This window comes from Bombina bombina, chromosome 1, assembly GCF_027579735.1.
Source record: "Bombina bombina isolate aBomBom1 chromosome 1, aBomBom1.pri, whole genome shotgun sequence".
Taxonomy (NCBI): domain Eukaryota; kingdom Metazoa; phylum Chordata; class Amphibia; order Anura; family Bombinatoridae; genus Bombina; species Bombina bombina.
The window spans coordinates 706,991,598-707,135,776 of NC_069499.1; positions in this window are offsets into that span (position 1 = coordinate 706,991,598).

Sequence of the window (144,179 nt, forward strand, 5' to 3'; positions counted from 1 at the left end):
GGTCATTTCAGGTTTAAATAGAGACTGTCACCTAACATTTTTATGCCTGATGAAACGGTCCTGTGTTGACCGAGAAACGCGTTGCAAAATAATAAAGAAGCTGTTTTTTTTTTTCGTTTTTTTTTACAATTTTAATTTTTATTAACAGCAATAATTCACATAAATCAAGGAAAAAAGAAAAATCACAAAATTTGAAAGCACGTATATCCAGTTATACTCTCAGGTTAAATAGCAAGTCCTTGCTTTTCTATATCAGATTGCTGAATTTTTTTTTATTTTTTTTGTTGTACACACAGAGTCCATCATCCATAGCAATTATACAATAACACTTATTAATAATAGCAACCAAGGGAGAAGGAAAAAAAAAAAAGGAAAATCCGAGCAAAAATAAGCCAAAACAAGGACAAAACAGAACCAAGGGAAAGGAGAAGAAGAAAAAAAAGGGGGGGGGGAGAAAAAGGAAGGGAAAATTATATCCTTCTCTCCCCCATCTCTCTTTCCCTACCATGCTCAAAGAAGTACTAGCTCTGACTTCCTGAATGGAAAGATCATTAGTTCTATTTCGGTCTTCGAATATCCTTTAATGAATGCAGACCATTTTGAATTTTTTTTTTTTAATGTCTTCTTCACTGTTAATATTAGTATCTCTCTGCTCTATCATACATTGTTTCTTTAAATAGTTTCTGACTTCTAGAATTGAAGGGGCCTTTTGTTTCTTCCAGCCTTTAAATATCAAATGTCTGGCTGCTAAAATTGTAAGAATAATTAATTTATCCTGCGAGTGCTGTTTTCCATCTTGTGTTATGCAAAATATAATCTGTAACATTGTAAAAGTTAGAGGGGTAGCTCCCAGGTTACTATTGAACCAATATTCCAATTTGTACCAAAATTGTCTAATTTTCGGGCAGTTCCAAGTCATGTGTATCAGATTTGCCGCTTCGAGAGAACATTTTGGACATTTACTATAATCCAGATTCTGTATTTTGTAACCTTTCTCTGGGGTAAAATATATTCTGTGCAGAACATTGATATGCACTTCTCTCCACGTGGCAGATAAGGTAGCCTGATTTACTTTACTATTTGACTTCTGAATAAATTTAGGATTTATTGAATCAGAGGCAGCTAGCCTGTTCCAATCTAGCGCCATCTGTTCTAGCAAGGTGATTCCTTTATTGGTGTTGAGAAGTGAATAGCAAGGAGTTATTGACATATAGCCATTTTTAATCAAAATCAACCAATTTTCCATTTTACCCAGAGACCAGGACCAACCTATGTTCCTGGCCAGATCTGTGATATAATGTCTAATTTGCAAGTATTCAAAGAACTCCTTATTAGGTAGCCCAAATTCATTTTTCAATTCTTCAAATGTTTTAATACTATTTAATTAAATTTTAACGAGTTGCAGGACTATCTTGAGTCCAAGCTGAGACCAGTTGTCAAAAATTGCTGAGTTCAAACCAGGCTGAAATTTTGGGTTCCCCACTATTAGTAGATATTGAGAGACATTGCATTTATTTTTAAGCAGAGCCCCAATTTTCCACCATGCTTTTATAGGGTTTAACACGGTTTTACATTTTTTAATTTCAGAGGGTAATTTTTTAGGCTCACAATGGGCCAACCCTGCTGGAAGAAATGGGTGACAAATATTTTCCTCTAGCGGTACATTTGACACATAGTTTTTAGAGTGAAGCCAGTCTGTCACTGTTCGTGCCAAGAAGACCAGATTATATTGTCTAATGTCTGGAAGGGCTAATCCCCCAAATTCTCTCGCTAGGGACAATTTATTTAAGGAAATCTTAGATCTCTTCCCTTGCCATATGAAACCTCTGACTACTCTGTTAAAAGATCGAATATCTCTTTCATAGACAATTATTGGGATATTTTGTAGAACGTATAAAAGTTTTGGGAGAAGGATCATTTTGTATAATGCTATTCTACCAGATATTGATATTGGTAAGTTTTGACAGGTTTTCATTTTTTCACATAGACTAGTCAAAATTGGTGTTATATTTAGTCTGTATAGATCATCAAATTTAATTGGTATTATGATTCCTAGATACCTGAAGGACTCAAAAACCACCCTGAACGGGCTATCCTGTATTGAATAAATATTATTTCTAAGCCAGTATATCTCAGACTTGGATTCATTTATTTTTTACCCAGAGAAAGAGCTATATTGAGCGATTATGCTTAAAAGTTTAGGTATATTTACCTTTGTATTTGCGATATAGAGAAGTATGTCGTCCGCGTATAGCACAATTTTCAACTCATATTTTCCTATTTTGATGCCATCAAGGCATTTTCTAATCTTTATCTCTAAAGATTCTATAGCTATATCAAAGAGGAGGGGGGATAGAGGGCAGCCTTGTTGCGTACCCCTTTCAATTTTGATTTCTGAAGATAAAGAATTATTAACTATTAATCTTGTTTGGGGATTCTTATATAGATTTTTTATAAAATTAAGAAAATTGTTGTTAAACCCAAAATTAACCAAGGAAGTGAACATGTGGCTGAAGTAAACTGAGTCGAAGGCTTTTGCCTCATCAATTGCAACAAGTGCAAGATCTGTGGTGCCCTCTATCCCCCCCTCTCGGGTCTGAAAATATTCTATGATTGACAGAACTTCACGTATTTTAGAGGCAGAGTTATGATGATAGATAAACCCTGCTTGGTCGGTATGAATAATATGCGGGAGGCCACTTTGTAGTCTACGTGCTAAAATTGAGGCAATAATCTTGTACTCCGAGTTTAAAAGGGCTATGGGTCGATAAGATCCCTTATGTGTGGGGTCCTTACCTCCCTTAAGGAGTAAGATTGTAAATGAGGCACTACTTTGTATATTTATACCCTTAATATAGAAGTCATTATAAAGGTTACATAGTTGAGGAACCATTTCTTCAATTAGTATCTTATATACCTCATTCGGAATCCCGTCCGGGCCTGCTGCTTTATTCAACGGCAGTTCAGAGATCATCTTCCTAACCTCCTCTTCAGAAATTGGGTTATTCAAGCTCATATTTATTTCTGTCGGAATTGTGGGGCAATTTATACTGCTCCAGAATTCCGCAGACTGATCTGCATCACTATCTCTTGCAGAATATAAATCTTTATAGTACTTTGTGAATGCCTTTGAGATATCTTCTAATTTTATAAGTGTTTTGCCTTCATGCTTGATTTTATTAATCAGGGGAGACTTCCTTTCGCCCCTGACTAGTAGTTTACCACTTTTGTTTCCAAACCGATACATTCTAGCCCGGAACTTTAGCTCTCTCTGTGTTTCTAGAAGAAGTGCCAAGGCGTCTCTCTCACTTTTAGCTTTGATATATTTAGCCCAGTTAAATGGAGTTTTCTGCAGGAGATAGCGAGTGTATGAGTTAACCACGAAGTGAGTGACCTCTTTCTCTCTTTTTTTAAATTTCTTTGATATTCTAGCTGCGTATGCTATTATTTCTCCTCTTAGGACTGCTTTGGCTGCTCCCCAAAAAATTTCCGAACGATCAACATAATCTGAGTTAAAATAAATATATTCTTTGAATTTATCTATCAAGTGTTTTTTTAAATTTTAAATCTTTAATCAAGTAATATGGGAATGAAAACCTTGCAGAAGAATTTTTAAGGTGGTTTAATTGTATTTCCAGAAAGATAGGAGAGTGGTCCGACAGGACAATAGATGTTATACCTGCATGTATTTTCATTTTACATAGTCGCTCATCTATTAAAAATAAATCTATTCTGGAAAGCGTTTTATGTGCTTTAGATAAGCATGTATAGTCCCGTGTGTCGGGGTTCTGAATCCTCCAAATATCCTCCACCGCCAAATTTTGGCTTATGTTTTTAAACAGTTTTGTTTCTAAATTATCCCTTTTATGTTTTATTTGCTTACTATTTTGCCGTAGTTTATCCAGGGGTGATTGTGGGGCCATATTAAAATCTCCCCCTACAGGGAGTGCAGAATTATTAGGCAAATGAGTATTTTGACCACATCATCCTCTTTATGCATGTTGTCTTACTCCAAGCTGTATAGGCTCGAAAGCCTACTACCAATTAAGCATATTAGGTGATGTGCATCTCTGTAATGAGAAGGGGTGTGGTCTAATGACATCAACACCCTATATCAGGTGTGCATAATTATTAGGCAACTTCCTTTCCTTTGGCAAAATGGGTCAAAAGAAGGACTTGACAGGCTCAGAAAAGTCAAAAATAGTGAGATATCTTGCAGAGGGATGCAGAACTCTTAAAATTGCAAAGCTTCTGAAGCGTGATCATCGAACAATCAAGCGTTTCATTCAAAATAGTCAACAGGGTCGCAAGAAGCGTGTGGAAAAACCAAGGCGCAAAATAACTGCCCATGAACTGAGAAAAGTCAAGCGTGCAGCTGCCAAGATGCCACTTGCCACCAGTTTGGCCATATTTCAGAGCTGCAACATCACTGGAGTGCCCAAAAGCACAAGGTGTGCAATACTCAGAGACATGGCCAAGGTAAGAAAGGCTGAAAGACGACCACCACTGAACAAGACACACAAGCTGAAACATCAAGACTGGGCCAAGAAATATCTCAAGACTGATTTTTCTAAGGTTTTATGGACTGATGAAATGAGAGTGAGTCTTGATGGGCCAGATGGATGGGCCCGTGGCTGGATTGGTAAAGGGCAGAGAGCTCCAGTCCGACTCAGACGCCAGCAAGGTGGAGGTGGAGTACTGGTTTGGGCTGGTATCATCAAAGATGAGCTTGTGGGGACTTTTCGGGTTGAGGATGGAGTCAAGCTCAACTCCCAGTCCTACTGCCAGTTTCTGGAAGACACCTTCTTCAAGCAGTGGTACAGGAAGAAGTCTGCATCCTTCAAGAAAAACATGATTTTCATGCAGGACAATGCTCCATCACACGCGTCCAAGTACTCCACAGCGTGGCTGGCAAGAAAGGGTATAAAAGAAGAAAATCTAATGACATGGCCTCCTTGTTCACCTGATCTGAACCCCATTGAGAACCTGTGGTCCATCATCAAATGTGAGATTTACAAGGAGGGAAAACAGTACACCTCTCTGAACAGTGTCTGGGAGGCTGTGGTTGCTGCTGCACGCAATGTTGATGGTGAACAGATCAAAACACTGACAAAATCCATGGATGGCAGTCTTTTGAGTGTCCTTGCAAAGAAAGGTTGCTATATTGGTCACTGATTTGTTTTTGTTTTGTTTTTGAATGTCAGAAATGTATATTTGTGAATGTTGAGATGTTATATTGGTTTCACTGGTAAAAATAAATAATTGAAATGGGTATATATTTGTTTTTGTTAAGTTGCCTAATAATTATGCACAGTAATAGTCACCTGCACACACAGATATCCCCCTAAAATAGCTAAAACTAAAAACAAACTAAAAACTACTTTCAAAAATATTCAGCTTTGATATTAATGAGTTTTTTGGGTTCATTGAGAACATGGTTGTTCAATAATAAAATTAATCCTCAAAAATACAACTTGCCTAATATTTCTGCACTCCCTGTATTACCAAATGTCCTTCTGAGTATGCAAGTATATTGGACTGTAGTACATTCCAAAATGTATAATCTAAGACATTGGGTGCATATATGTTGCATAAAGTGAACAATTGGTTTTGAATTTTAATTTTCAACATTACAAATCTTCCTTCTGGATCTCTTTTAGAATGTATTATTTCTGACTCTACTCTCTTACCTACCAGGATAGCTACCCCTCTTTTCTTCCCTATGCTAGGTGAAGCAATTACTTCACGAATCCAAGAGCCCTTCATTTTCATTGTTTCTTCTATACTTAGGTGTGTTTCTTGTAAAAATATTAGATCTGCTTGCATTTTCCTCACATTGGAGATGATAGCTTTCCTTTTAATGGGGGTCAAAATGCCCCCTATGTTCCATGAAACTACCTTGAATTTATCTAATTCACCATCTATTTATAAGCATAAATTATGGTAGGGAGAGAGAGAGAGGAGAGAAAAAAAAAACCCGGAGGGGACCCCCTGCGTATCAATCTTAAACAATAATAAATAGTATTTCAATTCAAAAACCAGAGGAGAGGTCATCTCCTCATTGCCCTTAACCCAGAAATAGTCCTCTTCCAGGACTGGTATTACTTTATTAAGAACCATTTTTGCCTGTGGAAGGCCTAAAGAGAAAAAAAAAGAGATTAGCTTCTGCTATTTCTTTAATGCGAACCCCCTCGTCAATGGCCTATTTATGCCAGGGAGTGAATTTCGTTAAGGAGTTTTTCAGATTCTTGTGCATTGTCATAGAAGTACACATTATCTCTAACCAATACCTTGAGTTTTTATGGATATAATAATGTCGCCCTGTACCCTTTTTGTATCAACTTAGTACAAATTGGCGCTAGCTCTCTTCTTTTTATAGAGGTCTCCATTGAAAAATCTTGAAATAAGAGGATTTTAGCTCCCTCAATACTAATTGGCTGTTTTTTCTTGAATTGCTGAAGTATTTTGACTATATCCAAGTAGTTTAAAAACCGTGCAATTACCAGCCTAGGTCTGTTATTGATTTTATTATTTATCGGAGGTGGACCTATTCTGTGTGCTCTTTCAATAATTATTTGAGTGCTAGGCATCTCAAGGAGTTGAGCTAAAGTTTCTGTAATGAATAAAGTTAGATTTTCATACTTTTTACTCTCCGGTATGCCTATAATTCTAACATTATTTCTTTGAGACCAGTCTTGATAAAGGCCTATCAGGGGCCGAAACGCTTAGACCGACTGGTAAGCCTGATTCTGATATTTTTCATTCTATTAGGACGTTATTGCACTATGTTGATTTATTTCTTCTAGGTGGAAGACGTTACGTTCACCTATTGCAGACAACTGTAGGAGCAGCACATTTTTCTCATAGGTCTGAGCACCTGCTATCACTTAACTTATTTAGGAGCAAGACACACTGCATTGAACTTCATTTATTTCACATCATACGATCGTTCTGCACTTCAATTTTTACAAGTTGACTCATTTTTAGACACCTTTTGTTCTCACCCCTTTTCAAACACAGTTTTAATTTTTGTTTTTTCTTGGTTCATTGTCACACGTCCTTCATTGAGGATCTATTTATACATTTTTTCATCTCACTATTTTTTCACTCAAGGTATTATCAACTTTTAATTTTTAAACTGAGGATAAACTTACTGAGGATATCTTTTCACTGAAGTTTTTTTCATTAGGAGTCTTTTTGGACACTTCACTATTTAGCACTCATTAGCACTTCACACAAGGATGGATTAAGCCACCTTTCATCATCCCTTAGGACACAATCTAGGACCGAATCAACGTAGGAGATACTATTCCACAAGAGCTATATTCATCATCAGGCTCCTTTTTTTATATGATACTATCACATTGTATTGTATTGTATTTATTGTATTTATCCTATATGATATGTTGTGTTGTATTGTTTTATCTAAATTATATTTTATATAGCCATTCCTACTGTCTCTGATATCGTTATAGCATTATTTATTATCTTTTAGCATGGATCCATGAGTTTTTTATTGTTGTACTAATTTTTGCTAATTAAATTTTGCTTATTTTATATATTATACATCTTGTGCATTTGTCGTTTCCCTTGCCTCCGGTTGGTTAGGCGCCTGGGGTATCCCTTACATTGCTAGACAACCCCCTCGGTGGCTACTAGGTACCACCTTCCCCAGGCCAATAGGGTTTTTTTCAGCTGGCACTGGTCCATAATTTCTCACTCTTAAAAATCTATTTAACATTACAATTCATAGTTATTATCGTTTTTTTAATATATTGAATTAATTTTGAGAAGAACATAAAAATCATGCCAAACCCATATTTTTAATACTGATCACAGCAAATTGAGGATTTCTACCTAAGTAGAAATAAAATGACGTCACGCATGCACAGTACTCATCTTTTTGGAAGCGCATGCGTACTTGAGCAACAACAAAAATATCTTCATCAAGCTCGTCATCATCTCCTCGACGGATATCAAGAGGAAAGACATGACGTTAGAGCTGTGGGTGTGGCGTGCGGTGACAGAGAGGAGAAGGGAGCAACGCTGTCAATTGATAATATTGACAAACAAAAGGCTAAGAAAGTAAATATTTAAATAAAGAGAGTATATTTAAATGTGTTTGAAGCATTTTGATCAGAAGACGTAGTGGATCCAGATCTGCAGCAACGTGAAGTATTTTTTCACTCAGTCACTGCGCTGTCTGACTCTGAAAGTGGTGCGATCAGAACGGAGTAACCTTCCCCTACACAGAATCTTAATTGTCACTGATCCAGATTGCAATCTCTCGATCACACTTGATTGCATTTGCTGTCTGGTCAGTGAATAGTTACATTCCAATGCTAAGCCTGCTGTTCTTTATTCTGTTATTCTGTCGGTCCTATAATTTTACATTCTATCTCTGGCAAATGTGTGTGTATTTCTCCAACTGTTATTACAAATAAGGAGAGTCTATTTGTCTTCTATCAAATCTAGACAATATGGCATTCTATTCCTCCCTCTTTTTTCTTTTTTTAAATTTAACCCCTTTTTCTTTATAAAACAAAAAAATTATGTTCATTTCTATATGTGTGTTATATATACATATATATGTGTGTGTGTGTATGTATGTATATATATATATATATATATATATATATATATATATATATATATATATATATATATGTATGTGTCTTTGCATTTATTTTAAAATATAACTAATGAATTTAAAAAAAATAATAATGTGTATAAATGTAGCCTACTAATGTATTTCAATACTTAAATGGTAAATATATTAAATACATCAATGGAAAGTATAGAACATTTATTATGTTATTGCATATTAGGGTCACTAAAATCATTTTTAATATTAAAAATTAAAAAATAATATGACATTTAATTTAAAAATATTAATATTATTGTTTTATAAAATACATTTTTGCACGTTTGATGAGGTTAGGCTGTGACAGCCATTATTTGAAAGCAAGGATTGGCAGAGACTAACCCCCTCTCATTCATATGAAATTACATAGTACACAACAAGTATTCTATATTCATTTTTAAATGTATATTCATTTTATTGTTTAATATTATGAAAATTAAAGGGGCAGTATAGTCAAAATTAGGCATCAAGATTATGATAGGGCATGTCATTAAAAACAAAAACTAGAATTTAATTTTATCATAATTTTTGCTTTCTTTTCTTGTTATTCTTAGTTGAAAGTTAAAACCAGGTAGGCTCATATGCTAATTTCTTAGCCCTTGGTGGCTTATCTGAATGCATTTTGACAGTTTTTCTAAACTAGAGGACGTTAATTAAATTTTGAAATATAGATAATATAGTGCTCATTCCTTTGTACTTAATTAGGAGTATTCACTGAAATGCTAAAATGAATAATCTGTCCAAAAATTTTAAGTAAGGTGGCAGTCTGTTTGGGCTTAAATACACATTAATCATAGTTAAAGAGTTTTTGAAACTCACATTTTTTCTTTCCTGATTAAGATACAGCATGCAATTTTAAACAACTTTATAATATACTTCTATTAGCAATTTGTATTTGTTCTCTTGTTATCGTTTGTTGAAAAGCAGGGACATAAGCTTAATTGCCGGCCAATTTATGAAGCATTATATAGCAGAAGTTTTGCAAAAATGTTATCCATTTGCAAGAACAATAGATGTCAGCACTATTTCCTGTCATGTAGTGCTCCATATGCCTACCTAGGTATCTCTTCAACACAGAATATCATGGGGACGAAGCAAATTTGATAATAGAAGGAAATTTGAATTTTTTTAAAAATAGTATGCTCTATCTGAATCACATTTTGGTGTTTCATATCCCTTTAAAAATAGTATTAATATAACTGTGTTTGTTATGCAAAACTTTTGAATGGTTATTACATGTATTATATATATTTTTAAACATTAAACAATCTGTTGTAGTCTGTACCTTTAATTAAATGTTATATTCTTATAATAATTTAAAAAATTTAACATGATAATAAAAGAATAGATTATGTATTTAAACATATAAGCTATATAAAATTTGAAAATTAAAAAGTATATTGTACTATTTTTATTAAAAAAAAAATTATATTTAAAATCAGTTGTGTTGATTTTGATAAATAAAGGTAGTAATTATTAATAATTTTATCAAACACAAGACAAATAACATCATGTATTACAAAGTATGTTATTTAAGATTTGTATAATCATATATCAATAAATATTTATATTAAAAATTAATTAAAAAATATTCTATTTTTAACTATATATGTGTGTGTGTGTCTTTGTGTGTGTGTGTGTGTGTGTGTATATATATATATATATATATATATATATATATATATATATATATATATATATATATATATATATATATATAAATAAGTATTATTTTTTTGGTTATGGAAATGAAAATTAACGTTCCTTAATTTTTTTCTTTTTGTATTTATAGAAGAGACTTCATCGTCAAAAGCTGGTTTTCTAATCTACTTGATACATTATTTTATCTACTGTGTCGAGATGTTCATTCTCATCCGTCATGAGGGAATTATGCACTTCCTATATTTTAAGACATTATTGAAACTAGTAAAGGTTATCCTAAATATACACAATTTTCAACAAATAATTTTTAATATGTATTTTTTTTTTTTTTAAATATGCTTATTAAAAATTAATAAGGGCAGGATCAAATCGTTATTTTTTTTAAACAATTACTGTAATATTGTATATCTATTTGATTGAGATTTTAGATCACTGAATTTATATCTCTAGTGCTTTCTCTATTTCATGCTGTATGCCTCACTCTCACGCTTTCTCAATCTCTCTATCTTTCTCTTTTTCCTTATTTCTCTATCGATATATTTTTAAATCTTTTTGTATATCTTTCTCTCTCTATATATATATTTATATCTGTGTCTCTGTCTGTCTATCTCTCTCTCTGTCTCTCTCTTTCTGTCTCTCTCACGATGTCTCTCTATATATCTCTATCGGCTAGATTTAGAGTTTGGCGGCCAAAGGGGTGCGTTAGCTACGCGTGCTTTTCTTCTCCCGCACCTTTTAAATACCGCCGGTATTTAGAGTTCACAGAATGACTGGGTTTTCAGTGCGTTAGGCTCCAAAAATGGAGCGTAGAGCATAATTTAACGCCACTGCAACTCTAGATACCAGCGGTGCTTACGGACGCGGCCAGCTTCAAAAACGCGCTCGTGCACGATATCCCCATAGAAAACAATGGGGCAGTTTGAGCTGAAAAAAAACCTAACACCTGCAAAAAAGCAGCGTTCAGCTCTTAACGCAGCCCCATTGTTTTCTATGGGGAAACACTTCCTACGTCTGCACCTAACACTCTACCATGTACCCCGAGTCTAAACACCCCTAACCTTACACTTATTAACCCCTAATCTGCCGCCCCCGCTATCGCTGACACCTGCATATTATTATTAACCCCTAATCTGCCACTCCGTATACCGCCGCTACCTACATTATACCTATGTACCCCTAATCTGCTGCCCCTAACACCGCCGACCCCTATATTATATTTATTAACCCCTAATCTGCCCCCCACAACGTCGCCGCCAGCTACCTACAATAATTAACCCCTAATCTGCCGATCGGAGCTCACCGCTACTATAATAAATGTATTAACCCCTAAAGCTAAGTCTAACACTAACACCCCCCTAAGTTAAATATAATTTTTATCTAACGAAAAAAATTAACTCTTATTAAATAAATTATTCCTATTTAAATCTAAATACTTACCTGTAAAATAAACCCTAATATAGCTACAATATAAATTATAATTATATTGTAGCTATTTTAGGATTAATATTTATTTTACAGGCAACTTTGTATTTATTTTAACCAGGTACATTAGCTATTAAATAGTTAAGAACTATTTAATAGCTACCTAGTTAAAATAATTACAAAATTACCTGTAAAATAAATCCTAACCTAAGTTACAATTAAACCTAACACTACACTATCAATAAATAAATTAAACTACCTACAATTATCTACAATTAAACCTAACACTACACTATCAATAAATAAATTAAATACAATTCCTACAAATAAATACAATTAAATAAACTAAGTAAAGTACAAAAAATAAAAAAGAACTAAGTTACAAAAAATAAAAAAATATTTACAAACATTCGAAAAAAATTACAACAATTTTAAACTAATTACACCTACTCTAAGCCCCCTAATAAAATAACAAAGACCCCCAAAATAAAAAAATGCCCTACCCTATTCTAAATTACAAAAGTTCAAAGCTCTTTTACCTTACCAGCCCTTAAAAGGGCCCTTTGCGGGGCATGCCCCAAATAATTCAGCTCTTTTGCCTTTTGACAGCTGCCAGTACCCAAGATGGCGCCCATTATTGCAGAGGGGAAGGGTTAGAGAGCAGTTTGGTGGGGGATCAGTGAGGTTGGGGTCTAAGGGGGGATCCTACACATCAGCATATGTAAATATGCTTTTTTTTTTTTAAAAAAAGGGCCAAATACCTTTTATTTTAGTACTGGCAGAGTTTCTGCCAGTACTTAAGATGGCGGGGACAATTGTGGGGTGGGGGAGGGAAGAGAGCTGTTTGGGAGGGATCAGGGGGTCTGATGTTTCAGGTGGGAGGCTGAGCTCTACACTAAAGCTAAAATTAACCCTGCAAGCTCCCTACAAGCTACATAATTAACCCCTTCACTGCTAGCCATAATACACGTGTGATGCGCAGCGGCATTTAGAGGCCTTCTAATTACCAAAAAGCAATGCCAAAGCCATATATGTCTGCTATTTCTGAACAAAAGGGATCCCAGAGAAGCATTTACAACCATTTTTGCCATAATTGCAGAAGCTGTTTGTAAATAATTTCAGTGAGAAACCTAAAATTGAGAAAAAATTAACGTTTTTTTTAATTTGATCGCATTTGGCGGTGAAATGGTGGCATGAAATATACCAAAATTGGCCTAGATCAATACTTGGGGTTGTCTACTACACTACACTAAAGCTAAAACTACCCCAAAAAGCTCCCTACATGCTCCCTAATTAACCTCTTCACTGCTGGGCATAATACACGTGTGGTGCGCAGTGGCATTTAGCGGCCTTCTAATTACCAAAAAGCAACACCAAAGCCATATATGTCTGCTATTTCTGAACAAAGGGGATCCCAGAGAAGAATTTACAACCATTTATGCCATAATTGCACAAGCTGTTTGTAAATAATTTAAGTTAGAAACCAAACGTTTGTGAAAAAATTTGTGAAAAGTGAACGATTTTTTTGTATTTGATTGCATTTGACGGTGAAATGGTGGCATGAAATATACCAAAACGGGCCTAGATCAATACTTTGGGATGTCTACTAAAAAAAAATATAAACATGTCAATGGATATTCAGAGATTCCTGAAAGATATCAGTGCTCTAATGTAACTATCGCTAATTTTGAAAAGAAATAGTTTGGAAATAGCAAAGTGCTACTTGTATTTATGGCCCTATAGTTTACAAAAAAAGCAAAGAACTTGTAAACATTGGGTATTTCTAAACTCAGGACAAAATTTAGAAACTTTTTAGCATGGGTGTTTTTTGGTGGTTGTAGATGTGTAACAGATTTTGGGGGTCAAAGTTAGAAAAAGTGTGTTTTTTTCTATTTTTTCCTCATATTTTATAATTTTTTTATAGTAAATTATAAGATATGATGAAAATAATGGTATCTTTAGAAAGTCCATTTAATTTCAAGAAAAACGATATATAATATGTGTGGGTACAGTAAATGAGTAAGAGGAAAATTACAGCTAAACACAAACACTGCAGAAATGTAAAAATAGCCTTGGTCCCAAACGGACAGAAAATGGAAAAGTGCTGTGGTCATTAAGGGGTTAAGGGGGGTTTGGGTTAGATTAGGGGTATGTGGGTGGTGGGTTGTAATGTTGGGGGGGGGTATTGTATGGGGTTTTTTTTACAGGCAAAAGAGCTGAATTCTTTGGGGCATGCCCCGCAAAGGGCCCTTTTAAGGGCTGGTAAGGTAAAAGCGCTTTGAACTTTTGTAATTTAGAATAGGGTAGGGCATTTTTTTATTTTGGGGGTCTTTGTTATTTCATTAGGGGGCTTAGAGTAGGTGTAATTAGTTTAAAATTGTAATATTTTTCTTATGTTTGTAAATATTTTTTTTATTTTTTGTAACTTAGTTCTTTTTTATTTTTTGTACTTTAGTTAGTTTATTTAATTGTATTTATTTGTAGGAATTGTATTTAATGTATTTATTGATAGTGTAGTGTTAGGTTTAATTGTAGGTAGTTTATTTAATTTATTTATTGATAGCATAGTGTTAGGTTTAATTGTAACTTAGGTTAGGATTTATTTTACAGGTAATTTTGTAATTATTTTAACTAGGTAGCTATTAAATAGTTCTTAACTATTTAATAGCTATTGTACCTGGTTAAAATAATTACTAAGTTGCCTGTAAAATAAATATTAATCCTAAAATAGCTAAAATATAATTATAATTTATATTGTAGCTATATTAGGATTTATTTTACAGGTAAGTATTTAGATTTAAATAGGAATAATTTATTTAATAAGAGTTAATTTATTTCGTTAGATAAAAATTATATTTAACTTGTTGTGTTAGGGTTAGACTTAGCTTTAGGGGTTAATCCATTTATTAGAGTAGCGGTGAGCTCCGGTCAGCAGATTAGGGGTTAATACTTGAAGTTAGCTGTCGGCGATGTTAGGGAGGGCAGATTAGGGGTTAATACTATTTATTATAGGGTTATTGAGGCGGGAGTCAGGCGGATTAGGGGTTAATACATTTATTATACTAGCGGTGAGCTCCGGACGGCAGATTAGGGGTTAATTATTGTAGGTAGCTGGCGGTGACGTTGTGGGGGGCAGATTAGGGGTTAATAAATTTAATATAGGGGTCGGCGGTGTTAGGGGAAGCAGATTAGGGGTACATAGGGATAACGTAGTTGGCGGCGGTGTACGGAGCGGAAGATTAGGGGTTAAAAATTTAAATATAGTGGCGGCGATGTGGGGGGACCTCGGTTTAGGGGTACATAGGTTGTTTATGGGTGTTAGTGTACTTTAGAGCACAGTAGTTAAGAGGTTTATAAACCGGCGTTAGCCCAGAAAGCTCTTAACTACTGACTTTTTTCTGCGGCTGGAGTTTTGTCGTTAGATTTCTAACGCTCACTTCAGCCACGACTCTAAATACCAGCGTTAGAAGGATCCCATTAAAAAGATAGGATACGCAATTGACGTAAGGGGATCTGCGGTATGGAAAAGTCGCGGCTGGAAAGTGAGCGTTAGACCCTTTAATGACTGGCTCCAAATACCAGAGGTCGGTAAAAACCAGCGTTAGGAGCCTCTAACGCTGGTTTTGACGGCTACCGCCCAACTCTAAATCTAGGCCTTAGTGTGTCTCTCTGTCTCTATATGTTTTATATATGTGTCTCTCTCTCTGTCTCTCCCTCTCTTGTCTGTCTCTCTGTTTTTCTCTCTCTCTGTGTCTCTCTGTCTTTCTATCTGTGTGTCTGTCTCTTTCTATGTCTCTCTCTATGTCTCTCTCTCTCTGTCTCTCTCTCTTACTGTGTGTCTCTCTCTGTGTGTCTCTCTCTCTCTGTGTCTTTCTCTGTGTGTCTCTCTCGCTCTGTCTCTCTCTCTCTCTGTGTCAAGTCAATAATACTTTATTAGCATGACATTATTACATGTGTTGCCAAAGTAATATGTTACAATAAAACAGATCAATAACAATTTATAAAGTAGGAGTATAGTGGGTAAATATGATAGTTCATATAATCTGATTGGGGGTTCTGGTCATGTGAGTCTGCTACATATCTTGCTACTAAGAGTACACATAGCCTTTCTTGTGCCGACATCTGTGGGAAGTCTGTTATTACTTTCATTATTTTTGGGAAGTATTTATCCCTTAAGAGTTTGTATCTTGTACAGTACAAGAGGAAGTGCACTTCAGTCTCTATGTCCCCACTGTCACACCGTGCACATTGTCTGGCTGCCCTGGGTCTCCATTTTGTCTGATATCTGCCAGTCTCTTTCCAGCTGGTGGTCAGAGATTCTGTATTTAGTGAGTATCTGTCTGTGCTTTGGGTTGGTGACACTTGATGGCACTAAATTTATTTTAACGGTTAGTCAATTATTTTTTTTATTTTACAGACAAATTATAATAAATCATTTTCTTCATATAAAAATTCAAAAGTAAAATATTATCAAGTAAGTTTGTTTATTAATTTTTTAAATAATTATCTTGATATCTCTTTCTTGGTTTCTCTATCATGCTATCTCTCTTTCGTTGTCTCTTGCGCTCTCTCTCGCTCTCTATTTCTCTTTCTATCTCTTGATCATTCTCTCTTTCTCTCTCTTGCTCGCTCTCTCTTGCTCACTCGCTCTCTCTCTTGCTCGCTCGCTCTCGCTCTTGCTCGCTCTCTTTTGCTCTCTCTTGCTCTCTCACGCTCTCTCTCTTGCTCTCTCACGCTCTCTCTCTTGCTCTCACGCTCTTTCTCTTGCTCTCTCTATTGCTCTCAATTGCTCTCTCGCTCTCTCTCTCGCTTGCTTGCTCACTCGCTCTCTATCTAGCTCTCTCTCTCTCTCTTGCTTTGTATCACTATCTCTCTTTATCGCTATCTGTCTCTATCTTGATGATGGCACAAACTTTTATTTTAACGTATTGTCAATTCCATTTTTCATTTACACACTAAAAATTTTTAAAAATTTTATTCAAAGAAAAATTAAAAACTAAAATGTTAAGTAATCTTTATTTTTTTAAAATAATAATCTTACTCTCTTTGTTGTTCTATATGTCCTGCTCTGTCTCTCTCTCTCTCTCTCTCTGTGTGTCTCTCTATCTCTCTCTCTCTATCTCTCGCTCTCCTGCTATCGCACAATCTCTCTCTCTCGCTCTGTCCTGCTCTCTCTGTGTCTCTCTCTCTTTCCTGCTCTCTCTCTCTTTCCTGCTCTCTCTCTCTCTCTTTCCTGCTCTCTCACGCTCTGTCTCTCTCTCTCTTTATATATGTCTCTCTCTTGTTCTATATCTCTCTCTTTCTCTCTCTTTCTTTCTCTCTCTTTCTCTCTTTCTTTCTCTCTTTATTTCTCTCTTTCTCTCTCTCTTTCTCTTTCTTTCTCTCTCTTTCTTTCTTTCTCTCTCTTTCTCTCTTTCTTTCTCTCTCTTTCTCTCTCTCGTTCTTTATCTCTTTTGTTCTCTATATTTCTATCTCTCTCAATCTTTATTTCTCTCTTTTTGTATCTTTCTTGTTCTCTCTCTCTCTCTCTATATCTCTCTCTTGTTCTCTCTCGTTTTCTCTCTCTCTTGTTCTGTCTCTCTATCTCTCTGGTTCTATCTCTATCTTTCTCTCTTTCTCGCTCTCTCTCTCTGTGTCTTACAATTACTAACTTAGCTTGAGTTCGATCAATATCTCTATTTATGTATATTTTATTATTATAAATGTTTTGAATTTTGAAAAAATATTCAGTATCGATGAATACAAAGACAGGGATACACCTTTTTTTTTTTTTTTAGGAAAAAAGTTTAAAAAAAAATTTGTAATTATGTAATAAAAAGTCTAAATGTTAAATGTGCATTCATTTAAGTATAGTGATAGCTTGTCACATGTATTGTAGTTACAGTATTTATTCAATCATTTAAATAATTTGTTTTTGATGATAGATGAAAAAGATCAATTGTAATCAACTAATAAAATTACATTTTAATTTTGGTATCTTATGAAACTATAAATCTTTGTATACAGTCTTATGTATTAGGGTATAGAGTTTCAGAGGATTTTAGCAGCATGTGAGAAGTGTTGGAGGAGGAATTGTGTTGCAGATATAACTTTATTAAAGAGACATGGGCAAGAGATTGATCAAAGAGTAATGTTTGTTTAATATTTGTATGAGTGAGGTAATATTAATGTTATTTATAAACTATATATCTTTTTAATTTTTGAATATTTATTTAAAAATTGAGTTATGGAATGTTGAGATGGTGTATAGACTTGCATGTTGAAGCATGTAAAAAAAATGTTGTCGACTTCGGTGAATGAGTGTAGCAGTAACAATTTTAGAAACAATTTTAAAAAAATTATATGTATATGTGTGTGTATATATATATATATATATTTATTGTAGAACACAAGAGAGAAAGAGAGATAGAATTTATATTCCTATATAGAGAAAAATGTTTCATAAAGTGTTTTAAATATTAAAAAAATCTTTATTTTTGTTATATCAATATAATATATATATATTTTAAAATTTTAATTAATATATATGTTTAATTTTTTTTACATTTAGAAAGATGACTAAGTGTATAGTGACTGGTTGCAAATCTAAACAAGTTAAGAAGAAACCTACTGGAAACGTAAGCCTCCACTGTTTCCCAAGATCACCAAAAAGAATTAGACAATGGCTAAAGAACACCGGACAACAATTCAATGACGTTGAAAATATAATAAGAACAATAATGCAACCATGGACTGCCATAAACTATAGAATCTGTTCAGAACATTTTAATGTTGATTGTTTTCATATGGTGGGTTCACGAAAAAAAATAAAAAGTGATGCTATACCAACAATTTTTAGAAATGTTCAATGTGTGGATAAAAAAAAAAATCATAGAAAATGAAGAAGTAATACCATCAACATCGGTGATAGTTCCTCAGGAAATGTTAGATACACCATTACAGGAAATTGATACATCTCAGTATACTGATGCTGAGGACACTTCTGTTGCTCCTGATACTCCGTCTTGGTTGACAGATCATAGCTATGCTTCTGCAATGTCTTCTGTGGAAAGCTATCTTTCAACACAATAATCCATCAATCCAATACAGAGTATCAGTGACTGTGTAATTAAAAAAAGGAAACTTATTCAAATGACTTCAAGTTCGAATTTTCAGGGACAATTATCACAAATAGATAAAGATCCAACTCTATTATTTAAAAATAAATCTTCAGTAACATCTACGAGTAGTATTGCTATTCCTAAAAAATTAAGGCCAATTCTTAAAAAAAAAAAATTACAATTGTCAAATGAACAAATTGATGAATCTCAATTTTTAATTAGATGATCTCCAAGACTGAACCAAAAAAAACCCAAGTTGAAAAAAAAAATATGTCAACAACAACCAATGCATTCATTAAATATAATAGTGTGGGAACATGGACTAGTAGTTTTGATTATTTTATGGCAGAGATAGCCTCATACAAAAAGATATTTGAAGAAGAAAAAAATAAAGATAATCTATTTACTCCCAAAAAAATTAGGCAGATATTGAAGCCTTCCACTTCTACTCCTATTAATGTTATAGAATCTTGTTTACCTTTGAGAGAAATATTACATTCTCCAATTCCACAAGAATTAAGTTATAATCCAGCACTCATTACTCAAGAACCAATTGAACAACCAATTTTCAATAAGAGTTTAGATTCCGCAGAGCACTCTTTAGAAGAATCAATAATAGAAAAAGATTAGTTCGATACATTGTATGTTCCATCTCAAAATTCTTCATCATCTGAAAATGAATCAGATAATTGTGACAATTCTAATAAATTTGTAAATGAACGTAAATTCATTGTTTTTGAATCGTGTTTAGATCAATTGTTGAAATATCTTAAGTGCCCATATGGAGGAATTTGTTCGTCACCAATTGAAATTATGTATAAAACCATTACAGGTTCTAATATTTCAGTACATGGAGAATGTACCAGTGGACATAAATTAAAAGTATGGGAAAGCCAACCCATTGGTAATATTCTCACTTGTACTGCAGTAGTCTTAACCGGCAATAATTTAAAAAAATTTAAATAATATTTTGATATACTTAACATTCCATTTATAACAAAAACTACATATTACCAATATCAAAAAATATATATTTTTCCGGCCATAGATTTAAACTGGAAAAAAGAAAAAAAAGAAATTATAAATAATTTGAAAGACAAAACAGTTTGTCTTATGGGCGATGGACAATGTGACAGTCCAGGGTTTTGTGCGAAGTACTGCACATATACCTTAATGGAGGACAAGACACTTAAAATAATTGACTTCAACATTGTTCAATGCTCAGAAACAACATCATCAGTTGCAATGGAAGTGAAGGGATTCTGTAGAAGCATTAACAATGTTTTAAATGAGGGTATAAAAGTACTGGATCTAGCAACTGATCGTCACATAAGTATAAGAAAAGTAATAAAGGAAGATTTTAAGAACATAAATCACCAATTCCACTTATGGCTTTACAATAAAAATGTTAAAAAAAAAATGTTGGCTTTAGCAAAAAAAAGGGAATACAAAGAGTTGTTGCCATGGGTTCCTTTAATTTCAAACTACTTTTGGTTTAGTTCAGCTTATTGCAAAGGAAATACCGAAGTATTGAAATCATTATTAAACCATATAGTCAATATTCATTCCTGGGAAAATGGTAAATTGATCCACAAGTGTATACACAGGGATTTAACTGATGAAGAAATTAAAGAGCGACACTGGATCAATAAAAAATCAGGTGCTTATGCGGAACTCTCTAAGTTGGTTTGTGATCCAAATTTACAAAAGGATATTGATTTTTTAAGAAATTATTGCCATACTGGCAGAATATAGGTATTTCATGGTATGGTTTTAAAATTCAGGCCAAAGAGAATACATTTTAAAATTGATGCAGTGATTGCGAGAACACAAGTTGCAGTCATTGCACACAATGCCAACCTAGACAGGCCGTAGGCTACTGTTCAGCGTCCCAGTAAGATAAGTGCAAAAAAAGGTGCACTAAGGCATAGACCTTATTTTTCGAAAATGAGTAAAAAATGGCAGATAAATTTTTTTTACGAGGATACCACCAACGAATATGTTTTTCTGATAATGATTGATGTAATTAGAATTATTAAGGGAGAATTAAAATACAACTGGCATTCTAAATTAGACTCATTACCACCAAACATTTCTCATGTTCCACTTCCTACAACCGCTGAATTAGTAGCTGAACACCAATCACGATTTAAATGTAGAAGATTTTTTTCATAACTTTTACATTAAAAAGTATGTTTTGACACTGTCTAAATATTTTTTTTTTTTAAATATTTTGTAATGTTACTTTTTTAGTTTTAATTATTTAAGAATGTGTGAATTTAATGTGTTTCCTTATCAACAATATGTATGATTAATAAACATTTTTATTCAGATTTGATTTAGTTTGTTGTATTTATTTTATAATAAATGTATATGAAACACATTTAAAATTAATATATATGGACTACAGATTAAATAAATAAATTAATTTAAAAAATTAATAATCATTACATTGATGTATTAATAAAGTTATGTTTCCTTATGAAATATAAAATGTTTAATTATTATTGAGGTTCATATATATCAACAGTGTAATTTTATAAATTTTTAATATTTTGCACACATTATTTAGATTATTTTTAGAAATCAAATTATTCACACAGTACTAAAGACATGTGTCTAATATGCAAGATAATTTATCTGATTGAAAAACACTATCAAATGTTTAGATATTGTAAATCATTTTTCATGAGGTTGAATCTACAGAGCAGCTATGCTATAAGGATTACATGATAATGGTGTTTAGAGGGATAGATAAATGAGGAGAGGGAATAAGATAATAAAATTAACATGTAAATTGTATGCATCACTGTAAAATATAGTCTTTATGGTGCGCTTGATCATTGTTTAGAAAAGTTGAAAGTTGTGTAGAGAGAGGTATATAGTGTAAAAAAAACACCAATGTATTTAAGTTTTGTAACCTGTAATGTGAAGAACTAACAAGAAAGGTGGATAAAAGGAGTGCATTAGCATAGAAAAATGAGTGGTAGAGTATATATATATATATATATATATATATATATATAGTATTTTGTTGAGTGATGGAGGAACAGTGTTTTTAATAGATTTTGAAGTGATACACAATTTAAGTTAATATTATGGATGTTATAGTAAGTCAGTGAAGGGGCTGTCACATAGAGAAGTGGCAGATGAGTATTGATGTGTAAGAAATAACATCCTTGAATATCTATTTATTATGTATTGTAAGAGAGATAGACTGCAGGTATTGGGTCGGTAGAGTATTGAGTTTCAATAGTCAAGTTTTGAATTTAGTATAAAGAGCATTTAATTATTAGTTTACTATTGTATGTTGAAATGGTTAATTTGCATTGTAGACATCAATGATTTCTAAACAATTATTAATTATAAATGTGTGTGTGTATATATAATTCAAATATAGAGGTAACATCTAATTTTTTAATCAAACTTTTTTTTATTTTTATATGTTTACATACAGTAATATTATAATTCTTACTTTGTGAAAAATAAAATTTGTAAAAAATTTAAATTTTTAAATAAAATTTAAATTTTTAAATAATAAAAATAAAAATAAACAATTCAAAATAACATTTTTTTAATTTTTAAAATTAAAACGTAATTAAAAACATTAACATTATTATTTTCTTTAAGAAAATTTTGTATTAGTCAAAAAACATTTCTGATGCAGGGCCATCACAGTCCACTGTGTAAAATCCCATGTATATTTGGTCTGGAGCAGAGTATTGTCTCCTAATGGCATTTACTACACAAGACGGTATTGGTCTACGATTTGAAGGACCAAGACGACCATGTACCCATAATGTGAATGCACGATATGCAATTTTACGAAAATCCCTAAAAATAAATAAAATAGTTAATTGTTGAAATAGAACATTTAATTTTATTCAATTTTAAATTTTACTGTTATCACTAATTATATTCTATTGTTATTCTTATTTTTCAAATTAAATGTACACCAATTTTGTTTTTCTTTTGCAAATCAGAGCATTAAATTTTAATCAACTTTGTAATTTAATCATATTATCAATTTAAATTCTTCATATTGCTATCTATATTAGCAAATGGAGGAATCTAATCTAAGGAGACAACAATTTATGTATTCAGATCAATGGTCCTCACTTGTTTATTGGTGCTGTACAAACATCAATAACCACGTTTGTTCACAAAAAATTGGTAGTTCATCCAAACTATATTTTTTAATTTTTCAATAAACCTAACAAGAGAATGAATTAAATTTTATAATCATTTTAAAATTCTAAATTGAAAATAATTGAATGCTCTATCCGAATAACAAAATAAAAAAACATTGTTCATTGTACATTTTAAAATTTAGGCTTCATATGCTAATTTCTTGTACCTAGAATGGCCCTTAAATTTATAATATATTTATATATTTTCAAAAAAATAAATGGCATTAGTACATGTGTTTAACATATGTAACATAGAGCGCATGCACGACAATTTACAGTGTAATCATCAATGATTGGCTAAAAAGCATGCATATTAAATAAAATATATTTATGTTAAAGTCTTCAGAGTCATAGATACATTGTAATTAATTATTTAAAACCTGTATTATTCTAAGTGTTGTGAATGTAAAAATGTTAAATTGTGAAAAAAGGTATTATCTAACTTTTAAAAAAAAACAAACAATATGTTGTGTATTCTCCATGTTATTTACACATTAATTTGATATTACCAAATATATATATATATATATATATATATATATATATATATATATATATATATATATATATATAGTCCATAGCAAAACAGCACTCACTGGATTTAAGTAAAAAAAAATACTTTTATTTAAAAAAGTTAAAAGCATAGTCCCATGACGTTTCGGTGTACACAGACACCTTGGTCAAATGGCATCACCCAGCTTGAGGACCGTTGTATAATCCTGACATCCGGGAGGCAGGATTATACAACGGTCCTCAGGCTGGGTGATGCCATTTGACAAAGGTGTCTGTGAACACCGAAACGTCATGGGACTATGCTTTTAACTTTTTTCAATAAAAGTTAATTTTTACTTCAATCCAGTGAGTGCTGTCTTTGCTATGGACTGTTTGTTTATATCTGACACATGCACCCTGGTATATGCTTACCTCAACCTGGGGTTAAAGAGTGCTTATCCTTTACTTGAATTGTATATATATATATATATATATATATATAAAATAAATATGTATAATATATAAATAATTTACCTCTATTGAAGTTGATTTATAGGCATCTGATGTGTTCTTCGGTCAGCTGCCCTATATCGATGTAAATCAATAAGATGTTCACGATTTTGCAAACGATTAATATATTCATGCTCACAGATATAAGCCATGTCTTCCGTCATCAAGGGCTCAATATTAGGTATTTCCAAGCAACAAAGCGATTCAATGTTAGTAGGCATAACAAAACAGTTTGTACATTGACACCAGTCTGTTTTTCCAACTCGATCGGACACATCAGATTGACTGGTATCACTTTCTGAACAGACAGACTGTGTTTGACTCGATTCAATTATTGGGTCCCACAAGTGAATCTGTGAGGAATCTATTGGTAATGGACGACTGTGGCGTTCAGCTTCAAATTCTTCTCTCTTAAAAAATAATAATAAAAACAAAATATTTAAAAATATAGTGATTAAACAATAATATAAATAATATTTAATTAAATTCTCTTACCAGTCTTACTAATTCTAATGATTGACCCTCCACCTCCTCCTGTTCAATATTCACTCGTTTCTGAAGTCATAATTATTATGCTACAAATAAAATTTGATTACCCAATAAAACATAAAAAATAGATTCATATAAAATATATATTAAAAAAAATCGACATATGTGTTTTTAAAATTTGTATTAAAAATATGTGGCTGGGGGGGCAGAGCCAGTTGGGTAGGTGAGCGGTCGCACATTCTGTGAGCTCTGACCAAATTTATCTATTTTTTCAACTACTACCGCTCACCTTCCCCACCAAACAACCTTAATCTGCTTGCTAAACTTATTCTAGCCATCTAGCCTTGGATGTAGAGGAGCACAACGCATCTATGTGCAGTTAGGAAGCCTGAAGAGGCTGGACAGTGATCGAGTGACGCCGGTGGCCATCTTGGTAGCAGGGTGAAGTTCATATGTCTTAACCCTTATCGCCACTACAAAGATCTAAGAAAGCCAGCTCATACACTCCAAAACAGATCAGTGTACACTACTACAGTTGCCGACATTAATGAGAGAAAGTGCACTGATGCGTTGTCCTTCTGTATCTACAGAAGTAATTACATCGCGTGTTTACAAAATGAAGCCTAAAGATTGTAATCTCATGAAAGCGATTAGTGATATGTTTGTGGCTCACTTCTCAAGACTGGAGAGAGATCTGGCGGCAGCTTGGGGAAATAGCTATAGTGCGGTACCACGGCGAGATGGAACTGTACCGACAAGACTGCAACTATCCTAGAAGCTGTCACGGAATTGGAAACTTCTCCCACTAAGATACGGCAGGAGGCAGAAGTAGTGGGCTATTATTTAGAGGTGAGGGAGAATACAAAGGATAAACCTATCTATCAAGGAAATCTGGGTACTACAGCCTCCCTCACATATATTAACCTCTTAGATGGTCCACGGACAGATTGTAGGGAACACTTTGGCTTTTCTAATCGGCCATAATACAGAGCCCTGTATCCTACCTCAACGCAACCCACTTTACTCACAAAGAGCTTTGAATTTCATTTGGAGCAGAAAGGCAGCAAGCTGGTCACTACCTTTCCTAGTGCCCTTTCTGGAGAGATTCAGTGCTACGAGTTTTCATTGTGTAGTGTCCACAAGCAAGGCATTGGCTAAAGCCTTCTCAGGAGTATACACATTTAACATCTTAGAGGCATACTTGAGGTGGGATGTTGTTGCCCTTGTTCTTTTCATTTACTCACATTACTATAAAAGTTGGAGAAATGCAGCTGACTACAATTTTGACACCCCGGAGGCTCCATGAAGTAACACTCCCCAGAATTGGAATGGGCTGCAGTAACTTTATATCTAATCTGCCAGAAGACGTTACTTATTATGCACACATTATTTAGATTATTTTTAGAAATCAAATTATTCACACAGTACTAAAGACATTTGTCTAATATGCAAGATAATTTATCTGATTGAAAAACACTATCAAATGTTTAGATATTGTAAATCATCTTTCATGAGGTTGAATCTACAGAGCAGCTATGCTATAAGGATTACATGATAATGGTGTTTAGAGGGATAGCTAAATGAGGAGAGGGAATAAGATAATAAAATTAACATGTAAATTGTATGCATCACTGAAAAATATAGTCTTTATGGTGCGCTTGATCATTGTTTAGAAAAGTTGAAAGTTGTGTAGAGAGAGGTATAGAGTGTAAAAAAAACACCAATGTATTTAAGTTTTGTAACCTGTAATGTGAAGAACTAACAAGAAAGGTGGATAAAAGGAGTGCATTAGCATAGAAAAATGAGTGGTAGGTAGAGTATATATATATATATATATATATATATATATATATATATATATAGTATTTTGTTGAGTGATGGAGGAACAGTGTTTTTAATAGATTTTGAAGTGATACACAATTTAAGTTAATATTATGGATGTTATAGTAAGTCAGTGAAGGGGCTGTCACATAGAGAAGTGGCAGATGAGTATTGATGTGTAAGAAATAACAGCCTTGAATATCTATTTATTATGTATTGTAAGAGAGATAGACTGCAGGTATTGGGTCAGGAGAGTATTGAGTTTCAATAGTCAAGTTTTGAATTTAGTATAAAGAGCATTTAATTATTAGTTTACTATTGTATGTTAAAATGGTTAATTTGCATTGTAGACATCAATGATTTCTAAACAATTATTAATTATAAATGTGTGTGTGTATCTATAATTCAAATATAGAGGTAACATCTAATTTTTTTAATCAAACTTTTTTTTATTTTTATATGTTTACATACAGTAATATTATAATTCTTACTTTGTGAAAAATAAAATTTGTAAAATTTAAATTTTTAAATAAAATTTAAATTTTTAAATAATAAAAATAAAAAATAAACAATTCAAAATAACATTTTTTTTAATTTTTAAAATTAAAATGTTATTAAAAACATTAACATTATTTTCTTTAAGAAAATTTTGTATTAGTCAAAAAACATTTCTGATGCAGGGCCATCACAGTCCACTGTGTAAAATCCCATGTATATTTGGTCTGGAGCAGAGTATTGTCTCCTAATAGCATTTACTACACAAGACGGTATTGGTCTACGATTTGAAGGACCAAGACGACCATGTACCCATAATGTGAATGCACGATATGCAATTTTACAAAAATCCCTAAAAATAAATAAAATAGTTAATTGTTGAAATAGAACATTTAATTTTATTCAATTTAAAATTTTACTGTTATCACTAATTATATTCTATTGTTATTCTTATTTTTCAAATTAAATGTACACTAATTTTTTTTTTCTTTTGCAAATCAGAGCATTAAATTTTAATCAACTTTGTAATTTAATCATATTATCAATTTAAATTCTTCATATTGCTATCTATATTAGCAAATGGAGGAATCTAATCTAAGGAGACAACAATTTATGTATTCAGATCAATGGTCCTCACTTGTTTATTGGTGCTGTACAAACATCGATAACCACGTTTGTTCACAAAAAATTGGTAGTTCATCCAAACTATATTTTTTAATTTTTCAATAAACCTAACAAGAGAATGAATTAAATTTTATAATCATTTTAAAATTCTAAATTGAAAATAATTGAATGCTCTATCCGAATAACAAAATAAAAAAACATTGTTCATTGTACATTTTAAAATTTAGGCTTCATATGCTAATTTCTTGTACCTAGAATGACCCTTAAATTTATAATATTTTTATATATTTTCAAAAAAATAAATGGCATTAGTACATGTGTTTAACATATGTAACATAGAGCGCATGCACAACAATTTGCAGTGTAATCATCAATGATTGGCTAAAAAGCATGCATATTAAATAAAATATATTTATGTTAAAGTCTTCAGAGTCATAGATACATTGTAATTAATTATTTAAAACCTGTATTATTCTAAGTGTGTTGTGAATGTAAAAATGTTAAATTGTGAAAAAAGGTATTATCTAACTTTTTTTTTTTAAAAAAACAATATATTGTGTATTCTCCATGTTATTTACACATTAATTTGATATTACCAAATATATATATATATATATAGTCCATAGCAAAACAGCACTCAATAGATTTAAGTAAAAAAATTACTTTTATTGAAAAAAAGTTAAAAGCATAGTCCCATGACGTTTCGGTGTACACAGACACCTTTGTCAAATGGCATCACCCAGCTTGAGGACCGTTGTATAATCCTGACATCCGGGAGGCAGGATTATACAACGGTCCTCAAGCTGGGTGATGCCATTTGACAAAGGTGTCTGTGGACACCGAAACGTCATGGGACTATGCTTTTAACTTTTTTCAATAAAAGTTAATTTTTACTTCAATCCAGTGAGTGCTGTCTTTGCTATGGACTGTTTATATCTGACACATGCACCCTGGTATATGCTTACCTCAACCTGGGGTTAATGAGTGCTTATCCTTTACTTGAATTGTATATATATATATATATATATATATATATATAATAAATATGTATAATATATAAATAATTTACCTCTATTGAAGTTGATTTATAGGCATCTGATGTGTTCTTCAGTCAGCTGCCCTATATCGATGTAAATCAATAAGATGTTCACGATTTTGCAAACGATTAATATATTCATGCTCACAGATACAAGCCATGTCTTCCGTCATCAAGGGCTCAATAGTAGGTATTTCCAAGCAACAAAGCGATTCAATGTTAGTAGGCATAACAAAACAGTTTGTACATTGACACCAGTCTGTTTTTCCAACTCGATCGGACACATCAGATTGACTGGTATCACTTTCTGAACAGACAGACTGTGTTTGACTCGATTCAATTATTGGGTCCCACAAGTGAATCTGTGAGGAATCTATTGGTAATGGACGACTGTGGCATTCAGCTTCAAATTCTTCTCTCTTAAAAAATAATAAAAAAAACAAAATATTTAAAAATATAGTGATTAAACAATAATATAAAAAATATTGAATTCATTTCTCTTACCAGTCTTACTAATTCTAATGATTGACCCTCCACCTCCTCCTGTTCAATATTCACTCGTTTCTGAACTCATAATTATTATGCTACAAAAAAAAATTGATTACCCAATAAAACATAAAAAATAGATTCATATAAAATATTTTTTAAAAAACATCGACCTATGTGTTTTTAAAATTTGTATTAAAAAATATGCGGCTGGGGGGGCGGAGCCAGCTGGGTAGGTGAGCGGTCGCACATTCTGTGAGCTCTGACCAAATGTATCTATTTTTTCAACTACTACCGCTCACCTTCCCCACCAAACAACCTTAATCTGCTTGCTAAACTTATTCTAGCCATCTAGCCTTGGATGTAGAGGAGCACAACGCATCTATGTGCAGTTAGGAAGCCTGAAGAGGCTGGACAGTGATCGAGTGACGCCGGTGGCCATCTTGGTAGCAGGGTGAAGTTCATATGGCTTAACCCTTATCGCCACTACAAAGATCTAAGAAAGCCAGCTCATACACTCCAAAACAGATCAGTGTACACTACTACAGTTGCCGACATTAATGAGAGAAAGTGCACTGATGCGTTGTCCTTCTGTATCTACAGAAGTAATTACATCGCGTGTTTACAAAATGAAGCCTAAAGATTGTAATCTCATATGTTTGTGGCGCACTTCTCAAGACTGGAGAGAGATCTGGCGGCAGCTTGGGGAAATAGCTATAGTGCGGCACCACAGTGAGATGGAACTGTACCCGACAAGACTGCTACTATCCTAGAAGCTGTCACGGAATTGGAAACTTCTCCCACTAAGATACGGCAGGAGGCAAAAGTAGTGGGCTATTATTTAGAGGTGAGGGAGAATACAAAGGATCAACCTATCTATCAAGGAAATCTGGGTACTACAGCCTCCCACATACATTAACCTCTCAGATGGTCCACGGACAGATTGTAGGGAACACTTTGGCTTTTCTAATTGGCCATAATACAGAGCCCTGTATCCTATCTCAACGCAACCCACTTTACTCACGAAGAGCTTTGAATTTCATTTGGAGCAGAAAGGCAGCAAGCTGGTCACTACCTTTCCTAGTGCCCTTTCTGGAGAGATTCAGTGCTACTTGTGTAGTGTCCACAAGCAAGGCATTGGCTAAATCCTTCTCAGGACTATACACATTTAACATCTTAGAGGCATACTTGAGGTGGGATGTTGTTGCCCTTGTTCTTTTCATTTACTCACATTACTATAAAAGTTGGAGAAATGCAGCTGACTACAATTTTGACACCCCGGAGGCTCCATAAAGTAAAACTCCCCAGAATTGGAATGGGCTGCAGTAACTTTATATCTAATCTGCCAGAAGACGTTACATAAAGTTTATTTTAGCTTGCAACTTTGCATGAGAGTAAGATGCTAGACTCTTTGTTTTCTTGTATAGATGTATGGGTTTGTTTGTTGTAACACGTTTGTTGAATGGTTGACATAACATTTACAATATGCCACTTGCTTGGTTAGAATTCCCATATAAGATTGCATGCTAACAGCTTTGATTTCTATTTGAGTTACCGGATGATCCTCTCTCCTATGATATTTACCTGGCTTTGTCTCACGACAGGCCAGGGTTTTAATTTAAAAATCTGGTAATAAGTAAATACCAACTGTAACCACTAGAGGGGAGTCAATAATTAGTCATGGTTTGCCATTTGCATTAGATGTACGTGATCTGCTCTAGTCTTTATCCTAAGGAGCCTGGGTGACTTACGTTTTTTTTTTGTTGTTGTTGTTGTTGTTTTTATATATAATGGGTTCTGAAATTATGCAAGATCTCCTAAATCAATGTTAGATTTTGATATGTTACTGCAAGTTTCCTTTGGGGGTACTGCCTTTTTTTTAAAGTTGTTGCATATAACCACATACTACTGTCCTAGGGTACAATATATAGTTACATGATTCCATACTCTTATTAGTATTTGTAACTCAGTTTTTTATATGTGGTCTAGTTGTCTCCTCTTTTCTTACCTCTAATGTTTCATAAGATGCTTATATTTACCAGCTGGCTACTCACTATAGCAACTTAAAGAATTAGAGGACTCTATGACCTTAGTTAAACCCATGGCTATGTAAAGCTCCAACTAGTCTAGATCTGCTTAATACCTAGATTTAACATGGGGACCTCTGTTTAATGACACTTTACTTCCCCTTAGCATACTATACCTGTCTGCTTGCGGCCGGAGCATATAGACGAGTTTTGAATGTGTCTTTTTTCTATTGGTGCGTAAACTCCTTACAGATCTCTCCTGGTCCCCAAGGACTCATCCCTAGCTAAATAGTGCCTGAGTAGTCAAGCTATACTTTATTATATAACATTTCAACTGTTCTATATAATTGTACCATATACTGTTATTTGATGGTCTGCTGAGGCTGTCGCTCCCCCTGCTGTTTGACGACATTACCTGTGTCTATTGGTTATTCTTATATCAGCCATTTTGGTTAACTTTTTCATTTAGTATAAGTCATATTGCACATTATTTATTATTTTTAGGATGTAAGTATTGTTGAGGGCTGATGCGATGTTATAAAGTGAGGCAATAATCAAATGGCTAACGTGGGCTGCACCCATGATGTTACCACTCCTTAGAGTCTCCCAACACATAGTATGCGGATGGTGATGTATTTCACATCTCTACACTAATGTTCCAGACTTTGGGATAACATTATGCCATGCAAAACTTTAATCCAATAACTATCCAATTCTTTAATCTCCTCTTTTTAGGGATATATATCTCTATCTGAAGCCCTGCTAAAACAGACCTCCTCACAATATCATCACTGATTTTATTTATATTATGGAGGTTTGCCTTCTCTATCTATAGCTAATACTCTACATTTAAAAACTCAACATACCACCTCCCCCCCCCCCATAATATACCTCCTAATTTAGGAGGGCTAACTACGTGGCTCATCTTGCCTATGCCGCAACCTATTGTTTTTTATTAATAAGCCTTGCGGTTCTGTATGATGTTGACCTTGTTTATCATACCTAGCATAGCAGGATTGCTCGGGTTTCTAGCACAATTCTACCTATATATTTTACCATATTATTTACATAGCAGAAAGATATTTTTACTTTAGCTATCATTTACTAAATCAACTGCTAAACTACTCTAAGCTTACAAGCTTAAATGTGACCATTCAAACTGCTAATCTTAGTTTATGTGAAATAGAGAAAAAGAGGTTCCAGTTTTTTCCATAAGATTCATATATATTGAAAATGTTATCTTTCTATATATATATGGAAGTCGACATCCTGAAATGTACTATGTAAGTTTGTTTTCATGATATGTTGTTTCATATACGTTGTATTGCTTTCGCACAACCTCAATAAAATTTATATTTAAAAAAAAAAATTAATATGCGGCTTAATTATCATGCTCCATATATAGGTTGATTAGCCGTGTTTATGTTGAGCCTTTAGTCTTGACGTAAACAGAAGGAAGCATATGTTATTAAAGGGCCATGATACCCAAATATTGAAACACTTGAAATTGATGCAGCATAGCTGTAAAAAATTGACTATAAAATATCACATGAACATCTCTATGTAAACAATAAAGATATTTTAACTCAAAATTTCCTCAGTAGCCACATCTCATTGTAAAGGACTTCTAAGCAGCAAATCAGTATGTCTGTCCAGGGACAGCGGAATGAACAATCTTTTGTGCACACTCATCTTATTTCAACAATCAGCTAAAGAAAGTTTACTATGAAATACCATGCAAGTTAAGTGAAATCTCATGAGATCCCAGTAAAAGAGTTCATGACCTCAGCACTGTTGATGCTGATTGGCTACTGTTCATGTCTTCATTTATTTTATTTTATTTTTTATACCCCAAAGGCACTTTTTAGAGCCATTTAGTTAATTTCAATTTAAATATTGTGTTAATTTATTAATTATTTTCTCACAATGACAGATAAAAATAAAAAATAGTGTCGCAGAGAACATATAGTGCTGAGGAGGCATATGCCTTACTTACGCCTCTATGTATGACGCATACCTCAATTTTGAGCCTGCCATATGCTCATATACATCATTAGATACTGTCTTAACTAATAGTGATGTATCAGTGGCTGCTACCCCCCCTGCAAGCCCCCCTGCCAGAAGGAGACGTGTTGCTCCAGCTGACATTGCTGCTGAAGAGTGTTTAACGCCTTATCACCAGAGTACAGATATCCTACCCTTCACAGCAAATTATGGAATTCATTTGCATGTTGCATGATTTAGCCACCAATAGTTAATTAAGGTGTTTATGGGCGATGATATATTGTGGAACATTTGTGGCAAAAATAATTTATTTGCCCATCAGTTCCGTGCTGCAAAGCCTAAATTTTTTTTTTTGAAAAGCAGCAATTATCCCCCATTGATGTTCATAATTTAAAAAAAGTATGGGTATTGACTATGCTGATGAGCATCATAAAGAAACTCTCCATCCGCTGCTACTGGAGCAGTAGCCCCATTTGCTATACCCCCATTTTCACACAGAGTATGTTGAGGAAGAGTTATGAAATGATTCTGCATTTCATGCACTTCAGCAACAACAGCCTGTGCCCCCCTTTGGAGCATCCACATTTTGACAGTATGTATAAAATACACCCACTGATTAGCCACTTTACTGCCAGGTTTGCAGAGACTTATACAACTGGAAGGAATATATGCGTGGATGAATCACTGATGAGTAAAAGGCTTTTATTCAAGCAGTATATTCCTTCAAAGCGTTCCAGGTATGGAGTTTAGGTGTATAAGCTCTGTGAGAGCGAGAGTGGGTATACTCAGGCCTTCCTGGTGTACGAGGGAAAGGATATCCACCTTGACCCTCCAGGCTGCACAGAACAAATGGGAACCCCTGGCAATATTGTCTGGAACATGATATTAACCCTAATGATCAAAGGGTACCTTTTTTATGTAAAATTGTCCTTTTGTTAAAGCTACTGTATTGTTTGATACATTATCTTTTTGTTTCAATTGGAAAGAACCGCACAGGTTCACCAAGACAACTTGCACGTACCTGGCTACGAAAGGGGTAGACCTCATCTATGCTCCAAGAGGAGCTTTTGGCAGTTAAGTACAAAGACAAAAAGTATGTACACCTTATTACCACTATCCACACAGAGAGGACTGTGGAGGTCTCTATACGTTGCATAGATGAGAGCACAATGAAGCCAGTGTGCATAAAGGCCTATTACAGGCATATGGGTGGGGTTGATATAGCAGATAATCTAATGCAGCCCTACCTAATTATGCGGAAGACAAAGACATGGTACAAAGAGTTTGCAATTTAATTAATGCAGATTAAAACCCACAACCCTTTTTTTTTGTTTAAACCACAACCATTTTTTTAACACAATGCACCTGCTCCACGGGCGGTGATGGGAGAGAGCAGAGTTGGTACCCATTTTTTTTTTAAAAAAAATACCACATACGGTGGTGAAGAAGAATATGCAGTAGAAATGCAGAGTCTGTACCAAGAGGGGTCAGCAAAGGGAAAACACCTTTTACCGTACTGATTGCACTGGGCAGCCTGGACTCTGCTTTGGGTATTGCTTTAAGCGGTATCACACACTTTTAAATTTTATTTTATTAATTTTCAATTGTGTTTTTTTTTTTTGGTGGGGTAGTTGCATTCACAGATGATTTTAATTTTTGTTTTCTACTTTTACTGTACACAATTTTCAAATTTCACTGTTCGATTTTTTATAATTTATATAAAAAATTATGTAGTTTATCAAAACCACTATCAAACCTGGGGAAGATATGGGTGTACTCACGGGTTCTTGCATAAAACAACCTTTGGGGTTTTTTTTGTTTTTGTTTTTTTTTTTAACTTTAACTCTAACTCTTTTTTTAATTTTATCTTTATTGAGGCAATAAAGGCAACATACAACTTATGCAGTGAAACTGAGTACATGGCATAATGACATCCTGAACAAGTAGTAAGAAGTGAATACAGCGCCAACAAGAGGCCAAGGGATAAATATGCTCACAGAGAGATAAAAGAAGATTATTTAATGAACCATGTTAAAAAGCATCAGTAATAAAAGACTATATATAAAAAATGTAAAAAGCACATATAAATAAAATTACAAATACAGGAATATCTTACAGAAGCGGCTCAAAGGGCCAAAGCTGATAAATACAATAAAAACAGAGGTAATAACAGGTGATCAGTGTGAGTAGTACACCAGAATAAGAGTGTATACTAATAAAACAGAATTAGCCTAAGTACAACTGTAGCAAGTGCATCATGCAAAAAACTAATAAACAATAATACAAACAATAGTGTTCAAAATTAGTGTTACAAAAATAGTGTTCCAAAAAAATAGAAAAATGCACTGCAGTGCAAAAAAAGGGGGGTAGCAAAATAATTGTATAGATACAATCAAATACTGAGTGAGTGCAAATGGATATAAAAATGCTAGCTACTTAATCCAGTGAGGTTAAGATATAATTAAATAAAATACACAATATGCAATAACATAAAAAATAAAATACACAATATGCAATAACATAAAAAATAAAAGATATAAAATATAATCCAAAAAAGTGTTCAAAAAGTTGATCAACAAATGTTAGTGAAGAACAAAAATAAGTCAATCAAAACTAAAAAATGAAAAAAATGGGTGATGAAAAGCAAGGTGAAAGTGAGGAAATTGATTCCTTCCAATGTTAGTTACTTTAACAGATCCAAATTCCTGAGTGTGGTTGCTGAAGTAGCTGATTGGATCCTAGCACCTTACAGCTGCTCCTATGGTATCCTAAAAAGTGTCCCTGTAAAAAAAGAAATTCAAAAAAAGAAAAAAAAAGAAATTAAAAAAAAGACGCTAGTCTTGAGAAAGGCCCTTTTTTGAGGGCAGAAACGCGTTGACATATTGGTAAGCATTACTTTAATCTTTACTTCATTCTCATATTGGATACACTATGTTGTGAATTTCTTTTTTTACAGGGACACTTTTTAGGATACCATAGGAGCAGCTGACAGGTGCTAGGATCCAATCAGCTACTTCAGCAACCACACTCAGGAATTTGGATCTGTTAAAGTAACTAACATTGGAAGGAATCAATTTCCTCACTTTCACCTTGCTTTTCATCACCCATTTTTTTCATTTTTTAGTTTTGATTGACTTATTTTTGTTCTTCACTAACATTTGTTGATCAACTTTTTGAACACTTTTTTGGATTATATTTTATATCTTTTATTTTTTTATTTTTTATGTTATTGCATATTGTGTATTTTATTTTTTATGTTATTGCATATTGTGTATTTTATTTAATTATATCTTAACCTCACTGGATTAAGTAGCTAGCATTTTTATATCCATTTGCACTCACTCACTATTTGATTGTATCTATACAATTATTTTGCTACCCCCCTTTTTTTGCACTGCAGTGCATTTTTCTATTTTTTGGAACACTATTTTTGTAACACTAATTTTGAACACTATTGTTTGTATTATTGTTTATTAGTTTTTTGCATGATGCACTTGCTACAGTTGTACTTAGGCTAATTCTGTTTTATTAGTATACACTCTTATTCTGGTGTACCACTCACACTGATCACCTGTTATTACCTCTGTTTTTATTGTATTTATCAGCTTTGGCCCTTTGAGCCGCTTCTGTAAGATATTCCTGTATTTGTAATTTTATTTATATGTGCTTTTTACATTTTTTATATATAGTCTTTTATTACTGATGCTTTTTAACATGGTTCATTAAATAATCTTCTTTTATCTCTCTGTGAGCATATTTATCCCTTGGCCTCTTGTTGGCGCTGTATTCACTTCTTACTACTTGTGCATATATTTTTTGGAGGTTGGTTAGGATCTCTGTTTGGATACAGCTTGGGGATTACCTTAGCGCTTGTACACACACCCTTTTTCAATAATGACATCCTGACATAAACTTTTCTTTACAAGGTAATACAGTATCTCTTCTCTCTTGAATACCTCGTTTTTATGGAAGCCACCATTGGATTGAGGATGGGATTTCTCTTGTCTTTCCAAGTTATCTTGTGGGGTATATAACTGGGGTGGTTTTTGGGTTAGTCTACTTGGGCAATTAAATGGTCTAACACTATAGGTACTGGTGAGGGTGGATGATACATCTCACCCAGTTGATTGCTTATTATTAAGTGTGGCTATAGTGAATGTTTAGTTGTCTCTGCACCTGGCTTGTTTATGTAAGTGGATTTGAGGGTAGCCTCTAAGGAATTTACTGGGTACTGGAGTGGCTGGGGGGGGGGGGTGGTTAGGGAAGTCAGTTTCCGAAGTTACAACCACCTGTGGTCTTATTGGTCAGTCTGGGTATGGTAATTAGGTTATCCAAAGGGACTCCCATGGTTCCTAAATTAAGCAATAATCAGTCAATTGTCTGCGTTCTCTGAACACATAATTCTCCATGTTTTTGACATGGTTTACACAGTCTATCCCCTTGCCACCTGGGGGCTGTTTTTTTTTCCAGTTCCTGGCTATGAGTAATTTAGTGGTGGTGAGGATACATAGAAGTAAGTTTTGTTTGTGTTTGGGGGATTTTCCCATTCCCAAATGTAAGATTGCAGTGGCCAGTGTCAGTGCTTCTAGCAAACCTAGATCCTTACATGTTTTTTCTACTTTGCTCCACAAAGTCTTTAATTTTTGGCAAGCCCACCAGATATGGAGCGGAGTACCATGTTCTCTGCACTCTCTCCAGCACATAGGGGAATGGTCTGGATAAAGCTTCTGTAGCTTCGTAGGTACTAGGTGACATCTCGTGATTATTTTAAAGTATAGCTCGTAAAGAGTTACACAATGTGTAGTTTTTTTGGTAAGGTTTATTGCTATTTCCCATGTCTCCGACGTATATGTGGTCTGTAGGTCCCTTTCCCAGGCTTCCATGTGTATTGTTTTGGGGGCGATATTTTCCTCAAGTAAACACTTATAGTGGACTGAGAGAGGTTTGTGTAGTTGGAGACCCGTCTCCCATCGCGATTCCCAGGGGGTAAACTCACGCAATGTATCCTCTAAGAAGCCCCAGGACATAAGAGTCCGCACTCTCAGTAGATAAAATTGAAGTTTAGAGGTCATTGACGGTGATGCTAACATGTTGGCATGTGTCTTCAGTTGGTTGTTTTCGTAAAAATCTTTTAAGGAGACTATGGCTGTGGTAGTCCATGTATTGAGGTGCATGTCAGGTAGACCTAGGAGTAAACCTCGTATGGAGTGTGTAGGCGAAGGGTGCGGGGCTATATGTTTGTTTGACATAGTTTTAGCCAACTCTCTTGACACCCCTTAACTATATTGTTAGAAATGTAGATTTTAGATTGCCAATGTGGGGGGAGCCAGAGGAGATCCTCCAGGTCAACATATGCTGGGAGTTAAGCCTGTTCTAGGATTTTCCATCTAGTTGTGGGAAGGTCACTTCCCCATGCCGAAACATGGGTTATCATAGCAGCGTCATAATATTTCCTTACATTAGGAAGGCCTATACCCCCTTTCTCAATAGGGGATTGAAGAATATGGGCTGCTACTCTGGGTCTTTTGTTGTGCCAGGTGTATGAATTGAATAGGGCCTGGAACTTCCTAGTTAAGGATTTGGGAATTGGGATGGGAATACAGCGAAACAGATATGTAAGTTTGGGGAGTATCATCATTTTGAGGGCCGCTGCTCTGCCCATCCACAATATCTCACTGTATCTCTTAGAGTTAAGCTCTAGTGTGATTTCTTTCAGTAAGGTCTCATAATTTTCCTTGATAGTTATGGATTTCGAGTGTGAAAGGAACATCCCTAAATGGCGTATTCCTTTAGTGGACCATTTAAAGGAGTAGAGGAGCTGGATTTTATTTCTTTCGTCCGGGGGGGATATTAAGGAAATATGCCTCTGTTTTGCTAACATTAATCTTGTAGTAATAGAGTTCACCGAATCTCTTTAGTTGGTGTAGTAGTGGGGGAAGGGAGTCTAGGGGTTCTGTGAGGAAGACGGTTAAATCATCTGCAAAAAGGGCCAATTTCTGGAGAGTGTCATGTAATTGGAGTCCCTGTATAGTAGAGCATTTCCTGATAACGGCTCCCAAGGGCTCAATCGCCAAGACAAACAGGAGCGGGGACAGGGGGCATCCCTGCCTTGTTCCATTTGTTATCTTTATTTTAGAGGAGCAAAATCCCAGGCCTCTCACAACAGCTGTGGGGGAAGAGTAGAGTGCCCTAACGGCCTTGCTGTAGCTGTCAGGTATAACAAATGCTGCAAGAGCCGGAAATAGATATTCCCATCTCACCCTGTCAAACGCCTTCTCGGCATCTAGGGACAGGGTGAGCATGGGGAGAGATCAGCTGCCTCCGCGTAAATGTTTAGGAGACGTCGGGTGTTATCCGAGCCTTGCCTGGCCAGGACAAACCCTACCTGGTCCAGATGTATGAGCGTCTGCAGGTGTCTCTTTAATCTATTTGCTAGAACCTTGGCATAGATTTTGGCGTCCACATTGATGAGTGAAATAGGCCTATAACTGGAACATAGTGCAGGGTCTTTACCCTCTTTATGTATTGTAATAATACTGGCTTCTAAAAATTCTGGGAGGAAACTGCCCCTCTGCGCTATTCTGTCAAATAATCGGAGTAGGATTGGAGACAGCGTGGAGCTAAGGATTTGGTAAAAAGAAACTGTAAACCCATCTGATCCTGGGGCCTTATGAGGGGCCAGGTCAGTTATGGCTATTTTAAGTTCTTCTAAGGTGAATTTTTTCTCTAGTTCTTTCTTAGCATCTTCGGGTAAGGTGGGTAAGTCTAGTCCTCCCAGGAACTCACTGATGTCTCTGGAATTTTCCATGGCTGACGCTTCTGAGGTTTTAATATTATAGAGAGAGGAATAATAGTCTGCAAAAGCCACTCCTATTTCCCTAGGCGAGTGAACCGGACCGCTTTGGGTTGTGATGGAAGCTATTCTGTTCTGTTGTGTACATTTTCTAAGCTTGTTAGCTAGCAGTCTGTCCGCTCTGTTACCTTAATAATAGTATAGTTGTTTAAGCCGACGCAGGTTATCTTGTACTTTTAGGGTCTCTCATCTAGATATTTCCTCTCTGATAAGACCTATCTACTGGGCTATCTGGGATTCAGGGCGGGTCTTATTGGAGTTCTCTGGTGTACGAAGATCTCCATATAATTTAGCTAGTGATTGGAGACTAGACTTGCGTGTTGGGCCGATTTTTTAATAAAGTGTCCGCGTAGACCATATCTAGATCAGTAGAGCCAATGTCATTATGAGTCATAAATTTGTTTATCTTCTCAGTAAGCTCAGGAAGTTCTCTCTCGGACAACCACTATTCGGGCAGTCTCCAAGGGGGTCTGCCTGTCAGAGATTGTAGTTCTGTGAAGTCTAAACAGACCACATCGTGATCTGACCATGTGCATGGCTTGATGCTGGGGTTTAGAAATGTATCTAAGGACCATGAGTCACATAGTATGTAATCAATTCTCGAATAGGAATTGTGGGCCCTAGAAAAATGCGTAAAATCTTTCTCTGAAGGAGCTAATCATCGCCATGCATCATATAAATCATATTGATACGTAAGTTTACGGAAAGCATTAGATGTCGATGAAATATTTCTGTCTACATGTGTTGTGAGAATGGATTGTTTGTCTTTCTGTGGGTCCCACACCATGTTGAGGTCCCCCCCATTATCAAGTGTCCCCGTTTAAGTTGGTCTACTCGAGTTAAGAGCTTTCGTATGAATGGTATTTGTTTAGTGTTCGGTGCATGGACGGAAACCAGGGTATACAGGGTGTCGTTGAGTGAACACACTAGTATAAGGAACCGACCTTCGGTGTCTCTCTCTACATATTCTAATTTAAATGTCAAGTCTTTGCTGATCAAAATAGCAACCCCACATGTTTTCCCTTCTGCATTAGATGCCAACTCACATATTGGGTACTGTTGGGATATCCTAGGGAGTTGTCCCCTATGGATGATGCGGGAAAAGGTGTCGGGGGTATGACCTGCAGGCAAAAAGGGCCGGCAGGAAAGGGAGGAGAGAGACCTGTCTCCTTACACTTGTTGTCAGGGAAGTTACAGGCTTACTGCACTGCACCTCTATTAGAGCTACCAGCAAGGAACGACTAAACCTAGCCTTTGAACCTCAGTTAAATAAGCAGACAGGGATTGTCTAGGCCCGCAGCCTTAGGGGTTAAAAGTCAGATGTCAGGGTGCTATGCGAGGCCTGCGGTGTCAATGGGCGCTTGCAAAAGTCATATTCATTGATCTATCTCTCTCTTGGTCTTATCTCTGGTTCAGTTCTAGGCCTACTCCCTGTCTCCAGCTGGGGCTGTCTGACAGTGACTTTTTAGATTCACGATCCACTTATAAGATCCTTAATACTGTGAAACTATTAAATACCATATCCAGGCTTCCTGGATATGTATCAGTGTGGCCTTGAATTGCTGTGTGTGATCTTGTTGTCAGCCTCAGATGTGCCCTTAAGCAGGACTGTACCGTCTATGCAAAGGTGCTTGATCTCTGAATGTACAGCTTGTCCTTGTTGTTTTCCTATTAATCGTTTATGGGAACCTCTGTTGAGGTATATAAGTACCGCTGTCTTAATTTAGTAGGCTAGGAGTAACCTAGCAGATTGACGGTTTTAGCTAGCCACGTTGGTTCCCCTGTGATTCATGTGCTTGCCGTGCTGAGTGATCAAACTGTTAGCCCTTACTAGGCAGCCTCCTCTCTCACCTCTAGCTGCAGAGGTGACCAGTGTCCGGTCAAGCCAGTGCCCATAATAAATGAAGCGAGGAAGAGCGTGTGATAGATTGCTTTTTTTTTTCCTTTTTCCTTCCTATCTGGGCCGTGGGGCCCAAAATGGTGGCCGTTCGCGCCACTGCAGTCTAAGGCTTCTCTGTGAGTATCCCCTCTACGGGGTGTTTAATGTCCGCTAGTGCTATAATTAGGGCTAGTGGGTCTCTGGCTTTAATTGTTGTGTGTAGTGTTTGCTGCCTTCCCCTCAGTCAATGGATCTGTCCCAACTGCCCATGAAGCGAAGGACATTACATGTGAGGCGCTTAGACTTGCAATTATCGGTCCGCTTCTAAGTTGCTCTGTTTGAGTCTCCAAGAGCTCCGGAGCGGAGCCCCGACCCTCCGGAGCTGTGGATGGTGCAGTGGCTATGTTGCGGCAAGTTCCTCTGTAGATCAGCTGTTAGTTTCACAGTACTCGGATCGTAGCCGTAGTATTATCTTACGATCAAAGGTTCCCAATCTGGTGGTTAGCTTAATCTTGGGTCTTTAAATACAAGTAATGTGCTATTTTATAACTAAGTTGTCCTGATTTAATCTTCCCTTTATCTCTTGTAGTTAGCAGAGCTCCACAGTTGTGCTGCTGCTCTGTTCAGCGGTTAACTCCGCCTCCCACAACCTTTGGTTTTCTTTATGCAATAACTTACAAATTTCTCTCCTAAATCACACTCAAAAAGCAATGTGTGTGTAAAAATAAAAAATGTAAAATTACTACCATAAACATTCTACAATTTTATTGGCTAAAACGGATGCATCAAAGGCATCAAAGCAATAAGTATACAATACCTTGGGGTGTCAACATTACAATAATATAAACTTTCATGGGAATAACTATAAATGTGGTATGCAATTGGCTCCAAACTAATGATAGGACTCTCATAAGAAATGTTATCAATTGTAATAACTTAAAATACAATTTAGAAAATTGAAATGTAACGTTCACAAAATCATGGCAAACCTATGCATGAGGGGCATAGGTGTACTCAGGCGCTCTTTCTGAAAACACTGAGGGTTTTTTGCAATAATTTACTATAGTCTCTCATAAAATATAGTCCAAAAGCAATCTGTGTGTGTAAAAATGGAATTTTAATTTATGAAGTATGGTAATAAATTTATATATTATCCATATTAAATTTATTTAATAACATTTTAATTTTTAATTAATTGGTCATATTGTACATCAAAATAATGACATTATAATGATTAAAAATACACTTGTAGGGGCGGAGCTAGCCGGGCCGGTGTGAGCACGCATTGAAGGGAAGCTCCTTGTCTTACTTTATCAAAATAGTCTACCTTTTGACCCGTGAGGAGGTTTCAAGCTCCACATACAGTGCCCGATTTTCTGGTGACCTACTTACCCTGATTGAGGGCTATTAGCGTTGCGGCATGTAGGATTTGACTGGTGCTGTAACAGAGGCTGTTTTTCTGCTGCGTGAGAGGCGCTCCGGTGGCCATTTTGGAGAATAGCCCAAGTCACTACGGAAGAGATCTTCAAAGCCCTTGTTTGCTTCTAGAGGCGGTGAGTGGGGAGAGGAGGCGAGGGAGATTTCCCTCACATTATCGAGTTTTGGGTCCTCTGTGTAGAGCTGGAGGTTGAGAGAGACAGCTCCGGTGGCCATATCTAATTTCACCCTAGGCCTTTGCGGTAGTCTAATCCCTATTGCTGGACTACATCCTAGACGAGCAGAGGGGCAGTGGTGGCAGATATTTTGCTATATGGTAATCAGAATATTGTTAACACCACACACAATATCCTATAAGTTTGGCAATAACTCTCTATATTTTCGCACTCCTGCTCTGCTGAAGATTACTACCTACACCCACGTGGGGCCCTAAATTTACCTATACTGCACACCTGGGAGCTGCTAGCACTACTATAAGTGTTCAAGTTGCAGCCCGGTGAAAGCTTTTGTCCTAACTTTGTTCATGAGTTTCTGTGACACCCTATCCCCAGATAATATGGAAGAATAAATCTCACTGATGGGGGAGAGGTGAGAGGGACTCCTTGGGCCCTGATAGGCTTCAATCCGGTGGAAAGGCTCATAGCAGATAAGATCCTTGAGGTATCTTGGAGGTGCTTGACTGATTTTCATAATTTTTGCTGTAGTAGTGAATTTTTTCTCCTTTGCACATTACACAGTGTGTCGCTCATAATGATGTCTAACTATAAAAAACAAAAAGGGAATTAATGTTTTAAAAAGGACTGTTATGGATCACTTTTCTACTTCACATGAACCAGAGGAGGGAAGAGATACTTTGCCTTCTAGTCCTGAGTCATCCCCATTAATTGATCCAGCATTCCAAGATATCCAAAATTGGGAACTTAATAAAGTGACCCCTCCTTTATTTTGAATTCTCTAAAATCAATGCTGGACACTCATCATTCTTCATTTTCAGACCAACTAAATACTTCTTTGGCAGAGATTCGCAGGGACATTAACACAACTAACGCCAGAGTTGATGTATTGGACCGAAAACAGGAAGACCTGAGTGTAGACCAGTCTAACTTAACTGGTTACACGCAAAATTTGGCCATTCAGATGTCAGATTTAGAGGATAAAATAGCGGACCTAGAAAATAGGTCGCACAGAAATTCTTTGAGAATCAAAGGTGTCCTGAGGAGGTTTCAAATAAGGATATCAATGGGTTTCTTACTGAACTGTTCTCTTTGCTTGCTAACCCGATGTCTACTAACGATAATCTAATTGATCGGGCTCATAGGGTCCCCAAACCAAGAGGATCTGAACAATATAGGGACATTGTTGTGAGACTTCACTTCTACACTTACAAAGAAGAGGGTTCAAAGGGCTCATCTTAAAAAACCTGTCCTGCCAGACAAATTTAGAAACATCCAAATATTCTCGGACCTAGCGTCTTGTACACTTCAACAACGTAGATCCTTCAGAGAAGTTACCCGTCTGTTGAGACAACACAATGTTAAGTATAGATGGGGATTCCCTAAGAAGCTGATTGTGTCCAGGGAAGATAATTTCTTCATCATTTCAGATGCTACCCAAGGTTTGCAACTGGTTCAGTCCTGGAGTCTTCACTTTGCGGAGGATTCCCCTTCATCTTCAGTCAATGTGCATCCTGTAAGTTCACCTCATGAGGCAACAGCTGGAGACATACAACAGGTCTTTCCCTTGGGGGGGGATCTTTGAGAGCGGGAGATACTAGTTGGGACCCCAAGCCCCAACGGGAAAAAGTTGGAGGATAACGCATAGTTTTGTACTCCCTGCACTCTAGTGGTCCCCACTACCTGGATCTACTCCTGAGGATTTCAAGACAGATGATGGTTCTCCAGAGGCCCTTTACAGATAAGTATAATGTTGCTTTCTTGCAGCTTGTTTTGATGTTTGTAATTTGAGGCCTGTACCTGTTATGCTGTTATTTGGGCCTCTATTATGCCCTACATTATGGGCTCTGACTTTCTCTTTCTCCAGGTAGGAAGAACACATTCGTAGGCCCCTATATTTTTAATACCATCTTGGGCCTTGTTCTCTGGACTCAGACTTTGCCCCTAATTGGGAGAATTAAGAGTAACTCATAAACTTTTACAATGCTTATAATTATTAGTCTCCTTCAGGACTTTGTTTTGGACTCCAGGGTTCTGCTAGATTTGTCATGCTGGGTTGGAATTGTGTTTTTTTTTTTGTTTTTGTTTTTTTTTTATGTTCTCTAGCGGTGCATTTTATTTTATTTTGTTATTGTTTGGCACACACCAGTATGACTGATTATGAATGTCATGTTTGCTAAATTTATGACCTGCTTCTTATTTTTTGTTTGTGTTTATATTTCATGTATATGTTTTTGGCTACAGGCCCCCAGCATATTTTCTACTAGTATATTATGTTTGTATTTTTTCCTAGGTTCTTGGTGTTGCACACTACATGTGCTTAAAACTACGCTTGACTACACATACCATAAGTGCTAACCCCCGTTTGCCTTACCTCATAGATTGATATTTTATATTGATTTCTGTTCCTATAAACTCCCTACCTCATCTACTAGTTTTACAGGTTTTTATTATAATTACTATTGGCACATAGTTTATCAGGAGATACTACCCATCCTTCCTTTAGGCTAATACTTATAAGCTACCAATACCATTTACTAGGGCACTAGAGATATGGCCTGTCCCCGGGTCGGATTATTAGCGTAGTTTTGATTTTGGTTCTAGCTTCCTCTGGTCTTATCTAGAGGCCCCTGTGAGACACCATTCCTATGTAACCTCAGGTTAACCATTAACCTAAATCTCTCAGGTTTAATATATAATTACATTTTGACCCACTTCTTAATATTACTGACATGGTTCAGCTGTTTCAGTACCTCCTGTTTATATTTTTCCACCACCCCTGGGAACATCTTAGTGACCCTAGACCTTTTGTCGAGCATGCTGGGTTGGCCCTATGGCCGATGTTAAGTTGCTATAATCATTATCTGTTATTATTATAGTTCCTTATGCTAAAAATAAGGTTCGCACTGAATAGTTTTCTATGTTCAAATGTTTTCTTTTTAGCTTAAGATATTGTTGTATGTTTTTGCTGTTCTAACCATTACCGGTTAATAATGTGGCTCTTTAGGATATGAGCAAAGCTTTCATTAAAATGCTGTATGTGTTTATGTGCCCTCCTCTTAGTGCATAATGATGCTTTGTTTCTTTCTTTTACTATGTATAGGGGTTACTCTTATATTTTTGTTATTATGACGGTTCTTATTTTTGCCCCATAACCACTCACTGTCTGGGTCCTTCGGGGCCCGTGTGATTCTGTGTTCCTCGCTGCCTCTCCCCCTCTCCCTTCATATACTTATCTATTCACTTTTTTATCTCTTCCTCCCCATATTTTGTCTACCCTGCTGTTGAATCTAGAGCTGGGTTTTCCCTTATCTTTTATTTTCTTTTATTGTATCCTTGCTATCACATGGTACAAGGGGAGTGGAAATATACATAACTTTGAAATTCGTTAAGACTGGTGTGCATCATCCATGTGAGACAGGATGCAGTCTCAGAATTGTGATGTCATCACTTATTATTTAAAGTGTGCTCATTCCAATTACAGGGCCTCGAAAGAGTCCTGTATTGTTAAATAATAAGTGATGACATCACAATTATGAGACTGCATCCTGTCTCACATGGATGATGCACACCAGTCTGGCCATAAAAGAAAGTGCAGGAATTGAGCAGCATCCCCCACAATGCACCATAGTCAGGAAGAGAGGTGAGTAAAATGGCTGCCAGCAGCACATGGCAAACACAACAGGGAAAAAACCCTGACAGGTAAGAACCAGTTAATTTTATTTTATTACACATGATTTTATCGTTAATGCTCTTTTCATTAAAAAAAAACAACAATAATTTCTAACCCTTTAAAGGGTCTTTTGTGAGCCTTAAGGTCAGAGACTGATCTCTTTAAAAGAGATTGAGTGAGGTCAGAATCTGAAAGAATACGCCCTGACATACGGCTCTTATGTTCAGGGGTTCTGGTGCCTAGGGTAATCTTCCGTCCAGCAGAAGGGTTATCTGTGATTTGCAGAGAATGAGGAGAGTCTGAATAAGACAAACAAGACATTCTTAAGTTTAATTGTTTTGGGGAAACAGGAATTAAATGTTTAGTTTTTGTTTTGCACTTTCTTGGGGCAGCAGTGTTAGGGTTAATAACAGCCATAAGGTAATTTATTTTACTATCCACTTATGAAATAAAATTGGACAATTTGTCATTCAAAGAATTCACTGAGATTTCCATATTGTCTGACTGAGACATTTGAAAAAAAATTAATTAGTAAAAAAAGACACAAAAATACAGGGGTTAATAATAATAATAATAATAATAATAATAATAATAATCTGATAAAATAAATTATGAGGCAAAAGTTTTTTGGTTATGAGGAAAAACGTGAAAATTGACAACCTGAAAAACAAAAAAAGACAAATGGGGACACTTAGTGGAGAATATAAATATTACATAGTGGGAATGAAAATGGAAGTGCAACAAAAAACAGCTGAGCTGTAAGACTGACAAGGCTCTGTGTCAGCTGTGAGGTAAATTTGAGGGCGGGAAAAAAGGGGACGGGAGACAAGAGGGGAGTGTCAGATGACAGGAACTGGTGAAGGAGCAGTTGATAACAAAGAAAAAACGGCTGAAAACTAAACACAGCCCAGGAAGAGACATGAAACAAAACCTCTAAAAGAAAGTGTCACAAGAGGTATGTGTAGGAACTGAAAGACAAACCAAAAATGTTTTCATTTATATATAAAAACAAAAATAAAAACGGAACAGTTTAAATAATGTTTTCATTAGGTGAAAATGAATAAAGGAAAACTAAAAGCAAATAAATTTAACAATAAAATTGGGGAAAGAATAATAATAACTAAAATAAATACAAATAAATTCAAATAAATAGCGTTGAAAAAAGAGTGTACTTATCTGCACAAGCAGCAAAAAGAAAGAGGAGGAATTGGGACTATCTGGACAGTTTATGGGCAGTATGATTATGCTCATTGGCTAGTTTCTTCAGCTCATTTACATATCTGTTTTTCATTGGTTGTACTTGTTTCCATTGTAATGTTCAACTTATTTATGTTTTATTGAATGGTATTCTGTGAAAAGCTGCATAAGTAGTAAAAAGAAGGTATCGCAATATAGGAGTCTCTGTGCTTGTAATAAAATCTAGATTTTATTAAAGACACAGAGACAAATATTTTGCTTATCTTTCGTTTACTACTTAAAGGGACATGAAACCCAAATTTTTTCTTGAATGATTTAGAAAGAACATGCAATTTTAAACAACTTTCTAATTTACTTCTATTATGTAATTTGCTCCATTCACTCTATATCCTTTGCTGAAAATCATATCTAGATATGCTCAATAGCTGCTGATTGGTGGCTGCACATAGATGTCTTATGTGATTGGGTCACCCATATGCATTTCTATTTCTTCAACAAAGGATATTTAAAGAATGAAGCAAATTAGATAATAGAAGTAAATTGGAATGTTGTTTAAAATTGTATTCTTTACCTGAATTTTGAAAGAAAATTTTGGGGTTTAGTGTCCCTTTAAATTAAGTTTTTAAAAGTTCATAGAAAATAACATAAATAACTGTCAAAATTTTAAATAGACAGTATACAGTATAGTACAGACCAGGAACCAATGAAAAGGTAATACTGACTGACCAATCAGTTTAAATATAGAGACCATAAACTGTCCAAAGTGCAACTCCAAATCCTCTTTCTTGCTTGCTGTTGAAGGATACACCCGGTTCATTAAACAACAGAAGCCAAATCGGCAACACAGGAAACTGAAGAACAATATCCGGAAGAAGATGATCAACAAATTAGAAGATTTCAACCATCTTGGGCATAAGTGAAGAAACCAACTGGAACAATTTTGAAGCTTGAACGATTTTGATTGAAGCAAAGACTTGTCCCTTACATGCGATGGAAGAAATCTGCTTGATAAAAGGTCCTGATTATTAATTGGTAACTAAAATGAAACATGTAAAATATGTTTAAACCAATCATAAACAAATTTTTTTTTTTTTTTTTGGGGGGGGGGGGAGAATAATAATGTAGAGGAGGGAAAATATTAATCTCTGTGTCTTTAATAAAATCTAGATTATATCTTCACAAGTTTTATTACAAGACCAGAGACTCATATTTTGCTATTTTAAAGCAAACTAACAAAATAAATAAAAGAGGCATGTTGAATGGGTTTAAAATAGAATTGTTTAAAAATGGAACCAGAGGACCAATCAGCAGCATCCAAAATCTGTTGCAGAGTGGCAGCTTTCAAACATGCTTTAAAAGCAGCTGATCCTCTTAAAGAGTGAGCAGAAAAAGATAAATCAACACCAGCTTCACTCATAACTCATTTAACCCACCTAGCAATAGAAGAAGAAGACACAGGAGAGTGAGGAGGAACAAATGATAATAAAAGTTGATTGGAGGAAGAAGTACAAAGGGAAGAAGTTCTGAGTTCATATTCTTTGAGACATAAAACAACACAAAGAGAAGGTTCAGAAGGTAAATATGGATAGAAAATAGAAGTAGAAAAATATTTTATTCTTTTAGAAATAACAAAAGTAACAAATTCAGGGTTAAAATCTAAAGCTCTAACATCTGAAACTCTATGAAAAAAAAAATAAACATAAAAGAGTCGCTAATTTAGCAGAGTTGTTTCAAAGATGATTCATTAGAAGGCCAGGATTTTAAAAGAGAGAATATATTATCTACATCCCAAAAGGACGTGTATTTAGGAGTAGGAGGTCTTTTAAGTTTAATAGCTTTTATCAATTTACAAACTAAAGAATGTTGACCTACGGGGAAATGATTAATAAATGAATGTTTGGCAGAAATAGCTGATAAAGAACCATTGATAAACAAATACGCCAAACCTGAATCAAAAAGAGATGAAAGAAAATTAATAATAGCAGTTACATCAGCTGAAAGGGGATCCAAAAATCTTTCTGAGCACCATCAAGACCATCTGGACCATGTAGAAAAATTGCATTTTTTGGTGCCTGGGGCCAGAGAGTCTTGTAAGAGTGAGTTAGTTTGTTGTGATAAGCCTTGGAGAGATTAGTTTTGTCCAAAACCATCCAGTCTAGGAGGCTAAGAGAACCGTTTACGATGAGATTGTGAGGGCAACCTTCTGGACCTAACAGAAAAAGCTTAATGTGAGGAAGAAGAATAGGATGTTTGACAGATAGTTCTAGAAGAGATGGGTACCAAGGTTGAGATGGCCAAAGAGGGGTGATGAGAAGAATTGAGAGGAGAACCCGACGGACTACCAACATCATTCTCTGAATCATGGAGAAGGGAGGAAACTCATAAGCTGTCTGAAAAGGCCACGGCTGGAGAAACGCATTGATAGCCAAAACTTCCGGGTCAGGAGGCCAACTGAAATAAGGACGCATTTGAAAATTTAGTCTCGGAGCGAAGAGATCCATCGAGAAGGGTCCTCTGAGAGATTATAACGATTAAAAAACTTGATTGTGTAGTTTCCAATCGCTTTAATCTGTCAGATAAGAAGACACCGAATCTGCTGCTATGTTGTCCAAGCAAAGGTGAATTAATTATTTTGTAATAATGGATAAATCTCTCAATTTGGTACCACCAAGGTGATTTAAATAACAGACTGCAGAAATATTGTCCATTCTTAGTAAAATGGACACAGGAGAAAAATCTTTGACAAAACTTTTGACTGCAAAAGAGCCAGCCAAAAGTTCTAAGCAGTTTATATGAAATATTTTTTCTTCCATAGACCATTTCCTGCCGGTTATAGAAGGACCGCAACAAGCACCCCATCCGGAATGACTGACGTCAGATTTGAGAATTAAATCTGGAGATTTTCCAAAAATGGATCTCCTGTTCCAAGCTTCTGTGTAGGAGAGCCACCAGGAAAGCTCCTACTTAGCCTCTGGAGATAAAGGGAATAAGAGAGACCTTTCAGAAGATGAAAAAAGTTTAAACGTTGGAGTTCCCTGTAATGAAGGGGGGCAGGAAAAAATAAACTGAATAGAGGATGAGAGTAACCCAACTATTCTGGCTATTGTCCTGATGGGAACAACTGATTGAAAAATAGTTTTAGAAATGTCTTTCTTTATTTTCACAATTGTGTCTTTGTGTAAACTGAGGGTAGAATTCATAGTATCTAGGAGAAAACGCAAAAGGTTAAAGATTTGGTCAGGGAAAGCACAGTTTTTTTCTTGCTCACCAAAAACCTAAATTCTCTAGAATGTGAATAGAAAGATGGAGTTGTGATTCTAAAGCAGGGGTGGGCAAGAGGTAGATTGCGGACTACCAGTGGACCGCAAGTGAATTTTGAGGTGACCGCCTGGAAGATTTCAAAAGTCTGCATAATAAGAGAAACAATTCTCACACATCTAGATTCTGAGTGAAGAACCTCACCACTGTATGCATGAGAAATGTTTCTCTTATACAGACTTTTGAGATCGGCTATAAGTCTATGACGGCGGTATGTGTACTTCAGCATGTGCGACGCGGCTGTAGCTGAACTCGCTGCCCCAGCTTTGATTACTACCTGTCCCAAACTCTCCTACTTTTTGTCTCAAGAGCGGTCAGTCCATAGTACAGACTCTTCATGCGCCAGGCTGAGATGCTGCTCGGTTTCGCTGGGTTTTGCAGTTCCAGGTCCTGCTCTGTCTGATATTCTGCTGCTACTTTCTAGTTCTGTCCTCTGTTACTCGTCACCAGGCTCTGCTGGGTGAATGGTCTGGTGGTGGTGTTGTTTTTTCCCAGGGTCTGTTACTCCCCTTCAGGTTATTTTACTTACTCTGTACCAGGCTTTGATGCTGCTCTCTGATACTTTCTCTGACACACTAATATTAGCTATACTTTGTGCTAGTTTCTGCAGTTTTCTGTCCCCAGAATTTGTTGTCACCAAATTGTGCAGGTCAGTGCTGTTGCTGCTATACCAGTCTCTGGTTGCTGTGTAAGACGGTACCGAGCCTGCAGGTCCTGCCGCTGTCACTGTCCCAACTATTTGCAGTAGTCTTCAGCTAGTGGCGGACGGATGGAGAGCAGCCAACAGGACCTGCCCCCTAATCAACCTGACATGGTGTCCAGCCAATAAAATTACTTTGTAGAATGAGTCTGTCTATGATTGGCTGAGATTAGTTCATTGTCATCTTTGTATCTGGGCTGTGGGTTTCCCATGTGTTCCAGGCTTGACTATTCTACTAGCCCTAGACTTGAGCCGTCTTGATTGTGAGACTACTTATTCATATGCAGGCGCGGTACACAGATAAGGTTGCTTGACGGTCCCAGCATGACGTAAAGAGAGAGCTCTCGCAGTAAGTAAAAAGCATGGCTGTATTTATTATTAAAGAGCGTGGCTGATTTTGAAAGCTGTATTATTTGTGGCAAAAATTGAATTTTCAGCCAGCAGGTACTATTCGTGGCAAAAATAAAATTTTCAGCCAGCGATTGGTGTTTTTTTTTAGTTAGGTGATCATGTCACTTTGAATAAAATAAGAGGTAGCCCTTGCATTACAAAAGTCTGCCCACCCCTGTTCTAAAGTAACAACATTCTGATTCATAATTAAGATGTTGTCTAAGTATATAATAAGACACGTAAACAAAACCTAGTGTTAATTGGTTTCTTTATTTTGGTGAAATTCCAAATGGCAGAGGAGAAAACAGAAAGGAAGGCAAGTAAAACTAAATTTTTGGCCTTCCCAAGAAAATGTAAAAATGTTTAGATTTTTCTGAGCTACAGGAACTGTTAGATAGGCGTCTGCCAGATCTAATCTGACTAGAAAATTGTTTTCTAGAAGGCAATCTCTGAGAAGATGCATTTAGAGACATTAGATCTATTACCGGTCGAAACTGTTTTTTTTTTTTTTTTTTTTTTTTTTTTTTTAACAAAAAGGTTGCTTAAAAAACAAATTTGGGAATTTGAAGCAGGTTATATAGCTTGTTGTAGTAAGAGATTTGAAACTTTGTTTTGAAGCAGAATTTTGTCAGAATCTGAATATTTTATTGGAGTAGGGAGATAAATTTGAAATGGAATGGAAATAAGATTTATTAGAAGACCTGAAACAGTTTGAAGAACCCACTAATCTGTAGTTCCAATTGTGAGTGAAAAGGGTGAGTCTGCCTCAAATTTTGTTTTGGGAAGAAACAGGAAAGGGAGAAAAAAGAAGTTTTACCTTGAGGGGGACTAGATCTCTGTCTATATCTTTGAAACCTAGGATTCCAGGGCCTGCCACGGAAAGGTAGGAAGCCTGAGTTAGAAGGGTCCTGGAACTGTCTTTGATGTTTAGGCAACTGATTTTGGGAGAACTGAGGCCGATTGGGATAGGATGCACCGCCGGGAAAATGGCCTCTACCTTTCCCGGCCTGATCAGAAAATTGATTTTGGTAAAATATTTTCATCATTGAAGTCCTAACTTTATTTAAATAGTTTAGTTTCTTAATAAAAGTGTCTCCAAAAAAAAAGACCAATGGTGTCAGTGTGTATTTCATTCACAGCAAAATCACTAACTTTGGGGTCAATCTGTCTTAATATATTTTGTCTGCATACAGCATACATTGCAGCATTTGCATTGCCCAGAAAATGAAACATTCTTTGCAGCCATTCCCTTATAACAATGGGATCCAAAGAGGAATTTTCATAAACAGCCTGCTCAGATATTTCCAAAAGTTTAGTTAAAGGACCTATAGTATCCAACATTTTGTCTTGGCAAATTTTCCAAGCTCTGTCCATGCCTTTTTTGAGTTTAAAATCAGGGGTGCCAATACATTTTTAAATCTTAGGATCTAATTCAGGTGTGCAGATACCATTATTGGGCAAAATTGGTCTATGGCATTTGGCCCTTATTTTATTTCTTGAATCTCTTTTTAAATGTTTACGTAATTGAAAATCAATAAATTTAGTGATGTCCAAAGATGGACACCATTCTGCTGATCTAGGGTGGTGTAGCTCATCAGCGTTAAATCTGGGATTTTCCAAACAGTGGTAAAATTTACCATCCTCATAATCGAGGTGTTTAGACTTTATTTAGACATTTTATAATTTTTTAACCTTCAGAGAAGCAGTGGAATCATCTGATGAAAATTGAGTGACATAATCATCAAAAAAAATCTGAATTAACTTCAGAAGAGGATGAGACTTCAAAAGTATTTTTAGCGGCTTTAGCCTCTCCCATCAGTAACCTCTTGGTAGTAGAGGATTTAACAGGGGTTTTCCTTCCTTTCCTGCAAGGAATATGTGAACCAGACATAAGCTGGCGAGATTTATGCAACAATTTTTTTACTTGTCTTAATGGCACTGGAAATGGGTCTTTTGCCTTTTAAAGCTTTTTTACCACTAGACTGAGACTTATTTATCAAAGTAGAGATTTGACCCAGTAATTTTTTCATAGATACATCAATCATCTTTTGAACTCCTTCTTCTTTAAGAGGAGCATTAATATCTGTTTAAGACACATTTTTTTTTTTTTTAATATTTTTATTGAGGACAATTAGTTAAATACAGTTACAGTTTTTAAAGACAATCAAACAGATACATCATAGCTGGTGTTGTGACACACATGTTAGCATAATGTCCTCTTTTTTGACCCCATATTATGCATGGTCACTCTTGGACCTGTGATAACACAGTAGATCAGGTCTAGGGGTTAATAACAAGAATAAAAAGAAGAAATTACATCTCAAAACAGTTAATACCGAAAAATGATGAACATAAAGCAAGTGGAGATGCAAATCACCAGAACTGTAGGCAACAATTTTAACATAAACAGTCTCCTTGTAAAGTTTAAATGAGTAGCAAACGGAAAATCTAAAGGTTACACATGACCAAGCTTTGCATTAAATCTAACTAAATATGTTAGTAATTTAAGCACATCCATTGAATGCAACCAGCCCAACAAAAACATAATGCACTTCATAATCATTGCCCATTCAGTTAATAATCTAATGTCTGCAGAGTAACAGATTATCTGTGTGTAACAAGGTAAAAAAGAGTAACTGGGTCTATACTGCTTTTTTGAGGAGATCAGCTACAGTCCTAACCCCTGATCAATTTGTTAATAACAGTGCAAGTAAGACTTTACAAACAGCCCACTCTATTAATATTATAGCTCCTCCAAGCTACTCCGGCCGTGAGCCGCCAGGGAGGGGAGATTGTATAGTTGTGGGGACTATTATGCAATTGATCTGAGTAGGGTAGTTGACCCTAGAAGATAAAAGTTACTCCGCCAAATCACTTAAGTGGGCCTGAATAAGTAGGGAACAATGATTGCTTCTCCACATAAAACTATATAAACAAATTTATGCATAGGTTATGGGCATACTAATAAATGGAAACTTTGTAAACTAAGCAGTCAAGTCGTTAAGGATTACTATCTAGAGTCTGTAGGGCTGCCCGATATAGTGAACAGACTATCCTCCCTCTGCATTCAATAACTCAACCATTCCTTGAGGTTTTATAGGGAAATGGTGACTGAGCCTCTTCAACTGTTTATAGTGTTGTGAGGCCGAGGCGGCAGCCACCACCGCCGCAAGACACGGATCCCCCTCAGGGTCGTGTGGCAATTCTGGGGTTACCTCCTGCATTATACAGCCCGGGGCGCCTTCCGGACCGTTACTGTAAGGTAAGGGCCACAATGTCTCTTTAATTATGGCCTTCCGGGGCCCCCCCCCAAGCCCCCAGTGAGGTTGGTCCAGATCCAAAGACCGACCCGTCTGCAAAGGTAGTCCCACTGTTCCGGTTCGGCCACTCTTAATCTTGGTTTTAGGTAGGTTCCCCCTCTAACCAATGAAGGCAGGCATGATAGCGAGACCCGCATCTGTTAGCCGGCAAAGGGCCGGCCTCTTTGTAAAGTCCATTGCTGATTGCAGCATAGTATATTCCAGATTTAAAGGGTCCGTTGCAGAGAGGTATAATGAAGCTTTATTATCGCTTACCCATCTGCTTTGCTTTTTCTGCTGTAATTTCAGAGCTTTTATTGTCGACTTGGTATGAGGCTGGGGAAAGATTTCTTCTGCTGGTATCTCAGGTTGTGCGACGTTCGTAACTATCTGCTTGACCGGAATAGGTTGACGAGTCGTGAGTTGTTGGGTTGTTTTTTGTTCTGATTCGACATTCTCAAATCTTTCCAGAAGGAGTTGTAGTTCATGTTCTGAGATCACCTTTTCTACAAGATTTTGCAGCATTGCTTCAAGTTTGGCGAATCTTGCCTCAGGCAGGTGATTATTGCTGTACAAGGTCTGTTCTATTTGGTCAAGTGCTATTTTCCCTTTGTTCTGGTGAGGTACCTCGTGTGACCGGGGGGGGGGGGGGTGACGCTGCCTGCGAGGTTGCTGCCCCTGCAGGCTCCAGTTGTCCTCTTCTGGCTCTGGGGTCATCAATACAGCAGCATATGGGAAGCAAAGTGCTATGTATGTGCTAAGATGATCACTATGGTTGATATCTGTTGTAGATTTAGAGCAATAAGCAGCAAATTATTAACGCCTCTCCCAGAGCTCCAAAGAAGTGTGACCGCTCTCAGCCACTGTTAGGACACGCCCCCTGTTTAAGACACATTTTAAAATAAATGAAGGAAAGAATCCAAAATATTAATATAATAAAATTTTAGCTTACTCAAAAATCAGAGAGTATACAAAATTAATCTGAAAAAGAGACACCAATAATATATATATGTATATAGACCAAAACATTTTTTGCTAAATTAATTATGTAAAACTAGAAAGAGACAGAGGGGTCAATTTATCAAGCTCTGTACGGAGCTGCAGGGGGCGGCATTGCACCAGCAGTTCACAAGAACTGCAATGATAAATGCCGACAGCGCATCCTGTTGGCATTTATCGATGTGCAGCGGACATGATCTGCTATATGGGATCATGTCTGCACGCACTTACATAAATTAACCCCAGAGACCGTGATATCATTTTATAACAACTGAAACAGGAGCTGTAGTTTAAAAAAGGAACAAAAGTAACTAAAAACTAGATTAGAGTTTAGAGGGAGGAACTGCTGAGCCGATGAGGTAAGCGGTGGGTGGGAAAAGAGGAGGACGTAACAAATACGTAGCACTTAAGATGGTGGCGGCCACGCGAGTGCACCATGCAGAGAAACGAAGGAAATCGAGGAGAAGGTAAAACACAACATTGAAGCGTATGGAAATGCGGAAGAGTTAAAAAACATATAAAACAAAAAAACAGTAACCGAAAAGGTGTAATAATAAAGCCAAAAAGGAAATTAAAAGAAAATTACCAATAAAAGAAATTTAATAAAATAAATAATGGGTATTCACTGACAACATAGAGCAAAAGAGGAAAGCTATCTCTAACAGAATACCTATATTATAGGAAAATAAAGCAAACGGAAAACTTTTAAGAATAAAATATATAAAACCTTACGGCTAGATTTAGAGTTTTGTCGGTAAGGACCCGCGTAGCTAACGCTGGCTTTTTTCTGGCCGCACCATAAAAATAACTCTGGTATTGAGAGTCCACAGAATGGCTGCGTTAGGCTCCAAAAAAGGAGCGTAGAGCATATTTAACGCAGCTTCAACTCTCGATACCAGAGTTGCTTACGGACGCGGCCAGCCTTAAAAACGTGCTCGTGCACGATTCCCCCATAGGAAACAATGGGGCTGTTTGAGCTGAAAAAAAACCTAACACCTGCAAAAAAGCCGCGTTCAGCTCCTAACGCAGCCCCATTGTTTGCTATGGGGAAACACTTCCTACGTCTGCACCTAACACCCTAACATGTACCCCGAGTCTAAACACCCCTAACCTTACACTTATTAACCCCTAATCTGCCGCCCCCGCTATCGCTGACCCCTGCATATTATTTTTAACCCCTAATCTGCCGCTCCGTAAACTGCCGCTACTTACATTATCCTTATGTACCCCTAATCTGCTGCCCCTAACACCGCCGACCCCTATATTATATTTATTAACCCCTAATCTTCCCCCCACAACGTCGCCTCCACCTGCCTACACTTATTAACCCCTAATCTGCCGAGCGGACCGCACCGCTATCATAATAAAGTTATTAACCCCTAATCCGCCTCACTAACCCTATAATAAATAGTATTAACCCCTAATCTGCCCTCCCTAACATCGCCGACACCTAACTTCAATTATTAACCCCTAATCTGCCGACCGGAGCTCACCGCTATTCTAATAAATGTATTAACCCCTAAAGCTAAGTCTAACCCTAACACTAACACCCCCCTAACTTAAATATAATTTAAATCTAACGAAATTAATTAACTCTTATTAAATAAATTATTTCTTTTTAAAGCTAAATACTTACCTGTAAAATAAATCCTAATATAGCTACAATATAAATTATAATTATATTATAGCTATTTTAGGATTGATATTTATTTTACAGGTAACTTTGTATTTATTTTAACCAGGTACAATAGCTATTAAATAGTTAAGAACTATTTAATAGCTAAAATAGTTAAAATAATTACAAAATTACCTGTAAAATAAATCCTAACCTAAGTTACAATTAAACCTAACACTATACTATCATTAAATTAATTAAATAAAATACCTACAATTACCTACAATTAAACATAACACTACACTATCAATACATTAATTAAATACAATACCTACAAATAACTACAATGAAATAAACTAACTAAAGTACAAAAAATAAAAAAGAACTAAGTTACAAAAAATAAAAAAATATTTACAAACATAAGAAAAATATTACAACAATTTTAAACTAATTACACCTACTCTAAGCCCCCTAATAAAATAACAAAGACCCCCAAAATAAAAAATGCCCTACCCTATTCTAAATTACTAAAGTTAAAAGCTCTTTTACCTTACCAGCCCTGAACAGGGCCCTTTGCGGGGCATGCCCCAAGAAGTTCAGCTCTTTTGCCTGTAAAAAAAACCATACAATACCCCCCCCCAACATTACAACCCACCACCCACATACCCCTAATCTAACCCAAACCCCCCTTAAATAAACCTAACACTAAGCCCCTGAAGATCATCCTACCTTGTCTTCACCTCACCGGGTATCACCGATCGGTCCTGGCTCCAAAATCTTCATCCAACCCAAGCGGGGGCTGGCGATCCATCATCCAGTGGCTGAAGAGGTCCAGAAGAGGCTCCAAAGTCTTCATCCTATCCGGGAAGAAGAGTAGATCCGGACCGGCAACCATCATCTTCCAAGCGGCATCTTCTATCTTCATCCGATGAGGACCTGCTCCATCCTGAAGACCTCCACCGTGGACCCATCTTCATCCGGCGACGTCCAACTGAAGAATGACGGTTCCTTTAAGGGACGTCATCCAAGATGGCGTCCCTCGAATTCCGATTGGCTGATAGGATTCTATCAGCCAATCGGAATTAAGGTAGGAATATTCTGATTGGCTGATGGAATCAGCCAATCAGAATCAAGATCAATCCGATTGGCTGATTGGAAAGTTTTTCACAGTTAGACTGTACTAGTTCATGTGTAGAGAATTTGGCTAAAGCATAGATGGCTAAATTGGGATTGACTGAAATTCTAAATTAATCTGTGTCATGGGTGGGCATGCTCATTACAATTTCATTTCCATATTCTATCAGGGTGTAAAATGGTCCTGAAAATATAATTCCTTTTTCATCTTCCTCTGGGATATTTTCTTTGCTGAAACCAATTTTTCCCAGGCAAAGAAGACAATTGTAATTTTCTAGCATCTACCTTGTTTTGCAGGTAGCATGAAATATATGGTTACATGGGTCTTCAATTTCATACTCCATTAAGCAAATTGAACATGGCTCCCTAGAACCTTGCTCATATGAATATGTTTGGGGCTCACTACTAGACAGAGGCTGAGTAACTTCACCAGCACCAGAAGAAAGATTTCACCACTATTTGTTGTTCCTTTGCCTTGCTTTTAAGAAATTATGTTGTTCTTTTTGCTTGGCCTGGAGAATCTCCGAGCAATCAGAAGAGAGGTTAAGTTCTTTTTATTTGATCAAAAACTCTAGGGATATCTTTTATTCTTTGTGTTTGGCCTCTCATTCCCCTTGCTATTCTCTGCATGTTTTGGTCTGTATTGCTCTCCTCAATATTTTCCTTTGTCTCTTTTGGTTTCCTGCTCCTCATTTATTGTTCCTGACATGCTCACAATTGAGGGAATATGGTTCATAGGAAAATCACCAAAAGCTTCTGTACTTTGTTTTAATTGACAATTTAAATGTTCTAAATAAAATGTTGTACATAGATCTTTTACATGACAGTGCTCAATTGTTGTCTCATATTATGAACATCTACAAATTTACGGCCAGATTACGAGTTTTGCGGTAAGAGGGGTGCGTTGTTAACTTGCACTTTATTGTCGCCGCTCACTTTCCTACAGCGCTGGTATTACAGGTTTTCAGAAACCTGGCGTTATTAGGCAAGAAGTGAGCGTAGAGCAAAATTGAGCTCCATACCGCACTCCAATACCAGTGGAAACAAAATTTATGTTTACACCTAACACCCTAACATGAACCCCAAGTCTAAACACCCCTAATCTTACACTTATTAACCCCTAATCTGCCGCCCCAACATCGCTGACACCTATATTATGCGTATTAACACCTAATCTGCCGCTCCGTAAATCGCTGCCACTATAATAAACATATTAACCCCTAAACCGCTGCACTCCCGCATCGCAAAAACTAGTTAAATATTATTAACCCCTAATCTGCCACCTCTAACATCTCTGCCACCTACCTACATTTATTAACCCCTAATCTGCCGCCCCACTATACTAAATTTATTAACCCCTAAACCTAATTCTAACCCTAACTCCCCCTAACTTAAATATAATTAAAATAAATCTAAATAAAACTTACTATTAATAACTAAATAATTCCTATTTAAAACTAAATACTTACCTGTAAAATAAACCCTAAGCTAGCTGCAATATAACTAATAGTTACATTGTAGCTATCTTAGGTTTTATTTTTATTTTACAGGCAAGTTTTTATTTATTTTAACTAGGTAGAATACTTACTAAATAGTTATTAACTATTTAATAACTACCTAGCTAAAATAAATACATTTATCTATAAAATAAAACCTAACCTGTCCACCAACCCTACAATTAAATAAATTATAATAATTATTAATTAAATAAATTAAATAAATTCCCTAAATTAAATACAAATAACTAAATTCAAAACAATTAGCTAAATTACAAAAAACAAACAAACACTAAATTACAGAAAATAAAAAGCAAATTACAAGATATTTAAACTAATTACACCTAATCTAATAGCCCTATCAAAATAAAAAAAATGCCCACCCAAAATAAAAAAAACCCTAGCTTAAACTAAACTACCAATTGCCCTTAAAAGGGACCTTTGCGGGGCATTGCCCCAAAGAAATCAGCTCTTTTACCTGTAAAAAAAAATGCAAACAACCACCCTAACATTAAAACCCACCACCCACACAACCAACACCCCAAATAAAATCCTAACTAAAAAAACCTAATCTCCCCATTGCCCTGAAAAGGGCATTTGGATGGGCATTGCCATTAAAAGGGCATTTAGCTCTATTGCAGCCCAAACCCCTAATCTAAAAATAAAACCCACCCAATACACCCTTAAAAAATCCTAACACTAACCCCCGAAGATCCACTTACAGTTTTGAAGAGCTGACATCCATCCTCAACAAAGCTGGGAGGTCTTCATCCAAGCTGCAAGAAGTCCTCAACGAAGCCGGCAGAAGTGGTCCTCCAGACAAGCCGAAATCTTCACCCAGTCGGCATCTTCTATCTTTATCCTTCCGACGCGGAGCGGCTCCATCTTCAAGACATCCGGCGCGGAGCATCCTCTTCAATCGACGGCTTCTTGCTGAATGAAGGTTCCTTTAAATGACGTCATCCAAGATGGCGTCCCTTAAATTCCGATTGGCTGATTTCTATCAGCCAATCGAAATTAAGGTTGAAAAAAATGCTATTGGCTGCTGCAATCAGCCAAAAGGATTGGGCTTGCATTCTATTGGCTGATTGGAACAGCCAATAGAATGCAAGCTCAATCCTATTGGCTGATTGTATCAGCCAATAGGATTGAAGTTCAATCCTATTGGCTGATTGCATCAGCCAATAGGATTTTTTCAACCTTTATTCCGATTGGCTGATAGATAACAATAGATAGATAACCTGATAGATAACCTGATAACGCTGCTTTTTCACTATAACGCAAAACTCGTTATCTAGCCAATAGATTTTAATGCCCCTTTAATTTGTTTCTTGTTTTCTAAGTTTGGCTATAGAGAGATTGCACATTTTTCATATTTTTCCTGTATTGCAATCTGTGCTCCTTATAGTGTATTACAAACCTTACAAAACAGAATTGATCATTAATTCTGGTAGTCTGCAAACTACTGCTGGATAGATTGAGAATGGTGCTGCATTGCATCTGCCACTTTGATTGCATTATAACATTTGGTTTAAACAAGGTGGGTGGGTTTTGACAAATTATGTGATCAGTTAATCAGAAAAGTCTTTTAAAAAGAGTTTGTTTAAAAGGAAAAAAAACTGAAGTAAATGCAAAAAAAGTTCTGTAAAGAGAGTTCTTCTAAACCAGATCATTGGCTAACACATAGTTGGCCTAAATTAGCTTGACTGTAATTCTAAATTAATCTGTCTCCTTATGGGTAGGCACGCTCTTTACAATAATATCTACATACTGTATCAGAGTGTAAAATGGTCCTTAAACTATCATTCTTCACTTTTGCTCACTACTAGAGAGAGGCCGGGCAACTTCATCAGCACCGGACAAATTATTTTGCTTAAAGGGACAGTCTACACCAGATTTTTTATTGTTTTAAAAGATAGATAATCCCTTTATTACCCATTCCCTAGTTTTGCATAACCAACACAGTTATATAAATACACTTTTTACCTCTGTGATTATCTTGTATTTAAGTCTCTGCAAACTGCCCCCTTATTTTGGTTCTTTTAACAGACATGCATTTTAGCCAATCAGTGCTGGCTCATAGGAACTCCATGTGCGTGAGCACAGTGTTATCTATATGACACACATGAACTAGCACCCTCTAGTGGTGAAAAACTGTCAAAATGCCCTGATATAAAAGGCGGCTTTTAAGGGCTTAGAAATTAGCATATGAACCTCCTAGGTTTAGCTTTCAGCTAAGAATATCAAGAGAACAAAGCAAAATTGGGGATAAAAGTAAATTGGAAAATTGTTTTAAATTGCATGCCCTATGTGAACCATGAAAGTTTATTTTGGACTAGACTGTCCCTTTAAATATCTTGCTTCTGTGCTTGACTCTTAAAGGGACATTAAACACCTAATGAAAATGGCTGAAACCTACTTTTTCTTATAAATAAAAAATAAAATAATCACTGCAGTTTATTTTATATGTTCCTCTTACCCCAAACTTTTCAAAGGGATTGTTTTGAAATACAGTGTTGAGCCAGTGCCACATTTCCTATGTAAGCTGCCATATTGTAGCGTGCGTTACAGGGCTCATTAGTCACATGACACAGCATATTGGCTGTTACAGTACTTAGAGAATATAACATTTGCCTGCAGTGTGTGAGCTGCAGTGAGACACATTTATTTCTCAGTCAGGGTGTAAATAGATTTCATTTCCCAGTCTATTGTATATAATACACATTATGCAGCAAATGCTAAGTGCATTACCTATTTTTTTTAACTTCCCCCCACAGTTTTACTTTTTCAAACTCCACAAGTTTTCTGCTCTAAGCAGAGCGTTCAGTCACTGTTGTTGTCAATTACTGACATCATGCTCCAGGAGGGGGGAGAGGGAGGGGGAAACTATAACGGAACGGAGTGTAGTTTGTGGAGATGATTTCTGCCTTTCATGACCTTTGATCCTGGTAATGTGAATCACTAAGGGCTGACAGCTTAGTGTTTGTTTAGCAAGGATCGTTCCGTATGCATTATTTATCAGTGTGATCTACTCCTGTGGTTAAACAGCTCTTTTACCTGTAAAAAAAACACAAAGACGCCCCAACAGTAAAACCTACCAACCAACCAACCCCCCAAAATAAAAAAAACTAACTCTAACAAAAACCTAAGCAACCCATTGCCCTGAAAAGGGCATTTGTTGTATGGGCATTGTCCTTAAAAGGGCATTTAGCTCTTTTGCATTGCCCTGAAAAGGGCATTTAGCTCTTTTAAGAAAATCCCAAACCCTAAATTTAAAAAAAAAAGTTTAAAAAATCCTAACACTAACCCCTGAAGATTCACTTACAGTTCCTGAAGTCCAGATATCCAGGCGGCGAGAGGTCTTCAACCAGGCATCTCCATCTTCATCCATTGCGAGACCAGCATCTTCTTCGAATGAGAGCTGCTTAAATCCTATTGGCTGATTTGAACAGCCAATAGGATTTTAGCAGCCATAATTCCTATTGGCTGATTTAAATTTTTCAGCCAATAGGAATGCAATGGTACCAACAGTATAAAAGGGGTACCTTGCATTTCAATCCTCAGTGTGCGGTGGATAATCGCATGAAGAGAACCTCCACGTCGGATCGATGGACCTCCGTGCATCGCCGCTCCGCAGGGATGAAGAAGATGCCGGTCCCGCGATGGATGAAGATGGAGTCGCCTGAATGAAGATGCCGCCTGGATGAAGATGGAGACGCCGGGATGAAGATTGTTCAATCAGGACTTCAACAACTGTGAGTACCTAAAGAGGGGTTAGTGTTAGGTTTTTTTAAGGTTTTTTTAAGGTTTTTTTTAAGATTAGGGTGGGCACTCTTAAAAGAGCTGAATGCCCTTTTAAGTGCAGCAAAAGAGCTGAATGCCCTTTTCAGGGCAATGGGTAGATTAGGTTTTTTAGATAGGTTTTTTTTTTATTGTGTGGGTTTGGGGGGTGGGGGTTTGTAATGTAAGTGGGTCTTTGTATTTTCTTTCAGAAAAAGAGGTGATATCTTTAGGGCAATGCCCTACAAAAGGACCTTTTAAGGGGTGTTTTATTTTAAAAATGGGTATTAGAATTGGAATAATTTTTATTATTTTGGATAATTTGTTTGTTATTTTGTGTAATTTTTGTTTCTGTTTTGGGGTGGGTTTTTATTTTTAGATTAGGATATGGGTATTTCATAAAAGAGCTGAATGCCCTTTTAAGGGCAGGAAAAAGAGCTGAATGCTCTTTTAAGGTCAATGCCCATACAAATGCCCTTTCAGGGTAATGGGTAGATTAGGTTTTACTTATTTTTATTTTGGGGGGTGGGGGGTTGTATACTGTTAGGGGGGTTTTGTTTTTCTTTTGTAGGAAAAGAGCTGTTATCTTTAGGGCAATACCCTACAAAAGGCGGTCTTTTTAAGGGCCCTTGGTAGTTTATTATAGATTAGGGTTTTTTTTATTTTGGGGTGGGTTTTTAATTTTTTTAAAAGGGTATTAGAATAGCAATAATCTTTATTATTTTGGATAATTATTATTTTTTGTAATGGTAGTTTTTTATTTTTTGTAATGGTAGGTTTTAGTGTAAGGCAGCTTAGGTTTTATTTCACAGGTAAGTTTGTACTAGGTAGTTAGTAAATAGTTAATGACTATTTACTAACTAGTCTACCTAGTTAAAATAAATACAAACTTACCTGTGAAATAAAAATAAAACCTAAGCTAGCTACAATATAACTATTAGTTATATTGTAGCTAGCTTAGGTTTTAGTTTACAGGTAAGTATGTATTTAGTTTTAAATAGGTATTATTTAGTTAATAATTGTAACTTTAATTTAGCTCTATTTTAATTATGTTAAAGTTAGGGGGTGTTAGGGTTAGGTTTAGGGGTTAATAGTTTAATTTAGGTTGTTGCGATGTGGGGGGCTGGCGGTTTAGGGGTTAATAGGTTTATTTAATGGTAGTGATGTGGGAGGCCAGAGGTTTAGGGGTTAATAGCTTTATTTAGTGGCGGCAATGTTGGGGAGCAGCGGAATAGGGGTTAATAGATTTATTATAGTTTGGACAATGTTGGGGTGCGAGGGAATAGGGGTTAATAGATTTATTTAAGTGGCAGCGATATCGGAAGCGGCAGATTAGAGGTTAATAACATTATGTAGGTGACGGCCATGTCGGAGGCAGCAGATTAGGGGTGTTTAGACTTAGGGTTTATGTTAGGGTGTTAGGTTTAAACGTTCCTTTTTTTCCTATAGACTTCAATAGGGCTGTGTTACAGAGCTTTTCATTCCGCAATCGCAGGTGTTAGGTTTTTCTAACCCACTCTCCCCATTGATGTCTATGGGGAAAGCGAGCACGGGCACGTCAAAACAGTGCTTGTATTTTATGAGTTATGGAGCTCAATGCAACCATATCGCACGCAAACAAGCCGGCTGTTGTAATGGTTAGGGTTAGGCTTTAGAGGGTGGAATAACGCAACTTTTTGTTGCATTGGTTAAATTCCCTATAGTGAGCATAACTCGTAATCTACCTGTTTATTAGATATGAATATTGCATAATTATGATTTTTCATGTTTTCAGCTACATGACTGCAAAGGGCTCCAATGCACTTATATATCTGTTTATATATGTATACATATGTAGCTATGTGTTTATAAGTGCATATATGATAAATACATATATACACATATAACTACATATGTACACACATATATATATATATATATATATATATATATATATATAAACATTTAGATGTGTATACATATTTATCCCTATGTTAAAACCCTTTGCAAACCTTTTTTTTTCTAATACCTGAGACCTCATATTTTTGAGCCCTTATAACTTTTTAATTCAAAAGTTTTTAAAAAATTTTTTTATCAGACAGTGTTATTATGAGTGTAACTGTATTATTAAATGTATTTTTTATTTATTTTTTTCTCATGTTACAGTTAATCAGAACTCACGCTATCCTGACATGCTTTAATTTTGATTGCGCTCAAGGGAACATGTTTACTTTCAATGTGTAATACACGCACTATTTTTGTTGCGCGGAAAGTGCCGAGAAATACCCCAAATAACTCACGCGCTACAGTTAATATGCCACTTGTAATCTAGCCCAATGTAAACTATGCAATTGAAATTATGTAGAAGTCACCAAAATATTTAGCAAATCGGGTTAATTGACAGTTTAAATGTTCTAAAAATATTTATTTTGGACATAGATCTTTTATGATGCGTGCCTTAATTGCTGGCTCATATTGTGCACATCTACAAACATTGATTTTGATGTCCTTTAATATTGTTCTTGTTTTCTAACGGCTAGATTTAGAGTTCTGCGGCCAAAGGGGTGCGTTAGCTACATGTGCTTTTTTCCCCCACACCTTTTAAATACCGCTGGTATTTAGAGTTCACAGAAGGGCTGCGTTAGGCTCCAAAAAGGGAGCGTATAGCATAATTTAACGCCACTGCAACTCTCGATACCAGCGGTGCTTACGGACGCGGCCAGCTTCAAAAATGTGCTCGTGCACGATTCCCCCATAGAAAACAATGGGGCAGTTTTAGCTGAAAAAAAACCTAACACCTGCAAAAAAGCAGCGTTCAGCTCCTAACGCAGCCCCATTGTTTTCTATGGGGAAACACTTCCTACGTCTGCACCTAACACTCTAACATGTACCCCGAGTCTAAACACCCCTAACCTTACACTTATTAACCCCTAATCTGCCGCCCCCGCTATCGCTGACACCTGCATATTATTATTAACCCCTAATCTGCCGCTCCGTACACCGCCGCAACATACATTATAGTTATGTATCCCTAATCTGCTGCCCCTAACACCGCCGACCACTATATTATATTTATTAACCCCTAATCTGCCCCCCACAACGTCGCCGCCAGCTACCTACAATAATTAACCCCTAATCTGCCGATCGGAGCTCACCGCTACTATAATAAATGTATTAACCCCTAAAGCTAAGTCTAACCCTAACACTAACACCCCCCTAAGTTAAATATAATTTTATTCTAACGAAATAAATTAACTCTTATTAAATAAATTATTCCTATTTAAAGCTAAATACTTACCTGTAAAATAAACCCTAATATAGCTACAATATAAATTATAATTATATTGTAGCTATTTTAGGATTAATATTTATTTTACAGGCAACTTTGTATTTATTTTAACCAGGTACAATAGCTATTAAATAGTTAATAACTATTTAATAGCTACCTAGTTAAAATAATTACAAAATTACCTGTAAAATAAATCCTAACCTAAGTTACAATTAAACCTAACACTACACTATCAATAAATAAATTAAATAAAATACCTACAAATAAATACAATGAAATAAACTAACTAAAGTACAAAAAAAAAAAGCTAAGTTACAAAAAATAAAAAAATATTTACAAACATTAGAAAAATATTACAACAATTTTAAACTTATTACACCTACTCTAAGCCCCCTAATAAAATAACAAAGACCCCCAAAATAAAAAAATGCCCTACCCTATTCTAAATTAAAAAAGTTCAAAGCTCTTTTACCTTACCAGCCCTGAAAAGGGCCCTTTGCGGGGCATGCCCCAAAGAATTCAGCTCTTTTGCCTGTAAAAAAACACATACAATACCCCCCCAACATTACAACCCACCACCCACATACCCCTAATCTAACCCAAACCCCCCTTAAATAAACCTAACACTAAGCCCCTGAAGATCTTCCTACCTTATCTTCACCTCGCCGGGTATCACACCGATCCGTCCTGGCTCCGATGTCTTGATCCAAGCCCAAGCGGGGGGCTGAAGATGTCCATGATCCGGCTGAAGTCTTCATCCAAGCGGGAGCTGAAGAGGTCCATGATCCGGCTGAAGTCTTCTATCAACGGCATCTTCAATCTTCTTTCTTCCGGAGCCATCATCTTCCAGCCGACGCGGATCCAACCTCTTCTACCGACGCCTTCTCGCCGAATGATGATTCCTTTAAATGACGTCATCCAAGATGGCGTCCGTCGAATTCCGATTGGCTGATAGGATTCTATCAGCCAATCGGAATTAAGGTAGGAAAATTCTGATTGGCTGATGGAATCAGCCAATCAGAATCAAGTTCAATCCGATTGGCTGATCCGATCAGCCAATCAGATTGAGCTTGCATTCTATTGGCTGATTGGAACAGCCAATAGAATGCGAGCTCAATCTGATTGGCTGATCGGATCAGCCAATCGGATTGAACTTGATTATGATTGGCTGATTCCATCAGCCAATCAGAATTTTCCTACCTTAATTCGATTGGCTGATAGAATCCTATCAGCCAATCGGAATTCGACGGACGCCATTTTGGATGACGTCCCTTAAAGGAACCGTCATTCTTCAGTTGGACGTCGGAAGAAGAAGATTGATCCGCACTGGAGGTCTTCAAGATGGAGCCGTTCCTCATCGGATGAAGATAGAAGATGCCGCTTAGATCAAGATGGTTGCCGGTCCGGATCTCCTCTTCTTCCCAGATAGGATGAAGACTTTGGAGCCTCTTCTGGACCTCTTCAGCCGCCGCTTGATAGAAGATTTCAGCCGGATTATGGATCGCCAGCCCCCGCTTGGGCTTAGATGAAGATTTCGCAGCCTGGAGCGATCGGTGAACCTGGCATGGTGAAGATAAGGTAGGAAGATCTTCATGGGCTTAGTGTTAGGTTTATTTAAGGGGGGTTTTGGGTTAGATTAGGGGTATGTGGGTGGTGGGTTGTAATGTTGGGGGGGTATTGTAGGTTTTTTTTTACAGGCAAAAGAGCTGAATTATGTGGGGCATGCCCCGCAAATGGCTCTTTTCAGGGCTGGTAAGGTAAAAGAGCTTTGAACTTTTTAAATTTAGAATAGGGTAGGGCATTTTTTTTATTTTGGGGGTCTTTGTTATTTTATTAGGGGTCTTAGAGTAGGTGTAATTAGTTTAAAATTGTTGTAATATTTTTCTAATGTTTGTAAATATTTTTTTATTTTTTGTAACTTAGTTCTTTTTTATTTTTTGTACTTTAGTTAGTTTATTTAATTGTAGTTATTTGTAGGTATTGTATTTAATTAATTTATTGATAGTGTAGTGTTAGGTTTAATTGTAGATAATTGTAGGTATTTTATTTAATTCATTTATTGATAGTGTAGTGTTAGGTTTAATTGTAACTTAGGTTAGGATTTATTTTACAGGTAATTTTGTAATTATTTTAACTATTTTAGCTATTGTACCTGGTTAAAATAATTACAAAGTTGCCTGTAAAATAAATATTAATCCTAAAATAGCTACAATATAATTTTAATTTATATTGTAGCTATATTAGGATTTATTTTACAGGTAAGTATTTAGCTTTAAATAGGAATAATTTATTTAATAAGAGTTAATTTATTTCGTTAGATAAAAATTATATTTAACTTAGGGGGGTGTTAGGGTTAGGGTTAGAATTAGCTTTAGGGGTTAAAAAATGTATTATAGTAGCAGTGAGCTCCGGTCGGCAGATTAGGGGTTAATGCTTGAAGTTAGGTGTCGGCGATGTTAGGGAGGGCAGATTAGGGGTTAATACTATTTATTATAGGGTTATTGATGCGGGAACGAGGCGGATTAGGGGTTAATAACTTTATTAAAGTAGCGGTGCGGTCCGCTCGGCAGATTAGGGGTTAATAAGTGTAGGTAGGTGGCGGCGACGTTGGGGGGGGCAGATTAGGGGTTAATAAATATAATAGGTGTCGGCGGTATTAGGGGCAGCAGATTAGGGGTACATAGGGATAATTTAGCTGGCGGTGGTGTACGGAGCTGCAGATTAGGGGTTAAAAAATGTAATACAGTGGCGGCGATGTGGGGGGACCTCGGTTTAGGGGTACATAGGTAGTTTATGGGTGTTAGTGTACTTTAGAGCACAGTAGTTAAGAGCTTTATAAACCGGCGTTAGCCCAGAAAGCTCTTAACTCCTGTTTTTTTTCTGCGGCTGGAGTTTTGTCGTTAGATTTCTCACGCTCACTTCAGCCATGACTCAAAATACCGGCGTTAGAAAGATCCCATTGAAAAGAAATTATACGCAAATGGCGTAGGGGGATCTGCGGTATGGAAAAGTTGCGGCTGTAATGTGAGCGTTAGACCCTTTCCTGACTGACTCCAAATACCAGAGGGCGGTAAAAACCAGCGTTAGGAGCCTCTAACGCTGGTTTTGACGGCTACCGCCCAACTCTAAATCTAGCCGTCAGTTAGGCTATACAGTACTTGCACATTTTTTCATATAATATTTCCTATATTGCAACTTGTGTAGCTTATAGTGTGTTTCAAACCTTATAAAACAGAGTGAATAGTTAATCCAATAGTAATGCTGGGGTCTGGGCATTTGCAGAGCATTCCATCTCTCTAAGCTCCCATCTGTCTAAGTGACCATCTTTAAGTGGCAGCACTAAGAATTATACAAGAATTGAACAAGATTTGAAGATTATTTGAGGCAAGCTAAATGTTTTCATTTCAATAAAAATCTTTTGCACTTAATATTCTTCTATGTTTTCAGGACTGCCTTTCCCTTTAACAGTCTCATGCCTATTCCAAAGGCATGCTCACATGTTCATACTTTAACCTTCTCCACATGCAGTTTATATAGGCCCCTCTCTCCTTTCCTCTCCTTACCTTAGCTCTCATGAACTACTTTCTATTTTAAAATCTATGTAACTAAACTGCACCACCTCACAGAAATCCCCCCACTGCTATAAATCTCATTCTCACCTACTCTTACTTTCCATCTTGCTGCTATTAACGTCAGGCGACATTTCTCCAACTCCTGGGCCCACCCTCATTCCCACCATTACCCAATCACGAACTCCTTATAGAAACTTTAAAAAAAGCAACACACATAACCTTATATCCATTCAATGCATCCTATACGCACACACTCCTTTCACTTGCGCACTATGGAACTCTTGCTCTGTCTGCAACAAACTTACAACCACTCATGACCTGTTTATATCAAATGCTTTCACCCTTTTAGCAATTACCGAAACCTGGCTATCTTCTTCCGACACCGTTTCCACTGCTGCTCTCACACATGGTGGTCTTCACTTTAGCCATACCCTTAGGTCAGGTGTGAAACGTAGCGGCGGTGTTGGGATCCTGCTCTCCCCCTCCTTCAATCCCATCTCTCTCCTTCTCCTCCTTTGAAGTCTCCCTCAAAGTGGCATCATCTATCGCTCTCATGGACCAACCTTTCAATTCCTTGACAACTTTTCCGCTTGGCTTCCTCACTGTCTCTCTACAAATATACCAATCCTAATTCTTGGGGACTTCAACATTCCCATTGACAACCCATCTGCCCCTGCTGCCTCTAAACTTCTTTCACTCACATCCTCCTTCGGTCTCTCACAATCCACCCTATTCCCTACTCACCATGATGGGCACTCCATTGACCTGTTATTTTCCTACCTCTGTTCTATATCTGACCTCACTTGTCGCCCTTTTCCTATTTCAGACCATCAGCTGGTCACCTATAATATTAATGCAACAGTTAAACCCACTTCTCCATCCCGCCCATGTACCTGTAGAAATCTACATGCTGTGGAACCGCTCCAATTTTCAAAAATCATTCAAGATCTCCTCCCTCACACTTCCACTATAACCTGCCCTGATTTCGCTACAGCCCTCTATAACAAAACTCTCTCATCTGCACTAGACACACTTGTCCCTCCCCGACTGCACAAAATATTGCGCCGTCAGTTGCCGCCCTGGCACTCTCAGCAAACACGCTATTTGCAAAAATGCTCCTGTACTGCTGAGCGTGTCTGGAGGAAAACTCACTCTGAACCTGATTTCATACACTATAAGTTTATTCGTTCATAGACTTCTGCCCTTCACTTAGCCAAGCAAACCTACTTCTCTTCTCTCATATCTGCTCTTTCCTCAAACCCTAAACAACTCTTCTCTACCCACCTGCTCCACCCTCCCATCTGTCTTTAGTGCTCAAGAGCTGGCAGACTACTTTTTAAACAAAACACGTACTATCCGAAGCAACATCCCAACGCCAACCTGCAATATTCCAACAACAGGCCCAATTGCTCCCTCTGCCACCCTCTGCATCTTCCATCCAGCCACTGAGAATTAAGTTTCTTCCTTACTATCTTCCTCACGCCTCTCTACCTGCCTGCTTGACCCTATCCCTTCCCATCTAATACCCTCCCTGTCTTCCACCCTCATTCCTGCTGTTACTCACATCTTCAACCTATCTCTCTCTACTGGCTCATTCCCATCTTCTTTTGAACACGCAAAAGTCACTCCCATAATCAAAAAACTCTCCCTCGACCCTAATTCTCCTGAAAGCCACTGCCCCATATCACTGCTTCCACTAACATCAAAACTCCTTGAAAAACTAACCCACTTCCTGTCCACCAACTCCTTGCTTGACCCCCTGCAATCAGGATTCCGTCCCAAACACTCAACTGAGACTGTCCTTACCAAGGTTACTAATGATCTTCTCTCTGCCAAAAATATTGGCCACTACTCTATACTCATCTTACTTGACCTCTCAGTTGCCTTCGACAGAGTTGACCACCCCCTCCTTTTACAAACCCTTAGCTTGTTTGGCCTCTGTGACACTGCTCTTTCCTGGATTCACTCCTATCTTTCTCACAGGTCTTTTTCTGTGTCATTTGCCGACGACTCCTCTTCTCCAATGCCTCTGTTGGAGTACCTCAAAGATCTGTTCTGGGTCCTCTACTCTTCTCCATTTATACTTCTTCACTGGGTAAACTTATCAACAGTTATGGCTTCAAATATCATCTCTATGCTGATGACACCCAGATCTACCTCTCCATGTCATGTTTCAGTTTAGTTCAGTATGTTCCTTTTAAGAATTTGTCTCTCTGCACCCTATTTAAGTCTCCTCCTCCCTTTCCTCTATGCTAGGTAATTTGCTTATGTGGTGTATCAACCTCTGTCAGAGCAACTACTTTTTATCCACTTCTATCGTTGGGATTATCTTCCTTTGTTGTTGGACTGGTGTACGCATCCTAGGATCTACCCATTCTCTGAATCTTTTGTTTGCAATTATTTTTACAGGATTCCGCAAATCCACGGATACCAACGTACAACTCAATTCAGCTTTACCTTAAAGGGACACTGTACCCAAAAATTTTCTTTCGTGATTCAGATTGAGCATGAAATTTTAAGCAACTTTCTAATTTACTCCTATTATCAAATTTTCTTCATTCTCTTGGTATCTTTATTTGAAATATATGGAAAAATGAAAACAGCATCAATCTGCAAGGAGGTGCACGTACCCAGGTCCTGCCAATGACCTCAAATAATGTCCAATCCACAAAAAGAACAGCACCATCCAAAGGTAAGTTAAAAGTGTATCTTTATTGGGACATCTCCAAACACAGCACAAAACACAACGTTTTGTTTTGTGCTGTGTTTGGAGATGTCCCAATAAAGATACACTTTTAACTTACCTTTGGATGGTGCTATCTTTATTTGAAATGCAAGAATGTAAGTTTAGATGCCGGCCCATTTTTGGTGAACAACCTGGGTTGTCCTTGCTGATTGGTGGATAAATTCATCCACCAATAAAAAAAGTGCTGTCCAGAGTACTGAAACCAAAAAAAAGCTTAAATGCCTTATTTTTCAAATAATGATAGCAAGAGAATGAAGAAAAATTGATAATAGGAGTAAATTAGAAAGTTGCTTAAAATTGCATGCTCTTTCTGAATTACAAAAGAAAAAATTTGGGTTCAGTGTCCCTTTAACCATACCCATCGCTACACTTAAACTTCCGCTGACAAGCTGGTGCACATGACATCACTCAGCAGTGACTACACGCTCTGAGACCGACAAGCAGATTCTCCTTTCCTCTCTCATCTGAATCACAGTACAGTTACGACCGTTTCTTTCATGCTCATTAGCCATACATATATTATATGACTCAACTGGCTAAAACCACAGTAACTTTCGACTAACTGCTGTCTGTGAGAACTGTGTGTCAAAGCTTCCTCTAACTGCTTGCTCATATTAATCTTGAATCCATATTATCTATTGACTGTTTATATATTGCTCTCTGAGTTTATTAATCGTATTTGTCAGCAATCCAATTTGCTACCTTTGATCAACAGTTACTGATATTGTTATATACTATCCAACTGGGAGTCTGTACTGAATATTCTGTCTGTGTACTGCTACCCCTTGGAATCATATACTGTACTGCAGACTGAACTAAAAGCTTTTGACTCGTCCTTAGCCTCAGTATTAAAATCTACTGGTGGTAGAGACTTTGTACCTGTCCTTACCAACTTGTGCTTTCATATTTTACCTAAGTAAATATAATTTTGTTTACTCCTTACCTGACTATCCTTAGTCACCCTCAGTTCAATGAGCATAAAAGGGCTCTAAATACATCTATAGAACCCGTGGTTTGGTGTGAGACTGAGTGATAACTATTTGGGTTATTCTGGTACCTAACAAACCATTGCAAACCTTACACTCCACCCCTGCTCTCTCTCCCTCTGCTTATCTGGTATTTCTTCTTGGATGGCCTTTCACCACCTAAAGATTAACATGTCCAAGACTGAGCTCCTTCTAATCCCCCCTCGAGCTACACTTGACTCAAATCTATTCTTCGTCCCCCACATCCAATCACTTTCTACATCCTGCCGCAACCATCTACGCAATATTTCCAAGATTCACCCTTTTCTGAGCGCTAACACCACAAAGCAAATAATCCACTCCCTTGTTATTTCCCAACTTGACTACTGAAATAACCTACTTACTGGCCTGCCTCTTTCCCGCCTATACCCCCTTCAATCCATTATAAATGCCTCTGCCAGGCTAATCCACCTTTCCCGTCGCTCTGTATCTGCTGCACCTCTCTGCAAGTCCCTTCATTGACTCCCCATTCACAGCAGAATTACATTTAAAATTCTCCCCCTCACATACAAAGCTCTCACTAACGCCGCTCCCCTCTACCTATCCTCTCTAATAAACAAGTATACTCCAGCCTGTCCACTAAGATCCAACGATGACCTGCTCCTTGCATCCGCGACTATCACCTCTTCTCATGCTAGACTGCACGACTTCTGTCGTGCAGCACCTAACCTCTGGAACACTCTCCCTCGTGCTGTCAGGCTTTGCCCTAATATTTCTTCCTTTAAATGCTCCCTGAAGACTTTTCTGTTCAGAGAAACCTACCACCCAACTCAATAATAAATTAATTTCACTTACCTAACAGCATTTCCCTCATCTAACTCTGCATTAACTTCTTTCTCAATCTTGCAGTCCTCACCTCCTGATTGTAAGTTCCCACAGGAATAGGGCCCTCAATTCCTCCTGTATGTGTTTGTAAATTGTGTCCTGTCTCTTATAAGTTTTATATCATTGTTTTATTGAAATGAATTGTATCAATGGACAGAGCTGCGGAATATGTTGGTGCTTCATAAATAAAGTATAATAATAATAATAACTCATTAATTTGTTTGAATATACATTTTTTCAGTTCAACCTTTTTTCTTCTGAGAATATCTCTGTCTAGTTAATTCACTTTTTTTTAGCTTCCCTTTCTTTGGGGTTACTCATTATTATACTCATTAAAGGGACAGTCTAGTCCAAAATAAACTTTCATAATTCACATAGGGCATGTAATTTTAAACAATTTTCCAATTGACTTTATCACCAATTTTGCTTTGTTCTCTTGGTATTCTTAGTTGAAAGCTAAACCTAGGAGGTTCATATGCTAATTTCGAAGCCCTTGATGGCTGCCTCTTCTCTCAGGGCATTTTTACAGTTTTTCACCACCAGAGGGTGTTAGTTCATGTGTGTCATATAGATAACACTGTGCTCACGCACGTGCAGTTCCTATGAGCCAGCACTGATTGGCTAAAATGCATGTCTGTCAAAAGAACTGAAATAGGGGGGCAGTTTGCAGAGGCTTAGATACAAGATAATCACAGAGGTAAAAAGTGTATTTATATAACTGTGTTGGTTATGCAAAACTAGGGAATGGGTAATAAAATGGATTATCTATATTTTAAAACAATAAAAATTCTGGTGTAGACTGTCCCTTTATTAAAAAATACAATTAATAGTATGAAGTATAACTATAGAAAGAAACAACACCAACCAAAACCCCAAATATTGTAGATGTCTGCAAACTAGTGCTAGACATAATCAGAGTGGTAGTCAGACCACCAGCAATCCAGGATCTCTTCCTAAAACCTGACCGCTAGCTGCTTAAAAGAGAGTTCAAAATAGGACCCAAGAAATGAGCAGATCAAATGTATAGAATAGTCAGACAGGCAAATGGTCAAAGTCCAGTACTAAAGTTTGTACAGGAATCCAGATCTGGCAACATCAGCACATCAGTAGGAAAATAAATACTCAGGAAGTCAGACGAAATACGTCATACACAAAAGGCTGAGAAGATTCAGCGCAAACAAAGACAAGCTCCAGAAACGAGCAGGTACTAGAGGAAGGGTTGGGTTAATATAGGCTGTGGGTGATTGCTGATGACCTGCAGTTGCAGATAGGTGGAGTCATAGAGTAGGAAAAACAAGAGACAAGTTAGTAAAAAGAAGCTTGAACCTAAAGTCTGCAAGTGGCGACAAGTAAAGCAGCAGCCCTGCAAGCTGATGACCCAGGTTTGATTCCAGGGCACACCAGTGGTTGCCTTGCAGCTGCCTTTTTAGAGAACATTCTAGAACATTGATTGCATCATAAAAGTAAGTTTAAACAAGATGGGTGGGGTTTTGATATAATTATTTTGATTGGTTAATCAGAAAAGTCAGTTAAAAAGAGTTTGTTCAAAAAGAAACCTAATTACAAACTTATTACATCTCTATACTGTCTCAGGGTATAAAATGGTCATGAATATATAATTCTTCAAATGGTTGGATGTATAAAGCACCTAAGGAGGCAGAGGTGGTAGGAACAATTAGATGGTCAAGATAAAATGTAATAAATATTAGTTAAAACAATGGAGATATATAATTATACAAAAATGTATAAAAAAGACATACAAATTCAATATTAAAATATCAATGGATCCTATACATTATACATGAAATACAATCAAATTCTAAAATATGAACAGTGGAAATATAAATGTTGGGTCATCAAAAAATGGTCAATGTTGAAATAAGGATGGTATACCAAATATGAGTCCAATAGAGGAATAGTGTCCAATAAACATGAAATTGTGTCCAACAAAGGAAAAATAAAGTGTCCAAGTGTCAACAAATAATCCAATTGGTGTAGTGTCCAAATGTCAAATAAATCCTCCAAATGGTGCTAATATAGTGGGATAAAAAACTGGCGTAGCAAAAAATTGAAAAAATATATATAAAGGTGAGTGTCTTTAATATAAATATAAAAACAAAAATGTGGGGGGACGGAGCTAGCTCTGAGTCTGGACGGCTGCACAATGCTATAGCTCCGGCTACATATCACAAATAAATACATATTTAGCTGTCCAGCTCAGTTGATTTGATTCTTACAGGGACACTAACACTTTCCCGAACTTAGTGGTGAAGTTTGGAGATTGTGGATCATTGCTGCATGACACTACTTCGTGAGATTTGGTGGTGCTCTTAGCTGAGGCCCGTGTGAGCTGCCATTTTACAACCCCATGAGGAGAATCACGCAAAGAAGAAGACACATAAAAAGCTCTCCCCAGCGACTATATGCTACTTGCCTTGAGGAAGCAGAGAACTTTTGCACTGGACAATCCGGTACGGCAGATATGATAGCACCTTGCTCCGTAAGGATTAAGCCTTCACAATGTCCCTGCTGAACAACCACAATGGCGGGCAGTAAGAGAACTGTGGCTCACCTTAACACGAAACAATAGCGCTCCAGCTAGAGGCCTTCAATCCCACCGTCAGCCCGACATAACAGCAAACTGCCTTAATACCAGATACCTAACAGAGTAGCAATACATACAATTTCGATATGATGACCCATAGTGAACGCATAGATACTTGCACTTATATGGACATTAAAGAAAATTTAAGAACCCTTGCCGAGGAAGTGGAGGCTTATTTTACCCCTGTCTGCGTTCCTCATAGGGCTACTGACTCTCAGTTAATAAGCCAGAAGGTACAGGAGCTGGTGTCACTTCCCCAGACGGGCAGCCTTGAGCCTCTAGATACCGAGCCTTGCTTTTCACATAGTGCTGTCTATATGCGGTCTCCTCTAACCCACCCGATGCGACCCGTGACATGCACCCGTTCTGGGTTCCTGCTCACCCCAACAATTTAACTACAGCTAAGTCCCTTCATACTCACAGCCTCCAGTGGTATCCGAGACATACCCGACTACCGAGACACCTCAGAAGACTAGGACACTTCCTGGGTATTTACCGTTTGGGACATTGGCTTGACCGGGAGGGAGGAGATCCAGCTCACTCACCAGCGGTAACACTAGCTACCCTTTCTGCAGCCTTCTGCCTCAGCATTATGTCGATACGACAATACGAACGCAGACAGCTTGCACTTCCCTTCTTCACCCTGAGAACAGGAGTAGGTTAGCAGATTCCTTTGCCGCTCTCAATCACCCAGGGAAGGCATAGGCTGATGTCAGAGACAATTCTCTTTTTTTTTTTTTTGCCAGAGTTGTTAATGCCTTGACTGTCCATTATTATTAAACCATTAAGTTTGAAGGTATATGCACAATGGGGCAATATTTACTGAGGGCCATTTGCACAGCATTACTGACTTGCCGCATGGTCAGTCTCATCATACACGCACGCGGAGTGCCAGAAGGGCAGTAAAAGGCTTTGTGTCTGGAGGCTCCTGTAAACATAGTTTTAAACGTAGGAATTTTAGAACCTATAAGCCCCAGCTCCCTATATACTTTACTTACCCATAACTCAGGTTAGGCTACAAAGGTATATGTAAGCTGCTCCTTAGATACTGTTTTAGTTAAAGGTCTTGTAAAGAGGAAGGAAGGTACCTATTCAGTTTACACCAATGTCGCTACACGGGATTATAGTAGGATTATGAATGTTTGCATATACTGTTTTCTTTAATCCAGTCTATCTTGGGTACATTTCATTCTTCTATGTTTGTCTTACCTCTTAGACCATATATCATGACACATTATGGTAATTTACCTGAAGGTAGATCCCAACTAGAACCCCAAAAAGATATGTCCTTCATGTCAATGTTTTACAATTCGCCAATACGCTCCCCTATTAAAAAGTAGGATTTTATTTAGCTAACTAAGAGGGATATAAGAGTGATATTGGATGCACATACTATCTACTCCTAAGATTAACCGTGTAGTGAAAATAATCTTTTGTTAGACATTTAACTTTGGTGCTTCATTGAATAGTGTTGGGCTCAATAATAAACACTGAGTGGCTTCTTTTCTTTCTCCCCTGGCAGTAGATATCTGACATTAGAAATAACCGCCCCCCATATTCATATTCATGTCATTTGCCTATCTCTCTCCTCCCCTGGTTACCCTACTATGATGTCCCTGTTTGCACGACTCCCTCCCCCCTTCTTCCCACCCTTTCTCTCTTTTGTTTCTCCTTTCTTCTTCTTTCCCCTATACCCTGAGCGGCTCTTGCCCGCTGCTTTTTCTCTCTCTTCCTTATATACTATGGCCTAGGTATGGCCAATAGTATCTAACTCCCCACTCCTAGTTACTACTAGCATAGAAAGCCATTGAGCACCCTTCTTATAGACGTGGGGATCATTTCTCATTTAATATCATAAAAAACTAAGTTCTACTTTATATAGCTCCAACATTACTATTCCATCTAATCAGGACATGATGTATAACCTCATATACTATGATGTATAACCTATAAACTAATAATTAAGATTTTGTGTTTCCGTTTTTATCTATAAAGTGCAGCACTTTTTTCTATACAGACAAGTACTTTCGTTAATACTTATGTATTCTTAAATAACAGAACACAGACTTAGTATGTGATGCTAAAGCATTTGTTGTGTCTTAATAGGTTATCCTTCAAAGTATGAGAGTAATGTCTGCCATGCCCTGTTGTACCTGATCTTAAGGGGCGAATCCTGTATGTTATGTTACCTTGAAACTTCAATAAAAAATTGTTTTACAAAAAAAATAAAAAATATGTGTGCACAAATATAAAAAGAAGTGATGATTCCTCCAATGTGGTCCTAATGGTGCTCTGTATTCTTATGAAAAAATAATCAAAAAAATCCTCAAAAAATCAACAAAAAAATTCAATTTTTTTTAAAAAGACGTAGTGTAGATGTACAAAACAATAAGAACTTGTTGAAAATATGCTTACCAACTGTCGATGTGTTTTGGCCTATGCAAGGCCTTTTTTAAGACAATAAAGTTTATGGCATAAAATGGCCTTATATAGGGTAAGCAATGATTTGTTTGGGCGCCAAAATCACTCCTTTTGGACCACCCACTTCCTGGTAAAATGCATCATGGGTAAAATCTAATCAGATTAATAAAATAGTTAAAAATCAGACATGTCATTAGTGGTAGGGCTCAGAATAACTGATAAAACCTGATTATAATGATATTAGCAATAATACTAGTGTTTCCGGTTTCGCCACTGACAGAAAAATAGATAAATTTATATATAGGGGGAAGTTGTAACTTCATAATATAGCCATTGTGGTTAAGTTTACTAGTGAATATCAATAATTAAAGTATAATTATCTCATAATGACTGATATCGGAAAACCGGAAGTTGGAGTATGACATAACTTCCGGTTTCAACGTCATCGAGGGCACTCTGAGGAAATACTATATATGTGGGGAGGGATACCACCTAATTGGAATAACCTAGTAAATAGAAATCTGAATGATGTGTATTAATGTGAGGTATATACCTCTTGAGGGGAATATAATTCATATTGCGACGAACCGGAATTGTGGCGTACTTCCGGTTTCGTCAATAACATAAGGGTATCTTGTATGTAAGAAATATAAAAAATATATATCCTCTCTTCCGGTTTCTTTATCATCAAAATGGGCATGGAAAGGGGAATCACCCATATATAGGGGACTTTCAACCCAATTCAAATGAGCATCAGATCAAATAAATAGTAGTCCAAATGTTTGCCAAATGTTGTGAAGTACAAAGATATCTCTGATTTTGGTGGACCGGAACTCACGTCACCTCCGGTTTTAACAGAATCAAGGAGAACAAAAAAAGGGGGGGATATATCTATATAGGAGGAAGTATCTCAGTGTTTGGTAACTTTATCATTTCTTCTCTAATCATATTAATCTATATGAAATAGATGGTTCTAGTAATGAACCTTTTTAAGATGCGAAAAACCGGAAGTGAGGATGATGTCACTTCCGGTGTGGGGAATGGCGAAAGTATTTGTAATAGCGAAAGTAAACAGATAAATATCATCAGATGTTTGACAATAAGATCTCTTACAATATATACCACCATGGATATAACCAGGCCAATACGGATGTAGCTGTATGAGATTTTATGAACTAAAATGAGTAAAATAGTGGCAGTTCAATATGTATATATACAAGATCATCTAATACATATTAGGCTTTCCGGTTGTCCTGATAGGACAAATACACTAGCTTTGAATAAAGAATTTATACATAAATAAAAAAATAATAATAATAATAAATCAACATGATATTCTGTAATAATAAGGATATACACCAATATATGAATATATATCAAACCTAGCATCAGGAAAAAAAGGAGGTAGAGATAACCACCGGAGGGTTAGGGCATGGGGAATTGAACATGTGACTCCACCCATATCGTATGAGGGGAAATAATACAAATAAGTGAACCTTTAGGGAATGCCATACACTCCATGCGAGTAATATATATCCATGGGAATATGAATACCTATATAATACAGTAACACATAGTCGGGTACAGACAAAACACTTAATGAACAGCATTATGTCAAGATAAGGGTATTATCTACCTGATCGAGTGTACATGTGGTCTGCAGTATATTGGCCAAACAACAAGACCCTTAAAAGATACGATAAGGGAACATATACTGCTGATAGAAAAACTCAGCATGGACACCATCTTGTATAAGCACTTCTCGACTGTACATAAAGGGAATATCAAATATCTGAAATACACAGGGATCCAAAATATCAGCAAAAATTGGAGAGGCGGTAACTACGAGAAAAAACTCCTGACCATAGAATCAAAATGGATATTTTTGTTAGATTGTTTACATCCAAAAGGACTTAACAATAAAGAAGATCTTATCTGGGGGGGCGGAGCCGACTGCCGACATGGACGGTCGCAACTAAACAGAGCTCCGTGTTAAGTGAAGCTAGGGAGCACCTCTAAAGTATGCCAAACTAAGAGAATCATACTCAAACTAGCTCCTTTATACAGCACGTCTGCCAGTGGCATAGCTTAAGCGACATTTGGGACTCAGCGTCGGCCCTAAGACCAAGTTCACAGAAACCAACGGGAAGTTCCGACATCAGCCGGTCTGGGCCTTAAAACAACGATTACCGGGCGGATCGCTGCAGATGAGATCCTCACTGAGGTAATTAAGCATCCACCGCACCGGGCATAACATATACTATTAAGACGCTGGGATACAAAATAAAATACATAGCAACAGATAAGCAACCACTGCAGGCCTCACTAAAAGAAGCGCGCATTGCGCACATACAACAGAGGAGCCTAGTCGCCTACGCACGTTTGCCTAAATTAAAGCATCGGAATACAGCCATATAATCACAACATTTACTAGCCCCAATACTAGTGAGAGCCAATTGGACTTACGACTTACAAGCTTTCCTAACGAGCTTCACATACTGCAGAGCCTAAGGGCCAAAACCGCCAATAATCCCTCGTGCAGTGCTGCTCTTACTGCAATACGTATCCGGCTCACACGCCACAGACATCAAATTTACTACGCAAAATAACTCTTTTAACTATACCTTAACGCTTCAGATATCATCCCACAGCCAGAAGACAATTAAAAGGGGATAAAATGCCGAAAACACCTTCTAACACGGTGTCCAAACTTAATACTTATTTTAAGGCATTAAGCCCATCACAAGGCCTAGAGACAGAATCTGAACAAGATCCCAATACGAATGTAAACTCTGTTGAGCATCCAGATAGCCATAATGCTCCACTTACTAAAGCTGATATCAATTCCTTACCAACTAAGGAGGACTTCACCGCATTGATCCAGCATGTGGGGAAAATTCTAAAGGAAGGACTTGCAGAAGTCAAAAAAGAAATAGCAGAGCTTGGAGAAAGAATGGAATACTTAGAGGAGCAGGCTAATGATACTAATAACACTATAGATGAACACTCCCGATGCCTCTCCATTCATGACATCCAACTACAACAGCTTAAAAGCCAGCTTGAAGACCTGGATAACAGAGGAAGGAGGCAAAACCTGCGAATCAGAGGAGTGCCAGAGAATATTACAGGAGAGCATATACCTCAATACCTGCAGAATTTGTTCAAGTTCCTGACAAATGATTCCACTTCCTTACCTCTTCAACTAGATAGGGCCCACAGGGCCTTGAGGCCTAGACCAAAAGATTCGGAGCCTCCCAGAGACATTGTTTTAAAATTTCACAAATACCAGGACAAGGAGGTGATAGCTCAAGCAGCCAGGAAAATCTCCCCAATCACTTTTGAAGGGAAGCAAATTCAGATATATGCAGACCTGAGCCCGGTTACCCTTGCCAACAGAAGAGAGGCAAAATACTTAACAGAACATTTGCATGATCACGCCATCCAATACCGGTGGGGTTACCCATTTAGCATCAGAGTTAATAAAGACAACAAAATAATCATATATAAAGACCCGGGAGACTTGGAAGAGTTTTGCACAGCTCTACGCATACCAACCCCTAATATGCCAAGATGCAGCGACAAGAACCCACCACCTATGGATGATTCCCACCCACCTCAACCTCAACGCTCACAATGGCAGAGGGTTAACAGAAAGAGACAGAGAATTCCACCCACACCTTCTTCCTCTTTCATGAAGGACACTTGAAGGAGTACAAGCAACCCATTGGAGAGTCCCTTTGGAACTTTGTGAGACAATCTCTTGAATAATTTTAACATAGCTTCACAGGTTATACTGAAGTTATCATTAATTATAGTTTAAACTGGCTATACTATTTACAGACTGATCGTTTGAATATGTACTCTCTATTTAACCTATTAGGAGGTTTGCAAAGCTACTATATGAAGAAACATAGTATACTCTAGGGTTAATGTATAGAAATAGGCTATACCATATATTATATGAATGTTTCAAGCACTCCCTAGCTAAACTGTGTTCGGTTTCATGTTCATTTTCCCCCATATAGCCAGGGTGATCTGTAGCCTGGCTCATTGTTTGTTCCTTGTTTTTCGTTTCTTGTTAGTCACTGTTTTGTTTATTATGTTTGTTACTGCATGTACAATAATGAGTTTTGTCACCACAGATACAGAAGTTTGCTTATGCCAATCAGTCCGGGCCTGCCATATACACACAAAGAATAACATCACTGATGGGGTTCAAAAGAACTCTACGACTCACGATGTGACCCACACGCTTTCTCATGACGCCCCTGACCACCTTATCTTGTCGACGGGACTACTCTGCTCCTTTATAAGGTACCCCTCACTCTATCTCAGTCGCCTCTACAACACTACACTATCTATCAACATTAAACATGTCCTTACACCAACTTAAACTTTTATCACAAAACTGCAGGGGCCTTAATTCACCCACTAAGAGGTCAATTGCCTTAAATCACTTTCGGAAGCATAAAGGAGACATAATCTTTGTTCAAGAGACCCATTTTTTGGGGAGAGACCCCCCAAGATTTTCGTCCCCAGAATACCCTGTAGGGTTTTTTAACTCCCATCCCCTAAAGAAAGTATCAGGAGTGGGCATCCTGTTCCATAAAAACACTCATTTCCAACTTACTAATAAATTTGAAGACCCGGAGGGGAGAACCCTTGTCCTCACAGGACTCCTCTTCAACACGCGAGTGACCCTTGCGTGCTTGTATGCCCCTAACACAGGCCAGTTTAAATTTTTAAAAAGAGCCAGTAATAAAATCTTAGAACTACAATCTGGCGCGGTGGTGGTAGGAGGTGACTTAAACGTAACACTAAACCCAAAGATGGATAGTTCATCTAACAAAAAGACCTGTAGTAATTACAACCCACAAAACATAACTGACTGCCTCCGGGAAAACACCTTAGTTGATATCTGGAGACTGCAACACCCACAGAAAAAAGAATTCACACACTACTCACATACACAAAGATCCTTTTCAAGGATCGATTATTTCCTTGTAGATCATAATACCATGACATTGGCATCACATACAGAATTCTATGCGGCTGCATGGACGGATCACTCGACGATTAGCCTAGAACTGGACTGGGTAAATAAACCTTTACGACATACTGTATGGAGACTAGATGAATCCTTATTACATGATCCAGACTTAGTCACAAAACTTAAACAAACAATAGAAGAATATTTCAGACACAATACAAATTCTGTAGACAACATCAGCACGTTATGGGAAGCCCACAAGGCAGTGGTTAGGGGCAGCTTTATACAGCTCAGCGCAAGGAAAAGAAGGGCCCAAAACTTAGAATACAATAACCTCACTCGACATTTGCAACTAACAGAAAACGCACATAAACTTAACCCCAGCAGCGACACAACACTAGATAACCTAACGGCTGCCAGGACTGCACTCAACAACTACTTACAAAGAGCAGCCCATAAAAGAGCCCTCGCCCTTAAAAAAGTTTATTTCCACGGAGGCAATAGATCCGGCCCACTGTTAGCTAAAGCCCTACGTAAGAAAGCTTCAATGAACCATATATATTCTATTAAAGATACAGATGGACACATAATCCATGATAGCCCAAATATTGCTGAAACTTTCAGGAAATATTATGAACATATTTATAACCTATCGACTTCTAAATCACCCCCGAATAAACAAGATATTACAGCCTACTTAGACTCGATATCAGTTCCCTCGCTCTCCGAACAACAAAGGCAGAGCCTAGATTCACCGATTACTGCACATGAAATTCTGAAAGCCATATCAGACCTGCCATCGGGGAAAAGCCCTGGTCCGGATGGCCTTACAAATAAATATTATAAGACATTCAAAGATCTACTAGTCGCACCCCTTCTATCCTTGTTCCACACTTTAGAAGAGGAAGGACATCTCCCAATGCTAATGAAAGAAGCACATATCTCAGTAATTCCCAAAGCTGGAAAAGATCAAGATTCCCCATCTAATTTTAGGCCCATTTCGCTTTTAAATACTGATCTTAAAATCCTAGCCAAAATTATAGCATCACGCATAAACCCGATTTTACCAACACTTGTACACGCAGATCAGACGGGGTTTGTGGGGGGGAGAGAGGCAAGAGACAATACCATCAGGGCACTCCAGCTGATGGAATACGCAAAAGCCAATAACATTAAAACTGTCTTCCTATCTACAGATGCAGAAAAGGCTTTTGATCGCTTAAATTGGGACTTTCTTTTCTCCACATTACAGAAATTTGGGTTTGGGACTACAATAATCAATAGAATTAGGGCACTGTACCTCTCACCAACTGCAAAAGTTAGGATAAACTCTCAGATAGCCTTAACATAAGTAATGGGACAAGACAGGGTTGCCCTCTCTCTCCCATGTTGTTTGTCCTCAGCATTGAAATGTTGGCAGCACGTATTAGAGAAAACGAGCAAATAGAAGGGATACCTTTAGGGGGAAATAACTACAAAGTGTCACTTTATGCAGACGATGTCCTCTTGTCTCTCGCCTCTCCACTTACCTCTCTAGAAGCAGTCACACGTGAATTTAAAAAGTTTGGAGACCTACTTTTCTATAAACTACACCAAATCCGAATTGATGAATATTAATCTCCCTAAATCTGAATTAGATATACTTGTAAGTCGTACTCCTTATAAACTACAAACCACTGCATTAAAATACCTAGGAACTCACCTTACACCAAACCACAGATTACTATTCCAGCTTAATTATTCAAACTTACTCAATTCCACACAAACTGAACTAAATTTATGGTCCAAAAAACCCTTCTCGTGGTGGGGCAGAATCCAGACGCTAAAGATGACTACATTACCTAGAATCCTATATATCATGCAGGCAGTTCCCATTAAGATGCCCACTCCGTTCCTTTGTAGACTTCAGGGCATTCTAAACAAGTATGTATGGGGTTCGGTCAAACCAAGAGTTAGCAAAACGACACTGTACAGGCAGCAGGGAGAGGGTGGACTAGGTCTCCCCTGTCTAGACGTCTATTATAGGGCGATTAGTCTCCAGAGAATACTCGACTGGCACAGGAACTCTATGACCAAAGCCTGGGTATCTATAGACTCACACATCCTACAAATCCCGAACGCTGGAACTTTATGTTGGCTACCCCCATCCTATAGAAGTGACACAAAAAGCATATACCCCCTCTACAGTAGCGTTTTTGAAAACTGGAACAGAATCATCAAAACCCAACCCCATATTTCCACCTATAGATCCCCTATGTCGCCTATGTCTCCAAATGCTGAGTTTCTAGGAGGTTTGGACTTCACAAAGCCCACATCAGCACATCCAGAAGTAGGATACACAATTCCTCTACATAAACTGTTGACAGGCAAAAGAGTGAAACCGCGTCAAGACCTACAACAATACCTGAACGGGGCATTTTCTAGCTGGCTTAAACACAAACAACTAATACACCTACTGGACACATCTGAACACAGTTCTGACTGGACCAGACCACTAACACCTTTTGAAACAAACTGCACGACACATAATACACTTAGACACTCCCTATCGTTAGCCAAGTCTCTTTTACTGGCTCAACACACAACAGACTTACCGACTTTTACAAGCAAATGGCACTTAGAACTGAAAACTGAATTAGACAGGCAGACATGGAAGTACATCTTCTGCTACACCAAAATTTCATCCACTTCAACAAAGATGATAGAACTGAATTATAAAGTTTTATCAAGATGGTACCTAACACCCACTAGGTTAAAAAGTATATACCCCACTACCTCAGACAAATGCTGGAGGGGTTGTGAGCAAAAAGGAACAATGCTACACATGTGGTGGGATTGTCCTGTAATACACCCCTTCTGGCTTCATGTTGAATCCCTGATACAAATTATTCTTAACTCCCCCTTCCAACTAACACCTACCATAGCAATACTGAATCTGTTGCCAAGGAAAGTAGACTATTTACGCCAACGTTTGATGCAGTTCATCATCAATTCGCCTAAAACACTCATTGCTAGAAAGTGGAAGAGCTCAGCAGCCCCCACATGGAAGGAGCTGATAACTTATACTGACGACACACTAGTACTAGAAGAATATGGCTTCTTTAAAACCCAAAGACTTGACACTTTTCTAGACATCAAATTCCATTGGGACTCCGCTAGACCTGTGTTTATGGCTCAGACCCGAGACAACTCAATATAGCAGGGTAGAGGGAGATGTATTACTTTATACTGTGTTATTTTTCTTCCTAACTTATTTTTAATTTCCTGGTCAGCACTGGAAGGCTTTCAACTTCAAAAGGACAAGACCCAAACTTGTGACAATTTCAATCACCGAAACTAAAAATATTGTAGTGTTTACTATATTGTATTGTTTGATTGTTTAAAACACCAATAAAAACGATTTACAAAAAAAAAAAAAAAAGAAGATCTTATCCATTTACTATAGAATCAGATTTTCTCAATAGCAAAACCCATTTTACATGTTTAATCCTACTAGTACTCTGGGATTTTTGACTATGCCACAGACATCCAGCCCTGTTATGTGTAATTGTTTCAGCTCAATCACACTGTCCATTAGAAAGTATTTTTCTATATCTCCTCTCTTTAAGATAAACATCTCCCTTCTCTCTTTTTTGATCATCACCAAACTGTCCATGAAAAGCTCCCGAGGTCTTCCAGATCCTTTCTATATCTGTTAGGTGTTATAGTGCCTATCCTCGATAACTGAAAACAAGTAGTCTCCTTTCTCTACTCAATGATTTACTTTATATTTCTTTTGATGTGGATAAATATTTTAATTATCTTATCATTCAAAACCCACCCCTCTCATTCCCATCAGTAGGTGTTGTTTTTAAAAATATGTAACTCCCACTATGCTGTTCATTAAGTGTTTTGTCTGTATCCGACTATGTGTTACTGTATTATATAGGTATTCATATTCCCATGGATATATATTACTCGCATGGAGTGTATGGCATTCCCTAAAGGTTCACTTATTTGTATTATTTCCCCTCATCCGATATGGGTGGACTCACATGTTCAATTCCCCATGCCCTAACCCTCCGGTGGTTATCTCTACCTCCTTTTTTTCCTGATGCTAGGTTTGATATATATTCATATATTGGTGTATATCCTTATTATTACAGAATATGTTGATTTATTATTATTATTATTATTTTATTTATGTATAAATTGTTTATTCAAAGCTAAGTGTATTTGTCCTATCAGGACAACCGGAAAGCCTAATATGTAATAGATGATCTTGTATATATACATATTGAACTGCCACTATTTTACTCATTTTAGTTCATAAAATCTCATACAGCTACATCCCTATTGGCCTGGTTATATCCATGGTGGTATATATTGTAAGAGATCTTATTGTCAAACATCTGATGATATTTGATCTGTTTACTTTCGCTATTACAAATACTTTCGCCATTCCCCACAACGGAAGTGACATCATCCTCACTTCCGGTTTTCCGCATCTTAAAAAGGTTCATTACTAGAACCATCTATTTCATATAGATTAATATGATTAGAGAACAAATGATAAAGTTACCAAACACTAAGATACTTCCTCCTATATATGCATATATATATACCCCCTTTTTTTGTTCTCCCTGACTCTGTTAAAACTGGAGGTGACGTAAATTCCGGTCCACCAAAATCAGAGATATCTTTGTACTTCACAACATTTGGCAAACATTTAGACTACTATTTATTTGATCTGATGCTCATTTGAATTGGGTTGAAAGTCCCCTATATATGGGTGATTCCCTTTTCCATGCCCATTTTGATGATAAAGAAACCGGAAGAGAGGATATATATTTTTTATTTTTTATATTTCTTACATACAAGATACCCTTATGTTATTGACGAAACCGGAAGTATGTCACACTTCCGGTTCGTCGCAATCTGAATTATATTCCCCTCAAGAGGTATATACCTCACATTAATACACATCATTCAGATTTCTATTTACTAGGGTATTCCAATTAGGTAGTATCCCTCCCCACATATATATTATTTCCTCAGATTGCCCTCGATGACGCTGAAACCGGAAGTGATGTCATACTCCCACTTCCGGTTTTCTGATATCAGTCATTATGAGATAATTATACTTTAATTATTGATATTCACTAGTAAACTTAACCACAATGACTATATTAGGAAGTTACAACTTCCCCCTATATATAAATTTATCTATTTTTCTGTCAGTGGCGAAACCGGAAGTGCGATTTGGCCGAAACCGGATGTGATGGTTTTTGGATTCTAAACGTGATATTACTCTAATATAACCACATGCAAAACACGTTATTCTGAGCCCTACCACTAATGACATGTCTGATTTTTAACTATTTTATTAATCTGATTAGTTTTTATCCATGATGCATTTTACCAGGAAGTGGGCGGTCCAAAAGGAGTGATTTTGGCACCCAAACAAATCATTGCTTACCCTATATAAGGCCATTTTATGCCATAAACTTTATTGTCTTGAAAAAGGCCTTGCATAGGCCGAAACGCGTCGACAGTTGGTAAGCATATTTTCAACAAGTTCTTATTGTTTTGTACATCTACACTATGTCTGTTTTTATTTTTTTGAGGATTTTTTTTTTTATTTTTTGAGGATTTTTTTGATTATTTTTTCATAAGGATACAGAGCACCATTAGGACCACATTGGAGGAATCATCACTTCTTTTTATATTTTTCATATATTTGTGCACACATTTTTGTTTTTATTTTTATTTTTTATTTTTGTTTTTATATTAAAGACACTCACCTTTATATATATTTTTTCCATTTTTTGCTACGCCAGTTTTTTATCCCACTATATTAGCACCATTTGGAGGATTTATTTGACATTTGGACACTACACCAATTGGATTATTTGTTGACACTTGGACACTTTGTTTTTCCTTTGTTGGACACAATTTCACGTTTATTGGACACTATTCCTCTATTGGACTCATATTTGGTATACCATCCTCATTTCAACATTGACCATTTTTTGATGACCCAACATTTATATTTCCACTGTTCATATTTTAGAATTTGATTGTATTGCATGTATCATGTATAGGATCCATTGATATTTTAATATTGAATTTGTATGTCTTTTTTATACATTTTTGTATAATTATATATCCCCATTGTATTAAATAATATTTATTACATTTTATCTTGACCATCTAATTTTTCCTACCACCTCTGCCTCCTTAGGCGCTTTATACATCCAACCATTTGATTAGCTTTTATTTTGGGCCGGCTAGGAGGTCTTTGTATATAAGCTTGAGGTCATTCCCTTGGCGCTCGGTCCACCACTCTCTTTTTTACAAATATATAATTCTTCCTTCTTCACCTTCCTCTGGGTTATATTCATTGCTGCGGTCAATTCTTCACTGGCAAAGAGGACAATTGTCATTTTCTAGCAGCCACCTTGATTTGCAGGTAGCATGAAATTTATGGTTACAGGGAGTGCAGGTCTTCAATTTCATACCCCATTAAGCAAATTGAGCATGACTCCCTGGGACCTTGTTCCTTCTCAGGCACAGGTGGATTTCTTTGGGGCTCACTACTGGACAGAGGCTGGGTGTCTTCTCCAGCACCAGATGATATATATCAAAGTAATCTGTTGCTCCTTTGCTTGGCGCTTAAGCATTTCTGTTCTCTTTGCATGGCCCGGAGAAGCTTTTAACAAGAGTTTGTTTAAAATGTAAAACAAAACCCAAGTAAATAGGGGAAAAAAACTTCCTATGTAGAGAGTTCAGCTAAAGCATAAATGGCTGAAATGGGCTTGACTGTAGTTCTAAAATAATGTGTGTCAAGGGTGGACAAGCTCATTACAATTATATTTCCATATTCTATATTCTATCAGGGTGTAAAATGGTCCTGAATATATAATTCTTCCTTTTCCATCTTCCTCTGGGATATTTTCATTGCTGTCACCAATACTTCCCAGGAAAATAAGACAATTGTCATTTTCTAGCACCCATCTTGATTTACAGGTAGCATGCAATATATGGTTACACAGAGTGCTCTTACACAGGTCTTTAAATTCAATCTGGCTCATACTCAGATGGATATGTTTCTATGTATGGTTGTCTTCACCAGCACCAGAAGAAAGATTTTGCCATGATCTGTTCCTTTGCCTAGCTCTTAAGAAATACTGTTTTGCATTGCCTGGAGAAACTGAGATCAATCAGAAGAGAGGCCGAGTTCTACTGATTAATCAGAAACTAGGGAGATTTCTTTTTTTTGGTTTTGGCCTTTCATTCCCCTTGCTCTTCTCAGTTCACTATCTTGTCTCTGTATACTTTGAGTCTGTATTGCTCTCCTCAATAATTGCCTTGGTCTCTTTTGCCATTCTACTCCTAATTTTTTTCCCTGACATGCTCACCTTTGTGGGAGTAAAGTACATAGGGAAATCAGCAAAAGCTTCTGTACCTTGTGCTAATTGACAGTTTAATTGTTCTTAAAACATTTATTTTGTACATAGATCTTTTACATGTCAGTGCTTAATTGTTGGCTCATATTATTCATATCTACCAACATTGATTTTAATGCCTCTTTTCTAAATTAGGCTAATAGAGATCTTGCACATTGCAATCTGTGTACCTTTATAGTGTATTACAAAACTTGCAAAACATGGTTGATAATTAAATATTGATGATGACTCCCTAATTTGTCTGAGGTGTAGGGGGGTACCAGAATTATGTGATTGGTTAATAAGAAAAGTCTTCTAAAAAGAGTTTGTTTAAAAGGAAAAAACACTTCAGTCCTGTAAAGAGATTTTAGCTAAACCAAATAATTTGCTAATGCATAGTTAGCCTAAATTGGCTTGACTGTAATTCTAAATTAATCTGCCTCCTCATGGGTAGTTCAATTATAGCTACATACTACTTCAGGGGGTAACATTTTCTAATTTACCTTCCTCTGGAATATATATCTCTGTGACTAAAGCTTCCCCAGCAAAGAGGAGAAATATAATTTGATTTTCAGGTAGCATAAGATTTATGTTTATAGGGAGTGCAGGTCTTCAATTTCATACCCCATTAAGCAAATTAAGCATGACTCCTTGGAACCAGTCTATGGTATCTACAGTTGCAAGAAAAAGTATGTGAACCCTTTGGAATGATATGGATTTCTGCACAAATTGGTCATAAAATGTGATCTGATCATCATCTAAGTCACAACAATAGACAATCACAGTCTGCTTAAACTAATAACACTCAAAGAATGAAATGTTGCCATGTTTTTATTGAACACACCATGTAAACATTCACAGTGCAGGTGGAAAAAGTATGTGAACCCTTGGATTTAATAACTGGTTGAACCTCCTTTGGCAGCAGTAACTTCAACCAAACGTTTCCTGTAGTTGCAGAGCAGACGTGCACAACGGTCAGGAGTAATTTTTGACCATTCCTCTTTACAGAACTGTTTCAGTTCAGCAATATTCTTGGGATGTCTGGTGTGAATCGCTTTCTTGAGGTCATGCCACAGCATCTCAATTGGGTTGAGGTCAGGACTCTGACTGTGCCACTTCAGAAGGCGTATTTTCTTCTGTTTAAGCCATTCTGTTGTTGATTTACTTCTATGCTTTGGGTCATTGTCCTGTTGCAACACCCATCTTCTGTTGAGCTTCAGCTGGTAGACAGATGGCCTTAAGTTATCCTGCAAAATGTCTTGATAAACTTGGGAATTATGTTTTCCTTCGATGATAGCAATCCGTCCAGGCCCTGACGCAGCAAAGCAGCCCCAAACCATGATGCCCCCACCACCATACTTCACAGTTGGGATGAGGTTTTGATGTTGGTGTGCTGTGCCTCTTTTTCGCCACACATAGTGTTGTGTGTTTCTTCCAAACAACTCAACTTTGGTTTCATCTGTCCACAGAATATTTTGCCAGTACTGCTGTGGAACATCCAGGTGCTCTTGTGCAAACTGTAAACGTGCAGCAATGTTTTGTTTGGATAGCAGTGGCTTCATCTGTGGTATCCTCCAATGAAATCCATTCTTGTTTAGTGTTTTACGTATTGCAGATTCGCTAACAGGGATGTTAGCATTTGCCAGTGACTTTTGTAAGTCTTTAGCTGACACTCTAGGATTCTTCTTCACCTCATTGAGCAGTCTGCGCTGTGCTCTTGCAGTCATCTTTACAGTATGGCCACTTCTAGGGAGAGTAGCAGCAGTGCTGAACTTTCTCCATTTATAGACAATTTGTCTTACCGTGGACTGATGAACAGCAAGACTTTTGGAGATACTTTTATAACCCTTTCCAGCTTTATGCAAGTCAACAATTCTTAATCGTAGGTCTTCTGAGAGCTCCTTTGTGCGAGGCATCATTCACATCAGGCAATGCTTCTTGTGAAAAGCAAACCCAGAACTGGTGTGTGTTTTTTATAGGGCACGGCAGCTGTAACCAGCACCTCCAATCTCATCTTATTGATTGGACTCCAGTTGGCTGACATCTCACTCCAATTCGCTCTTGGAGATGTCATTAGTCTAGGGGTTCACATACTTTTTCCACCTGCACTGTGAATGTTTACATGGTGTGTTCAATAAAAACATGGCAACATTTCATTCTTTGTGTGTTATTAGTTTAAGCAGACTGTGATTGTCTATTGTTGTGACTTAGATTATGATCAGATCATATTTTATGACCAATTTGTGCAGAAATCCTTATCATTCCAAAGGGTTCACATACTTTTTCTTGCAACTGTATGTACTTCAAAAAGAAGTGACACTTACCGCGTACTTTTCAAGGTAACAGGAGGCCAGCACTCGAAAGCACTGCTCCCACTCCTCAAAAGTATCTGGCCACTTCACCTTTGTAGGGCCCATTCTGTCCTCGCTCCTCTCCTTGGCTCGGTAAGCTTCCACAAACAGTTCAAATACATTGATATTCCTGCCCTCTTGTATCTTTTTAACCACGTTACCTTTCAGATGAGCATACAAGGAATGAATCAGAGCCGCAGGCACGGGTGTTGCTGCCCCAGCATTCTGAATCGGCACCCCACTGACTGAGCCTGGATCACTACTAACAGATTTAACATCCTAAACATTCTTTTCTGCCCCTTCCCTACCAACCCTAAAGATCCCTCACTTTCGGACCCAGAATCAGAGGAAGACTCAGTCAAGAAAGAATGTGTATGAGAAAAGTCAAATGACTCACCCACTCCGTCTCCCTGCACAGAAGGAGATCCTCTGCTCCAATGCGCCGCTCCCTCTTGTGAATTATCTGCTTGTCCGCTGGTGTGCGACAACCCTGAAGTTAAAGATCCTCCTTGAAAAGAAGACCCTGCTACTGCCTACCGCAACAAAGAAAGCAAATTGGGAGCACCCCAAGCTAATGACTGGTTGCTCCCAGGTGTGGTCCTTGCCTCTACTCTCCCCACACACTCTACATCGTTTTTCCCTTTCAGGCTGACTCTCAGCCACACCTGGAAACGCAGGTTCTGGGGAAGGAGAGACCCCAGAAGCACCAGCAACAACATGCTTACACTCAGAATCAGAGTCCACCATGCTAGTATTAGCAGCCAAATCATGAGAGGCCTCAGCAAAACATACCCAAGGCTAAAGATGGAGGTGGTCTGCTGCCTCAACAATGCCCAACTCTGGTAAGTCATAAGAGTGGGGATAGACCCAGACATACCAGCCACCACCCTGGGAGAGGGGGAGGTAAAGGAGAATAAGAGGAGGCCCTTGCACCGCCCGCAGGCCAGGTTGGGTCCACTAGGCCACCAGGGGAAATGAGAACCCTAGGCTCTAGGGCGGGCCCATACATGCATCCAGAGCTACATGGACACCAGCACCATCCAGAACACCATAATCTACAACACTTCCTAACCCAGGAAAAAGTCTAACACTCCCAGGGGTGGGTGGCACCACCTCATCCAGAATACTCATCTACTCTCCAGATGTATGTATCAGCCTCATACTCCTCCCTAAACCTCTTTGGTGGTACAGAATGTCTCCTAGAATGCTCCATGAGGACAAGCAAGAATCTTCAGCCAGCACAGCAGGAAAAATAGGGCTGGGACTTCATGTCAGGATTTTATAAGGGTAAGCTAAAATCCCTCCCAACACACTGCAATATTGCTGCAAAATGCACTACACTTCCCATCCCACTGTGCCTTAACCCTTAAGTCTGCTGTAAGGCTCTACACTATCCTTTTTATTAAAAATAAAATAAAACTTACAATAAAGTATGTTAAATAAAACATGTCTATACATTTTATAATGCTATCTGCTATGAAAAAACTTAAACAACTAATATTTAAAGCATTAAAACACATACATATTCAATAAAGACATGCTCTAATCTGTTTTATGCCTATCAACCCTGCTCTGCTTTGGGTTTAACTCCTGCAAAGGGGTTGAACACACAGTAGACGTTTCACTCAGGACTCTGCGTGGACTGCTGGTCCCGAACGGCATCTGACACTGATCCAGTCAGCTGCGCTAGTTTCACATATGAGTCGTTAAAGCATATCATTTTAGAGCATGTAATTTTTCAACTATTATGGCCCTTTAAGAATAATGTTGATGTTAATATTTTATATATAACATATATAAAATATTTTATATATAACAGGTATCTATCACTTATAATACATTAAATCCTGACATATACAGTAGATGTTATATAGTAAAAATATAGGAGCAGGAGAGAGGTTAGCAAAAGTGACACAATAGCTGTATACAAAAATTAATACTCTAAATGTAGTTGGTGCAGACCCTCAAATATAGATACAAAAAATACTAGTGCTAGTTAGCTTGTATATTACAGTGCAGCATAAGCAAGTCGGTTGACCTTTTTGTAGATTGCCTTTCTCCTTAAAGTGCTATGTGCCAGCAACAGTGAACCAAATCTGTGTTACATGTTGTTTGCCATCAATGCTTGTCAGGTAACGATATTAGCTAGGTCACAGAGTACAGAACATTCATAAAAAGGAGCTTGCCAACGTACGTTTCTTCCTATCTGCTCCCACATACAGGGGCTTCGTCAGGACTTGTTGCATCTCCATTTTTTAATAAATTTGTTTTGTGTTTTATTCAAAGGAGTGCCAAATTCCCTCTCTTTATATAGAACCTTACAAAGTTCTTCTATCTCTATTTTTATTCTATTTTTGATCACGTTCTTTTAAACCACATCACAGGTTTTATCTTTGTTGTGAACATTGTTGTGAACATTTTTAGATTTTTATTGTGATTCTACTGGATTTTATCCATCATTCGCATTTATCACCATTATCAACCACAAGTTGGTTTAACGTCTGGTTTACTTTTAGAACACAGCATTATTTTATACATTTCTATATATTTATCTAATGTTTGTATGTTTTTAAGCTACAGTCATGGATCCATGCACATAATCTTTTTTACAGTATTGTAATATATACTATATGTATTAAACATTTTTAAAACAATTTTATAATATTTAGCAATCATCCACTCCTGTGCCTTTTAAGCTTATAGCGCTTACTCTCTCCTTTCATTGAAGTTCTTCTATCTCTCTTTCTTTTGCATTTTTTTATAGATATTATATAGTATTAATGACTCATTCATTCATTCAGACTCAAACACTAAAAAAAAAATAATTATGTTATATTTCCATTTGTTTTAAAACACGAAACAAGTGGTTTATTTAAAAGAAAAAATAAACAAACAAAGGATGGCACAACAAACATTTTTATTTAGTTTTCCATGTATTAACCAGCTTTCCTGATGTCTAGAAAACCCAATATCCAACCAAGTTCATTTACTACTCTGCCTTCCAACTAGCAGGCCAGTTTCATTCTTATTCTTGGCCAATCCTGACCCTCTCAAGTTGCTTTCACTTAAGGGATTAAAGGCTTACCAGGTCGCTACCAGGAGGAAGGGAAAGGGAATAACCCATAACTCATTTAAACATTCTAATAATGACTTAAAAACTCTAAAGCTCACCCCCCATAATAAAAACAGATACTTGGTTGGGAAATAATTTGACATCACTGGTCCCCTTTATTAACGTATTACTTCAAATAAATAACTGACACAGACTATAACACAGATGGCGGGAAATGAGAAGCTAACACTACCCCGGACTGAAGAGGTTAGCGGCCCAATCTAGACAACAGCAGAGGGACTCTGCTCAGATGGAGATTTTATTAGGGGTGTTCTGAGTTATTCTGGCCTACATACCCCAGGCACTCCAGCTAACTAAAGTAATCCCCCCCCTCATCAACCTGGCCATTACTTCCGTTCACCATCTCTGTGCGCTCCTGGCTGCGACCTTCTGCCACAAGGAGTAGCATCTAAGGTATCACTTGCCGCCACCCATCCGACCTGACTTACAGGAAGGGAGCAAGAGCCTTCGTTATAATTTCTAGGAATAAATCTAACCCTACATCTGTTAGGTGTACCCCATCAGGTCTATATAACTCCCACTTGTTGGCCGTAATGGTATCATGCTGTACCACGAAGCCCAAGGAACTAGTGACGGAAGCCCCCACATACCTATTTAGTTTTTATCTGACCCTGTAGGCTGCACTAGCATACCCCATATGGCACCACTGCCGTCTGGCTATGATAACCAGCCAATTGTAATCCCGGGGATCCAAGCCCTAATACAACCCAAGTCAGATTGTATGATCTTAGTTAATTCCAGGGCAGGAATAGCGCCCATATCATTGCCACGCAGCTGAATGAGAATAATGTGGGGTTTATCCCAACGCCTGTGAGAATTAATGAGGGCACCAGGAAGCTGGGGCCAGCACATACCCCTAGAACCTAGCCATCGAAAAGAAATTTGGATGTGGGGAAACCCAAATTCTGCCCCCCCTGCCTTAGTGAGTGCCCGGATCGATGCCCAATGGATATAGGAATGGCCAACGATCCACACTCTCGAGGGGGCAAGCAAGCACCTGGAAAACAAAACAGAATTAACAAATCATAGCAGAAATTTTTAAACAAATAGTACCCAGGCCCAAAACCAATTGCGCACAAAACAACTTATTCCATAACTTATAATGATTGTAACGCCAACGCCCTATGCATTGGATACTTTGCGCAGTTGCCCCTTGAAGAGCAGCATTTGTGGCAGCCCAAGTTCTGAAGGAATGCGGAGAAATATAGGAGGGGTCAAGGCCAGCTAGCCACACTGATTGGGCTAAAATTCTTCAGAATTGATAAGATTAGAGGGCTGTACAATGCTCGTGTATAAGAAACTGCCCACCCCTGCAGGCCTGCGCTGCAAGAATTCTGTTAATATAGATAAAGGGCAGCACAGAGATTTCCCTTGCTCTGGGAAAGTTAACCATGCTCCTTTGGCTTCCTGATCAGTTTTTGATCACGGAAAAAAAAAAAACAATACTGAAGAGAGGTAACTCCTTACATGGCTTAACTGCACACCCTTGTTTAATTGTTTATTAGAGGGAGATACTATCTCTGCAATCCCTAGGGCCCCTACAAAGGCAGCCTTAAAAAAGTAAAAGCTTGTAAGATGTAGAACAAACCTCAGGCAAGACTGCCACAAGCCAGTCAAGCATAATGGGCTCCTGAATGTCTTGTCTTTTCACTTGGGACCGCCCCAGCTTTTAAGAGCCTGTCTAATAAAAAAAAGGACCCTGTGGGATCTGTGGGCCCTATCATTCATTTTTTTTTTATAAGACTGCCAAACGGGACTGGATTGTTTTCTTACGTAAACCCGTCGCTTGCAGACATACCAACCATTGACAAAACATCACCTGAGAGCTAACCATAGAATCAACCCCACGAGCACTGCAAAACTTGTCCCACTCTTTCCAGAGTCTAACATAAGATTGCCAAGTTACTGGGGCGAGAGATGAGCGGACTTAGGGAATTAAGGAGTGCCAGGATCCGCCAGCTGCCAAAGAAAACTGGGAACTAATCTCCTAAAAGTTGACCACTCAAACCTGGAAAGGGCATCTGCTAGAACATTGTTAACCACTTGGACGTGGCTAGCCTGAAAGTGTATATTAAGTTGAAGACATCTCAAAAGCAGATGGCGCAATAGATGAACAACAGTGACCGAAGAAGCAGAAAGCCTGTTAACAGAATGAAAAACACTGAGGTTGTCTGTCCAAAAAAACAATGACTGGTTCTGCAACTTCTGTCCCCAAAGTTTGACTGCCATCACAATAGGAAATAACTCGCACCATTCCCCTTGAAAATAGGCACCGTAGCCGTGAGAGCCTGCTGCGTCAGTAAACAAATGCAGGATCTGGCTAGATACCGAGTTAGAGCTCCACACGCTGACTCTGTTAACTTGGATTAAGAATGCTTTCCATACCTTTAAATCCTCAACCATATCTCGAGAAACTATTATTCTGTCAGAAGCCCCAGGATTGCCCTTAAAATGTCTTTCTAATCTCCTATTGAAGACCCTACCCATGGGGATGACCATGCAAGCAAAATTTAACAAACCTAGTAAAGACTGAAGATCCCTTAAAGATAAGTATTTTTTGGAAACAGACACTCAAACTGAATCCAACATATTCTGGACATTGTCCATGGGCAGTCTACATAACCTCTCTGAGGTGTCAATCTCGATTCCTAGGAAAGTTAATTTGGTACATGGTCCCTGAGTCTGATCCTCAGCTAGGGGAACCCCGAATTGAGCCATTAGGCATCTCATTTCCGTCATGAGCTGAATACACCTATTTGACCTCCTTTCTCCGAGTAGGAGAAAATATTTCTAAGTAATGTGCTATGGAATCTGCTCCCACCAATTTGGCCACTGCCCAATGCAAGAAGGTACTGAAGCATTCAAACAATGAGCAAGAGATAGTGCAACCCGCTGGTAAGCAACAGTCTACATAGTAACCACCTTCAAATTTACAACCCATCAGAGAGAAGAATGCAGGATGCAAAGGTAGCAGATGAAACTCTGACTCAATGTCAAGTTTCGCTAGCAAAGCACTCCTACCTGCCCCGCGAACTAGGTCAATTGCCTTATCAAATGACTGATAGTGAACTGAGTTCAACTCATGGTCAATAGCATCGTTGACCGAGTTCCCTTTGGGGTAAGAGAGGTGTTGTATCAAACAAAACTTGCCCGTTTCCTTCTTTGAAACCACTCCTAAATGGAGAGATGACCAAATTAGTAAGGGGAGTTTCAAGAAAGGGGCCTACAACTATACCAAGAGATCTTTCTTTCGCTAGCTTCTCTCTAACAAGTTCAGGATGTTGGTAAGCTTATTTTAAATTACGGTGAGTGTGTGAACCTACGACAGATTTACCTACTGGGATCATAAATCCAACCCCCAAAATCCTGCCAGGAGCAAGCCTGTAGCCTGGCAGTCGGGGTATGTGCACAACCACGGCTCAATGGCGTCCACCCTCACTGGGGTGGGCGCTCTTAGCTGCAGGAGGTAAATGAACTGTTGCCTTATCAATGTTGAGGTCTTTCTTTCTGGTACAGTCGTAGCCTGACTGGAAACCCTAGCAAAACTTGCACACATGCCGGTAGAGACAAGCGCTGCCTTTGTCACACTTTTTAATAAGTGCATTTCCTGTGACCCAAAGGTTAAGGTGGGATTCCAGGCCATCTTCTCCTAAACTGAGTCATTGTCCCGTAACACACCCTCCCTGTGATGTTTATAAATCCAATGAATGGTGTCTGTATGTTTTAGTAGTGCTTGTCCCTGATCTCGGTATTTATCCATATAGCATGATGAGAGTATCATAAAACATTTAAGCCACTCATCAAAGGTTTCCGGCCTCTTAACTCTTTTAGGACCAGTCCCGTCCAAACCCCTCCCCTTCTGCCTATGAGCCTCCACCGAGAGCTCAAATATATTAACATAACCTTCCTGAATCCTTCTAACAATTTTCTGTTTTATATGAGCATAAAGGTAGAAAATAGGGCAGAGTAAAGTGTCACCAGCTACAGCTGCTCTACGGTTAGCTACTACTGGAGCTACCTGTGGTTGATCATTAATTGCAGGACCCCCTGCTGCCACCCTGTGATCCTTAGCTAATTGACCTGCTTTGATCTGTGTAAGCATTTTATACAAGTCTTCTGCCCTTTAGTCTTTAAACCTAGTGATGTGTCACTGTCCAGGTCAGAGTCTGTGGTGGAAGAGTCAGACAGATGTACCCTAGGATATGTAGTGGCATGAGACTCACCGTGAGCTGACTAAGAAGATGCTGGTGGCAAAGGCCCGCTTACTGGTCCAGACACAACCGAAACGGGGGGTCTGTATGCCTGGTATGATCCGTGTTAACCATCCCTGGGGGTACCGTGGGCCCTGATAATGCTGGGAGGTTGTCCATGGTATTTGTAGCAGGACCCTCTGTTGCTGACAACACCTTCTGTAAAACAGATTGAAAATTGTTAGCACTTTGCCCAGAAGCCAAAGAAAACCCAGGAGTGACTTGAGGCGCCACTTGTGGCAACTGAACCCCAAGTATAATAACACAGTCACTAGGCCTCACTGAGGGTAAGGACGGTGGGGAAGGTCCAAAGGTCGCACACCCTCATTCACTGCTGCACCAGCCACAACATTTGTAGCACACACAAGAAAAGGATATGGAAGCATCTGCCTTGGAGATGAGCCTATAATATCTGAGCTGACATGATCTATATTAGTCTGCACCTCATGCACCCTATTTTCAGGGACACCAGAAAAAATATGAAGTAGCCACCATTGTACTCTGACCTATATTGTCCTGATTAGGATCATGTACCCAAGCATTAGCATTTCCATTCCCCCTGCTTTACATACATTCCTTAGTATTAGCATCCTGTAAAACCATATCCTGTGCACTCAAAAATTGAGGGGGTTTTCTCCATAACATTCATGTCCACATTGCCCCCAACACCATTACCCCAACACCATAATGCCTAATAGGATAAATTGTGGCACCCCTGCAACCCCCAAAGCGTCCTCTGGCTTGTGAGCGCTTGTGGTGCTCACCTGCCAGAGTGCCACGACGAGCTGCCAATCTTCCTTGTAGTACCTGGAAATGTCCGCCAGTGACGTCACCGGAAGTAGACCACTGCGTGACCAGGAGGCTTGTAGACACAGGTTCCGGTCACGCAGGGAGGAGGAACAACGGAAGGGCTGGGGGTGAAAGAAGTCGGGTGGATGCCGCATCGGGCCTCACCATCAGCCGTAAGAGGCTCTGTAGGGGGAGCGGCATGAGGTATGGGTGCTTGTAAAGTGCCATTGGTCAAATCTCTCAGAGGGGGCATAAAGGAAGGGCTGGGGTGGGAACAATTCAGTGCATGCCAAATCGGGCCTCATTGGCAGCCGCAAAAGGCTCTGTATGTGGAGCGACCTGCAGAACCCGAGGATGGAGGGGCACGGGTAAGGCTGAGTTTTGAAAAACCTCCGGTGCATGCAAAGAGGCCTGGAGATTTGAAGGCCAGACCGCATGTTCTGCAGTAATTGCGGATGCAATAGAGGTTTGCAGGGATGCCACCGCACCTGCTGCTGTAGGGGGTTGAGAGGCAATTTCCTCAGGGGGTAACTGAGTCTCAGGTATGGTGTGCACAGGGCTGGTGAGGGGAGCCCTGGGAGGATGATGAATCTCAACTATTACAATTTATTTTTGAGTAGTTTGGAGGTAATTCGGGGGGGGGGGGGGGGTAAGGATGCAACTGGGGGAGGTGGGAGAGGAGGGGTAGAGGAAGAAATTTGGGAAGAATGAACTATATCATTCATTCCTTGATCACTTATCTGCTGTTCTAGGTTATCACGACAAGAAGACGATCTCTGGGCATTTCTGAATTTTAAAGGAGGAGCAGTGGAACGTCTAGCATGTCTAATGTATGAAGAGAGAGGTCAGCACAACTTAACAGCTTCTTGTCCAGGAGCAAAGATTAACAGGAACTGCAGACATCAGAATAAAAAGATAAGCCACTCCCTGACCTTGCAACATTGTTGCAAACTCACAGCAACTCCCCTCCATCTATCTCTCTCTCTCTCCCTGCCAGCCTTAACCCTTATGACGCTGGAAGCCTATTCTGGCTCTACACTTACTTTATGCTCAGTCATCTGTACTGCCTGGTGGCAATACTAGTGAATTAGAAATAAGGAGAAGGGTGCTACAGGGAAGAAGTAAAAACAATTTGGAAAGTTAATTTATTACCACCCAGCTTTTAGTTAATTCACTTCAATATCTGTCAGGTACTTAACTGATTGTGCTCCAGCGAAGGGCTCCTGCTTCAGTATTCCTCCACCTTAAATGCTGAAGCCTGTCTTCTGTAGTGGCTGCTGCTTTACTTAGGCACGCCTGTTCATGCTGTGTATTAATTTAAAGGGACCATGTCTATTTTAGGAACTTCCACCTAAATGTCCACAGGTGTTTGAGTTTCTATATAAACCCTCTGGGCTGAATTATTAAGCAGTTCAACTTGTACTTATCTACTTTCAGTACTTCCTGTATCCTGCGTTCCAAAAAACTTGTATGTACCTCATTCCTGAAACCACTTACCTGAATCCTGCTACATTTACCTGATATCCTCTGACAGCATCTCCAACTATACATGCTTTATTTCCTGTGCCCTCTGAGCCTTCTGTACTTGTTGTACCAGTGCGAGCTTACCTGAATCCTGCTGTGCCATCTCCACTTACCTGGTATCCCATATCAGTCTCACCACCTGTATCTGCTGGGTTCTCTGCTGAATTTGTTGTACCTTGTTTCTGGACTGATCTGGTACCTGACCATTGACCAATTCTCATTTTGTTTTATTAAAGGCCTTTAATTGACTTAGGGCTACATTTCATTGCACTGAAATTACAAGTGGTGGGGAATCATGATTGCGCTATCACAATTGCCCTTTACGCTTCACAGTGCATCTGAAAAAAAAAGGTTGCACAATACACTTCAAAAATACATTACAAAGTACACTATGGGATATATTTAACCCCTTAGTGACCACAGCACTTTTCAATTTTCTTACCGTTAAAGACCAGGGCTATTTTAACATTTCTGCTGTGTTTGTGTTTAGCTGTAATTTTCCTCGTACTTATTTACTGTACCCACACATATTATATACAGTTTTTCTCGCCATTGTACTTTCTAAAGATACCATTATTTTCATCATATCATATAATTTTTCTAACTTTGACCCCAAAATCTGTTACACATCTACAACCACCAAAAAACAGCCATGCTAAAAAGTTTCTAAATTTTGTCCTGAGTTTAGAAATACCCAATGATTACATGTTCTTTGCTTATTTTGCAAGTTATAGGGCAATAAGTACAAGTAGCACTTTCCAAACAAAAATTTGCGATAGTTACATTGTAACACTGATATCCCTTCACATGTATATATATTTTTTAGTAGACAACAAAATATTGATCTAGGCCAATTTTGGTATATTTCATGCCACCATTTCACTGCCAAATGTGATCAAATAAAAAAAAAATCGTTAACTTTTTCACTAACTTTAGGTTTCTCACTGAAATTATTTACAAACAGCTTGTGCAATTATGGCACAAATGGATGTAAATGCTTATCTGGTATCCCTTTGTTCAGAAATAGCAGACATATATGGCTTTGGCTTTGTTTTTTGGTAATTAAAAGGCCGCTAAATGCTGCTGCACACCACACTTGCATTATGTCCAACAGTGAAGGGGTTAATTAGGTAGGTTGAAAGGTTAATTATAGCTTTAGTGTAGATATCAGCCTCCCACCTGACACATCCCACCCCTGATCTCTCCCTTACCCCTCTCAAACAGCTCTTTTCCCTCCCCCACCCCACAATTGTTACCGCCATCTTAAAATAAAAGCCTTTTTTATCATTTTTTTTAATATATATAAAAAATTTCTGCAGTGTAGGTTCCCCCCTAACCTCCATAGTGTAGCTGCCCCCTCCCAATATCCTTCCCCCCTCCCAGATCCCTTTCCCAACAATTATTTCCCCCCTCCCTTTCTCTCCCGTTAGCATTATGTGACTTTAAAGCGGTGGTGTGCGCTCCCCCCCTCTCTCTCTCCCTCGCGCGTTCCCGCCTACCTCCTGAAACAGTGGCTGGAACTGCTCCAGCGATGGGCCACCTCCCTGCTATGGCTCCATCCCACAAACGATTGGCACCATCGCTGGCCAATGCAAAGAGGGCCTCTGCATTGGTTGGTAAAAAAAGGTATTGCAGGATGCCTCAATATCGATGCATAACTGCAATACTCTGAAAGCGTCTGGAAGAGATCACGATCGCTTCCAGTTCTTGAAACCCCAGAGGACATGTCATGCACGTCCTTGGTCGTTAAGGGGTTAACAAGCAGCAAATGCTGCTTTCTACACCTGAATTTTTCGGCTAGCCTTATTGAACATCTCTGTTCAGCCCATTACAAGAGGTTTGGGAACTCATTTTAAAATAAACAATATACTTTAGCATTCCTTCCATATATTTATTACTAGACCATTGAGCGGGGGCCCCTCCCCCCCTTTGACTTGTGGAAATTTTGTAAAAGTAATGTCACACATACACAGAAATACAACCAAAATTCACACACACATGTAGACACACCCTATAATAAAATATATATATATATTGTTATTATTTTTTTATAATCTTTATTAATATCCAAAAAGAAGAAAAACAAATATAACAGAAAAAAAAAAAAAAAACAATAATCAACATATACAACAAATTTCCCCAAAATAGCAAAAGAAGATTCTAGATCAAACAAATAACAATTTTCCGAATTGATCCTTTCCCCTCTCCCTATCCCCCTATCCTGCATTGTCTACTTTCACAACTATTAACTATCCATGTGGTTCCAAAACAACAAAACAGAGAGGAAAAAAAAAACCTCTCACAACTTTCCCGCACTCCACTCCCCTCTCCCCCACCCCGGCACCCCCGAATCTCCTATTCCATCTCCTCAGGTTATCTTTAAATTAATAATTTGTTCTATATAGAGTGCAATACTCTCACTTTGACAACAAACAAAATTGTCTAAGCTTGGGGCAATCCCATGCCAAATGACCCAAATTGGGATCCTGGAAAGAACATTTAGGGCATACATTGGTCACTTCTTTATTCCATTTCGCCACTCTGCGTGGGGTTAGATAATCCCTCTGGATTAGCCTGAATTGTGATTCTCTATAGTAAGAAGCTGAAAAAAGTCTTTGAGTAAATTTAAGACTATTCATAAGTGATCTATCTAAATCTACTTAGTCCGTTATTCTATTCCACTGTTTAACTATCTCCTGTGTCACATCCTTTTCTTCTAAGGATAGAAGGAATCTGTATAAAGCTGACAGTAACCTTTACTCTGGCAATTTAACATTAACAAGAGGATGATACTCCCATATTTGGGGAAAAATCTTAACAAGACCAGAAATATAACTTTTGATTTGTAAGAAGTAAAAAATGTGGTTTCTCTGGATACCTGGAAACTTTTTTTGGAGATTTTCAAATGTATATAATTTGTGATGCTTATAGTCATAAAAATCACTAACAATCAAAGGATTAGCTGGTGACCATTTTTCATAAATAGCTGTCATATTACCCAACAGAAATCGAGCATTACCTTTTATCGGTAGCCATTTAGAAGTATTCTGCACTAATCCCAAATGTTTAGATAGCTTCCTCCAGCACAACAGTATATCCCTAAATAAAGGATGATCAAGATTACCCCTACTCAATTCCTTATTAGTAGCAAATAGAACAAAATTCAAGGAAAAAGAAGAACAGACCTGTCTTTCTAAAGACTCTTCTGAGTATATAAAGAACCGTTTTAGCCAATCTACCGGAAAACACAAAATAGCAGCCTGGTTGTACCCTTCTAGATTTGATAACGCTAATCCTCCTTTACAATAAGGTTGGTATAGCTTAACTAACTTAAGTCTAGGTTTCCTTCCACTCCAAAGATAGTATCTTAATGCTTGGTTAATCAATCTTCTTTATCAAAAAGGGGAGCATCCTCAATGTATAGAGAATTTTAGGAATAATAAACATCTTAAACAAGGCCACTTTACCAGTCAAGGAGACTGGAAGTGTCGCCCAAGATTTCATCTTCTCTTCAGTGTCTCTCAAAGCCGTACAAATATTCTCCCTATACCAGTTCGCCGATTTGGCAGAAATCTTCAACCCTAAATAGCTCAGAGTTTTAGTTTCCATAAATTGATAGACTTGGGGTTCTTCTGTATTCTGTTTTAACCATAAGATTTTAGATTTTGCAAGGTTGATCTTATACCCCGACACTTTACTATACTGATCCAATAAGTTCACAATCTCCTCAGTCTGCTTTTTTGGGTTAACTACATACAATAGAAGGTCATCCGCAAATAATGCAGTCTTAAATATCTCTTTTCCTATGTTAATTCCAGTCAGCAGATTCCTTAGTCTAATAGCTAAGGGCTCAATTATAAGATCAAACAGTAGAGGCGACATGGGACACCCCTGTCTAGTGCCTCTTGTCAGGGAAAAAGCATCCAAGATCCCATTATTAATCAAAATGGAAGCTTTAATATCTGAATAGATATTAGTCACAAAATCCCTGAACTGCCCCACAATCCCACACCTGCCCAAAACCTGTAAAAGGAAGGGTCACTCCACTCTGTCAAAGGCCTTCTCTGCATCCAAAGATAGCAGGAAGGCCTCTGGCAGAGCCGAGCAGATTACATGTAGAATTTTCCTTATATTAAACTCCGAGGCCCTACCCATAATAAAACCCGCCTGATCCTGGTGGATTATTTTAGGGAATATTAACTTCAACCTATCGGCCAGAATTTTCATTAAAATTTTGTAATCCAAACCAAGCAAGGAAATGGGTCTATACGAAGCAATATCTGAAGGGTCCTTGTTACTTTTAGGAATTAAAATAATATTCGCTCTTTTGAAATATTCTGAAGTTTTAAGATTTGATCCAAAATAAGCATTATAAAGATCCACCAAAACCGGACCGATCTCAGCCCGTAGCATTTGTTAGAATTCAAGAGGTAAATTATCTGGCCCTGGGGTTTTCCCCCTGGCCATCAAACTAATTGTTTTCTGAATCTCCTTTTCTGATATCGGTTGGTTCAAACACTCACAATCTACTTCTGAGATTTGAGGAATATCGGTTTTATCCAGAAATTCCGTAATTTTTCCTGAAACAGGACCCTGTGACTTATAAAGCTCTCTATAAAAACTCTGAAATAATTGTACAATTTTCTCTTGCCCAGTATAAGTTATACCCTTTACTTTCAAGGCTGCAACTGGTTTCCTCCTAGTTTGTCTCTTAAAAGTTGCAGCCAGTACTTTACCGGCTTAATTACCAAATTTTGAAAATCTAGCAGCACTTTTATAGAGAAGCTCCTGTGCCTCTCCCATCAGAAAAGTCTCTCTATCTTTCCTAGTGGATAAATAAGTTTCTGTGTATACAAAGTATATGCCTCCCTTACCTTCTCGGATAACTCCTTCTCTTTCCTTACCTTCTCTTTCTTTAACCTCGCTACATAAGTATTAATTTCTGCTTTTATGTAGACTTTAGCAGTCTCCCAAAATAATTGTATATTTTCTCTGCAATGGCTATTAAATGTCTTAAACTCCTCCCAAGTAGTGGAAAGAACATTTTTAAATTTAACCGAGTCTCTTAGATACGTATGGAAGAAGAAGCAATTATAGGTAAAGTTTAGCTTTGTTTTAAGAGATAAAATTACCGGGGCATGATCTGATAACACAAAATCGTATATATTGCATTTCTCAACTTTGATAACTAGAGATTCAGAAATAAGGAACAAATCCAGTCTTGAAAGAGTATTATGTGATTTTGAACAACAAGTATATTCCAGATTACTAGGATTCAGGAGTCTCCATATGTCCACCACATTTAAAGCCTCAAACAATAATTTAAAAATCTTTTTCTCGAATTTAATCTGAGATTTATATTTACCCTTAGTACTGTCAGAGCCCATTTTCCTTCTATCCAAATAAGAATTCTGAGTCAAATTAAAGTCACCTGATAGTAACAACTTAGCCTTAGGGAATTTACATACAATTTTAATTAGTGACTTCCAAAACCTTTCATCTAAATTATTGGGGCCATAGATATTAACCAATAAATATTCCTCCTTCTGTATAGTGAGCCTAATAATTAAATACCTCCCTTTCTTATCTTTTAAGACCCTAAGAATTTTGTAGTCAAGTTTTGTGTGAAACAAAATCATTACCCCTCTAGATGATTTGGTATAGGATGAAAAAAAAGACTCCCCCAACCATTTTGCTTTGATCTTGCTATGCTCTTTATCTGAAAAGTGTGTTTCCTGAAGGCAAGCTATATCAAAATTACTTCTACCTAAGTAGTTTAAGATTGCTTTTCTTTTAACTGGAGAGTGGATCCCCCCTACGTTCCAGGTTAGTACCTTTACCATGCTTTAACTACCTTAGTTAAAGGAGGGAGAGCTAAGTGTCAAAGAGAGAGAAGAGAGGGAAAAGGGAGGAGAGAGAGGGAGCATATAGAAGAGAAGAGAAAAAAAAATTATAAGCTTATAACAGTGACTATCTCTTAATAATTGTGCATAAACAATGCAATACAAAAAAAAAAAAAAACTTATAATAAATAACTTTGTGTGATGTTAACCAGAATTGGCCAGATTTTTAAATTTATGAATAATTTCAATGAGTACGTGTAATTCACACAATACAATCTAATAACAGCAACTACCTCCTCAAAAATTAACATAATCCACTCAGTGCAATTGTGTTTAACCCCAAATTCCAAGAAAAAAAAAAAAAGAGAAAAAAAACAAAACAAAAAAACCCATTGCATATAATACAGAAGAAAGTAAAATTAATAACACTACCTATCTCCTAACTACCTGTGTACAGTTGCAGCAATACAAGTTGCATTTCCAAAGCCCACCCTGCTGTTTAACAATCGTGTGATATTTAACCACCGTTGACCAAAAAAATAAAACTTATACATACTATCCATCTATTCAGTAAATGTGCATAATTCAATCAATAAATATATGACAGTAATTATTTACTCTATGCTTAAGCACATAATGTACAAAATCCACTTGTATTTAATTAAAAATTTATACATAATGTCCATCTGTTCAAAAAAAGAAAAAAGTGCAAAATTCAAGCAATAGAATTATAGCAATGGCTAACTGCTCTTTGCTTAAACACATAATACAATTGTAAAAAAAACCCAAAAAAAACCTTATTTTTTCTGTTCTTTCTTCTTTTCTTTTCCTTTCCCCTTAAAATTTCCAGAAATGTAAAAAGGAAATACATGGATAAATGTATGTCTGCTTTCTACAGTTGAACACAAAAAAATATAGGCAATGCTTTTTACCAAAGAACTTAAACCTAAGGGGGAACTTAGGTTAAGAAGAGACAGGGGACTCTCATTAAACAAATTAACTTTTTGATTCATTTTCGAAAAAATTATGAGCAGCATCAGGAGAATCAAAATAGAAAAAGTCAGACCCAGATTTAATCTTCAATTTGGCTGGGTATAAAAGAGAAAAAAAACTATTTTCAGACACTAGGCGAGTACAGACTGATGAAAACTGCTTCCTTTTCAACGATGTTTCCATCGAGAAGTCCTGGAAAAGTAGAATTTTTTCTCCTTGAAATTGTAAAGACTTCTTTTTCCTATAGGCCCTTAGGATCTCATTTTTCCCTTGACAGTTCAGGAACTTAGCAATCACAGGCCTTGGTTTCCTCTCCTTCAGCATATTCTCCTCTCTCTCTCTTCCCAGCCTATGTACTCTTTCAATTATAAAGATATTGCTCTCAGGATTTAGGCCTAACGATTCAGGAAGTGAGTGCTCCACAAATTTCTTGAGATCTTGGAATTTCAAGGCTTCTGGTACTCCAATGAGCCGCAATTTACTTCTCCTTGACCTGTTTTCCATATCATCCATTTTATTGATTAGTACTGCATTCTGTTTTTGGAGTGCTTCTATTTGTAGCTGTATAGTATTTTGAGTGTCTTCACAATTGGAGATTCTTTGTTCAGCCTCTCTTAACCTTTCTGCTTGAGATTTTAATTCTTCCAAAATTATGTCCACTCTTTTATAGATTTCCTCTATTTTAGGACTAATTAGGTCTGCCACCAGAGCTGCAATTTCACCAGCATTTAAGACATTAGTGGCCTCAGAATTCCTTTCTTCACCATAGATCTATTTGGGGAGATAGCAGGAGTGGCTTTATTATTTTTCCTCTCTAGTTGCCTTAATTTAGGTGACATTTTAGGATGAGTAAGAAATGTATCCATGTATAGCAACTTTCAGCTCTGTACAAAACTTAAGCCTTGTTGCACTATTACAGTACAGCTTGCACCTGAGGTGAAGAAAAGTTTTTCAACTGAGTACCCATATAGGAGAGAAATATAAAAACAAGATAGAAGGTATAAAAAGAATCTTATATCCACCCTGCTATGATATATTAGTGGCAAGTGGCGAGATTTATAAGGTGCACCAGCTACTTCCTCTGTTCTTTCAAGGGCCCCTCCATAGCATTAATCACTGGCCCCAACTTTGTATAGTTCAATTTTTATATGTCTCAATCCAGAGCCAGTATACCAATCAGTCAGAATAGGCCAGGAAATTACATAGCAGCTATGCAAGACACCTTAATTAGTGTGTATAGCATCCATCAAAGTAATTACAGTCCCAAACAGCCTTACGGTTAAAGAAATGCAGTACAAAGTCAGCAAAATTAAAGTGCAGAAATTGGCAGTTTTCCTACCTTCTGTTGTTGTTTCACAGTTATTTTCCTTCCTTGTGGGGGATGAAGACCTCTATTGAGGCACAACTATGACACAGGGCATATACCTCCTACCTCCAGATACCCCAGCGTCCTAGCAGTGGTCGGTAGCTTCCTTACCCAGCAGTAGCTCCTAGACCCTTCTTGTGTTGCTGCTCCTGCAGCCCGCACGATGACTCGTGCTTTAGCGCAAACCTCCTCCTGCTTCCACCATCAGGCGGTGCTGATTGAGCTGCACCTGTCTCCCTGTAGTACAGGGGTTCTCCTTCGGCTGTACAAGCTGGAACCGGCTCCTTGGAAATTCAGCCATGGCAGACGCGGTCACCTCTGTGCCGCTTCAGCTATCTCCCCTGGACTGAATTTGCGCCTCTCGTGCAGCGCGATGACGTAGATGCCGCCACTCCCCCTATAATAATATATATAGTGTATATAAACACCTACAGATACAGAACTGTTTACATTTTCTTCATTAAACACTAAAAGTTAAAATGTATGCTTTAAAATACCCCACCTTGAATCTGCTTTGAGTCATTTCCACTGAATTCCAGCCAGGAAGGAAAGGGGGAGGGAGCACAGCAGCCCCACACAACACTAGTGTTAGAACTATTCGTTTTGGGGTTTCAGACAGGCTAGCTGACATGACAAGCAGTGCTCAGACAGTTACCATTCTTCAACATAAATTCACAGTAGCTAGAGCACACCGATCTCACACTTAATAAAAAAAACATTAAATTCCAGTATCTGCTTCAATTAGATATTGCTCTATACTTTTTTTATTTTTTATTCTTTTTATTAAGGTGCTTAAAACAGTGAACAAAGAGTGGATCCAGGACATATCAAAAGTACTTTACATTACAGACAATATATTCAGATATCGGTTAAACATAAAGCCGTTACAAATGTCATTCAGTAAATATGAATATAGTTCTGGGTCCAAAATTGGTATCACAGGTACCTTGATTTTACAAGTAATTTTAAAGATATCTATCAGAAACATTAAATAGCTTTACATAATACAACAGAAAGTGTGAAGGGAGTAGGGGATACTACTGGTAGATTATGTAAGAAGCAATGGTGGATTTTATGACCCCAATCACACTGTATATCCATTCATAGAACTGCGTTCCTAGACAGTGATTGCATACTAAACTTTTCATCACCACATATAAGCTACTAAGCTACCTTAGTAGCATGACCAACTAGAAATACCATCACATGCTCTTTTCAGTCTAAGGTCAGTTTGGTGGGTTCATCTACCTTTAGAGTTGGAGGCCTATCCCAGGGGTAAATGAACAACAGGAAGAAAAAAAAAGGGGGGGGAAGAGGAGGGGTGGGGAAGATGTATTTGCCTAAGAACTTCTTTGTCGCATCTACTTTGGTTGGATCTTATCTACTGGGTTACGAGCTAGCTTGCCTAGTAGAGGTATGGTGTAGGGCATTCCATGGTTCCTAAATTTTGCAATGGAGGGCATGGGTTACCTTTATTTAGGAATACACTTTCCTCCATGTATTTAATGTAGTCCATAAGTTCTCACATTTTAAGCATCGTTGGGGCTGAATTTTGTTTCCAATATCTAGCTAGGGATAGCTTCGCTGCCATCATGATATACATAAATAAGTATTTCTTAGGTTTGGCCTTTTTTGGGAGATTTAGGTGCAGAAGGTATTGGTCTGGGCTAAAGCTATTGGGGATGCCTAATATTGTGCAGAGAGTCGCTATCTGGAGCCAAAGGCTTCTTATTTGAGGACATTCCCATCAAATGTGGAGGTCTGTGCATTTCGCTCCACAATTTCTCCAGCAAGTAGGGGGATGGTTTTTAGAGATCATGTGTAACCTGGTAGGGATCCAGTGCCAACGAGTTAGTACTTTAAAATATAACTCATACAGCGTAAGGTAGTATATCGCCTTTTTAGTGTTATCAATGGCTATGCTCCACTCCATTGTTTAGCGTCAATTTCTCTTTTCTTTTGTAAGATTGGACAGTCTAAGAGACACTGGTAATGTGTTGAGAGAGGTCTCCAACCCTGCACTCCCGCAAGCCAACGACCCTCCCAGATAGAGAGTGGTCTTGGGTTGTCTCTGAGAACCCCCCAGCTGTTTAGTAGCACCTTGAAGTGGAAGGCCTCGAAGTGAAGCCTGGGGTGAATGTTATAGGTGTGCAACATTTCGATGTGGGAGAGTCAAGTAGATCCTCTATAGAGATCTGAGTTTAGGGTGCAATCAACATTGTCTCAAGCCTTTGGATTCGATTCCAGAAGGCCTATCAATAATCCTCTAATACCATGGATTGTCGAGGGATGGGGAACAACTAAATGAGAGTGGTACAATTTATGCCAAAAGTCTAGACCATCCCTAATTATTGTATTTGCAATGGATAGAGAGAGGGTGCAATGCTTTGGGATCCAGATCAAGTCTTTGAGGTAGATATTATGTGGGAGTGAGGCCTGTTCTATTTTGTACTATCTTGGTGTCTCTTTCGAGGTTCAACAGGCGGATGCATGTGTTAACATGGCTGCTTCATAGTAGATCTTGATGTTCGGGAGCCCTAACCCTCCTTTGCTAATTGTTTTTTGTAGAATGGATCTAGATATTCTAGGTTTACAATCCGCCCAGACATAGTTATTGAGTAGGGACTGGTAAGAGTCTAAAAGGGACATGGGGAGTTTAAGTGGGAGGCATAGAAAAAGATAAGTGATCTTGGGCAGCAACATCAACTTAATGGCTGATATCCTACCGATCCAAGAGACTTCTCTATAGGTGGGTAGCAAAATACTACAACTGAGTTCAGTTAGTAGCGTTGTATAGTTTGTCTCAATCATCCATTTACAGTCTTGTGAGAGTGCCACCCCTAAGAGTTTTTTATACTGTCTCTGCGCCATTTAAAGGGATAGCGGGCTTGTGGGCTCTGCATTTGACTTTCAGGGAAATTGATTGGGAAAACCTCAGTTTTATCTATATTTAATTTATAATGTGAAAGAGTACCAAAGAAGTTAAAAAGTTCAAATAGGGCTGGAAGGGATTTATTAGGGTTAGTGAGAAATATTGTGAGGTCATCTGCAAATAAACTTAACTTTTGGTACACGCCATGTATGTGCATTCCTCTAATTGTCTGACTATTACAGATTGCTGTAGCCACGGGTTCAACAGAAAGAGCAAACAGTAATGGGGAGAGGGGGCAACCCTGTCGGGTTCCATTACTGATAGAGAATGACTGGGAGCAGAATCCCATGCCTCTGGTTCCAACTGCTCTACGAAATCTCTCAGGGAGGCCAAAGGCCTCCATGGTCGCATACATGTAGTCCCATCTCCCTCTGTTGAAAGCCTTTTCAGAATTGAAAGACTGCTCTACGAAATCTCTCAGGGAGGCCAAAGGCCTCCATGGTCGCATACATGTAGTCCCATCTCCCTCTGTTGAAAGCAGTTTAAAAGAAAATATTCAAAAGCTGTCTAGTATTGTCGGAGCCTTGACGTCGGAGCATGAAACCGCCTTGATCTCTATGTATTACTGAGGGCAAAAGGGACCTAGCCTCATTGCTAAGATCTTGGCTAATCATTTGACATTGGTATTAATGAGTGATATAGGTCTATAACTCTAGCAATATTGGGGGTCCTTCCCCTCTTTAGGTAGCATCAGGATAGTTGCCTCTAAATATTCTTGTGGGAATTTTTCTGTTTCAAAGGCTCTGGAGAAGACCCTCTGAAGGTAAGGGATTAGTGTGAGAAGAAAGCCTTGTAGAAATAAAGGGTGTACCAGTCAGGGCCTGGGGCTTTGTGTATTTGCAGAAATTTGATTGCGGTACGGATCTCCATATTAGATACCAGATCCGTAAGACTCTCTAGTTTTTCCGTATCTATCTTGGGGAAGGAGAGCGAGTATAAGAATTGGGCGATTTTCGGGGGCTCTGCCATAAGGTTCGCTTTATCTGTTTGTATATTATATAAGGAATAGTAGCTCCTAAAGGCTTCCGCTATCTATTTGGGGGAATGGATCAATATGTCATCTACCTTAAGTTTTTGTTTCCTATTTTGTTTGGTTCTTGCCCTAAGCTTATTAGCTAACAGCCTATCTGCCCTATTGCCTTTGTAGAAAAAAAGTCTGTTTTAATCTCTATATATTTTCTTGTATTCATTGGGGGGTAGTTATCAAGCCGTCTACTTTTCTGGCTTCGCCGGCCCAATACGCCCGTCTAAGCTCGCCTACCTTCGCCGCCGCGGACCTGAAAAAATACGCCTAAGTTATCAAATAAAGCTGTCAAAAAGCCACGGGGCGATGAGCAGCGGACTGTGACAGTTATCACTCATCCGATCTCGCTGCTCTTCGGCTTTTTCCCAGCTTTATTGCTAGCCTGTCACTAAGCACTAACACTTAACTACACTGTTCTATCCCTATACCGGCGCCCCCGCAACTAAATAAAGTTACTAACCCCTAAACCGCCGCTCCTAGACCCTGCCGCAACTCTTATAAATGTATTAACCCCTAAACCGCCGCTCCCGGACACCGCTGCCACCTACAGTATACATAGTAACCCCTATCCTGCCCCCCCTACACCGTCGCCCTCTATAATAAAGTTATTAACCCCTATCCTGCTGATCCCGCACCTCTCCGCAACTAAATAAATAGTTTAACCCCTAAACCGCCGCTCCCTGAACCCGCCGCAACCTATATTAAACCTATTAACCCCTATCCTGCCCCCCTACACCGTTGTCATCTATAATAAATTTATTAACCCCTAATCTGCCTCCCCTACACTGTCGCCCCCTATAATAAATTTATTAACCCCTATCCTGCCCCCCACTACGCCGCCGCCACTGTAATAAAATTATTAACCCCTAAACCTAAGTCTAACCCTAACGCCCCCCTAACTTAAATATTAATTAAATAAATCTAAATAATATTTTTATTATTAACTACATTAATCCTATTTAAAACTAAATACTTACCAATAAAATAAACCCTAATATAGCTACAATATAAATAATAATTATATTCTAGCTATTTTAGGATTTATTTTAATTTTACAGGTACCTTTCAATTTATTTTAACTAGGTACAATAGCTATTAAATAGTTATTAACTATGTAATAGCTTACCTAGCTAAAATAAATTGAAATTTACCTGTAAAAAAAATCCTAACCTAAGTTACAATTACACCTAACACTACACTATACTTTAATAAATTATTCCTATTTAAAAATAAATACTTACCTGTAAAATAAACCCTAATATAGCTACAATATAATTAATAATTATATTGTAGCTATCTTAGGATTTATATTTATTTTACAGGTAACTTTGTATTTATTTTAGCTAGTTAGAATAGTTATTAAATAGTTATTAACTATTTAATAACTACCTAGCTAAAAGAAATAAAAAATTACTTGTAAAATAAATCCTAACCTAAGTTACAATTAAACCTAATACTACACTATCATTAAATTAATTAAATAAACTACCTACAAATAACTACAATTAAATACAATTACATAAACTAAAGTACAAAAAATAAAAAAAGCTAAGTTACAAAAAATAAAAAAATAAGTTACAAACATTTTAAAAATATTACAACAATATTAAGCTACTTACACCTAATCTAAGCCTTCTAATAAAATAACAAACCCCCCCAAAATAAAAAAAATGCCCTACCCTATTCTAAATTAAATAAAGTTCAAAGCTCTTTTACCTTACCAGCCCTTAAAAGGGCCATTTGTGGGGGCATGCCCCAAAAAGTACAGCTCTTTTGCCTGTAAAAGAAAAATACAACCCCCCCCCCAACATTAAAACCCACCACCCACATACCCCTAATCTAACCCAAACCCCCCTTACAAAAACCTAACACTAATCCCCTGAAGATCATCCTACCTTGTCTTCACTCAGCCGAGCAGCGATGGAACCAAAGTGGACATCCGGAGTGGAAGAAGTTAATCCTCCAAGCGGCACTGAAGAAATCTTCCATCCGATGAAGTCATCATCCAGGCAGCGCTGAAGAAAAGTCTTCGATCCGGCCGATGTCATCTTCAAAGAGGCGCTGAAGAGGTCTTCTATCCGGGCGATGTAATCTTCCAAGCCGGGTCTTGAATCTTCCTCCCGCCGACGCGGAACCTCCTTCTTCACCGACGGACTACGACGAATGAAGGCTCCTTTAAGGGACGTCATCCAAGATGGCGACCCCTCAATTCCGATTGGCTGATAGGATTCTATCAGCCAATCGGAATTAAGGTAGGAAAAATCTGATTGGCTGATGGAATCAGCCAATCAGATTCAAGTTCAATCCGCTTGGCTGATCCAATCAGCCAATCAGATTGAGCTTGCATTCTATTGGCTGTTCCGATCAGCCAATAGAATGCGAGCTCAATCTGATTGGCTGATCGGATCAGCCAATCGGATTGAACTTGAATCTGATTGGCTGATTCCATCAGCCAATCAGATTTTTCCTACCTTAATTCCGATTGGCTGATAGAATCCTATCAGCCAATCGGAATTGAGGGGACGCTATCTTGGATGACATCCCTTAAAGGAGCCTTCATTCGTCGTAGTCTGTCGGTGAAGAAGGAGGTTCCGCGTCGGCGGGAGGAAGATTCAAGACCTGGCTTGGAAGATGACATCGCCCGGATAGAAGACCTCTTCAGCGCCTCTTTGAAGATGACATCGGCCGGATCGAAGACTTTTCTTCAGCGCCGCCTGGATGATGACTTCATCGGATGGAAGATTTCTTCAGCGCCGCTTGGAGGATTAACTTCTTCCGCTCTGGATGTCCACTTCGGTTCCATCACTGCTCAGCTGAGTGAAGACAAGGTAGGATGATCTTCAGGGGATTAGTGTTAGGTTATTGTAAGGGGGGTTTGGGTTAGATTAGGGGTATGTGGGTGGTGGGTTTTAATGTTGGGGGGGGGGTTGTATTTTTCTTTTACAGGCAAAAGAGCTGTACTTTTTGGGGCATGCCCCCACAAATGGCCCTTTTAAGGGCTGGTAAGGTAAAAGAGCTTTGAACTTTATTTAATTTAGAATAGGGTAGGGCATTTTTTTATTTTGGGGGGGTTTGTTATTTTATTAGGGGGCTTAGATTAGGTGTAAGTAGCTTAAAATTGTTGTAATATTTTTAAAATGTTTGTAACTTATTTTTTTATTTTTTGTAACTTAGCTTTTTTTATTTTTTGTACTTTAGTTAGTTTATGTAATTGTATTTAATTGTAGTTATTTGTAGGTATTTGTATTTCTTTTAGCTAGGTAGTTATTAAATAGTTAATAACTATTTAATAACTATTCTAACTAGCTAAAATAAATACAAAGTTACCTGTAAAATAAATATAAATCCTAAGATAGCTACAATATAATTATTAATTATATTGTAGCTATATTAGGGTTTATTTTACAGGTAAGTATTTATTTTTAAATAGGAATAATTTATTAAAGTATAGTGTAGTGTTAGGTGTAATTGTAACTTAGGTTAGGATTTATTTTACAGGTAAATTTCAGTTTATTTTAGCTAGGTAAGCTATTAAATAGTTAATAACTATTTAATATTTATTATACCTAGTTAAAATAAATTGAAAGGTACCTGTAAAATTAAAATAAATCCTAAGATAGCTACAATATAATAATTATTTATAGTGCAGCTATATTAGGGTTTATTTTAAAGGTAAGTATTTAGTTTTAAATAGGATTAATTTAGTTAATAATAAAAATATTATTTAGATTTATTTAATTAATATTTAAGTTAGGGGGGGCGTTAGGGTTAGGGTTAGACTTAGGTTTAGGGGTTAATAATTTTATTACAGTGGCGGCGGCGTAGTGGGGGGCAGGATAGGGGTTAATAAATTTATTATAGGTGGCGACGGTGTAGCGGGGGCAGGATAGGGGTTAATACATTTAATATAGGTTGCGGCGGGTTCAGGGAGCGGCGGTTTAGGGGTTAATACATTTATTATAGTTGCGGTGGGCTCCGGGAGCGGCAGTTTAGGGGGTAATATGTATAGAGTAGCTTGCGGTGGGCTCTGGGAGCGGCGGTTTAGGGGGTAATAACTTTATTTAGTTGTGGCGGTGTAGGGGGGGACAGATTAGTGGTGTTTAGACTCGGGGTACATGTTAGGGTGTTAGGCGCAGACAGCTCCCATACAAATCAATGGGATGTCCGTCAGCAGCGAACTTGTACTTTCGCTATGGTCAGACTCCCATTGATTCCTATGGGATCCGCCGCCTCCAGGGGTGGCGGTTTGAAAACCAGGTACGCTGGGCCGTAAAAGTGCCGAGCGTACCTGCTAGTCATTTGATAACTAGCAAAAGTAGTGAGAATGTGCCGCACTTGTGTGCGGAACATCTGGAGTGACGTAAGAATCGATCTGTGTCGGACTGAGTCCGGCGGATCGAAGCTTACGTCACAAAATTCTACTTTTGCCGGTCTCGAGCCTTTGATAACTAAGGCGTATCAGCCTCGCCACAAATACGCTGCGGAATTCCAGCGTATTTGAGGTTGACGGCTTGATAACTAGGCCCCTTTGAGTCTCTTTACAAGTTATTTCTGATCTCAATAGTCTTATTCTCTTCGCTAGCGCCGCTGTTGGGTTAGACTTATTCTCATCTTCAATAGTTCTGAGAGACCCGATTATTTGGCTAAGGTAGCTCCCCTTTCCTTTTTGAGACGTGCAGTCCTTTTTATTAGAGTTTCTCTAATAAACGCCTTCATTGAGTTCCATAGCATTTCATCTAAGACATGTCCAGTATTGTTTAGTTGTAAAAATTCCTAAATATCTTGTAGGGTCTGCGTTGTCCAGGGATTGGCGATTAAGCTATCTTGTAAGCGCCAGTTTGGAGACATCTCTGTAGAGGGGGACAGGTTTAGTATGGAGAATACTGTTTCATGGTCTGACCATGAACTGCTCTATCTAGACTTTATGAGTCACTAAAAATTGCATTGATACAGGAGTAGGAGTTATGGACTGTGGAGTGGAAGGAATAGTCGCGACTGTTGGGGTGTAAGCATCTCTAGATCAAATAGGTTATGGTGTGTCATAAGGGATTGTAACTTTTTTGAGGATGCTAAGGGGGCAGAGTCTTGCGTCTTACCTCTGGGAGCTTGTTTATCTACGAGGGTTCCAAAACTGCGTTGAAGTCACTGCAAATATTAGAGTGCCCTTCCGCAGTTTTTCAATGATAGGGGAAAGCTGGTGGAAAACCTAGACTGGTTATCATTAGGAGCATATACATTAATTAGGGTAGAAAGGACATTGTTCAATTTGCAAATCACGATTAAATACCTGCCTTCCACATATCTCTCAAAAACAATTGGTTCATATGAGAGATCTCGTTTTACTTTTTTTGGAGTATGAAGCAGTAATACAGTGGGGGAACATTTTAGAGTGTGGCTTAAAGGAAAGAGGTTCTACCCAATGGGTTTCCTGAATAAAGGCTACGTCTACATTATGTTTATACAGCAGTCTAAACAGAAGGCTTCTCTTAGTGGGTGTGTTTAATCCCCTTAAGGGTATCTAGTTTAATTGTCATTTCTCAAATATACAAAGTGGTAATATAGAGTATGGTGCAAGTAGATTAAGTTGCATGGGGGGGGGGAATAAAGGGGAGGGAAGGGTCCCAAATTCAAAATCATCCAGTAGTACAGAGGGAGTGGAGCTGCACTGCCCAAAGTCACTTCAGGGTTTCCAAAGGGGAAGCCCCAGAATGGCAAATAGATAAGTATAAAAATACTTAAAGGGATAGTCAAAGTTAAACAACTTTCCATTTTACTTTTATGACCAATTTTGCTTTGTTCTCTTGGATATTCTTAGTTAAAAACTAAACCTAGGGGGGGCGTGTCCGAACAGCGTATCAGCATGGACGCATTTTCTGTGAGCTCTGCTTAAGATCTTCTTTAATCCGCTGATTAAGGAATTACAACAGCAAAAATCAACTATACCATTATTCAAACCATAACTGCACCTCAGACTGGGGACATATCTATGTTTTTGATTGCTGTTTTTATGACTACAGGACTACAGATCGGCAGTTTAAAACCCAGGGCAGCGGCCTATATCTGGGTAGCGTTCCCCCCCGGACTCACCGGGTTATCAGTGCTGGCAGAACACATCTGCCTTACTGCATCCTTCTAAATCACTACAAGTCACGACATACCACCTTTGAACTGACAGTCTGGAGAAGCCTCACTCTACAGTGCATTTGCCTGAAAAATTTCACAAAATGGCGACCGCATGGGAAACTGTACTAACTCAACACCTTGACCAACGCTTTGCGAAATTAGATCAAATGCTACAGAAGCTTTATCAAAAATCTCTATCCGGAGATCTTTTAGAGCGCATAATGGCGGGGGCACCTGAGCAGAACGATCTGCAAGCAGCAACCAATGATAACAGTCAGACGGCACAGGCAATGGTGCAGAACCGCTTCTCCCTGCATAATCCTCCTGATAGAATAACGGACAGAGAGCTGACTAAATCCACTCAAGAGTACCTGGATCTCAATGGCACACGTCCGCTTGTGCAGACATTGGATGCCCGGAAGCTAGTGCACTTTCCTCACACGATCACTACAGGCTATACAGGCAACCGGGAGTTGAAGAACACCATTTCGCTACCGCAAAGCCTCTATACTGCAGCATGTCATCCTCACTCTGAGCCATCTATCTCCCTAAAGACCACAGCGGCAATACAAAATCGGCGCTTTCAGCATTTGGGAACACCAATTTATGCAGGGGTAAGACCACATAGCACGCCCCATAAACCCTGTACATACGTTGTAGACATTTTGTTGTGGGGGCCTCGCAGTGAAGATGCAGGTACACTGCGCAACGGAGACTCCTTTGTAAACACCCCTTTGCAGGTACCGGTGACTCCGCATATGCTGCTCCTCAATCTTCAGCTGGGGTCCAGATACCAAGAACTGAGTCTACACTATTGGGACCCCACCATGCCTATGTATGAAAAAGCACTCAGCACATTTGGCAAGACAACCATCCTTAAAGAGTTCAACTCCACAGGACCCACAGCGCTTAAACAGCTCTTGAAATGTATAGCGCTCAACACACCACACAAGACTGGCATAGGGTAATTACGGTCGCAGAGGTATCTAGAATGGAGAAAAACTGAACTCTGCAAAAGTAACTATACCTCAGTAGCTGATATAGCAGTCAATCCTGTGGTCCTGATAAGTTTGCTGCTACTAGTTTTTCGTTATGGGCCATGTATTCCCACGTTTATACTGTTTTAGTGTTCTACTAGATTAACGTTTCCTGTTTACCAGACTTGCCCCTAGGTATCCATGTTCAATTTCATTATTGCAGATATAACCTTTATTCAACCAACTAGAAGTTTTATGGTATAAGCACATATATATACTAGCTTCATATTGTTGCAGATTAACACTTAGCCTTTGCTATAAAACAGAAACCCTTTTATTAGTCTGTCTTGGCTTGTTGAGGTTCCCTATAGTTGAGGGGAATAAAAACCTGAGGCTAGCTCCACATCAGTTAGAACCTGCACTCAGATACTAATTACAAGATGAGGACTTTACATATCCCAGTCAGCAAAAGCTTATATCAGGGTCAGTCATCATTGCTAACCTAATTACAGCTATGGAATTAAGATGTTACCTTCTCTTTTGTATTCATGTTTTGAGTTAGCCCCTCATTGTATACTGCTTATATACAAAAGGTCCAAAAGTGACCTATAAAATTAAAACAAGGGGGTTGTAGTGAGAAAAATTAAAAAAAAGAGGACTTTATTCAATACACATACATGCTAGAACCGTGGAGTTACTGTAAATGTAGATTTGTGACTTGTTTTGTATGTTTATACACTTTCTTGTATCACTTGATCCTCAATAAAAATTATTTAAAAAAAAAAAAAAAAAAACTAAACCTAGGAGGTTCATATGTTAATTTCTTAGATCTTGAAGGCCGCCTCTAATCTAAATGCATTTTGACAGTTTTTCACCACTAGAGGGCGTTATTTCACATGTTTCATATAGATAACCTTGAGCTCATGCACGTGAATTTACCAAGGAATGAGCACTGATTGGCTAAACTGCAAGTCTGTTAAAAGAACTGAAATAAAGGGGCAGTTTGCAGAGGCATAGATACAAGGTAATTACAGAAGTAAAACGTGTATTATTATAACTGAGTTGGTTATGCAAAACTGGGGAATGGGTAATAATGGGATTATCTATCTTTTAAAAAAACAAAAATTCTGGTGTTGACTGTTCCTTTAAAGAGGGGGGGGGGTTGTAAACCATTGACTCATCGAGTGTGCTAAGGACATTCCTCCCTGGTTGCAGAGGGAGAACAAAGTAAGTATAGGATTAACTGGGGAGAACTGGTGGACCTAGTAAGCACTAGCAGACCTCATTCTGTTACTTTCAATTCCGGGGTCTCAAAATGGGAGAAGAAACATCATCAAACAGAAATAACAAAATCACAACATTGATAACTTACAAGTATTGTTATTAAACCTGTAATGGCATTGTTTCATGGAAGGTGAAGTAACCTCATAGGTAAGTTTATCAGGGTCATTGAACAGGAGCAATACTAGCAGAAAGGCCAATCAGGCCGGGATGGGGGAAACTTCAAGTTGCCCTTCAATGAGTTGAGGCATAGGGCTTCTCACATCCTGGCGGATGACTAACTCACTTAACGGGTATAGATAAATATGTTGTCAGGGTTTTTTCACTGTTTTGTTTGCCATGTGCTGCTGGCAGCCATTTTACTCACCTCTCTTCCTGACTATGGTGCATTGTGGGGGATGCTGCTCATTTCCTGCACTTCCTTTTATGGCCAGACTGGTGTGCATCATCCATGTGAGACAGGATGCTGTCTCAGAATTGTGATGACATCACTTATTATTTAAAGGGCCTCTGTTCAGTATGCTTTGCCTTTGCGTTGTCTCAGATCTGTTTGTGAGAGTTCTTGTGTATTACCTGGCTGCCTGACATCCTTCCTGGTTCCTGATCCCTGGCTTGTTCCTGACTCTGCTGTTTTCCTTGTTGCTGATTCCGGCTCGTCTGACTATTCGCGTTGGCTCCTGACTCGGCTCGTCTGACTACCTGCTCTGGTTTTGACTCCTGGTTTGTTATCTGTCTTGTGGACTTTTTAGTATTTTTTGCTATTAATAAAGGTGTGATTATTTTTTCACTTCTCCTCTCAGTCTGATTCCTGGCACCCTGACATTACGCAAAGGCCATGAATCCTGATGGTGCTAATAATCCACCTTTACCTGCCATAATTTCCAGGATGGATGTACAGGATCACCGCTTGGATCAATTTGCACTAGCCCTGCAAACTCTGCTGACTCACACTGCACATTTGGACCAAAGTGTCCCACAAGTTATGGCTGCTCCTGTTTCTGCTGCTGCACCTATGCCTACCAGGAGCATGTCCGGTTTTGCACCTCTACCTCAGCGATATGGAGGCGATCCTATTCAGTGCAGAGGGTTTTTGAACCAGGTGGGCATTTACTTTGAGATGTTACCTCAGGCGTTTCCCTCTGACAGAGCTAAGGTGGGATTTCTCATCTCGTTACTCTCTGACACAGCTCTATCCTGGGCTAATCCCTTGTGGGAGACAAATAAACCTGTGATTTCAAATTACCCTGAATTTGTGGCCTCCTTTCGAAGGATATTTGATGTTCCGGCTCGCTCCTCCTCTGCTGCTAAATGACTCATGTCCATTCAGCAAGGTACAAGATGTGTTGCTCAGTATGCTATTGAGTTCCGTACGCTTGCCGCAGAGGTAGATTGGAACAATGAAGCCCTTGTTGCTGCCTTCTTTCATGGGTTCTCTGATGCGATTAAAGACGAAGTTGCTGCTAGAGATTTACCAGAGGATCTCGAGGCATTGGTGTCTTTTTTGATCCTAATTGACATCAGACTCAGAGAGAGGCCCTCTTTCAAAGAGTGCTTGCGGAAGCCTCCTGTTCCGTTGTCTCCTACGTGTTCGTTCCCACCCATGCCTCCCTTTCCTCCCATGCCTCCTAGTGTCGAGTCACCAGGTACTGCTGAGCCGATGCAGTTGAGATTCACGCGTCAATCTGCAGCGGAGAGGGCCTTTAGGAGGAGGGAGGGGCTCTGCCTCTATTGTGGGTTACAGGGCCACCTTTTGAAATCTTGTCCTACACGGCCGGCAAACGCTCACACCTGAGGTCCTGTCGGGGGCAGACCTTGGGTGGTTTATCCTCGTCCCCGGAACCGCTTAAGGAGAAACCTTTGGTCACGGTTGTCCTTTCCTGGGTGGACTCCTCCATAGTCACTCAGGCTCTTGTTGACTCCGGTGCTGCGGGCTATTTCATTGACAGTGCTTTTGTATCAAAGCACTCCATTCCTGTTTTGCCTCGGTCCGTTACGTTTGCTATTGAGGCCATTGATGGCAGGCCCCTTCAGCCCACACTCGTTACTCACGACACTGCTCCATTGTCCATGGCTCCGTTGTCCATTTTGAAACCCTCCAGATCCAGGTTATAAACTCTCCGCATTTTCCGGTTGTTATGGGTTATCTCTGGCTCCAAAAGCACAATCCCAGTCTCGACTGGCGCAGGTCCGAAATTTTGTCCTGGTCCCCGCAATGTACACTGTGTGCAGAATTATTAGGCAAATGAGTATTTTGACCACATCATCCTCTTTATGCATGTTGTCTTACTCCAAGCTGTATAGGCTCGAAAGCCTGCTACCAATTAAGCATATTAGTTGATGTGCATCTCTGTAATGAGAAGGGGTGTGGTCTAATGACATCAACACCCTATATCAGGTGTGCATAATTATTAGGCAACTTCCTTTCCTTTGGCAAAATGGGTCAAAAGAAGGACTTGACAGGCTCAGAAAAGTCAAAAATAGTGAGATATCTTGCAGAGGGATGCAGCACACTTAAAATTGCAAAGCTTCTGAAGCGTGATCATCGAACAATCAAGCGTTTCATTCAAAATAGTCAACAGGGTCGCAAGAAGCGTGTGGAAAAACCAAGGCGCAAAATAACTGCCCATGAACTGAGAAAAGTCAAGCGTGCAGCTGCCAAGATGCCACTTGCCACCAGTTTGGCCATATTTCAGAGCTGCAACATCACTGGAGTGCCCAAAAGCACAAGGTGTGCAATACTCAGAGACATGGCCAAGGTAAGAAAGTTTGAAAGACGACCACCACTGAACAAGACACACAAGCTGAAACGTCAAGACTGGGCCAAGAAATATCTCAAGACTGATTTTTCTAAGGTTTTATGGACTGATGAAATGAGAGTGAGTCTTAATGGACCAGATGGATGGGCCCGTGGCTGGATTGGTAAAGGGCAGAGAGCTCCAGTCCGACTCAGACGCCAGCAAGGTGGAGGTGGAGTACTGGTTTGGGCTGGTATCATCAAAGATGAGCTTGTGGGGCCTTTTCGGGTTGAGGATGGAGTCAAGCTCAACTCCAAGTCCTACTGCCAGTTTCTGGAAGACACTTTCTTCAAGCAGTGGTACAGGAAGAAGTCTGCATCCTTCAAGAAAAACATGATTTTCATGCAGGACAATGCTCCATCACACGCGTCCAAGTACTCCACAGCGTGGCTGGCAAGAAAGGGTATAAAAGAAGAAAATCTAATGACATGGCCTCCTTGTTCACCTGATCTGAACCCCATTGAGAACCTGTGGTCCATCATCAAATGTGAGATTTACAAGGAGGGAAAACAGTACACCTCTCTGAACAGTGTCTGGGAGGCTGTGGTTGCTGCTGCACGCAATGTTGATGGTGAACAGATCAAAACACTGACAGAATCCATGGATGGCAGGCTTTTGAGTGTCCTTGCAAAGAAAGGTGGCTATATTGTCACTGATTTGTTTTTGTTTTGTTTTTGAATGTCAGAAATGTATATTTGTGAATGTTGAGATGTTATATTGGTTTCACTGGTAAAAATAAATAATTGAAATGGGTATATATTTGTTTTTTGTTAAGTTGCCTAATAATTATGCACAGTAATAGTCACCTGCACACACAGATATCCCCCTAAAATAGCTATAACTAAAAACAAACTAAAAACTACTTCCAAAACTATTCAGCTTTGATATTAATGAGTTTTTTGGGTTCATTGAGAACATGGTTGTTGTTCAATAATAAAATTAATCCTCAAAAATACAACTTGCCTAATAATTCTGCACTCCCTGTATTTCCACTTGTCTTCAGAAACCAGTTAAAGTCTTGTGCACTTCTTCGGTATCTCAATTGCCAGAGGAGTTCCGAGAGTTCCTAAATCTTTTTGACAAGGTGCGTGCCGGTACGTTGCCTCCTCACCGGTCTTACGATTGTGCCATAGACCTGCAACCCAAAGCCATTCCTCCTCGGGGCCAGGTGTACCCTCTGTCTGTTGCAGAGAATTGTGCTATGGAGGAGTATGTTGCCGATGCTCTGTCGCGGGGAATCATCCGCAAATCCTGCTCTCCTGCAGGGGCTGGCTTCTTCTTTGTGAAGAAAAAGAGTGGCGAGTTAAGACCATGCATTGATTATAGGGGTCTTAATCGTCATTAAGAATGCTTACCCTATTCCACTCATTACGGAACTCTTTGACCGCCTCAAGGGAGCTACGGTCTTTACTAAACTTGATTTGAGAGGAGCGTACAATCTCGTCAGGATTAAGAAGGGCCACAAATGGAAAACAGCATTTAACACCAGGAGCCAGCATTATGAGTATCTTGTAATGCCCTTTGGCCTATGTAATGCTCCTGCTGTTTTTCAGGAATTTATTAATGATGTCCTACGAGATATGTTGCAACAGTGTGTTGTGGTGTACTTAGACGACATCCTCATACACTCACAAACATTTGATGCTCATCGTTCTGATGTTACACGGGTTCTTCAGAGACTACGCGAGAACGGCCTGTTTTGTAAACTCGAGAAATGTGAGTTCCATCAGACTCAAGTAACCTTCCTAGGTTATGTTATCTCCGTTGCAGGGTTCTCGATGGATCCTGACAAGTTATCTGCAGTGGCCTCGCCCAGTTGGTCTTCGGTCTATTCAACGTTTTTTGGGGTTCGCCAATTACTATAGAAAGTTTATTAAAAACTTTTCTTCCTTGGTCAAACCTATCACAGACATGACCCGTAAATAGAATGATCCACTCCATTGGTCACCTACTGCCATTAAGGCCTTTGATAGTCTTAAGACTGCCTTTGCTGCCGCTCCAGTTCTGGCTCATCCTAACCCTGTCCTGCCTTTCATTCTTGAGGTCGATGCGTCTTAGACTGGAGTAGGTGCCCTCTTGTCTCAACGTCCTAAGTCTGATGGTTCCTTGCATCCGTGTGGTTTCTTCTCTAAGAAATTGTCTCCAGCGGAGTGCAATTATGAAATTGGCAACAGGGAATTACTGGCCATAATTTTGGCACTCAAGGAATGGAGGCATCTTCTCGAGGGTACTAGCGTGCCAGTGCTCATTCTTACTGACCACAAGAATTTAACTTATCTATCTGAAGCAAAACGTTTGTCGCCCCGACAGGCCAGATGGGCGGTATTTTTGTCTTGGTTTAATTATGTGGTAGTAAGAATGTTAGGGCTTATGCCCTCTCTCAACAATTTTCGCCTCTGTCCAAGGAGGAGTCTGTACCTACTCCTGTTATACCTTTCGGACCATATTTTGGCTACCATACGTACTAATTTGACTTCTCCCTTGGGGGAGGAGATCCTGGCTACACAAACCAATACACCTCCTGAGAACCTCCTGAGAAACCTAGTGGTAAGTGTTTTGTTCCTGAGAATCTTCAAACTAAACTTTTGCACACTTACCACTATCCTAAAGCCGCAAGTTTACACAGGCAAGAACCAAATGATTTGGTCTGTCACTCGACAATTCTGGTGGCCAGGTCTTCGTTCTGATGTTGCTGCGTATGTTGCCTCCTGCTCAGTTTGTGCACAGAATAAGACTCCTCGATGTCTTCCTGTGGGTCTTCGTCAACCTATTGCTAATGGTGAACGTCCTTGGTCACATCTTTCCATGGTCTTCATTGTCGAGCTCTCTGTTTCCAATGGCAATACTGTTATCCTTATGGTGGTTGACCGTTTTTCTAAAATGTCACATTGCATTCCCTTGATGAAGCTGCCTACCGCTCAGGAGCTTGCTTCAATTTTTGCCCGGGAGGTCTTCCGTTTACATGGGTTACCCAAGGAGATAGTGTCAGACAGGGGTAGCTAGTTTGTCTCCAGATTTTGGCGTTCCTTATGTGCTCAAATGGGGATCCAGCTTTCCTTCTCCTCGGCATATCACCCTCAATCCAATGGGGCTGCGGAACGGTCTAATCAAGCTCTGGAACAGTTCCTCCATTGCTATGTCTCAGATCACCACAATAATTGGTCTGAACTGTTACCTTGGGCAGAGTTTGCTCGTAATAGTGCTATTAATGCTTCCTCCAAGTTATCCCTGTTCATGGCGAATTATGTGTTTCAACCATCCTTGTTGCCCGATCCATTCATGTCTCAGGGTATTCCGGCTTTGGAGGAGCATCTCTGGCAACTCCGTTCCTCGTGGGTGCAGATTCAGGATTGCCTTCATCGATCTATGCAGCGCCAAAAGTTCCAGACTGATCGTAGGCGTCTGCCCGCGCCTTCCTACCAGGTTGGTGAGAGAGTTTGGCTGTTTGCCCGCAACTTGAACCTTCGTGTGCCTTCCAATAAATTGGCTCCCTGTTATGTTGGTCCTTTTCGAATACTCCGACGGGTTAATCCTGTGGCCTACTCTTGAAACCATTGGTTTGTAATCGGTTTACCACTGTGTTGCCTCGTTCCCGTCCTATCTTTGTTGACAACCATGAGGAGTATGAGGTCAGCAGCATTATTGACTCTCGTATGTCCAGGGGCCGTGTACAGTATTTGGTTCACTGGAGGGGCTACGGTCCGGAGGAGCGTTCTTGGGTTCCCTCCTCTGATGTTCATGCTCCTGCCCTCCTCTGTGCCTTCCATGCCCATTTCCCCAATAAGCCTTTTGTCCTTCCGCGGGGGAGGGGTCATTGATGGGAGGGTACTGTCAGGGGGTTTTTTTTGCCATGTGCTGCTGGTAACCATTTTACTCACCTCTCTTCCTGACTATGGTGCATTGTGGGGGATGCTGCTCAATTCCTGCACTTCCTTTTATGGCCAGACTGGTGTGCATCATCCATGTGAGACAGGATACAGTCTCAAAATTGTGATGTCATCACTTATTATTTACAGGGCCTCTGTTCAGTATGCTTTGCCTTTGCGTTTTCTCAGACCTGTTTGTGAGAGTTCCTGTGTATTACCTGGCTGCCTGACGTCCTTCCTGGTTCCTGATCCCTGGCTTGTTCCTGACTCTGCTGTTTTCCTTGTTGCTGATTCCGGCTCGTCTGACTATTCGCTTTGGCTCCTGACTGATTCCAGCTCATCTTACTACCTGCTCTGGTTTTGACTCCTGGCTTGTTATTTGACTTGTGGACTTTTTATTATTTTTTGCTATTAATAAAGGTGTGATTATTTTTGCACTTCTTGTCTCAGTCTGATTCCTGGCACCCTGACATATGTGTACTGCTATGACGTTGCCTCATAGCCAGGGGGCCTCTGAAGCACATGCCATTACTACAACTTATTTAAGGCACAAAACTGGCAATGTCCTATGCCACTATACTTAATTGGGAGAATTGTCCTATAATAAAAAGTCAGTCATATACAGATGTACATATTAAGGATGATTATTCCAAGTGCTATCATTTTTTGTAAAGCATTATCTTATTTCAAGAACATTACTGCCTGCCATTACCTATTATTTGAAAAAAGTACAAAAAAAAAAATAGTACAATAAAATTGTTGGGATTGAAAGTGAAATAAGTAATTAATGAGAAAAATACACAGGGAGATTTTTTTAATATTCAGATGAAACCTTTATTATAGAAATTTTGTATAAAGTAAGGTCACATCCGGTAATAAGGTCACATCCGATAAAAAAGGTCACATCCGTTAAAAAGGTAAACCTGTAATGGCATTGTTTCATGGAAGGTGAAGTAACCTCATAGGTAAGTTTATCAGGGTCATTGAACAGGAGCAATACTAGCAGAAAGGCCAATCAGGCCGGGATGGGGGAAACTTCAAGTTGCCCTTCAATGAGTTGAGGCATAGGGCTTCTCACATCCTGGCGGATGACTAACTCACTTAACGGGTATAGATAAATATGTTGTCAGGGTTTTTTCACTGTTTTGTTTGCCATGTGCTGCTGGCAGCCATTTTACTCACCTCTCTTCCTGACTATGGTGCATTGTGGGGGATGCTGCTCATTTCCTGCACTTCCTTTTATGGCCAGACTGGTGTGCATCATCCATGTGAGACAGGATGCTGTCTCAGAATTGTGATGACATCACTTATTATTTAAAGGGCCTCTGTTCAGTATGCTTTGCGTTGTCTCAGATCTGTTTGTGAGAGTTCTTGTGTATTACCTGGCTGCCTGACATCCTTCCTGGTTCCTGATCCCTGGCTTGTTCCTGACTCTGCTGTTTTCCTTGTTGCTGATTCCGGCTCGTCTGACTATTCGCGTTGGCTCCTGACTCGGCTCGTCTGACTACCTGCTCTGGTTTTGACTCCTGGTTTGTTATCTGTCTTGTGGACTTTTTAGTATTTTTTGCTATTAATAAAGGTGTGATTATTTTTTCACTTCTCCTCTCAGTCTGATTCCTGGCACCCTGACATTACGCAAAGGCCATGAATCCTGATGGTGCTAATAATCCACCTTTACCTGCCATAATTTCCAGGATGGATGTACAGGATCACCGCTTGGATCAATTTGCACTATCCCTGCAAACTCTGCTGACTCACACTGCACATTTGGACCAAAGTGTCCCACAAGTTATGGCTGCTCCTGTTTCCGCTGCTGCACCTATGCCTACCAGGAGCATGTCCGGTTTTGCACCTCTACCTCAGCGATATGGAGGCGATCCATTCAGTGCAGAGGGTTTTTGAACCAGGTGGGCATTTACTTTGAGATGTTACATCAGGCGTTTCCCTCTGACAGAGCTAAGGTGGGATTTCTCATTTCGTTACTCTCTGACACAGCTCTATCCTGGGCTAATCCCTTGTGGGAGACAAATAAACCTGTGATTTCAAATTACCCTGAATTTGTGGCCTCCTTTCGAAGGGTATTTGATGTTCCGGCTCGCTCCTCCTCTGCTGCTAAATGACTCATGTCCATTCAGCAAGGTACAAGATGTGTTGCTCAGTATGCTATTGAGTTCCGTACGCTTGCCGCAGAGGTAGATTGGAACAATGAAGCCCTTGTTGCTGCCTTCTTTCATGGGTTCTTTGATGCGATTAAAGACGAAGTTGCTGCTAGAGATTTACCAGAGGATCTCGAGGCATTGGTGTCTTTTTTGATCCTAATTGACATCAGACTCAGAGAGAGGCCCTCTTTCAAAGAGTGCTTGCGGAAGCCTCCTGTTCCGTTGTCTCCTACGTGTTCATTCCCACCCATGCCTCCCTTTCCTCCCATGCCTCCTAGTGTCGAGTCACCAGGTACTGCTGAGCCGATGCAGTTGAGATTCACGCGTCAATCTGCAGCGGAGAGGGCCTTTAGGAGGAGGGAGGGGCTCTGCCTCTATTGTGGGTTACAGGGCCACCTTTTGAAATCTTGTCCTACACGGCCGGCAAACGCTCACACCTGAGGTCCTGTCGGGGGCAGACCTTGGGTGGTTTATCCTCGTCCCCGGAACCGCTTAAGGAGAAACCTTTGGTCACGGTTGTCCTTTCCTGGGTGGACTCCTCCATAGTCACTCAGGCTCTTGTTGACTCCGGTGCTGCGGGCTATTTCATTGACAGTGCTTTTGTATCAAAGCACTCCATTCCTGTTTTGCCTCGGTCCGTTACGTTTGCTATTGAGGCCATTGATGGCAGGCCCCTTCAGCCCACACTCGTTACTCACGACACTGCTCCATTGTCCATGGCTCCGTTGTCCATTTTGAAACCCTCCAGATCCAGGTTATAAACTCTCCGCATTTTCCGGTTGTTATGGGTTATCTCTGGCTCCAAAAGCACAATCCCAGTCTCGACTGGCGCAGGTCCGAAATTTTGTCCTGGTCCCCGCAATGTACACTGTGTGCAGAATTATTAGGCAAATGAGTATTTTGACCACATCATCCTCTTTATGCATGTTGTCTTACTCCAAGCTGTATAGGCTCGAAAGCCTACTACCATTTAAGCATATTAGGTGATGTGCATCTCTGTAATGAGAAGGGGTGTGGTCTAATGACATCAACACCCTATATCAGGTGTGCATAATTATTAGGCAACTTCTTTTCCTTTGGCAAAATGGGTCAAAAGAAGGACTTGACAGGCTCAGAAAAGTAAAAAATAGTGAGATATCTTGCAGAGGGATGCAGCACTTTTAAAATTGCAAAGCTTCTGAAGCGTGATCATCGAACAATCAAGCGTTTCATTCAAAATAGTCAACAGGGTCGCAAGAAGCGTGTGGAAAAACCAAGGCGCAAAATAACTGCCCATGAACTGAGAAAAGTCAAGCGTGCAGCTGCCAAGATGCCACTTGCCACCAGTTTGGCCATATTTCAGAGCTGCAACATTACTGGAGTGCCCAAAAGCACAAGGTGTGCAATACTCAGAGACATGGCCAAGGTAAGAAAGTTTGAAAGACGACCACCACTGAACAAGACACACAAGCTGAAACGTCAAGACTGGGCCAAGAAATATCTCAAGACTGATTTTTCTAAGGTTTTATGGACTGATGAAATGAGAGTGAGTCTTAATGGACCAGATGGATGGGCCCGTGGCTGGATTGGTAAAGGGCAGAGAGCTCCAGTCCGACTCAGACGCCAGCAAGGTGGAGGTGGAGTACTGGTTTGGGCTGGTATCATCAAAGATGAGCTTGTGGGGCCTTTTCGGGTTGAGGATGGAGTCAAGCTCAACTCCCAGTCCTACTGCCAGTTTCTGGAAGACACCTTCTTCAAGCAGTGGTACAGGAAGAAGTCTGCATCCTTCAAGAAAAACATGATTTTCATGCAGGACAATGCTCCATCACACGCGTCCAAGTACTCCACAGCGTGGCTGGCAAGAAAGGGTATAAAAGAAGAAAATCTAATGACATGGCCTCCTTGTTCACCTGATCTGAACCACATTGAGAACCTGTGGTCCATCATCAAATGTGAGATTTACAAGGAGGGAAAACAGTACACCTCTCTGAACAGTGTCTGGGAGGCTGTGGTTGCTGCTGCACGCAATGTTGATGGTGAACAGATCAAAACACTGACAGAATCCATGGATGGCAGGCTTTTGAGTGTCCTTGCAAAGAAAGGTGGCTATATTGTCACTGATTTGTTTTTGTTTTGTTTTTGAATGTCAGAAATGTATATTTGTGAATGTTGAGATGTTATATTGGTTTCACTGGTAAAAATAAATAATTGAAATGGGTATATATTTGTTTTTTGTTAAGTTGCCTAATAATTATGCACAGTAATAGTCACCTGCACACACAGATATCCCCCTAAAATAGCTATAACTAAAAACAAACTAAAAACTACTTCCAAAACTATTCAGCTTTGATATTAATGAGTTTTTTGGGTTCATTGAGAACATGGTTGTTGTTCAATAATAAAATTAATCCTCAAAAATACAACTTGCCTAATAATTCTGCACTCCCTGTATTTCCACTTGTCTTCAGAAACCAGTTAAAGTCTTGTGCACTTCTTCGGTATCTCAATTGCCAGAGGAGTTCCGAGAGTTCCTAAATCTTTTTGACAAGGTGCGTGCCGGTACGTTGCCTCCTCACCGGTCTTACGATTGTGCCATAGACCTGCAACCCAAAGCCATTCCTCCTCGGGGCCAGGTGTACCCTCTGTCTGTTGCAGAGAATTGTGCTATGGAGGAGTATGTTGCCGATGCTCTGTCGCGGGGAATCATCCGCAAATCCTGCTCTCCTGCAGGGGCTGGCTTCTTCTTTGTGAAGAAAAAGAGTGGCGAGTTAAGACCATGCATTGATTATAGGGGTCTTAATCGTCATTAAGAATGCTTACCCTATTCCACTCATTACGGAACTCTTTGACCGCCTCAAGGGAGCTACGGTCTTTACTAAACTTGATTTGAGAGGAGCGTACAATCTCGTCAGGATTAAGAAGGGCCACAAATGGAAAACAGCATTTAACACCAGGAGCCAGCATTATGAGTATCTTGTAATGCCCTTTGGCCTATGTAATGCTCCTGCTGTTTTTCAGGAATTTATTAATGATGTCCTACGAGATATGTTGCAACAGTGTGTTGTGGTGTACTTAGACGACATCCTCATACACTCACAAACATTTGATGCTCATCGTTCTGATGTTACACGGGTTCTTCAGAGACTACGCGAGAACGGCCTGTTTTGTAAACTCGAGAAATGTGAGTTCCATCAGACTCAAGTAACCTTCCTAGGTTATGTTATCTCCGTTGCAGGGTTCTCGATGGATCCTGACAAGTTATCTGCAGTGGCCTCGCCCAGTTGGTCTTCGGTCTATTCAACGTTTTTTGGGGTTCGCCAATTACTATAGAAAGTTTATTAAAAACTTTTCTTCCTTGGTCAAACCTATCACAGACATGACCCGTAAATAGAATGATCCACTCCATTGGTCACCTACTGCCATTAAGGCCTTTGATAGTCTTAAGACTGCCTTTGCTGCCGCTCCAGTTCTGGCTCATCCTAACCCTGTCCTGCCTTTCATTCTTGAGGTCGATGCGTCTGAGACTGGAGTAGGTGCCCTCTTGTCTCAACGTCCTAAGTCTGATGGTTCCTTGCATCCGTGTGGTTTCTTCTCTAAGAAATTGTCTCCAGCGGAGTGCAATTATGAAATTGGCAACAGGGAATTACTGGCCATAATTTTGGCACTCAAGGAATGGAGGCATCTTCTCGAGGGTACTAGCGTGCCAGTGCTCATTCTTACTGACCACAAGAATTTAACTTATCTATCTGAAGCAAAACGTTTATCGCCCCGACAGGCCAGATGGGCGGTATTTTTGTCTCGGTTTAATTATGTGGTAGTAAGAATGTTAGGGCTTATGCCCTCTCTCAACAATTTTCGCCTCTGTCCAAGGAGGAGTCTGTACCTACTCCTGTTATACCTTTCGGACCATATTTTGGCTACCATACGTACTAATTTGACTTCTCCCTTGGGGGAGGAGATCCTGGCTACACAAACCAATACACCTCCTGAGAAACCTAGTGGTGTTTTGTTCCTGAGAATCTTCAAACTAAACTTTTGCACACTTACCACTATCCTAAAGCCGCAAGTTTACACAGGCAAGAACCAAATGATTTGGTCTGTCACTCGACAATTCTGGTGGCCAGGTCTTCGTTCTGATGTTGCTGCGTATGTTGCCTCCTGCTCAGTTTGTGCACAGAATAAGACTCCTCGATGTCTTCCTGTGGGTCTTCGTCAACCTATTGCTAATGGTGAACGTCCTTGGTCACATCTTTCCATGGTCTTCATTGTCGAGCTCTCTGTTTCCAATGGCAATACTGTTATCCTTATGGTGGTTGACCGTTTTTCTAAAATGTCACATTGCATTCCCTTGATGAAGCTGCCTACCGCTCATGAGCTTGCTTCAATTTTTGCCCGGGAGGTCTTCCGTTTACATGGGTTACCCAAGGAGATAGTGTCAGACAGGGGTAGCTAGTTTGTCTCCAGATTTTGGCGTTCCTTATGTGCTCAAATGGGGATCCAGCTTTCCTTCTCCTCGGCATATCACCCTCAATCCAATGGGGCTGCGGAACGGTCTAATCAAGCTCTGGAACAGTTCCTCCATTGCTATGTCTCAGATCACCACAATAATTGGTCTGAACTGTTACCTTGGGCAGAGTTTGCTCGTAATAGTGCTATTAATGCTTCCTCCAAGTTATCCCTGTTCATGGCGAATTATGTGTTTCAACCATCCTTGTTGCCCGATCCATTCATGTCTCAGGGTATTCCGGCTTTGGAGGAGCATCTCTGGCAACTCCGTTCCTCGTGGGTGCAGATTCAGGATTGCCTTCATCGATCTATGCAGAGCCAAAAGTTCCAGACTGATCGTAGGCGTCTGCCCGCGCCTTCCTACCAGGTTGGTGAGAGAGTTTGGTTGTTTGCCCGCAACTTGAACCTTCGTGTGCCTTCCAATAAATTGGCTCCCTGTTATGTTGGTCCTTTTCGAATACTCCGACGGGTTAATCCTGTGGCCTACTCTTGAAACCATTGGTTTGTAATCGGTTTACCACTGTGTTGCCTCGTTCCCGTCCTATCTTTGTTGACAACCATGAGGAGTATGAGGTCAGCAGCATTATTGACTCTCGTATGTCCAGGGGCCGTGTACAGTATTTGGTTCACTGGAGGGGCTACGGTCCGGAGGAGCGTTCTTGGGTTCCCTCCTCTGATGTTCATGCTCCTGCCCTCCTCTGTGCCTTCCATGCCCATTTCCCCAATAAGCCTTTTGTCCTTCCGCGGGGGAGGGGTCGTTGATGGGAGGGTACTGTCAGGGGTTTTGTTTGCCATGTGCTGCTGGTAACCATTTTACTCACCTCTCTTCCTGACTATGGTGCATTGTGGGGGATGCTGCTCAATTCCTGCACTTCCTTTTATGGCCAGACTGGTGTGCATCATCCATGTGAGACAGGATACAGTCTCAAAATTGTGATGTCATCACTTATTATTTACAGGGCCTCTGTTCAGTATGCTTTGCCTTTGTGTTTTCTCAGACCTGTTTGTGAGAGTTCCTGTGTATTACCTGGCTGCCTGACGTCCTTCCTGGTTCCTGATCCCTGGCTTGTTCCTGACTCTGCTGTTTTCCTTGTTGCTGATTCCGGCTCGTCTGACTATTCGCTTTGGCTCCTGACTGATTCCAGCTCATCTTACTACCTGCTCTGGTTTTGACTCCTGGCTTGTTATTTGACTTGTGGACTTTTTATTATTTTTTGCTGTTAATAAAGGTGTGATTATTTTTGCACTTCTTGTCTCAGTCTGATTCCTGGCACCCTGACATATGTGTACTGCTATGACGTTGCCTCATAGCCAGGGGGCCTCTGAAGCACATGCCATTACTACAACTTATTTAAGGCACAAAACTGGCAATGTCCTATGCCACTATACTTAATTGGGAGAATTGTCCTATAATAGAAAGTCAGTCATATACAGATGTACATATTAAGGATGATTATTCCAAGTGCTATCATTTTTTGTAAAGCATTATCTTATTTCAAGAACATTACTGCCTGCCATTACCTATTATTTGAAAAAAGTACAAAAAAAAATAGTACAATAAAATTGTTGGGATTGAAAGTGAAATAAGTAATTAATGAGAAAAATACACAGGGAGATTTTTTTAATATTCAGATGAAACCTTTATTATAGAAATTTTGTATAAAGTAAGGTCACATCCGGTAATAAGGTCACATCCGATAAAAAAGGTCACATCCGTTAAAAAGGTCATATCCGGTAAAAAAAAAGGTCATATCAAGTAGAAAGGTCATATCCAGTTAAGTCAGTTAAGTCAAATCTGGTCACAGAAAAATTACCAGAAACACCCACATTTGACAAACTATTTGATGCAGCTGCAGCAGCAAAAAAGTCCCCTAATTCAGTTCCAAAAGGATCGCCATCTGACAGATTATTTTGCATCAGCACTATCCTCTATAGGAGGTAAAGACATAGAAGGTTCTTTGTGTTCTACAGCAGATGGGACTGCAACCTCAGGAAAGGGAGGACTTGATTTGACTGTGACAATGCTGCTATTGTCACTGCCATGATCATCACTATGCTCCAATCTCGAGCTTTTTAAAGAAGGTAACTCAAAACAGCAGCTGTAATAGTCATCAAGTCCACCACCCATAGATGAGATGGACATAGCTCTATTTTTGCTGCATGTGGGTTTCTTATTGTTCTCTGCAGAGTTGCTATCTGATCTTTTAGAACAGAGTGCTGACTTTGCAGGGGCCATCTGTTGTTTCACTATCTTCAGTTGATGATGCTAGTTCCACCTGAGGTCCTACGCTAAGCCATTGATCATTCATGAACACCTCCTCTTGGGATCTTTAACCAGGAGTTTACTCAGTAAGATGTTACTTCATTAGATACGTATGATGGAACATAATAATTTCTCTGAAGAATAAACTTTCTCAGTGTTCTCCAATTTGGGCTATTAAATGGCAGAGAATAAGTGATCATCTAATAAAGAACCACACCAAGGGCCCAAATATCCACTTCTGGACCAAAATACTCCCTTCGTAGGTAAAATTCTGGAGGCATGTGAGTTTGTGTTCCAGGGAATTTATTTATAATTTTCCCTACAGTGAGTGTATCACTTATCCCAAAATCAGAGAGCTTGATGTTCCCTCCACAGGCTAGTAGAATGTTCCCAGGCTCTATGTCACGTGTATAACTGAGTTTTGATGACAGTGATTGACTGCTGCTAATAACTCGCGGAAGAGAAGATCTTCTCTGCTAGCATATTCCAAGACGAGATAAAGAGCGGTCCTGGTGTTAATCACCTTGGGCAATTTAACTACTACTTAGAGTAATTTAACCGCTTCATAATCCTAACTTCTTGGAAAAGCTTTTTTAGATGAGCAGAATCCATACCCTGTTTCTTTATTACCTTAATGGCAACTATCCTGCTGATCCTATTGTGCTTAGTTAATTTCACCTCAGCAGATGCTCCTCTTCCAAGGGTTTTAAGGAGATGGTAGTTTCCTATAAATTGATGCTCTTCTGATGGTTCAGTGAAGGACTCCTCTGAAGATCCAACGGAAACATTGCAGCAAAGCAGCATGCACCATCTGTGGGATCTTTTGTCCCCGCTAGTCGTGTCTGTCATGTCTCTCTGTAGCTCAGTAGCAACTCTAGTGAAGTATGGGTGGCAGGAGTGAGGAGCCGATGCAAGCGGGCTTGTTTGAACTTCTTTTGAGATTGTTCTTTCGATTGCTGTGTTGCCATACTGCCATATCTTGGTGACTTTCCTCAAAGTGTGCACGATTCAGTGGGTTTGCTGTATACATACCCCACATTCCGGACGGATTGGGTGAGATTGCTCATAGAGTGCAACCAAAGTGTATTTTCTTACTTACTGGCAGACCTCGGTCCTTGAGTGCCGGTGTTGGTTATCTCACACACACTACTTATCACACTGAAGACAGCAATACTTACATCATCATAATAACCTGGCTTAAGGCAATTGAACAGCATGAACTGCTTTATTACCTTTAAGCTGACATACCTTTTTGCATACTACGCTGCCACATGTGCATGAACTGCTTCATACTATCCTATGTTCTACAATCATCATTAAAAATTTGACTTAAGACAACTGAACTGCATGAACTGCTTTACCACTTCTAATCTGATATATTATGTAACATATTGTGCTGTCATATGTGCATGAACTGCCTCATACTGTCTTATGCTTCACCGCTTGCATCTAATCCTGTTATACCCATTATAAGCTCATATATGACTTTACTACATTATTGCATTATTCTAATAAGCTAATGGGAAGTTTGGACTGACATCTATATTTGCTTCTTGCTAACTGGGGAAGCCCAGTATGTTCTATGTTTATATGTTTGTTATTGTTATTTATGCCTGCCTGATTATGCATTAGACTTAGGAACTGACCTTATTATTTGATGTTTATTTTGTACTTATTAAACTGCTAATATTTTTTCTTGCTACATATCTGTGTTGCCATTTGTTTACATAGATTGTTCACATTAGGAGTGCAGAGACATTTATATGTATTTATATTATTTTTTTAGGTAGTTTGGTGTGAGTATACCTCAGTCTCGAGCATCACCCTTAGCTTTGTATTATTATTATTTTTTGCTGTATTCATGTAATATTAGTGCTTATCCCTATATTTTTTTGTAATATATGTATATATATATATATATATATATATATATATATATATATATATATATATATATATATATATATATATATATATAGTGGTTTTGTAATGTCAAAGTACACAGTAAGCACAAATAGGCAAAAGGTATGAGGAATAATGCATATTGTACATTTGTGACATCATAACATGAAGAGACCACACAGGCCCTACTCACACATTAAAAAGCTTTTCACCATGTCATCAAAAATGGAAACCAAAATATACTGTATATAGCTGTTAGAAACACTGAAACTGAAAACTTGTGAATTCGATTTTTTTGC